The sequence below is a fragment of the Sorex araneus genome, chromosome 1, assembly GCF_027595985.1.
Source record: "Sorex araneus isolate mSorAra2 chromosome 1, mSorAra2.pri, whole genome shotgun sequence".
NCBI lineage: Eukaryota > Metazoa > Chordata > Mammalia > Eulipotyphla > Soricidae > Sorex > Sorex araneus.
In genome coordinates, this window is record NC_073302.1 from 308,465,554 (window position 1) to 308,591,788 (window position 126,235).

At 39.3% G+C, this 126,235-nt stretch overlaps 2 protein-coding genes across 4 annotated transcripts; one reads left to right on the forward strand and one right to left on the reverse strand.

Moving 5' to 3' along the window:
- Positions 1-23,147: 23,147 nt before the first annotated feature.
- On the reverse strand, positions 23,148-35,926 carry SPCS3 (signal peptidase complex subunit 3). The gene is made up of 5 exons (XM_055135088.1): positions 35,620-35,926; positions 33,969-34,044; positions 31,086-31,160; positions 27,753-27,868; positions 23,148-26,664 (listed from the first exon to the last, which is right to left on the reverse strand). Exons 1-5 carry the CDS (start codon positions 35,760-35,762, stop codon positions 26,532-26,534), a joined length of 543 nt encoding a protein of 180 aa, XP_054991063.1. The 5' UTR covers positions 35,763-35,926; the 3' UTR covers positions 23,148-26,531.
- Positions 35,138-121,592, forward strand: ASB5 (ankyrin repeat and SOCS box containing 5). 3 transcript variants are annotated; one of them, XM_055135081.1, is made up of 10 exons: positions 35,138-35,694; positions 38,524-38,569; positions 38,785-38,867; positions 71,536-71,821; positions 110,449-110,528; positions 112,798-112,905; positions 114,233-114,383; positions 114,619-114,753; positions 119,800-119,991; positions 121,028-121,592. In XM_055135081.1, the coding sequence occupies exons 4-10, from the start codon at positions 71,626-71,628 to the stop codon at positions 121,153-121,155; spliced, it is 990 nt and encodes a 329-aa protein (XP_054991056.1). In that variant the 5' UTR covers positions 35,138-35,694; positions 38,524-38,569; positions 38,785-38,867; positions 71,536-71,625; the 3' UTR covers positions 121,156-121,592. The 3 variants fall into 3 exon arrangements, with proteins under 3 accessions (XP_054991056.1, XP_054991049.1, XP_004614740.2); XM_055135074.1 differs by having other exon boundaries at positions 38,792-38,867; XM_004614683.3 differs by lacking the exons at positions 35,138-35,694; positions 38,524-38,569; positions 38,785-38,867 and adding an exon at positions 70,483-71,365.
- The last annotated feature ends 4,643 nt before the right edge of the window (positions 121,593-126,235 follow it).

A 126,235-nucleotide genomic window follows, 5' to 3' on the forward strand; every position in this document is an offset into this window, starting at 1 on the left:
AGAATCAGAGTTTCAGTCGAAAGAGAGGGGCTCAGCCCTGACATCAGGTGGCATCCTGGAACAGCAGTGGGTGTGGCCCTAGAGTTCCCAGAGGATGGGGAGACCCAGCTAACTGCAGAACCACTGCAGTACGACCACGCATGCTCAGGCCCTTGCACTAGATCAGGGACCAGATGACCAATTATCGCTGGGAGTAACCCCCAGGCCTCCCACGCACCACCTGGGAATCTCTCTCATAATTCCTAAAAGAAATTAGAACCAGAGAGCAGGAATAAAGAATCAAACCAAATCTTCTGGATGTACGACAGCAATCAGTAATCTGATCCTTTCATGATAAGTGAGTATATCAAGGTCCAGATATTTCAGAAGCACCTGAACCAGCATCCAACCCAGAGCGCTGGGCTGGCTAAGGAAGCGGGGTTAACAAGGAGGTCAAACTGGTGACTTAGAAGCACGGCCCCGAGCTATCAAGGGAGTGATTGAAGTCTGTAGAGAATTATCCAAAGATAATTGCAATAACCCCACACAGAGAGGATGTCAAGTCTGAAATTGGATGGTAGTCCTGAGTCCAACGTCTGGCTTAAAATTCCTGCGCGTGATCTTTCAAGCTAGCCCTGGGCAATTAGCGTAGACATTGTCTGGCAGCCTCTCCGGAAGAGGTCCAGGCTGGGGCCCAGCCAGCACAATGAAGTCTTGCAAAGGCCTCACTCAAGGATGGGCGCACACTGGCCAGCCAGCCTGGTTCTGACGCATATCTGCATTCCTGGCCTGGGTGCCTCCATTCAAAGGGTTCTTTCCCAGAACCTTCCACTGAGACCTCCCTCTGGAATCCCTATGGGTCCCTCTCTGCTGGTGAGGCAAGCTGTGGACACATCTCTCCCCCTGCCCCTTTGACTCTGAAATCAGGGCTTTGGCAGTCCCTACCTGGTCCTTCCAGGGGGCTACCCTCACCCCTCCTTTCCTCCCAGCCCACACAGTTTTTCCCTCCAGTCTGGGATGATCCATGTAACTGTCACACCCAGGCTGTTCTGGGAACATGGACGGAGCTGCCACTTTGCCGTCTAGCTTCTGCGACCTCGGTAAGGGATGAAAGCCTTGACTGCTCCTTTCATTTTGGTTTGTGGTCTGATGGGCTATTTTATCACCCCGCAGATCAACTCTTGTTGGGATGAAGGGGGAATGGAGTTCTGATAAATAAATAAATAAATAAATAAATAAATAAATAAATAAATAAAGGAAAAGTTGAAATTAAAAGAGACTTTCATTTTTAAGAACCATTCTTGTTTCGGGGCTGTCTTTTACACTCTCCATCACCAGAAGTGTGCACTACATTTGCCAAACACGTGGGGAAGGTTTACTAATATAACACCACTACTTTGGAATGCTGTAAATGAGGATCATGGCGTAGTGCAATATCGAATTTATATGTAATAGGCAAAAAAAGGCCATACCTCCTGGTGGAGACTAATTTGAATGACGTTTTCATATTTGTGATGTAAATTCGAGTCAAGAGACCTCAACATCGTGTTTCAAAACCACAGCTGAAAAGTGCTAAACAACAGGGACTGAAACTCTGATACACCTATGAGCATGAGTGAACACCTAACGGCTGCTTGAAAGTAGGCCTGTGGAAAACAGGAAGTAAGAACCTGGGGTGTCTCATCTCTGTCACTGAATACTCAAGTTCACAAAAAGAGCACTGTCTGCATTTGACTTCCCAGCAAATGGGCTAACTGTGGTGACTTTGAATAGGAGTATTGCTGCATAGCCATGGCCAGACTGATGAACTGCACCTCCTCTGGGGAAACACTTACCCCTCCCTCCTCTATGCTACTTTGCAATTGCCATCGTGTTCTTGGACCATCTCTACCATTTCTGCAATCTGTCTTGCCCTGCTTCCTCTGTTACTCTCTGCTCACTTTCCCACCTGGCCTCAAAGTTAGATACCAGAACCCTTGGCAATTAGGTAACAGCATACACAGTCATGTCTGTGGTGGAGATGGTGTGAATTGCATGATAAGAAAGAGCAGTGCTCTCTGCTTTTGACCAGTGAATTCAATGCCTGCATTAACAGTATAACAGAGTGCAACATGAGTCCATGAGGAAAAGGCCTAAGAAAAAGAAGGCTTTCAAATCTGTTCTTGGAATCTAGAGAAAGAACAGTGTCTTAGAGGGCCAGACTTGCAGGCAAAAGGTGATGAGTTCAAATACCAGGTGCCCCATGTGTGTCCAGCCCAATCCTGGGGGCAGGGGGTGCTGTTTGAAATCCTCCCTGCCATGAGCGATTTCTGACTACACTACAACCAGATATGTGTAGGCACCAGTAAAAGGATGGTGGGCCCTGGTGAGTAATATGACTCAAAAATTCAGGTGTTGGGGCTGGAGCAATAGCACAGCGGGTAGGGCTGTGCTATTTGCCTTGCACACGGCCAACCGGGTTTGATTCCCAGCATCCCATATAGTCCCCTGAGCACTGCCAGGAGTAATTCCTGAGTGCACAGCCAGGAATAACCCCTGCGCATCACCGGGTATGACCCAAAAAGAAAAAAATTCAGGTGCCAGTAGAGCACATCAGAAATCGCTACTCTGATGAGCATTTTGATGAGCACCGCAGTGACCCAGAGATCACCAATCCATAACTGTCCTTCGCAACAATAAATGCAACAGCTTCCCAGTCTGGCCAGCACCACCAGAGATAAAATTTATAGCTCAGGGGCAGGGCCAAGTGTGCAAAGACTGCAATGATGTATGACCCAGTGAGCACCACAGTTGTAGATGTGTAGGCAACACAGCCAGAAATGTGCCCCCCCTGCCTCATTTCTCCTCATCCCAATTGATCTAGAACAAATACCAACAATATCAACAAAGGGAAGCAATGATAGAAACAAAAATAATAATAAAATCTAGACTAACAATGCTGTTAGACTGTAAAAGGATTTCCAAAATTTAATAATAGTAAACTCTCGGGCTGGAGCAATAGCACAGCGGGTAGGGAATTTGCCTTGCATGCTGCTGACTTGGGTTCGATTCCCAGCATCTCATATGGTCCCCTGAGCACCACCAGGAGTGATTCCTAAGTGCAGAGCCAGGAGTAACCCATGTGCATCGCCAGATCTGACCCAAAAAACTAACTAACTAAATAAATAAATAATAGCATATTCTCATAGTCTGCTCAACTACTTTTGATCTAATTAGATACTGGTTTGACACAGAATTTGTTTCCTCTTCCCCAGGTTTTATTAATTGGACACATATTTTCCTTGATTATTTCTTGTGTGTCTTGATGAATATCACTTGTCATCCTGTTGATCTTCTATTTTCGGGCACCAGTAACATCTCCATTCGTCCCTGTCTCGTGCTAGTGTAGTCCAATGATATCTGCTTGCTCCAGGAATAGGAAGAGCCTGAAACTGTTCATTCAGGGTTTTGACAAAGAAGTCTGACCATCTAGTTGGTGGGTGGCCACACAGTCTTTTGACATCCTGTGGAATCCAGTCGGTAACAGCTCTAGTCCAGCGGTCATCACTGAATCGCAATACGTGTCTGGCCCATCTGGCAAACGAGACAGCATCCCTGATTCTTGACCACCGAGGGAGGTCAGAACTTCGGATTCCTTCTCTCACTTGAGTGAAACATGATATTCCAAGCATAGCTCTTTCGATTCCTCTTTGGGATACCCAGATACCGTTCTCATCTTGTTTTCATAGGGCCCAGGTCTCTGCAGCATATGTTAGTGCAGGAAGAATAATAGAGTCGAAAAGATGTGCCGGAGGTTCTTCGTCCTCTTACCACTTCTTCGACGTTCTTGAAGGCGTTCCACGTCACTCTCTTCGTCTGGCTCCAAGTCGTTCCTCATGTTGAGTTCTTGACCCAGGTACACATAGCTGCTATATTCGAAGATGTTCATTCCATTGAGAGCAAATGGAACATCAGGGACTAGTTCATTTTTCATGAACATTGTTTTGCTGAGATTCAGCTGCAGTCTGACTACAGTTGACCTGAAGTTCGACATCCACTACCCAATCACCTCCACTTGAATATATTTCAATAAATATATAAGCCTCAGAAGCTGCATCAATGACAAAAAAACTAATAAAACCTCAATAAGCAAAAAGAAACTTGGCGATATTTCCCCCCCAGTGGCATATGGACTAGACAACAAGGATAATTTATATTTATATTGGTCTAGGTTAGGGGCAAATACAAGTTGAATTGAAATACTGCATGACAAACCTAGGTCTGTTCCCTGCACCAGCAGAAAGGCCCATACATTGGGTCTCACAGTAACTTTTACTTTTTATTTTATTTATTTATTTATTTTGCTTTTTGGGTCACACCCGGCGATGCTCAGGGGTTCCTTCTGACTCTGCACTCAGGATTACTCCTGGCGGTGCTCAGGGGACCGTATGGGATGCTGGGAATCGAAGGCAAACGCCCTACTCACTGTGCTATCGCTCCAGCCCTTGGGTCTCACAGTTTCAATAAGCCGAGTACAAAGCTCAAAAACAGGCTTGTAGAGAAATTATCACTTCCACAATACAAGATTTTCTGAAAAAGAAAGACAGGTAATGTCACTCCTTTTAGCTAAAATAATCGTTGAGGACAGAGTACTGATCCCCATTAGGAGAAAGTGAATTTAAAACCCAATAGTTTGGAAAATATATAAGGCTTTTTGCTGTAGTGCATTTCCTCTTAAAGAAGTGCTTTCTCCCTTTTTGCAGCTGAGCACTGTTTAACGCCTAGAAATGAAGCTTGCTTTACTCGGCTTTTACAAACCAACCTGAACAAACCAGCCGTGTCAGCCTAATGGATAAATATCATGTCTGTTTGCTTTGTAATGGGAAAATTAAAAACAACAACAAAACACATTCTTGCATATACCTCAGTACAAACAGAAACTTTTTTAAGAAAAATCTAATCCCTAACATGAAATCATAACCTCATACTGACATCAAGGCAAGTTTTGTCTTCTCTCATGCAGATGCAGCTTACTTTACTACTAAAGCAAATTTAAATTCCTTGCATGTCATCTTCATTTTCTCATGTATTGTCTAGTTACACATTTTGGAAACTGAGATGGAGATTTTTTTTTTAGTTAAATGAGAAAATAAAAATTGAACATTGCCTGAATCCAAGTTGCTCTGAGGACTGCTACGGTTATAGTTCAACAAACGTGCCACTTGACTTAATTATAGGTGATTTTTTAGCTGGTCCTAGGCATCTGAGACTAAAGATTAACTAAAGAGAATGACTGACACCTGGTGGAGAGCGAGAGGAATGAAAAAAATTCAAATATCTAAAACTGTTCAAAATCCATCGATGTGTATGATCCATGACATACGATGGGGGCTGGAGCGATAGCACAACAGGTAGGGCATTTGCCTTGCATGCGGTCGACCCGGGTTCAATTCCCAGCATCCCATATGGTCCCCTGAACACCGCCAGGGGTAATTCCTGAGTGTAAAGCCAGAAGGTAACCTCTGTGCATTGCCAGTGTGACACAAAAAGGAAAAAAATTAAAAAAGACTGTTAGTACGAAAGTTCTTTGAAGAAAGGGGAATGGAATGTGATGGAATGTGATGGGAAGAAGCACAGTGTGTGACGCATTTTGGGAGGCCCAATCAAACTGATGGCAGCCCCCAGCACAGCTACACCACCTAAATACCGTCTTTCTATGATTACCTGGATTTTCTATGACTTAGTGATGATTTCTTTGCCTTCTACTAGGTCTGTGCAATCAGTCAAATGAGCATGGCAAACCTAGGGCCAAGAAATTCATCAAAAAGAATTATTCGGTCCAAACAAATGTAACCTCCAAAGGGCCACATTTATGGCATCACCCATTCCTAAAATTGAGCTTTTGATTTTTGTTTCTGTTTTCAGAATAGGATCTTTATTAGACAAGGGAATGTCTACTTATTGATAAGCCGCTCTCGTGTTACTTCATGAGAGTTCACTCCCACAGAGTAGGTGAAATCCCGTTTGAGAGAGATCATGAGTGTCAGTAGCTGATGCAGGTTCTAAAGGAAAGAACTCTAACTCATGAGTGAGTTCTGCCAAGCTCTAGCTGTACATTTCACGATGCAAGCTGACACCAGGGACAGCGTATGACTTTATCTTCTGCTACAAATGCCAGTTCATGCCCCTTTAAACATGTACTTTCTATTGAAGACGATGAAGACTGTCTGTAAGCACTGAATAGCCAGTAAACTATATTATTGACAGCAAATTTAACTCATTTATATAAAAAATTGAACTCAATTGAATGTTTAAAAATATTTCACTGTTAGTTTATTTTTAACTATCTCTTATCATACAAAATATTGGTAAATGCTCTTTCTTATAAGAGGGTAACTATGATATGTGTGCATGTATATCTTTAATTTTAATTCGATCCTCCTTTTGGGCAATCTGTGAGCAAGGGCTTGACAAAGAACTTAAGACTGGGGCAGGAGTGATAGTACAGAGGGGAGGGCCTTGCATATGGCCGACCTGGGGCTCGATCCCCAGCATCCCATATGGTCCTCTGAGCACCACCAGGAGTAATTCCTGAGTGCAGAGCAAAAAGTAACCCCTGAGCATCGCAGGGTATGACCCAAAAAGCCTCCTCCCTCCAAAAAAGAAAAAGAACTTAAAACTAGTAAGATGGTATCCCATTGCTAAAAGGGTCATCTTTTCTTTTTCTCAAGTATATTTAGCATATTTTAAATATTGTCAGGATCCTCAGTTTATTTCTACAGTGAATAGATTAGATCGTTTCTAAGATCTTTCAGTTGTATATTCACATGCACACAAATAGTTAATGAATTTGCTATTCTGCAAAGGCAGGCTCAAAATATCAGTGCCATTATTTATATACTGCACTTCTCCATCAGTAACTCTACTTTTTAGAACTTTAATGATTTTTTTTAATAATGTCCAGTGGAAATCGAAGTGAAAATATTTACTGGAATTTTGCGTGATTTTATACACAAACATACCCAGTAAGCTATTATCCCACCTGATAAATTTTTGAAACAACTTCTGATCACCTGAAACTGAAATTGAAATATTTATTTCAATTGAAAATAAATATCAATAAACTTATGTGCAAACAATGTCCAAAATGTGTCAAATAAGGACCAAAAAGGTATAGTTTATATGTTTTATAACATTTTGTAACATTTCTTTGAATTCTAATAAAGATAGGAGGAATTGTAGCAACTTTAGAAGTTGTATCAAAATTTCAAAGGTCAAAACGTTACATTATTTTATTTCTAAATAAATTAAACGGTCTGGATATTTTTTAATGTAGATGGGAAAGACATTATAAATACTTTCTAAGGTTAGTCAAATTGTTGCACTGAAATACACAGAAAATGAATCCAGAGCTCAATCGCACCATCTAGTGGAAATGAATCCGTTTTCCTTGGCAAGTAACTCCCATATTCCCCATGACCTGCTGTAGTTAACTCAGTGATGAAAGGAAAGAGGAAACATTGATATAACAGACAATTCTCCTCTGCCCTTCCCACCCCGCTATCTTACTGATAATAAATTCAACTCATTTATTTAAAAAACTGAATTCAACTGAATGTTTAAAAATATTTAACTACAAACTTATTTTTAACCCATCTCCCATCATAGAAAATATCGGTAAAAGCTTTTTCTTATAAGAGGTTAACTATGTGAATTGTTATGTGTGCACGTATATTATGTGTATCTCTATGTTACTCAGTCACTCATTTATTAAGGTGTTCTTAGAGTTTTTTTCCTTTTCCAATTGTGTTCCTATGTATTTATTCAGAACTATCTTGCGTAAACTTCTGTGCATTGCTTAATCTTCGATTTACTAGACCTAATGATCCCAATATTACTGCAGCTTTCTCAGTTTCTTGTGATTTCTATCACTGTTGCTTCGAATCGCCCCTAAATGTGCTGAAGTCACTTCACTTCCATGTCTTCATTTTTTGCTGCTGTATTAAAAACATGTCCCCTTTTATGTGGGCTAATTTTAAATTTCTCTGTCAAGATAATGGGTCAGATCCTTGAAAGAAAATGGAGGTTTCAAAACTAAAAGGTATCACTGTCACTGTCACTGTCATCCCATTGCTCATCGATTTGCTCAAGTGGGCACCAATAACGTCTCCATTGTGAGACTTGTTGTTACTGATTTTGGCATATTGAGTACGCTATGGGTAGTTTGCCAGGCTCTGCCATGCAGGCAAGATACTCTCGGTAGTTTGCCAGGCTCTCTGAGAGGGACATAGGAATCAAACTTGGGTCAACCATTGCAAGGTAAACGCTCTACTGGCCTTGCTTTCATAAATCATGGTAACAATTTTTTTCCTAATTTTTTTTTTTTTGCCCTTTGGGTCCCACCCTGTGATGCAAAAGGGTTACTCCTGGATATGCACTCAGGAATTGCCCCTGGCGGTGCTCAGGGGACCATGTGGGATGCTGGGAATAGAACCCCAGTCAGCTGCATGCAAGGCAAACGCCCTACCCACTGTGCTATTGCTCCAGCCCCACATTTTTTTTAAAGATGTGTGTAAGTAAAAATCTTGAGGTGTAAGTGAGGCGAGAACGTGGACAAGCACTCTCTTGAGTCTTTCATTCTTTGCCTTTTTGTGTCTTCCATCATATTCTTTTAATACAGTCTGGAAGAAGCAACTGAAACTTGGAGACAGAATTCTTTTGTACTATTCTGTCAGATTACAAATAATTCTCCTACTCAGAATCTGAAAAATAAGCATTTAAGCATTGAGTGACTATTTTCTTTTTGTTGTTGTTGTTGTTTTGTTTTCAATTCAAAGCAGACTCCTCCCTGTTTTCCCAGCCCCAGCCCACCCTGACCCAGGCTCACATTAACACTGAATCTCCAAGAATTTCCAACAATTTAGGTCAGAGGCTCTAAATATAAAGATCCACAGGCCCTGTGGCTTTCTGGGCTATAAAACAAAAATAAAAATTAGTATGTGTTCATATTAAAATGTGTTAAGAATCCACTGAAATATCAGGATTGCCTTTGCAGCATATCCCCGGTCTATTTTAAAGAAAACAACAGGTTGGTGATATGGAGGGGGTGGGGGGAAACACCAAGGCAACTCACATATCCACTTAACAGGTAAAAGAAACACATCTTAATATGCTAAAACAAGAGAGCTATTACTTGGGTCTGCATTGGGCCCCTTTTCCTGAGAATGCTGTGTGTGTGTGTGTGTGTGTGTGTGTGTGTGTAAAAGGTTCCCGTGGACTCACCGAATGTTGATCTTCTCTGACCTTAGGTTTGGTGGATAAATTATATGGGTGCCCTTACCTTTCCCAAAGCAGGAATAACTGACCTACTTTTTATCCTTGGAGTTCAAAATAGGTGATTAACTTAGTAACAACAGAAGTTAATCCCCCCAATGTTAATTCATCACCACTGCTTTTTCTCTATGATAGAAGAAAAATCAAGTAGGATCCATGACAAGGAAACCCTCAAGGGACTATGGCTTTTTAAAATAGCGCACAGGTATTAAATCCTGAGTTGGTAGAAAAAGAAGCCATCCCATTTCAGTCAAGGGCTTTTAAATTCCATGTTAAGCCTCATTGTTCTTCATTTCCCTAGTTCCCAGCCCCAGAAGCTCCCAAATCTGTGATTACTTATAGTGGCTTCCCAAGTGTTTAGATAGTTGTAAGATTATAAGAAGGAACACTGGTTGCATGCAATTACACGAGACAGCAGGATAGAGAATGTCAATACATTAACCTATCAAGTCTCCACAATTACATCGTATTATAAAATGAAGGCATCATTAACTAAGCATATGCAAGACTTGGACCAAATGCAAAGCCTCATGAAATTTTCAATGATAGGATACAGGAGAGGAAGGATTACTTTTTTTTTTTTAATTTTTAAATCATGGATGTTTGCAAGAACATGGAAAAAGTCATGCACCAAAGAATAAATCTGAACAGAAGAGAAATGTCACTTTTATCTGAGATATTCTGAGATTCTTTTTTATCTCAGAATAACCAAGGGTAAACATTAGTAAATTTTCTCCCAATTGACAAGTTTTTTCTCTTTCCTTTTTGGGTCACACCTGGAGATGCACAGGGGTTACTCCTGGCTCATGTACTCAGGAATCACTCCTGGCAGTGCTCAAGGGACCATATGGGATGCTGGGAATCGAACCCAGGTCAGCCGCGTGCAAGGCAAACACCCTATCTGCTGTGTTATCACTCCAGCCCCACCAATTGACAGCTTTTTAAAAACCAATAACCTCTTGTGTCTTAAGGAAAAAAATGGGAACGCTGCCTCATACCCCTAACATGCTGTCAGGTCAAAAAATTACTACAACTTCTCTGGAAAGCAGTTTGATAAAGGTAATCCAAAAATGCTTTCCAAAATGTTATTTTGTGGGCCGCACCCAGGGCGCTCAGGACTCACTACCGACAGGCTCAGTTTGGGGTGACCAGGTGGGGTGCCAGGGATTGAACCCACATCAGCCATGTGCAAAGCAAGTACCCTGGACACTGTACTGTCACTCCAGCCCCCCGAATATCTCTAATTTCAATCTATCAACTTCCTTTCTAGGGATTTAGCCTATAGAAATGGTATAAAAACTTACAGACGGAGAGGCTCATCAAACTGTTCCATTTAAAATATTCTGTCTGGGCTAGAGCAATAGCACAGCGGGTAGGGCGTTTGCCTTGCATGTGGCCAACCTGGGTTCGATTCCCAGCATCCCATATGGTCCCCTGAGCACCACCAGGAATAATTCCTGAGTGCAGAGCCGGGAGTAACCCCTGAGCATGGCAAAATAAAACATTCTGTCTGAAGAGATAATACAATGGTAAGGCACATGCCTGGCAAGTGGCCAACCTAAGGCAGGGAGCCCAGTTCAATTCCTCACACCACATATAGTCTCCCCACTCTGCCAGGAGCAGTTCCTGAGTGCAGAGGCAGGTGTGGCCCCAAGATGAAAAATAAAAGATCTTCATTGTCAAGTAATGGTAATTGAGTTCATATTGGTAAGCCATATAATGTGGTATATATTTAGCACTGAGTAAAAATTTTCTTAGTCTTAAACTATGTAGGAAACTACTTTATAAATATGTGATATTTATATTAAAATTTAAATTTACATCTTATTATGAATGTACTTATGTGTATATGCATATCCAAATGAGAACATTTTGCTGACAGAGAACTGGGATGGAACCGTTTCATGGTTACTGAGGGACAATTCCATAATAGTCTTCATAGGAACAATCACTTTTGCTTTGGTCAGTCGCGTCGCTATGGGAACAGGAATTTCTCCGGGTTCAAGGCCCCCCAGTTCCTGGAAGCAGCCTCACCCAGGCGTGGAAATCTCATCTCTTACCAATGTGAGTGTGCACACACAAATACTGTTCAGTGTTCTTACGGTCAGATAGAGCGTGGTTCATGGAAGGAAAGGGGATTATAAAAGGTGATCTAGAGAACTCTTTTTGGTGGAAGAGCTAGAATAGTGTGGACTCTCAGCTAAATTTGGAAAATTCAATTCCCAAATAAGAGGATTTCTTTGTCCTGGTCCCATGTCTCTTCTTGAGGGCACTGGCACAGAAATATATCTTGATATTCTGACACAATTTATGACAGAAGAATGGGTGACTCTTCTCTGGTGATTGCACATTTGATCACTGTATCACTGTCACTGTCATCCCGTTGCTCATCGATTCACTCGAGCGGGCACCAGTAATGTCTCCATTGCGAGATTTGTTGTTACTATTTTTTTGCATATCGAATATGCCACAGGTAGCTTGCCAGGCGGCTCACTGTGGGGGCAAAATACTCTCTGTAGCTTGCCGGGCTCTCCAAGAGGGGCAGAGGAATCTAACCTGCGTTGGCAGCATGCAAGGCAAACACCCTACCCACTGTGCTATCGCTCCAGCCCAACAACAAGTAACAAGTCTCACAATGGAGACATTACTGGTGCCCGCTCGAGCATATTTGATAGCAAACCTAAATCATATCCTTACTGAACACAAAATGCTTTAGTCTCTGAAAAGTATCATTCCATTTCTCTGGTCTCTAAACACTAGAAAATGGGGTCAAAAGTAAACTGTTTTCTTAGACCGTCAGTCCTGTCTTCCAACCCATTTCCCTGCCGTAAAGAGTCTATCCTTCACCCAAATACACGCTTACTTTTATCCTTAGCAATACCCAGATTCATCAGTACTTACATCCACCATTCACCTTCCAAATCAGTTACTCTCAAAAGTAAAATTAGCTAAAAGCAACAAAAATAAAAGGGAAAGTAGCTACATACCTGATCAAAGAAAATATTAGTGGTTTAACTATCACCTTTATTTCTGCAGCAAGACCTGAAATTCTTAGTTGGAATTAAATTCTTATTAAGTTAAAATTCTTTTAATTCCCACCATTCACTCTCCACCTGCACTCAGGTGTTTTGGGGGCTCTTTGGAGCTACACCTGTCTGTGTTCAGGACTTATTCCTTGCTCAGTGCCCAGGGGTTGCTCCTGGCAAGCTCGAGGGACTATATGCGGTGCTGGACACTGCATTCAGGTCTGCTGCATCAAGGCAAGTGTCCTGCCAGTGGCACCATCAGTCAGTCAGTTGGGATTCTTAACCAGTCTGCTTAGGGTCTCAGCTGGCAAGGCCTCTGGCATTGAGTTTCTGTTCTCTTTCACTAACTTTCATCACAAGAACTAGCAGGCACTGCAGTCACTTGGTCTTTGTATGCATACCTTCCGACCTCACGCATCTCAGGCCAGAGAGCTGAGCCTAATGGTACTTACATCCGGGTAAGTATGTAGATGGCATGTAGAGACATGTTTGCCAAACTCATTTCTCTGTTGTCTCAGAGAACTTCATCTAAGTTCACTGAGTGCGTTCAGGAAGGCCTGGATAAGAGTGAATGGAGTCCACTCAGGGTCTGTCTGATTCCATGGGTAATGACTGACCGGAGGCTTAGTAAATCAATAAAACTAACTGTGTTGATGTTACCTTCTCATAGTTACCTGCGTCTCAGAGTCTGATGGTAAGCCAAGAATTACTGTCAAGAGAAATTGCTCTCTGCAAGGAGTGGTTTTACTCGAACACCCTCAGGGTATTCACTCACATTCTCTTAGGAAGAGCCCCAATAAGACCTACCTAGCTTTCCAACCACAAACCAATCATAACATTGGCAAAACCTATATAGCAAACACAAAGATATGCTCTAGGTCACATTTGCTATCAAACTTGCACAATATAGATCAGAACATTCTATCACAATATGGTCGAGTCGCTTCCTAAACCCAAGGTGTTTCAGCTATAAATGGGCCTCTCACTGGAGTCTTGTTATGATCCACATCCAGAAGCTCAGGATGGTGACTGGAGGGGGTACAGTGGGGGGCGGAAAAAAGGAATCAATGAGGTAAAACCTAAATGTGAGTTGTAATCAAAAGCAAACTCCAGGACTCTCTGGAAGCCAGAAGTCTACAGAAAGTTAGATTCAATGAGACTTGAGCCTTGGGCCCACAGAAAAGTAGAAAGAGCAGAGAAGAATCTGAAACACAATTAACTAACCCACGGTCTGTAGCACTGTATCATTGTCTTCCCGTTGTTCACTGATTTGCTCGAGCAGGCACAAGTAACATCTTGATTGTGAGACTTGCCGTTACTGTTTTTGGCACATCGAATCGGCCACTGATACCTTGCCAGGTTCTGCCATGCGGGCGGGATACTCTCGATAGCTTACCAGGCTCTCCAAGAGGGATAGAGGAATTGAACCCGGGTCAACCACATGCAAGGCAAACCCTTACCCGCTGTGCTATTGCTACAGTCCAATCCACAGTGTGTAAAAATATCTAATAATTCATATCATATCAACTAGTTTCAAACAGAAGCAAATGCCAATGAATTATGTTAGATGAAAGTTTTGCCAATGTAGCTAAATTATGTCTACAAATTTAGTCCTACTAGATATATGCTCCCAATTTAAAAAACAAACAAGGTATAAATTGCTGTAAATAAAAGTGAGCAGGAAAATTAATTTCTGAGATTTTCTGAAATGCTTTAAATCAGCAAGTTCAAAAACTTTTAAATGGCCAAAAGTTTTTTAAAAAACAAAGTAGAACTTAAATAGCAATTCCATGGGTTGTTTCAGTAACAGGCAAAGAAATAATCTAGCATAAACATAGAACAAGTTATGACAGATAAGTGAAGAGCACCACAAGAGATATAAGTAAGATCAAAATCCCATAAGGAACAAGAAGAGGTAATATTTGTAGAGACAGTGAAAATGTTCCAAAAGCCTGAAATAAATCCAGGCACTGAAACTATATCAAACAGAATTTTTATACCATCACAGATAAGATAGAGGAAAATACAAGATGAGACCAGCAGATCTTTCTCTGGACGGCTGTTAACAAATGCCATACTGGTTAGCTCATAAATCATGAATTTATTTCTTAGGGCTGAGGAAGGGTTCTCTTGAACCTGTGGACCCTTTTTCTTTAACTATCTCTAGTTGGCATAAGGGTCTAGAAGATCTCTGGAATCTTTTATAAGGATATTAATCTCATTAATAAGGCTGCACCCTTCTCATCTGCTAACCACCCAAAGCCCCGTTACCCACTCCCATCACTGGGCATTAAAATGTCAACATCTGAATCTTAGGGATAAATGTAGCCAAATCAATTATCTTCAAGATGTTCAGAGAAAAGCACGTTAATCTGGAATCAGTCACCCTGTTCATTTTCAATTTTCAACATGTACTCAATGAGAGAACTGACACCCAGTGGGTTGGGGAAACTGGGGATTGAGTCTGGGTGTGCTGCATGTAAGGCAAGTGCCCTGCTGTATGACTGCTCTCGTCACAACAAAGTATATTTTGATAAACAAAAACTAACAGTCAGACTGCCATCAGCCAACAGCAGAGTTGGAGGAAGTAAGAACTAATGGGTGACTTGATAAAACTGTAAAGTGCAAATAAGGATATATGGATGTTAGTAGTGATAATAAACATGAAGTCAAATTTGTGTCATTACAATACAACACTATAAAATAAGGGTAATGGTAGATTTTGAACAACTGGTGGTGTGTTAAGGCCCATGCATCGCCTGTAACTTTTCTCTGCTCTACAAAGGTTATGCTCTCTATTGAACTTATTAATGTAAAACTTGGTACATGTGTATAGTAATATTTCAACATAAAAAAATTGTGAATTAAGTTAGATAGCATTATTTTCACATTCAACTAACTGAATGTGACAATGTGAAAAATGTAAAAAAATTCACATTCACATACAACTAAGGTAGAAACAAGGTGAGCAGGATATCATCAAGTACGAAGATGGGGAAAACAAATTAGAAGTAAATTGGCATTTATGATAGCCATATCTGAAAAGACAGAGACATCAAATTAAAAGTTTAAAATCTAGCTTTATTTAAGACAGGTCAAAAAGTCAAGTGCAAGAAAAGGATGAAAGTTAAGTAATAAAAAAATGATGTACTGTAAAGTAACAAATGGGTCAACCCAATTTGCAGTTCAAATTAGTCACTGATATTTTTTTCCTTTGTATTTTGTTTTAAATCTGATTTCCAATGACTTTTAGAAGTTCACTTACCTTGTTCCAATGAGAGGGGCCTTGCTATCAATGTGTACACAGAGACAGAATAAAACTGATTTATCTATGCTCATGTTACTCTTAAAAGATATCATTTGTTTCCCTAACAGTTTTTTAGCTTCATCTCACTTAAAGTAGTTTTTTCCTACTTTAATTCTCTCATGATTTTAGCAATTTTTATGTGAGGCAAATTGAGCCAAAAGCGCAGTTATTTTTGTGGCTGATCTTTCCTTAAGCTTATCAGCCCTAAATTTTTATTAAAAAAGCAAAGCTATATAAATAGCATGACATGCTAAACTACTGCCTGTATTCTCCAATTACATCACCAGAGGGCATCAAAGCACCAGCAATCAAACAGTAAGCATTTGAAAAAGACTATAATGGCTATACTTTTCTCCATATAGCTTTCTACAAAGTAAAACTTCACTTGGAAAATCCTATTGCTGAAAAGGGAAGTCTACTCCAGTGACCTTGCAGACTCTGAATTCAAAATATTTCACTTGGGTGCTGGAGCGATAGCACAGCGGGTAGGGCATTTGCCTTGCATGTGGCCAACTTGGGTTCGATTCCATATGGTCCCCCAAGCACGGCCAGGAGTGATTCCTGAGTGCAGAGCCAGGAGTAACACCTGAGTATCACCGGGTGTGACCAAAAAGCAAAACAAAAATTTCACTTATATGGAAAAATGATTCTCCTATAACTACTTTATTAATTTAAGTAGTAACTAAACAAAATGTCTCTTCTATTTGCAGATGTGAAGCCTCAATCTCCTAGCCCCTTTGAACTCATCTATATGATTTCTATCCAGGGATATTTGACGCCTCCAGTTCACAGAAAAAATTAATTACCCATCAAAAATTTAAAGTAGAACGATGTAGGTAAACAATAACTAGGTTGTTTGAAATAATTGGTTTTACAGAGTAGGAGACTAATACCCAAGAATAGTAGTATATAATACCAGGAGGTTGGCTCCATAGCTTGGAAGCTGGCCTCACATGCTGGGGGAAAGTCATCCCAGATAGAGAAGGGAACACCAAGTAATATGTGATTGGAGATCCTGTGTGAGAAGGGAGATGTGTGCTGAAAGTAGACTAGAGACTGAACAGGATGACCACTCAATACCTCTATTGCAAACCACAACACCCAAAAGGAAAGAGAGATATCAAATTGGAATGCCCTGCTACAGAGGCGGGGTGGGGTGGGGTGGGGAGGTTGGGGTTGGGGAGTGGGAGGGATACTGGGTTCATTGGTGGTGGAGAATGGACACTGGTGGAGGGATGGGCTCTTAAACATTGCATGAGGGAAAAACAAGCACGAAAATATGTGAATCTGTAACTGTAGCCTCACTGTGACTAATTAAAAATAAATTTTTTAAAAAATTAAAAAAAAAATTGGGGCTGGAGCGATAGCACAGCAGGTAGGGCGTTTGCCTTGCACACGGCCGACCCGGGTTCGTGAGGTGAGTCAAAGGGCTGAGAAAATGCTTTCCATGCTGAGTTCCCTGAATTTGGTCCTTCAAAGCCACATGGTCCCTGAGCACTGCAGGCAGTGAGTGGGTCCTGAGCACAGCCAGGTGTGGCCGCGCTTCCACCCCACTTTAATCACAAAGGTCAAACTTTAAAAGAAGTCAGGAAGTTAATAAGAGTCTAACTGAAATTAATTACCACTATAAACATGACCAGCTCTAAAATTCTTGGTAGGCATTTGTTACTGAGGACGCATGCATTGTGCTGCTGTTTTCCTGACACTTAATTGCTAGGTACCGTGGTGATTAAATCAGAAAGACACATTTCTACATTCCTGGAAGTTATCTTGTGTGGAGAATATAAAGCTTAAGAGAAGGAAATTTTATTTTACAATGTTATAGATGTTGTGGAGAAAATACAGAGTGCTGGGTGCTAGTTTAGTATCAGGGAAGAAGTCTTAAGAGGATAGAAGATGGTTGAGTGAGTCCGTGGGTTATCAGGTGGAAAGGAAATCTGGTATAGCCAGATGCTAAGCCATTCATGGAACAGGACTCAAGTGTTAAATGAGTGTGGAAGGGGGTGTCTAGAAATTGGAGGCAAAGCCAGCCTCCTGAATGATCTGAACATGGGTCTAATTGATTCTAAAACCAGTTATTTCTTTTTTTTAATTTTTATTTATTTATTTTTTTTTTTGCTTTTTGGGTCACACCTGACTATGCACAGGGATTATTCCTGGCTCTGTACTCAGGAATTACTCCTGGCGGTGCTCAGGGGACCATATGGGATGCTGGGAATCGAACCCTGGTTTGACTGGGTGCAAGGCAAACACCCTCCCCACTGTTCTATTGCTCCAGCCCCAGATATTAACTTTAAAAGTCACTTATATGGGGCCGGAGTGACAGTCTAGTGGGTAGAACGTTTGCCTTGCATGTTGCTGATGCGAATTCATTCACTGACATCCCATATGGTTCCCCGAGCACCACCAGGAGTGATTCCTGGTTGCAGAGCCAGGAGTAACCCCTGAGCCTTGAGAGGTATGACCCAAAAAGCAAAAAAAAAAAAAAAAGTTATTTATGTCTTAGTAGAAAAGGAGTCACAGGTGTATTTGTTAAGAGGAAAGAGATCAGTGGAGTCCAAAACTGATTAATGTTACAGGTGACTACACAATGCTCTGAGCAAACTGCATTTGAGTTGTTTCAGGGATGTTATTTAGACAGCATATAACATGAATGGGCTGGAGCGACAGCACAGCAGGTAGGGTGTTTTCCTTGCAAGCAGCCGACCTGGTTCAATTCCTCTGTCCCTCTCGGAGAGACCTGACAAGCTACTGAGGGTATCCCGCCCGCACGGCAGAGCCTGGCATGCTACCGGTGGCATATTCAATATGCCAAAAACAGTAACAAGTCTCACAATGGATACGTTGCTTGTGCCCACTTGAGCAAATCAATGAGCAACAGGATGTCAGTGATACAGTGACAGTGATACTCTGGAATAGTACCTGAGCATATCCCAATAAACCATTATTTTGGCAAATTTTAAATTAACTTGAGCCCGTTTAGCAACTAGATCAATATATGCAGAACACATTTAATACCAGGCACGTACAACTCAAATGACATCACATAGTATCTTTAGGCAAGTTATCCTGCTATAAAACTGAATGAAACTTTTACTCAAATTCACCAAATTACAAAATGGCAGACTCAGATTCAGGTATCTAAGACTTTAGAGTGGAATTTTTTACGATGAAGTATCACCTAAGTTAGGTAGGGTTTACAATCCTAAAGACTATTAAGGACTGTCACATATGACCCCTGAAAATGATGAGCAGGTAGGCCAGAGTATGAAGCAGTTAATCAAGGGCTGGCACTGAGAATATATAAAAGAACTCTATAAATCAAGAAAGACAAAAAGAGACTTGAACAATCAACTTACCAAAGAAATACAAACAGACAATGAACACAAGAAGGCAAATACTTTCTTAAGAAAACAAAATAAAATGTCAGTGGATATCCTCTAGTCTGGCATAAACTAAAATCTGCAAAACCAAAAGCAAAAAACAAAGTTACACTTGAAAAATCACTTGGCACAATGTAGGTAAGATACAAATCCCCCAAGGTTTAAGACCCAAGCTTACCTATTTAGGTAAAAGTAGTGCTCTTGAATTAAGAAGACCCTTAACCGTCTACACTGACAGACTGCTTTATGGAAAGCCATCCTGCTCTCCAGTGTACACTACTAAGTTCACCTGGTTGACCCCAATGTTCAATGACAGATGAATGCGTAGAGACCCACGTACAAATACGCAAAGGAATATCAAGTAACTAGAAGCAAACACGGCAGTTTTCTGCAACACTGATAGGCATCATGGAATAAGTCAAAGGGAGCACAAACACTGGCTGCTCTCACTCATCTTTGAGGGAAAAAAGAAACAATGTATGATGACAAATTCTTGGCTATTGATTACAAAACTGAGGTTACTGAACTGGGGAGGGAGAAATGGGAGAAATTAGAGGTAACATATGGACAGTGATGGGGTCTTTGAGCATTCCGTGATGGTGAAATTGCTGTAATTTTGGATAAAAACCATAAATGCTAATACCATATTAGCCAAATTCAATTAAACTTTTTAAGGGCAGGAGAGAACAGCAAGTAGGGCACTTGCCTAGAACATGGGTTAGCCTGGGTTCAAAACCCTGGTACACCCAGTTTCTTGAGCTGCCAGGAATGATTCATGACGACTGAGTAAGCCCTGGGTGTGGCCCCACAAATATTTCTTCTCTTTTATTTGAAAAATAAGTAAAGCAAGCCAGCTGATAACCCCTCCATCTCTCCCACACTCCCACCTCCCAGGCTAGAGGTCCTTCTACTTCTCCCCTTTACAATTGCCTTTCACAGAAGGTAAACCTTTCCCACAATCTTTCTAAGGTGCACTGGTGTAAGGTATAAAACCTTGGAGACTGAGATAAGTGGACAATTCTTTTAATAGAAACATAACCAATAATTCCCCTCCATATATAATTCCTTTATATGGAACTACTTAATTAGAACAGTGAGATGAAAAAGGATTTAAAGCTAAATTTCAATTTTTGAGCTTCCATTGCAAAGTATAATTGTTTTAAAAAACCTGAAAACAGACCTATACTGTTACCAATCAGGATGCTACAATATTGTTGGCGAATATATAAATGATTTCCCTCCTCTTTAGGCCTCACCCAGCAGTGCTCAGGGCTTAATCTTGGCTCTATACTTAGAGATCACTCCTGGCAGGGTGGAAGGGGACCAGGTGGTGCCAGACGGAGCCCTGGCCAGTCGTGTTCAAGGCAAGCACACTGCTGGTTGCGCTATCATCCCAGCTCTCAAGAACTGTAACTTTAAAACACAAATGGTAAAAGTTTTCATATTAAGAAACAACTTACTAGAAAATGGATGACAAAGCATGGCATTTATATTCATTTGATAAATATATAGTAACTTGTACTTTCTAAGTGCTAAAATTTTTAATGATAAAACCACATTTGAAAATTTAGATGTTTAATATTGGACATTAGATACTCTTCTCATAAATCTTTTCCATTATGCAAATAAGTTTCTCTCTTGCCTAGAAACACTTAAAACGCTGTTCTACTTATGCAAGAATTTTTACAGCATATTTACAATCCCTTTATAGCAAGGTAAATTATGTCCATAATGGATTACTACATTAACAACAAAAACAAGCCAATTTCACACAAAACCCTAAGACCATCTCTTAAAAGTAACATTGAGCTGAAACAGCCAACAAATCTTTTCGGGGGAATTCACTATGCTCATAACTGAGCAAAGGTAAATTATATGGCTGGGGAATGTGACCAAGTGTAGCCCACTAAAGTTCCCTAGCTGCAACTTCCCATTGAGAGATTTACGCAGTATATGACTCAAAATTTTTCTATGGAATTTCCATCCCCACCATTTAAACTTTGAGCTTTGCTATGTGACAAGCTGAGACAGTTAAGTCATGCCATGCCAGGAGATCTTAAGAGGGACCAAGATGTCCTGTCCAATATACTATCTCTAAGTGTCCTCCAAGTGTTCTTCAAAATAGAATCTGGAAAGACATGAGTAGTATACAGACCCGTAATCATAAACCTTCATCAATGCAACAGCTGTGTGCATTTCAGGAAGCCTATAAGCATTGCCACCGTTCAAAATGGCAGCAAAATAGCAAAGCAGGCAAACAGGCATAACATTTTCAAAACAAGAAAACACAAAAGCAAAAGCTTTTTATGAAAAAGTGATGGCCCAGAAGAGGTAGGGGTAGGAAGCAATAGGTTTGGAACACAGAACAAGTCCTCACCCTTGACCCATCTGGTCCCTTGAGTCCCACCTTGCATGCAAAGCCAGGAGTAATCCCTGAGCACTGCCAGGTGGGTCCAAAAACCAAGTAAGAAAGAATGGCGGAAGTATGACTTTCAGAAAAGCCTTTGGATGAAATGTTAAAGCCCTCAGATGAGATTAGGTTAAACATAAGGGGATGAGGGAGTATCTGGGGAAATAATGTTAACACAATAGAAAACAAGATTCCACAAAATGTACTTGGCAAGTCTTAAGGTACATCTAGTACAGGCTGGTATGAATATGTATTAAAAGTGGAGGATGTGTGATAGTAAGCTTTTAGTACAACAAAAAGTGCTCACAGACCCTATAGCAAAACTACAGTGGCCCATCGGTGTTGACGGACTCTCAAATGTTACAGTGACCCTAAATGTCTAGGATCAACTTTAGTTGTAGACACAACCGCTGTGAGCAGCATTTGCCATACTATCAATTTTGCATATCTGAGTACGCAGAGAACAGAGGGAGAGAGCAAACAAGAAATAAGCTGTGTTTAAACTTTAAGGGGCAAGAGTGATAGTAGAGGGTAGAGTGCTTGTCTTGCACACACACGGCCAACCCGGGTTCAATCCGCAGCGCTCCCTATAGTTCCCAGAGTCTGCTAGAAGTCAGAGACAGGAAGGGTGTGGCCCCCAAGACCCCAATATGAACTTCATCGAGACTTTTAAATAAAGAAGTCTAGTTTCTGGATGGAGTAGGAAGTCTAAGATTAGTCAAGGCACTCTTTACTTGCTTACAAACCTAACTTCAGAAAATGGTATGTTCACATATTAGGGGGGAAGAAACAAAGTATGTAATGAAATGTTCAGAACAACGAACCAGCTACACCTGGTTGATGTCGCCAAGGTGGTTAGTGACAAATAACCATTCAAAACAGACCCATGCTTCTTTTCACCGTCATTAGTGGTTTCTGAAAAGCAACTGCCCATCTCAAGGCATTTCCCAGAAGCCCTCTGCACTTGGGCAGGGCTGTGCGGTTTATCCGTTTATCCTCACTCCGAGGCGGGCACCGGTGATGCCGGGCCGAGCTGATGACGCAGATGGGCCTTGCCTGCTCTGCCAACCTGGTGAGGCAGCCTGCAGCAAGGGGCTGCCTTAGGGCCGGTAATGCAAAGGCATCTGGGTGGGGTCTAAAAAATGAAACAAATATACCAAATATACCCCCCTCCCGCAAACTCAACTTTCTTCCGGCAACCATTCTGGGAAATGCCGAAACACAAAGTAGAATGTCTGCAACCGAGTTGGTCCACTGCAGTCGACTGGGCCAAGGCACAGCCAACTGCACTTCTCCATGTAAATCCGCTCTGCATTTTTGACCCATTCATAAATCCAATTTAACTTTTGATATTTTCAAGTCAGATTAATGTTGTGGTTTAGTGTTATTTATTTCACATGCCAGAGATCACAACTAGGCCCACACATGTCAGGCAAGAGCTCTTTGGGTCACCCTCTGAGTAGTATTTGAAATGGAAGCGACCGACACGGTATTGTCCTCCGCCACTCACACTGGGCTTCTTATGACCCAGCGCCTAGGACCAGAATACGGATTAGAGCAACCAGTACCAGAGAAGCACTTGTCTTGACTGGGTCATTTTTTTCTTGACAGGAAAGAATTCTAAGATTTAGTGTCACCAAGAGTTTGGGAACGCAGAGATCAGAACTCACCGAGAAGGTGTGAACGACAGAACAGTCCCCATGGTTTGGTCACAGCAGAAACACGATTACTTCGTTCATCAATATTTATTGGGCACCTATAGTGCACAAGGCACTGTGCTAGGCGCTGGGGCAAATACAAAGATCACGTGAGCAAGACTGCTCTCGGAGAGCTTACAGTCTAGTTCTGTTGGAGCACATGGTCTCCGGAAAAGTTTTTAGGTATAATTAAGTGACTCCCACTCCCACCCCCCAAAAAAACTTAAGTTTACCCAACTTATTTCATCCATTTGCTTTAGTTCAGCAGTTTCACATAAAAAGCATAAATCTGAAAATCTTTTAAAATGCATACTTTCACTTGTAAACAAAATTTAGTTTCGTTAGAAAAAATGCGGAATATTTATCGCAATTATGAAAATCTTCCCACACCTGTTTCCATTTTTTTCCTATTATTTGTAAAGTAAACAATTTCCCAAATTGCATCAAAAACATGCAAGAACTTATCACTGTAAACAGGCTTCCTGCTAAAAGCAAGAAAAGCTTCTGAAATGGATAGATGTGTTGACTGCCAAAGTTCCCAGCTTATGGTTTTCATCCCTCTAAACCCATTTCACTTTACTTTCCAAGTATTATAAAATTATAACACTAACCTAGTGGCAGAAGATAAAAATCACTAAACTTTAGACTAATAGGGGAAAAGTTCATTAGAAGCTTAAAAGTCCGTCTCTTATTGCTATTACTAGATGTCAATTCTACCAAAGACCTGTAAGATTATTCCAGGAAAGAAAATTCAAAACAATTGACTTTCCTCTGACATCCCAAAGAATTTCTTAAGTTTTCAGCTATTTTTTGTTAAATAAGGAAATCAAATGTAGTTAACTGGAGAAACAGGAAACACAGATATAACTGCTTAGTAGGTTATGCCACTACAAAAGGTTTATGTAAGCGCTGCATTTTAAAATGGACTCGTTTCTAACAATAGTCACTGCAGATAGGCGTCTTACAATTCGCAATTCCTTGCTAATCCTAGAATCATCTCTGGACTCACATATTTCAATTCATGCTTAGTATTTTAACTAAGTTCGAAGCCTTGGGTCATCACAAAGACTTTATGAGACTTCTTTAAAACACTGACATTAAGGGGGGGGATACAGTTATCCAACTGGATACATTATTCTGGAGTTATGGTAAATTAATAAAGCTGTGTACACCCAATAATGAGTTCCTGAGACAGAGGTTTCTTATTCCCATACTGGAGCATTCTTTGTCCTGAGTAGTTTTCCTTAAGTAAAAATGTAAAACTACTTATCCATTGGGCTAGTTGCACCTTTCTATTTCTTGTTCTCACCAGACTCCAAAACATGGGAAGGTTTGTTAAATAATTTGTAGCACAAGTAAATTTCAACATTTATCCCTACCAAACTAACAGCTTCATTTATCATAGAGGTATAATGAATTCTTGAATCAGTAACCAGCCAGTCTGGCTCTGACAGCAGATTTATTATACACATCTTCCTTATTGAAAACGTACCCACTCTTTGAGTGTTGATGCTTACAGATTTTAAGTTTCCACAGACAGTATTTGCACCAACTCTATGAAGTTAGATTTTATGGTTGTGAAAACTAACAGAAATAAAGTCAGAATATGAATTAAATGTTAAGACTTTCAATACCTTACTATAGTGCTTTTCTGTTCAATCTCTACTAAATGAGATACAAGAGATATAAGTTTTATAGACCTTTATACTATGAAGAAAATATGATTTAAGCTTACCAGTCCAACTCTATCATTTTCCAGATAAAGTAACTGGTATCCTAAAACACTTAATGAAAGGTGTGAGAATCAAACCCAGCCTAGTATTCATGATACTGTACCTCTGACCTTTTTGATAATTTGAAGAGCTATACATAGATGTATTTACACAAATTGTACAACTAATACAATATTTGTAAAACAGATGGTGATACAGTACATGAGGTAAATAACAAATGTTAGCTATTTATTTTAACTACCCTTACAAAATATTAGCCCTTTTGGTTACTGCTGATAGTGTAACTACAGTGTTTGGTCACGCTTTTAAGGATAATTAACAGTTGCTACCCTTCAGGGTGTTTATCTGCCCACTGTAGGAAAAAATGTGTTAATGATATTCAACCAGGTAACCATTAACTTCTATAGCACTTTTACTACACATTTGAATTGCTATACTCTGAACATACAATTTAGGCAGAGAGCGAAATGAGATATTACCTCTATAGAAGTTGTTGGCAGCCTGAAAATTAGTTACTTCCATACAGGATGGGAAACCTCTTCTAAGAGTGGAAGAAAGGTGCCAGGGAAACAAAAGATGTAATAAAATTGTCCATGAATTTTCACTAGTCTGTAATCCGAGGTAAAAGAGGAAAGGATAAACTCAAAAGAATTAGATCTGAGTTCCAAGTTTTCCTTCACTCCATGTTAGCTTCTACACTTGAAGCAACTCAACAAACTTCTGGGTTTCAGTTTCTTCATCTGCAAAGCGCTAACATTTGCAACTTACCTCATTAGATTACTGAGGATAACAGGATATGTGAGTGTGCTTGAAAAACACACAAGCACACCAACATACACTGACTACTACCCCATTAACTATTAAAAAGTGAACCTACAGAAAATTTTAAATAATTGCCACTCAGTGGTACTAAGGCATGCACAATAGAACAACTGTACCTCAGAAGGTAAATACCATGCCAGCATTTCCAAGTTCTGATGGCAATGCTAGAAAAGTTACATGAAGAACACCAAGGAACACTTAGAGAGAAAGCACTGAAAGACACATGTTTGGTTGACTTAAGAGACTTTAAAGTGAGTAAGAATGATTTACAGGCTATAGAGAGGTATTTAGTCTTTTAAGTGGACAAAGGTACTAGTCACCTGCAAGAAATAACAAGCATTACAGGCATTCCTAAGACAAATGGAATAAAATTCCATCTCTTTTGGCTATTTTTATAAATCAGACTTCTCACAAAAAAAAATCTTTATGAATTTTTCCAGTAATGACATGTTCTAAAAAGGCAAAATGTCTTCTACTTTTAAATCATACCCAATGAGCACTTTGCATGAATGCAAGGCATAGAGTTCTTAAGATTCCACAGGTACCTGAAAGTTTTAATTACCCTTCATGCTCATTTTATATTCCATAAAAAATAATGGAAATACAGAAACTACTTAATACAATTCTTTTGTAATCCTTATGATGTAGTCTTCCTAATACTCTGCTCCGGTGACCTTTTGGTTTCATTTTTAAAATGTACTTTAAGTAATACATCAACCTTTCAAATATGCCTTCTGATATTAGTTGTCCATACTCCCCCACCATAAAATAACAATCAAAAACAAATGAGGATGCAAGGGAAGAGATAAATGATATATGATTCATTAAGTATAAAAATATGTTGCTTCAAATTCAGAATAATTTAATAACTCTTCGTTATTTCATATGTATCTGGAAATGGGACAGATACATGTCCTGATCCCGTCACAAGAGGTAGAATTCCAGCATTTGGTACGACGTTCCAAGATAGAGTTAACGTAACATTCCTATTTCCCCTGTAAAAGAGAATAAACAGAAGTAAAAAAACATACTTCTAATTCAATGAAAACATTTTCATTCAGGTAATGAGCTAGCAGATACTCTAATTACAGCCAGTTAAAAACAACTGAAATCAAAATCTGTAAAAACTCTGTATCTACCTAAACTCACCGAGTTAATATTGAGTGTCACCAATCAAAATGTTTAAAGGAGTTAAAAAAGAGAGAGTGAGGGACGGAGGGAGAGAGGGAAGGAGGGGAGAGGGTTAGTCTAGGGATCACAAAACAATGACTTAAAACTTAAATGTAGAGCTGGATAGGTAGACCAGCGGGGAGGGCGTTTGCCTCACACATGGCTGAGAAGGTTCGATCCCCAGCATCCTGCATGGTCCCCTGAGCACCACCAGGAGTAATTCCCGAGTGCAGAATCAGGAGTGACCCCTGAGCATTGCCAGGTGTGACCCAAGAAGAAAGAAAAAAATTAAATCATTATCTAGATGGAGCAAAACTTGGAACAAAATAAGATCTCTCAAAATCTGAAATTTCTTATCTACAAAAAGACAAAGGTCTGACTTTAAAAAGCTCTCCCGTAAAATCCATTAATATTTACTCAGAACAAGAACTAAAATTACCTCAGTGTCAATTATCCTAATTCCTTTATTTTGTCTACAAGGAAGCCGAGGTTCAGAGACAGTTAGAGAACAGAATTGGAAAACCTTAGCAGACTAATTGAAGCCTTGCTTCTTCATTACAGCTTTCCTAGCAAGCTCATTCTAATGGTTCCAAAAGGAACCCTTTGACAATGACAGGCCTACTTCTATATCCGTATCTCCACATTCCCTATATTCTGAATACTGGAAGAAGTACAGGCCTTTATTAGTTTAACAACTGCATTCCACATACTACAAGAAAACCAGGCACTCATCTTAAATCCCAACTATTAAAGCAGTTCCTCCTATCCAATCTCCCAGTTCCGACCAGCATAAATACTTGAATAGTCTCACTTTTCTTTTAACCCTGTAATATTTTTTGTCAAAAGAACACTTCATCCTTCTCTTCCCTTCAAATGTCGTTAACGTAAAAACAAAAAAAAAACAAGTGCTCACTTGAGACCATTTCCATCGTCAAAGAAAAAATATTTTGTTTTCATATCTTTCAACAGCAGCTTCGGATTATCACCTCTGAGAACAATTTTATCCCAAAGGACAACTTGGTTCAGAGCCTGCATTAAAATAAAAATTTAATTAGACAACTCATCAGGAATTGCATTTCTGCCATTTTAGGTACAGGTAAACAAAGAGCTTATACTAATGAACCCAACTTTGTGGAAATTATTAATATCTTAAAGCATCCAGAATGAACAGCAAGTGAACAGATAAAAGAACCTCACAATTTTTTTAACAGAAGCTATTTCCCTAAACAAAACCATTTCCTTTGGTACGGTAACAGTAATAGTTGGAGCCTTCGTGACTTAGTATAACATTACAGAACTGTACGTTCTCCAAGAATAAGGCTCTTAGAAAAACCAAAGCAACAGGATCTCTGACAACGACTTCCCTTTTAAAAATTACTTTTCCAGAGCTGTGAAGAGGACAGCCTGTATTACGCCCAACCCAGGTGGTCCTGGAGACCAACTCACGTGGTCCTGGAGACAAGAATCACCAGCGAAGCCTCTGGACTCTCAAGAGCACTGTTTGGGAACCAGCCATTTGGCGCCACAAAAATGTCACTGTCATCCCATTACTCACTGATTTACTCAAGTGGGCACCAGTAATGTCTCCATTGTGAGACTTATTGTTACTGTTTTTGGCACATCGATTACACCACAGGTAGCTTGCCAGGCTCTGCCGAGAGGGCAAGATACTTTCAGTAGCTTGCTGGGCTCTATGAGAGGGGAGGAAGAATCAAATCCGGGTCGGCCGCATGCAAGGCAAGTGCCCTACCAGATGTGCTATTGCTCCAGCCCAAACGTAAATAATTAAAATTTTAATTTACTTTCCGCTGTAGGATTTCTGATACTATCCACATCCAGCTCAGCCTGGATCCTGTATGATACTGGGGAACCCCAAGAATTAAGCAGGATGTCATCATGTCACTGCTCTCAGATTATCTCATAAAACATGTGTGTCTGCAAGATTCTTTTCTAAGTCCTCAAGAAACCAAAATAAGTTTTTTGAGTATCTCTTCACAGGTTCAGTGTTCTTTATGACAACAACATTCACTATTTTGATAGGTCATCAGTAAGTTTCCTTTGGAATATGAGGGGCATAAAATGGAGAGAAAACACATGTGTGCTCACAATTAAATTCCAAGAAACTGTTCTAAACTACTGCCCATTAGCTTGTAAAGCCATTGCTTAGCATGGCTTTTACAAAAGAGAAATACGGGGTAGTACTTCTAACAAAGTTCAAATCTTAAATTTTGAAGTCTCTTACAAATAAAATATCAAGATGGAAAAATAATCAAACATATGTCAAAGAACTGTAAGCAATATATTTATTTTGATAAATTTGATTTGCTGAGACTTCAAAGAATAAATAAATAAAAGTTTATTGTTCTTATTTTTAGTGAAGACTTCAAAAGTCACAATTTCCAAAATCAACCCAATAATCTGAGAGCCTGAAAAAAAAATCTGGTATTAAAGACATGCTCAAAAACAAATACATGATGAATTTAAATGCTAAAAATTCCACTTACCTAATCAAGAAAATCAACAGATAAAGTTAATTAATTTGTAATCTCTTGAAAATTAATATATTTCAAATAAAATACATAAGCAGGCTCATATTTAACTAAACTACAGCAAGGCTACAATGAAAACAAAATTAAAGGCACCTCACCTTAATAAAACAAACATATTAAATTCCAGATTTTAACTTTGCAGTATCAACAATTTTTTCTCATAAGAGTAAATTCCTGTGTGTTTAGAATTTAAGGAGATTCTACTTTAGTAAATTTACTTTAAGGCTTTTGATTACATAGATTAGGATAAGGAGAGTTATAAGTACAGATACAAATTTCCTTAGTTCAAATAACTTGCTGTTTCTCTAATAGCTATAGCGAAGCTAATTCAATTTAAAGGGTAGCATCTCTTTTTGCAAGAGAATACTACATTCCCTCTTCCCAGCATCCAAACGTTCATCAGCATCCCTTCTGATCCTGAAGTTTTTTTTTTTTTTTTTTTTTCTTTTTGGGTCACACCCGGCGATGCTCAGGGGTTACTCCTGGCTCTGCACTCAGGAATCACCCCTGACGGTGCTCAAAGGACCATATGGGATGCTGGGAATCGAACCTGGGTCAGACGCGTGCAAGGCAAACGCCCTACCCGCTGTGCTATCGCTCCAGCCCCTGATCCTGAAGTTTTTTGTTTATCACAATCTGAGCACATACTTCAACGCATGTATTATTTACATATTACATACATAGTACAAATGTGCTGATACTAGAATCATCATTCATAGTAAATACAAATTTGTCTTTCAAGCAGTCTTGTGTACTTCTGAGTTTTCTCACAACTTTTCTTAGATATATATAGGATCTCTTTTCATGTTTTCGCATTTATGGTGGAATATTTCAAAAGAGGAAATTCATCACTTTTGCCATCTAACTTCTCATCGTTTACATGTGCTTGGCCCCATTATCTTCAATCTGCAACTTTTCTGCAGGTGTCTCTTAAAACTATTTTTCCAGACTATGAGCAGTGGTTAATTTGAGGGGGGTGTTGGGGGAGGTGTCCTCTGAAAATAAAGTACTCAGCAGGACCAAGTACCCTTCCCAGAAATTCTCAGCCAATGGGGCCACCGGTGGTTCAGTGAAAGGGCCCGAGGAAGCAACGATGCTCCAGTCCTATGGTGGCCCAATACCACAGCAGTGCTCAGGGACCTGTGGCGCTGGACCTGGCAATGCCTGGGGGATGGTAGTGCCAGGGAATGTACGGCCTAACTCTGACACTCTCTGCCCCAGCTTATGTCTCTTCAAGCTGGATAATATAACCAACATAACTAGGATATACTAACAGCAAAAGAGTGAGTAAGGCAGCCTGGCCAACCTCTCACTACAAAATTCATCTTGCTTAAGATTACTTGCATGTGACTGAAAGGCAAGGAACCACCTGACTTCAAAGAAATGAGTATGGGGGCTGCAGCAATAGCACAGCATAGGGCATTTGCCTTGCACGTGGCTAACCTGGGTTCGATTCCCAGCATCCCATATAGTCCCCCGAGCACAGCCAGGAGAAATTCCTAAGTGCAAAGCATCGCTGGGTGTGACCCAAAAAGGAAAAAAAAAAAAACCCACAAAACTTAGTATATGTAATGTTGATCCAGGTAACAAGTGTTAATAAAGCTTAACTTTTATTTGAAATTGAAAAATAGAATAGCAGGTTTTCAGCTTGGTATATATCTATGAAAATGTTTCTCTATACATTTATACATACTTACATTATTCTTTGTTGAATATTCTGCTGATAAGTAAAGAAACAACTGTTTAACATTCCAATCAAATATATTCTCTAGATGTGAAAAAATTAAGGACTATATTTTCAAGCAGCACAAAACTTTTTAGTAAGAGCTGTTATTACAATTACCCATAGCTGATTAAAAAAAAAAGTGGAGTGACCCAGATAAAAACTGAGCCAGAAATATATGCATGAGGGGAAAAAAAATTAATCCAGCCCAGTCCAAAGCAAAAGAAATTAATGGCACTGTAGCCTGATCTTCCAAGCCTTTTTAGCTGCTACACATTAACAATGTGAAATATATACATTTTCTGTAACACTGGCTCAGTCAGCAAATTTAGAAGAAAAAGAATAAAGTAGTCAAGTACATTATGATTCCACCAGAGCTCTAAAGTATAACCAGTCATCACAATTTCGATTTAGTGTTAGAGAACTGTGAATTAGGTTCATATAATTAAACCAAGTATAACAAATGGTCAGATTGCTTTTATGCCAGTAGAGAGCAAAATGCCTCAATCCACAACTGCTTTGACAGAAATATGCAGCTAAAACCAATCTGGTTTCATTAAGCTTTCAAGAATGAAAAAGCAAAAATGAGGCCAGAATTAACTATAAGACTGCTAACAGTGGGGAATTAAATTGGGGCAATATTTGGATTTTTATTAAGCGTTATATGTGAATTGCTAAGCCGTTTTATTATGTGCCCTGACAAACTGATAGCAGAATTTTCATCACATTCTGCTTTGAAATACTATAGCCACTGGGAACTATATATTTACACATGCATACTGCATCAATGGGGTACATCCCTCCTAGAAAAGCTATAATTTTAAGTTTTAGCAGCAGCCTTAAAATATTCTATCTAGGGGCCAGAGAGACAGTACAGGGGTTAAAATGCCTGTGCTGCATGTAGCTAACCCAAGTTCAACACCTACATTGCATATGGCTCTGTGATCACCTCCAGAAGTGATTGATCCCTGGGAACAGGGTCACAAATCTGATTCGACTACCAAATACGATTGTGGACATGTTAACATAGCATCTGAGATAGCACTGCACTGTAGCACTGTTGTCCCGTTGTTCATCGATTTGCTCGAGCGTGCACCAGTAACATCTCCATTGTGAGACTTGCTGTTACTGCTTTTGGCATATCGAATACACCACGGGTAGCTTGCCAGGCTCTGCCGTGTGGGCGGGATACTCTCGGTAGCTTGGGGGGCTCTCCGAGACGGACAGAGGAATCGAACCGTGTCAGCCGTGTGCAAGGCAAATGCCCTACCCACTGTGCTATGGCTCCAGTCCAGCATCTGAGATACAAAAAGATTTTACTATTAATTCCCCAAATACTCAGTTACTATTTTCACAGGGATCCAAACTTAGTAGACTGTTTTGTTTTTTTTTTTTTTAAAAAAAGACATGAAGACATACGAGGCAGCAAAGTTTAGAATACTTTTCTAACTGTTCATTCTATTTCCTTTAAAATATAAAAATAATTAAAAATGCCTGTATCTTGAGAAACGGTACAAGGATTAAGGCTCTTGCCTTGCCAAGGCGTCAGGAATTCGAACCCCGGCAATCACATGGTTGCCCAAGCACTGTGAGGATTACTTGTTAGCATTAGAGCCAGATATAGGCCCTAAGCAGCAGCAACTGTGGTGCCCCGCCCCCGCCAACAAAAACTTCAAGACCATACCTAGTCTACTTTTAAATCTTATAATTTAGTTTTTGAACAAAAAAATTTAAAGAAACTCTACAGTAGTTGAGAGGCATTATCAGGTAAGCCCCCAACGCTCATAATCAACTTCAACTATTCCGCTAATATTCAACAAACTCAATCTTCATTCTAAGCTTAATCCTGGGATCCTAAAAGGATAGAGTAGGCTAGAAGGAATAGGTAACAGAGCTACTGCTATGAAGACAGTAACTGAAGATCTTAACAGAAAAAAATAATGGGAAATGATCAGAGTTATCAGAAGATACAAACATTAAGACAACATACAAATACTTCAATCATTCCTATTTTAAGTAACTCTGAAATGGTTAAGATTTCTCTGGCTTGATCACTGGATCACTGTGGTCCTGCTGCTCATCGATTTGCTCGAGCGGGTGCCGCTAACATCTCATTCGTCCCTGTCTCGTTCAGGGTCAGGGGAATGAGACCCATTATTGCTATCTGGCTTGATAGCATGTTTAAAATACAAGAATTACCATGACAAAATGTTAATATGATTAACCAATATTCATGTTGCTAGTTGTCCTCCCGGAGCATGATACATTCACACAATACCCATCTTTTTTTCATTATTCTCTATCAAAAAATGTGAAAATATTGTGGGGACTGTACACGAAATATTCCTTCTAGATATATAGTAACATATTCCCTTACTAAATTCAAATGCTCTTTTGTTTGATCTCTTCCCAAAACACAGACCCAAGCACCTGTGTTTTTGTTCCTAATAGATTTAAGGTTTGTGAGAAAAACATAAAAATATGTTCAAAAACAGTAATGGGGCCGGAGAGATAGCACAGCAGGCAGGGTACCTGTCCTGCATGCAGCTGAGGTGGGTATGATCCCTGGCATCCCATATGGTTCCCTGAGCAATGCCAGGAGTAATTCGTGAGTGAAGAGGCAGGAATAACCCCTGAGCATGCCAGGATGTGCCCAAAAAAGCAACAAACAGAACAAAAATATACGAACCTCGTGAATCAGGAGAAAACACTATTTTACTAAAGAAATGATGGGGAAAGAAATTTCCCCAAAAAGGATGACTAAATGGAGTCCTGCTTTTGTGCCCCAAATCACAAATGAGAACCTACAGCATTACAACACTATAGAAAAGGCCATGACGTTATTTTCTCAAAGGATATCAGCTGTTATATCAAACGTAATGAATCCCAGATCACTTCTTTCTCTCGGTCCTGTGAAGTCTTCTACATTTTTTCTAAAAGATAAAAGTTGTATCAGCCTCCAAAAAAACACAAACCCACACAAAAAAATTCACATTCTTTCAATAAAGTGAGAGACAAGTTGTATTTAACAGGTGAAAACAGCTAGTTCAGGAAATTACAAGCAAATTAAAAAAGAAAAAAAGAAATCAAGGACGTTGCCAATGCACAAAGCAGCAATACATTGTCACCCAATAAGTTACATATTCTCCAACCCAACAGAAATGCAGGTTTTTAGCTATTTTTATGGACCAGACAAGAATCCCTAGGACCTCCGGAGGGGGATCAGAAGCTCTCAGGGAAAGGCTAAAATACTCTGTTCAAGCCATTTGGTGTGGAAGAAGCATATGCCAAGAGAGTGGAGCAGGAAAATAAGATAAAGTGGGAATTATCTGTCAGCTAACAGCCTGGGTCGGGTTCATTTATAGGCTCTTCTCCGATGTCTCAAACAGACCTCGCGTGTTGCTAGAGCTGGGGACATCTGCTCTGCTTTAGTGAAACGTCAGGGGCCAGCATGAACGGGAAGGGACATATGCTGGAGAGTCAACTGCAGCCCGGAGTTGCTCTGTGTTTCCTGAGACCTCTCCGAGCTGGGTGCCCATTTCCGAAGGGGCCAAGTTGAGACCTGGCACACCCTAACAGAAGCAAAGGGACACAGAAGAACGCGGAACGCGGGGGTCTCTGAAAAAGATGCCCAGCTAGCTTTAAAAAAAAAAAAAAAGATTCCGCCAAAGACCAGAAGCAGGTGCAAGAGCAAGCGGAAACTTGTTGCAAACTAGAACTGCGGGAGATCGGAAGAAAGGGCGGGGTTGGTGTGGTCAAACACTTCGTCGATTTCAAAGAAAATTAAAAAAAAAAAGTGCTACAGAATAAAGGCAGGGCGGGGGGGGGGGTGGACAGGGGAGAAAAAGGCCATAGGGAAATGACCATGACCATGTCAGTGCCCGATCTTTATTTTATTATTATTACTATTATTACTATTATTATTATTACTATTATTATTACCGCTTTCACCCTTTTATTCACAACAGGTCTGGGAAAGAAAAAAAGTCCCTAACGCCGCAGCCCAGGAGGGGCCCAGCCCCAGACTTGTGCGCGCGGCTCGGGGGGCGCCTCCGATCCACGTGCGGGGCCGGCGACTTCCCAGCCCCAGGCCGGGCGGGCGGGAGCCCCGGAAGCGCCGCGAGGGGCCAGGCTGGACCCGGGTGACACACGACCGCCCCGACACCCGGCGGCGGGGGTCGGAGGTCGGGGGTCGGGCGGCGCTGGTGTGTTGCTCCCTCATTGGCCGCGCCGGGCGCCGGGAAGTGAGGAACAGGAAGGAAGCGGCCGCGCCGACCCCAGAACGCTCAGAACCCGAATTTAAGAGCAAGCCCGGGAAGTCGGGGTGCCGGGGAGCCGGGGGGGCTGCAGGCAGGGTCCGGGATAGCCCCTCGGGGTGCAGCCCCCGGCCTTCCCCGCCACACACACGCGCAGACACACACACACACAGACACACACACACACCCGATCCCGCCTCGGCCCCCCGATCCCGCCCCGCCGACGGCCCCCCCGACCGCACGCACACTCACAGCATGATCCGCGAGACGTGCAGCCGCACCGGGACGCTCCGGTCCTTGAAGGCGGTGGTGATGAAGCAGCCGAAGGTGAGTGCCGCCATCACGCTCAGCGAGAAGGCGAACAGGGAGTTCGCCCGCGACAGCACCGTGTTCATCGCGACCGTGGCCCACGCTCACCAGCCCCCCGCCTCGGACGCCTCTGCCAAAGCGAGCCCGGGATGGGAACCGGCCGCCGAGCGGTTGCCAGCGAGCGAGCCGCGCGGCCTGCGGTGCGCGCGCGCCTCCGGGGACGCGCCCGGCCGCCGCCCCGCCTCCTTTCCGGTCCTTCGGCGCGCGCGCGCGCGCGTGCACACACACACACTTACTGACACACGCGCGCGCGCGCGCCTTCTCCGGACACACCCACCGGGTGGGCGGGACCGCGCCGAGTGGGTGAGACTGAGCCGTGGGTGGGACCTCTCCATCAATTCCACCAATCGATGACGGGAAAAGGAGGGGTGGTGTTTCGTCGCGGAAGACCCGCCTCCTCCAGCTCTACCTTCTTCCCTCTTTTGGCCCTTGGACTCGCTAGAGTCATGATCTGTGCCCCGCTCTCCTCTTTCACTTCTTTCCCGGGTCTGGTGGTCGGAGATTGCGAGTTCTCTATTGCTGTTTTCATTGATTTGCCTTTAAAACTCGCAGCCAGATAAGGAAGTAGTTTGAAGCGGGTCCTGACCGAGACCGTGTTTGGAAGCAGCACTGGACAGACAGCATGAGTTTTTCCCATTTGTAGACCCGGGCAAAATTAGATCTTGGGTGACGATGTGGGGAGAAGGTATAGAACCCCCCCTGCCCAGTAGCCTGAGAGCTGCGTGCCAGCATTCAGTCTTCGTTTTCCTCGTGCAACTTAAGTCCGGTTGCTCTTGCCTTCCAACTGGCAGCTGATTTCCAGGATACGGGTTGGTTGCTTCCAATCAAAATATGCCAGTGTTCATATAGTATTTTCTATAACTAAAGGTTAACCTCGTGGGATCAAGGAGATGTGACTGTGGAGATAGCCTGATAACCACAATATAAACGTATAAAATTTTGGAGGGCCAGAGATACAACTTTGGTAACACATGCCAAAGTTCATTATGCCACCTGGGTTCATTATGCCACCTGGGTTCATTATGCCACCTGGGTTCATTATGCCACCACATAAACACTGAAAAGTGGCGTTTAAAGAAGGAGTTAAAAGACCTTCAATACATAATTGCTCTGTGGGATTTTAAGATTCAAACTGCCAATTCTTGATGCTTAAATCTACACTGCCAGTACCTTTGTTCCTTTCACAGCTAGGAATTTTGTAATTAAAATGGAGAAATTTAGAGTTCATTAATCCGCTAAAATTACTTTTTTAATTTTGCAAGAACCTTTGGTCGAAGTCACAAGGACAAACTAAAATATAGGAGTCAATCCATCAGTTTTAGATCTAGTGCTGAATAATGTCAATTGCTGAGCACTTCTTTGCATTATTTCTTATCATTCAATTAATTTTCGCTGTGTATTTGATAAAATCAATACGTATTTAATGCCTACAGTGTTGCAAATGATAGCAATAGGTACCAATTATGTCTACCCCATGAAGTTTGTAATCTAGTAGTCAAAATCAAAATATGAGACATACAGCAAAAGTACCAAAAAGCTAAGTGTGCCATTTTTTTTCAAAGAAGAAAATAAAAAGAATGCCTGTAGAAATTTGGGACAAAGCTGTATAGGAAAAATATTTAACATCCTACCTAGCAACATGTGTTAGGTATTCTTAGGTGATGACTTGGGCAAAGGGCGCTTGTCACATATGGTGTTCCATAAGCATGCTCTGCAAGCTATTGCATTGCAAGTACAAGTATGTAAGAGATCTGTCACGGTCTGGCCTAGACCAGCAGTTTCAGTATAAAGGCAGAAGACTGGAAACATAAATCAAAGGCCTAGTGTAGACATCCAGGACAAGTTCTGACTTTGTATCATGGGATATTTCCTATTAGCGTTAACAGTTCAGTTAGCTGCAGTCATTAATAAATTATACGTTGAAACTAAGCAACTATGACAACTGTGGGGAGAAAACTGGAAGAAAATTCAGAGATAACATTTTTTATTTGGCGACAGCTTAAATAAGGATTGGGGTCGGCCACCCTTATTTGGAGGAAAGCAAGATTGTGAAGGTACAAATAAAATCAATACTGTGATAGATGGTTTAGAGGTTGAATGGCAGGAAGAGCCATAAACAAATGAGTTCACAAAAGGAACAGGATAGGGATGGAAGAGGGAATTCTTTTAGCCCACTCCAATTTTTTCATTATTTCTTTACGATTTTTAAATCATTCCATTATGGCTTGTGTATTCATCCTCATCATCATCATCATCCTGTTGATCGTCAAATTTCTTGAGCGGTCTCAGTAATGTCTCCATTCATCCTAGCCCTGAGATTTTAGAAGCCTAACTATACTTGTCCTTTCCAATGGTGCTGCATTTGAGGCTCTTTCAGGGTCAGGGGAATGAGACCCATCATTTGTATTTCTTGTGCATTAAAGAACATTTTATGCTTTTTCCATTTTGCAGAAGTACAGCTCTACCACGATGCTTAGAGAACCAGGGTCTACTTCTGCCAATAGTCAGCCCTGCAGAACAGACTTGGAAGATGAATCCTCTGATTATCACCAGTGCTAGGTCTTCTAGGGCCAAAGCAAAAGGTGAACATGTGGTGCAGGCATCAAACTCAGACCCTCAGACCCTGAGAAGCCATGCAGTTCAGTCCTCACACTATCTCCCTCAACCCACCTTTTCCAATTCTTATGTTTTTAATTGTCTTCTCTTTCTTGCAGTGACTAACATTTCTAATATAATGTTCAATAATAATGGAAGTAATGGCAACTCTTTCCTTTTTCCCAACTTTAGCTGGAAATTTTCTTTCTCCATCAAGATGCTGACTTGAAATATAGATGTGAGTATGGTAATGCATACACAATGTCTCTCTACAGAGAGGTTGATATAAAGGAAATTTGTCCAATATTATTGAATTTTTTTTAACACGGTTGAATATTTAGGAGATGGGGTGGTGGATGGGATTAGGTGTGAAAGGTGAAGCCCACATGACTAGAATTAGTGCCCTTATAGAAAAGACTCTAGAATAATCCTCTGTATTTTCCATCCCTTGAGAACACAGAGAGAAGACGCTCGTCTAGGAACCAGACGTTAAATCAACTGGTAGCTTGATTCTGGACTTCTGTGCTCAGAGAGTGGTAAGAAATCAATTTTGTTGTTTACAATTTCTGAGTTTCCCAGAGTTGGGTAGTCACTAAGAGCAGCCTAAACAAAGACCCTAGAAATACGATGAATAGTATAAATACATTTCCTGATATTGCACTATTGTGCATCTGGGAATAAATATCACTTGTTCATGATAAATTTATAAATTTGGGATTGGGATTTATTGGGTCTCAGGATTTCTTTCCTATTTTTAAAAAAATACTTTTGCCATTATTTAAAGAAAGAAAAGTCAACTAACTGAATTTTAGAACTCGCATTGGCCTTATTTAATGGTTCACAAAATAGGTTGCATCCCAAATAGCAAATAGAAAGGAATTCCCAAGGATCTGAAAATGGAAGACTTATAGATAGAAAGGGTCAGGAACAAGGAAGTTATACTGCCGGCCTGGATTATTTGTGGCAAGGTCACTTTCCTTTAGAGGAGGGCAGACATTTACCAAGCAGATTGCTCACTAGTGCTGACCAAGTGATTCTTGAGTGGCTGTTTGAGGATTCCATTTCTAGCAAAGGCCAAAACTGCAATTAAGTTAAATCCAAGTTATGTGATTCAGGGCTTAGCATAAGTAACTCCATTTGAGATCTAATGCCTGGCTTTTAATATCATAAATATTCATAAGCGAAACTGATCTCTTTCTTTGGGGAGGGCTGTAACCTTATATGCAAATTAGTAAATGAATGGGAAGTTTTCATTTTTACTGTGAGTTGGACTAGTTTAAGTAGCATTTAAATTATCTTTATAATTGAATAGGAATTTCCATAAAATGCTATTCTTTTATTTAGACAGTAATTAATGTTTATTCTAATTGTTTGTGATATACATAATTTATTTTATTTTTTATTTTATCATTATTATTATTTTTTGTTCATTCTTTTCAAAGAACTATTTGTTGTTGTTGTTGTTGTTTTGACTTTTTGGGTCACACCCGGCGATGCACAGGGATTACTTCTGGCTTTGCACTCAGGAATTACTCTGAGCGGTGCTCAGGGGACCATATAGAATTCTGGGAATCGAACCCAGGTTGGCGGCATACAAGGCAAACGCCCTACTCGCTGTGCTATCACTCCAGCCCTCAAAGAACTATCTTGTACATTTTCTAATTCTACTGTTGTCTTTTCTTACTCATTAACTTTTTAATCTACTTTTCCTTGGTTTATTGACTTAAAGGATTAAATGTTTAATTGATATATCTTTTTTATTGTTTTGATAGCTGTGTTAGTTGAATCTTAAAATCTATTTTATATTTAAATTTTGTATTTCTCCCTTGAAGTGTCATTTATGTGTGTGTGTGTGTGTGTGTGTGTTTGCGCGCGCGTGTGCGTGTGTCTGTGCATGTATTTATGAGTGTGTGTAAACTTACAGGAAGAAGGATCTTTTGTCTTTTAGTATTTTAAAATAATAACTGGTTTTATTTTCTTTATATAGATAATGCTGTTTGCTTTATTTCTATCCTTTAGACTATTATTCTTCTATTACAATTCTATTCATCTTTGTGACCTAAGCATTTCATTTCTATGAATATTCAATGTGTACTTGATACATTTTCTATTCGTGGGAGATAAGTTTGATATATATGAAGTTTACCATGTTAATGATGTCATTTATGTTTCTATACCCTTTCAAGATTTTTGTAACTGATTTTCTTGGATTGAGAGAGATGTTTAAGTTTCTAATCTCAATGTGTCTTCTCTGTTTCTCCTTTCATCTATATCAAAATTTTTATGTAATTTTATACTTGCATTATGAATAGTAGTCTCAGGCAGTTGTTTTCTATTTATTCTTAATGCTTTTGGATCTGAGTTCCAGCTTGTCAACTTCCAAGACTTTACAGAAAAACCAAGACTCTTTTTTGATGCGAGCATGTCTCCTCAGAGCTCTATTCGAAGCTGCAGACTTCCTTTTCGAAGCAGCCATACAGTGCTCGAACTTTAACACACCTGTATGCTCTTGCTATTAGCCTGCAGGACAGGTTTAGCTCATATGTTTATTTTTGCCTGCCGTATGTGCACATGCCAGACTGCTTTATTGAGCATCCCTGAGGACAAAGCAAAATTTATTCCAGAGACCGTTGGTGTCTGAGGATTGATCTCTCAGCCTTTAAAGGAAAGCAAGATGCCCTCTGAATGCTTCAGACCACTGGGAGGAATCTTGGCATATTTCAATGGCACTGGAGTTATCTCCCTGCTTTCCGATCATATCTGATAATATTTATTAAGAGAAATAATGTAAAACTGACAATTGAGGCAGACCGTGCTTTCTTTTATCCTTTGGTTTATTGTTTGATAGAATATTTGTTACACTATAATCATTTGATAAGCACTATCTATATAATATATGCTTTAGATTTTTTTCAAATTCAAGTAGTTTTCTGTAGCTGAGTTATTTCAACTATTTATTTGTATCAGCTAGAGTAACCTTCAGTATACATTTCTGTCTCCTGATAAAATGGATTTTGCTGTATGTATTACCAATTAAGCCACCCACCATAATACTTGTAATAATATAGACACTCAGTAAATAAGTTACTACTGTTGTCATTGCTAAAATATGAAATGATTTTACCTAAACTAATATTTTGAAAGACAATTATCAGTACCATGATTATACTTTTCCCCAGGCAGCTTATTAACAATGACCTTTAAATATAAAAGCATTGACATAAATATTAATGAATAAAAATCACTGTCACTGTCATCACATTGCTCATTGATTTGCTCGACCAGGCGCCAATAATACCTTATGGACATTTCTTCCCGAAATTTTATGGCAAGTGTTTCCAGGCTATATTAAATAGGAGTGGCAAAAGTGAGCAACTTTGTCTTGTTAGAAAAAAGGCTTTTAGTTTTTCCCCATTGGTGTGGGGACTGATGGCAGGGAACCTGGGTATACACTGGTGGAAATGTGCTGGAACATATGACTGAAACGCAACCATCAACAACTTTGTAAATGTGTATCTCTTGATGATTCAATTAGAAAAAATAATGTTTGCTGTGGGTTGGAGCAATAGCACAGCGGGTAGGGTGTTTGCCTTGCATGCGGCCGATCCAGGTTCAATTCCTCCGCCCCTCTCGGAGAGCCCAGCAAGCTACCAAGAGTATCTCGCCTGCACGGCAGAGCCTGGCAAGCTACCCATGGCGTATTCAATATGCCAAAAACAGTAACAACAGTAATGAATAAAAATATAAATATTCATGCATAAAAATATCAATGAATAAAAAGAATGGCATTGGTGATATCAAGAAGCGGCACTTGTATAAAGCCGTGTATGCATTGTGGAGAACTTAGTAGTATATTTCAGAGTGGCACATAAAAGACCTGAGAGATTACCTATAGATATGAAATATTGAGTTAGTTATTTAAATTATTTCCTATGACCTGGAGGGAAAGAATAAGAAAATAGTTTAGCAGAACAGATAAGGAAGAATAGAAAGAAAGAAAAATGATTTAGAAGTGTACCCTTCGGAAAAAGCCATTGTTCTGCAGTCAGGTATGTGTAGGATTGCCATTTCTGATAGGAAGTTACTGTCTCCAGTGCAAGCAATACTGCCTTAACAGTGCAACGTGGCAGAAGAAACCATTAGGAAACCCTGGTAGGCTCTCAAAATCCCTGATGCCAAAAGAAAACAGCAGCTGTGACAGTCTTCTGTGATCTCAGCCTCGTTCCTCTTCAGACAAGCAATAAGTAGCCCAGTATTCAAACTGGAATCACACTGCAGCTTTGCAAGAAATCCTGGATGTAGCTGAAATAAAAAGCATCAGATGCCAGAGGTCTTCAGAATCAAGATGATCCCCCCCAAACTGTCCTTGCCCCTTACTTCACATGGTTCCTGTTTTCCACTTAGTATAAATGACCTTTGAATGTATGAGACTCTTTATTTCTCATCTTTGTGAGGGTCGCTGCCTTTTATTCCCAAAACGATGGCATGCTCAACAGAGCCTTTTCATTTCACTCACTTGGGTAGATGAAAATGAACAAAATGGGCAATCTGGGTCTCTGGAAGATCCTGGCTTTTAGCTTCCTCGAGGGGTTGGATTTTAAAATAAGTAACACAGGATTTGGAAGTGTACTAAGGGCTGTGATGACGAAGAAGCAGTTGCTCACTAAGACTTTATTAAGATTGACTGGTTAGGCAGGTCTAAAGGGAGCACTGTTGAAATGCATTTAGCTATCTAACAAAGAGAGTGGACCACAGTGGTTTGAACAATAAGGAAATCTCTTATCTCACTGAGGGGACGGTGGGACAGCGTCATGTTGGGCGGATTCAGCCACTCAACTGTGTCATCAGGAACTTGGGTTCTTCTTTCTGCTTGGGTGTCCACAGTATCAGTTTCCTTTGAATGGTGAGTCTGATTTTTGAGATCAAAAAATCACCTGAAACAGGGCCAGAGGGATAGTACAGTGGACAGGGCACTGGCCTTGCACATGGCTGACCTGCCCACTCCCTAGAGTCCCCTGGGCCTGCCAGGAGTAATCTCTGAGCACAGAGATAGGTGTGAGCCCTGAGCACAGCAGGTGCAGCTACAAAACAAACTTAAACAGACACCAGAGACAAAAAAAAGAGGTCTGTTTCTCCTCACTTAAAGATTGTTCTATCTAGGATCACTTGCATTCTTATTCCAATGCAGCATGAATCGGAAAGAGAGGAAGCTTAAAAAGGAAATCTTTCTCATCTAGCTATTGAAGCCACAGAAGAGCCACTGTAATTCACCAACACTTCGTACCCTGAATTTTCAGCTGGGTGTGTGTGTAGCCACCTGGAATAAAGATCACATTTCAGCATTGACTAGGTTTTCACAGTGGGATATGGGTGGAATCATGGTAATTTCTGGAAGAGACCCAAACATGTCTTCCCTTGATCCCTTCGTCTTTTCTGCTGCTTGAATGTTAATGTCATGGCTAAGCATCCACAGCCACATACTGAAGATGGAAAGCAGTGTGGATTCAGAAGGCTCGCCACCCCTGTCACCATACCGCCCCTTCACCCTCTTCCTTCTTGCTTCTGTTTAATGAGGTTAAACAAAGGTCTGTTTGTTCTCAGACCTCCAGCTGAGAGCACTTTCGCCCATATGCCCTTCCAAAATAGGACACTCTGGTACGGGTTCAGGCAGAGCCATATGCCTGCCAGTTGACATTCTCAGTTCTTGCCTATTCTTGCTGCAGTCAGAATGTGCGTCGGGTTCTCTGAATTGTCTAGGTTATTGGAGGGGCAGCTGGGCAAAGTTGTGATGCAATTAGGAAAGAAGACAAGGGGAAGGCTGCTGACTAACTGATCAACAATGATCGCTACAGAAATGTATTAGCTAACTAGCCAGCTCTTGTACATGCAAGAGCTGAACAAGAATGTGTTCAGGTGAAATCTCATTGTCATAGTGGTTTGCATTTCCCTGATCATCTTCATTGATCATCTACATTGGTCAGGGAAATGCAAACAGGGATTTCATAGGCCTGTTGACATAATCTTTTGAGGAACTATCTATTATCTACTGTCTACTTTGCTCGATTTTTGTTGGGGTTGTAGATTGTTGTTGGGTTTTGTGAAGCTTTAAGAGTCTTGGAAATTAGTCCTCTTGTAATGCGTGAATATTTATTCCCAATCACTGAGGTGTATTTTATTTTATTCTATTTTTTTTTTCACAGTGAAGACATTTTTTAAGTTTGATGTCCTTTTGGATTTGGGGTGTGGTTTTTTTTATTATTTGTTTGGGTTTTTTGCTTGTGTGTTTTTTGCTAATGGTTTGTTTCATTGAGGACTCCTCTAAGGTCAAGATTTTGGAGAGTTCTTGCTATGTTTTCTGTTTTCCTCAGTTGTATTTTCTAGAAACAAATTTGATATCAAAGTCTTTAATCCATTTTGAATTAACCTTTGTGTGTAGTGTGAGACAGGGCTTTAATTTTACTACTTATTTATTTACTCCATGTGGTTCTCCATTCTTCCTAGCACTATTTGTTGAAGAGCCTCTCCTTATTCCACTTTTCACACTTTGTCCATTGGTTGGACATTGATCACCCATACATTTCAAGGTTTTTCTCAGGGTTTTAAATTCTGTCCACATCAGCATTAATATTCTATATCAAAAAGTCTTGTATTAAAAAAGTGCTGGTAAGGCTATGGCAAAAAATAATATGCAAAGATATATTCATTATTCATGGGATTGGTGGTTCAGACTCTTTGAAAAATGACTTGGAGACTTATCAGAAAATAAAGAATAGAGATTTCTTTGTTTTTTTTTTCTTTAAAGAAATATTTTATTGAACCACCGTGAAAACAAGAAAAAAAAAATACAAAGCTTTCAGGTTTAAGTCACAGTCAAATACTGATTAAACCACCATCCCTTCACCAGTGCACCCGTACCACCACCAAGAACCCCAATACACCCCCCTCCCACCCCACTCCCCATCTAAGTAGCTAATGATATTCCCATTATTCTCTATATATATTGAGTACATTCCATATTTTCATACAGAACTCACTATTATTGATTGGAAATTTTCCCCAACAATCAGGCCTGCTGAATAGGCATCATCTAATAATTACTCTTCATTGTTAAGAGTGAAGACTTTGAGTCTTGGGTTTCTAATATTTTAGCTCAGTTCACAGTCAAAATGGATGGCTGCAAGAATCCGCTCTGGTGCCAAAATGGGTTAGGAGACCTCAGGATCACAGTCAATAGGCGCGGAGGGTTTGCTTCTCGTGGCGCGGCTCCCGGTTCATCTCTGGGCAGAAGGCGCGCCGGGAACCCCCCCCCTCCCAGGACCACCTACAGGCTACGTCACTAAAGAAAGTCCTACCTCCTGGTGGAGGGGTCTTAGAGGGTGGCTCTCACCGCGTGGCTGCTGCCGCTGCCGCCAAAGAATAGAGATTTCATTTAGCATTGCATTTCCAGCACTACATATCTACACTAAGAAAATCAAAACATGAATCTGAAAGGACATATGCAAACCTGTGTTCATTGCCTTCTTATTTACCATTCCTAGGTCTGGAGACAGCACAAGTGCCTAGTAACAGATGATTGGATAAAGAAATTGTGGTCTACACACGAAGAGAATACTACTCAGCTATGAGAAAAGATGAAAGCTTGTAGTTAGCTGCCACTTGGATGGAACTAGAGGAAGTACTGTTAAGTGGAGTAAGTCAGAAGGAAAAAGACAAACACCAGATGATTTCACTCATTTCTGGAATATAAAAAAAACAAAGGAGAAAATATTAGACTGTCCCTGATGGAAACAACTGTGACATATGATCAAAAAACTGTGATTTGAGGTGCTGGACTGGGGAGGAAGGAAGTCGGGTTAATGCTGGCAAGATCCTGGTGGTGGGATAGTACAGTAGCACTGTAGCACTGTCGTCCCATTGTTCATCGATTTGCTTGAGCGGGCACCAGTAATGTCTCCATTGTGAGACTTATTGTTACTGTTTTTGGCATATCGAATATGCCATGGATAGCTTGCCAGCTCTGCTTTGCGGGCGGGATACTCTCGGTAGCTTGCAGGGCTCTTGGAGAGGGACGGAGGAATCAAACTTCAGTCAGCCACATGCAAGGCAAAAGCCCTACCCGCTGTGCTATCATAAAACAATTATATTGTACTATTGTGAAATGATAAAAATAATTTAATAGAACCTTTTTAAAAATGAAAATTATCAGAAAACAATCATAAAGGACAGTACTGGGAAAGTACTAGGCATACCCTATTTTTCACTGTTTATTATGTGTTTTCTCAGACTCAGGTATTGTGTACAATATGATATTTGTAAATAAAATTCCACATACATTTAAAAAAAAAGTGCTCATTGTATCTTTGAACAGACTGGAATTGGATGTACGCATGTTCAGACAAGTGGAAGAAAGTAAGTGATAAATGAAGGGGGGGGGACACTGGGAATGGGACATTTTGTGTGGAACCTGTGTCAAAGGTACATATGCACATTTTCCCAGAACTCCTCTAGTATGACTGTGTTGTTCTAGGAAAACTGTAATAGGATTCCCTTCCACTTTCAGGAATGTTCTGCTTTGGATAATTCTGAAGTTATGCTCCAAATTTAGCCCATGTGAAAGAATTTAGACTTACTCTAAATACAATAGGATGCAGTCCTTTTCCTCAGCTTTGGAAAGACATTGCGCCCTACATGCAGACATGCAGTGTCTCAAATTTCGTATTCTTGTAACTCCCGTTTTTTTTTTTTTGGTATTCCCAAACCAAGCTAGAAAATTCTTCCTGGTTTGAAACTTTCAAACCACAAAAACAAATTAAAGACCCACTATGCTCTTCTGAACCACCTAACGTTCCCCACAAGATTGCCTCTGCCTGGTTTTCTAATCTAGCAGTGTGATTACTGTCTAAGTCATACGGCCATGTTATAATTTTATCTGTGTTTTAAATTTTCTTGCATATAGTATTTCCCAAGACTCTTCTAGATTAGTGTTATTCATTTTATAGTCATCTAGTCTATTGAAAATTATTCTCCTGTCTGTGTTTTGGACTTTGACTGTCTTCCCCAGCTCCCCCTGCCCTACCCTCCCCCGCCACACACACACACACACACACACACACACACACACACACACACACACACACACATATCCCTTTCCTGGGCTTCTACTGTTACTTATAAAATGGAGCTGCTTATACTCCTACCCAATAGAGATGTATCAGTCCTCTTAAGTCATTGTTTTTTGTTTGGTTTGGTTTTGGTTTTAATTTGTTTTTAATTTGAGGGCCACATCTAACTGTGCTTCAGGGTTAATCTTTATTCTGTAGTGCCTGTGAGACCATACGTAGTAACAAGGATTGAACTGGGCTCAGATGCTTGACAGTTAATCACCCGTACTCTCTCCCCCTAGGCCAGTGTTTTTTAACTGCTGGACTGCAGAAATTTTCTTAAGGCCCACTGAACAGTTGTTGCCATTCAATCCTCCATCTAGTGCAGGTTCCTGGGTCTAAAAAGTCTGAAAACCACTGCTCTAGTATGCCATAACAACAAAATACCACAGACTGGCTAGCCTAAACAATGGAATTGTATTTTCTCATAGGTCTCAGATTAAAATTCCAAAGTCATCTTGCTATCGTGGTTGGTTTCTGGAGTGACCACTCTCTGTGGCATATAGATGGCTGCATTTCCGTGTGTCTCCATGGCCCTTTCCCACATGCACTCAGGGAGAAAAAGCTCACACAGGGTCTCCAGGATGACCTACTGAACTTTCACTCTGTCCTGCTCAGGCCACACAAAGCCGTATCTCCAAATCAAGTCATGTTGGGGGGGTAGAGCCGTGACATAAAAATTGGGGGCAACACACCAGGGGTATTGTGAATAATAATAGTACATAAAAGTTACTCGGGACCACTTCACATATTCCATATTTCTATATATTCTGGCTACACAGAAACAAAGAGATTTCCATATATTCTAACCACATTACAACACTCAAGAAATACTTATTCTATCAGTAGAGAGAGAGTAAGAGGGAGATTGTCTGCCATAGAGGCAGGGGAGGGGTGGGATGGAGGAGTGGGGAAGCATACTAGGGACATTAGTGGTAGAAAATGTACACTGGTGGAGGATGAATGTTCGATTATTGTATAACAGACTCAAACATGAAAGCTTTGTAACTGTAGCTCACAGTTGCACTGTAGCACTGTCCTCCCATTGTTCATCGATTTGCTCGAGCAGGCACCAGTAATGTCTCCATTGTGAGACTTGTTATTACTGTTTTTGGCATATCGAATACACCCCGGGTAGCTTGCCAGGTTCTGCCGTGCGGGTGGGATACTCTCGGTAGCTTGCGGGGCTCTCCAAGAGGGATGGAGGAATTGAACCCGGGTCAGCCGCATGCAAGGCAAACGCCCTACCCGCTTTGCTATCGCTCCAGTCCAGCTCACGGTTATTCAATAAAAATTTTTTTTAACTTTTTTAAATAAAAAAATAAATATTTATTCTAGTAAGGTTATTATTTGCTAGTTCTCTTTGTTTTTCTTTCATCCTGACCGTTTGCTTCTATCTAATTTATAGATCTTGACTCTCAGGCATTGGAATAGTTAAAATAGTTACTATACAAATTTTACTGAATCATTCTTTATCCAAATCAGTGATTCTCATAAGTAAAATCTGAAATTGCAACTAATACTGTCTCCTAATGAACAAAAGCTTGGATATGACATGTTACTTGCCTTACTGTGATCAGGGTGCTTTATATCTGAAATGAATTGGGTAGAAAATAATAACTTTGATGCAAGTCATATGAAATGTTATTTGAAAGAATAATGCCATAAAATGATGGCTTTATGATTATTGCCATAACCTGTCACTTCAAAAAATAAAATAGGTTTTCATTTTCAGTGACTTCAGTATAGTTGAAAAAATATCACTAATCTTGTTATAAGCTATATCTCCTTATTCATCACCTCCAGGTTTTAAATAACAACCAATTATAAGCTAAAATAGCATGTGGCTACATTATAATGCTAGTCCAGACAGTCTTATATCCTCTGATATATAGGGGCCAAAGATATTCTAGAACAACAGTTCCCAAATGTTGCTTCATCAGCTGGCTGGAAAATAATCATCTGAGATATTTAAATATAGCTCTCCAAATCCTTGATGAGGACTTATTCATTATTCATTTCATTGCTACCTGATATAATAATGTTTAGTAACAAAGAAGAATACTTGTTAAAAAAAAATAAGATGATTGTTGGTGGGAATGTGCACTGATGAAGGGACGGGTGTTGGAACAGTGTATGATATAAGCCCAATCATGAACAACTTTGTAACTGTGGGGGAAAAAAAGATAATTGTTCTGTAAAGTTATTGTAATAAAATAGCCTGTGGTGTGGAAGAAGGTTGACTAATATGCAAATTCATTGTTACGATAGAAAAGATTTGAATAGAGTCTCCTACCAGAAACTATAGTAAATATGTTCTGAAAATTTACTGAGGGAAATATCCCAAACCATGAAAATATAAAACCCCAATCTCAGCAGACTGACCTATTGAGGTCAGTATTCAAACACTTCCCCATGTCTGATTCATCTAAGAATAAACTATTATAAAACATTGTAAAATTATAAAGGAACCATTTTATTAATACTATCAGTAATTTTGTACCTGTACCACAAATAAAATTATTTGTATTGGGGGAGGGGAGAGGGTTGCTTTTGGGTCTATCAGTGCTCAGGTCTTATTCTTGGCTCAGTGCTCAGGTATTACTCTTGGCTCAGTACTCAGGGATTCCTCTTGACAGGGCTCAGAGAATCATTTTTGGTGCTGGGAATTGAACCATGTGCAAGGCAAGCTTCATATTTACTAAGCTTTCTCTCCAGCTGAACAAATAAACCTCTTAAGAATTTATTAGTACTATCAGTGGTGTATACATTGGGCATGTCACAAATAATCTCCTAGGCAATAACTTTGTTCAATCTGCTCAAATAATCACTTACAGTTTTTTTCTGGAACTTGATAGTATCCAACTTTGCTGAAAAGCAAATAAATAGTTGCTTTATTAATGAAAATATTATTTGTCTTCTCTAAAGATCATTTTTCATAAGGAACATTCTATATCAAATATCTGCATAAATTTTGTGCCGAAGTTTTATGATTACTTCATTGGTCAGTACATGTTTTTTTTTCTGTGAAAAACTAAGTATCCTGCTGATGGAGTCTATAGACCTTAATCTGGAATGAACATTTTAGAATGTTACTTAGTGTGAACATCTGTCATATATGTTTGGTTTTTCCCAAAGCTTTTCCCTTGAGATGATGGTTCTCCGCATTGGACATTTAGTCTCCCCAGCATAGAATACATAGGTATTATGAACAAACATATATTATGAATAAACAGATAAATTAGGTATAACACTGTATATGTATATATCCCAGCAGTCATTTCTGCTAGACAACAGACATATAACTTCGATTTCACAAAGATACAGTTTAATGAACCTTTGATTTGATGGATTGCTTTAGCTACCTGGAGGCTGCCGTGCCTCTTTGCAGGATGGTATTTCGAGTTTGATCAGCTCGTTTGATTCTAGCTGTGATGCAGCTGCTGGAATCACAGCAGAGGTGGTGCAGCCCTGGTGTTCATTGCTGGCAACAGGACCTTCTGACCATGGTCACGGCAATCTAGTTCTGAGGACAGATAAAGCCAGTTCTTTCTCTAGTCCTGGGAGGTGTTAATACAATGTTCGCCTAGACATGCTTCACCTCTGTTTCCTGGGATTGTCTGGCAATTCTGATATCTGTAATAAACCTCTTTCTAGCATAAGTTTTGTTTTCTGCAATCAGGAGCATCACGCATGTCTTGTAGGATACCTTAGATATTTAGGAAAGACTGTTAAGATGGAGCTTTGTAATTTTTTTACACATTACTCTAAGCCTACTCCAAAAACTGATTCCTAATCTTCTGGAGCTATTTACTGACTACTCATTTTTATTCCTGTCATATACAAGTGCTGAACTTGTGTCTTCTTTTTTTTTTCTTTTGGGGTTTTTTTTGGGGGGGTCACACCCGGCGATGCACAGGGGCCACTCCTGACTCTGCACTCAGGAATTACCCCTGGCGGTGCTCAGGGGACCATATGGGATACTGGAAATCGAACCCGGGTTGGCCTCATGCAAGGCAAGCACCCTACCCGCTGTGCTATCACTCCAGCCCCTGTTTTTTTTTTTCTTAATGACAATTTTATGATGGGACCAGAGTGATAGTACAACAGGTAGGGTGCTTGCCTTGCATGCAACAGATATGGTTTTCAATTCTCGATACCTCTGTATGGTCCCCCTAGCACGCCAGGAGTGATCCTTCAGCACAGAGCCAGGGGTAGTCCCTGGGCACCACCAGATATGGCCTCAAATCCAAAATAAATAAACAGTGACATTTTGTGACATTAGAATTATCTTTTCAACTGGACAATGAAATACATTTTGAGCCTTTACCGAAATAGTAGAATGAGCAGAAACCATGTTTTCTTGCTTTTTAATTGATTTATTTTACAATGTAAATTCTCAGTTAGTTACAAAGTGCTAGCTGGTGACTTACTGCCAATAATTTAATGCCAATTTAAATAAACACTTTGTGTTATATGTACTGTTCCAAAACATGGAAATCATCAAAAGCACTGGTCTTGTTTTTCAGTTGCACTGATGACATGTTTGGGGGGCACAGTTTTCTGGAAAAAATGCACATATATTATTTCATAAGATCCTTAGCATTGGAATCTATTCCTGGTACTTCTGTTTTGCACAGTTGCGTCCAAGCTTCACAAAAGTCTTCAGTCTCCTAGTGCATATCTAAAATAAAGCTGTGTCAGATCTGTGACATTCCCTTTACTGCCTTCTTTCTTTCACTATCCAGGTAGTCACCCAGTTCTGACAACTCTACTACTATAGCTTGCACTTCATTCAGCTTTTGTCAATTTCAACTTCCTTTATCTTACCTGGACTACTGTAATATCTTCCGAACCCTGTCCTTTCCTAGTCTATACACCAGCTATTACGATGCTACCTTGATTTTGCAGCAGTCTTTCATTAGCTTTCCATGTAGGTTTAGTTGTCGCTTTTTTGGCCATACGGGCAGTTCTCAGAGCTTAGTGCTCAGAGCTCAGTGCTCCTGGCTCTGTACTCAGGAATCACACCTGTGGGCTCAGGGAACCGTATAAGGTGCCTGGGATTGAACCAAATTTTGGCCATGTGCAAAAATCTTCTTCCCTTGCTTCTCTATTTGCTGAAGCAATTAGGGAATCATGGTGAATTGCATGAGGTTCTATGCACTTCCTGCTAGAAGCAGCATGCATCTTCTCCTGTCATTAGCCAAACCAGGTCACATGGACATGGCTCAGCTCCAAGGGCCAAGTTTTCCAATGAGTTTTTCTCCTATTGGATAAGAAAACTGCTGAAGCAAAACTGTGGTACCTAATCTGTTGACAGCAGCTAACACAAATTTTGATTGTAGTGACAAATTTACAGTATTATTTCTGGGCAGGTAGCATTCTATATACTACATCTGGGCATATTATATAAGTCATCAATGAGATGCCATTAAAAGGCACAAGTGACTTGGCACAACACATTGTAGACATCAAAATCACCACAGAAATATGTGAGAAACTCGAGAAAGTCCTAGAAATGTCCGAGAATCATTCCAACAAGGAAAAATAAGACCAACTTTTCAAATACATTTATAGTTAGTCCAGTCATTTCTAATATTATCTCAAAGCTGTTTGATGGTGATAATTGGCAAAAGATATAACTGATGCCTTATTTCTTTAGCTGCTTCAGTTGTGCTTAAGAACTTCCCCCCCCCGCCCAGTTTTCACTCAACTCTCTATGGATTTATGTGTGTTTTTATGTGGACTGATAGTTGTAGGATATGTATCTCAGGGACATTGTAGCAACCATTAATACTAATCTATCAGAGCAACACTTTAAGATGATGATTACAAGTATAAGTAATATAATTTATATTATATTTATATATATAATTGTATAAGTATAATAGCTTATATTTATACAAGTATAAGTAATATACAAGTATAAGTAATATACTTATACAAGTATAAGTAATATACAGTAATTGGAGCTGGAGTAATAACACAGCAGGTAGGGCATTTTCCTTGCACAGGGCCGACCCGGGTTTGATTCCCAGCATCCCATCTGGTCCCCTGAGCTCCAGGAGTAATTCCTGAGTGCAGAGCCAGGAGTAACCCCTGTGCATCGCCAGGTATGACCCAAAAATAAAAAAAAAAGAATTATTACAGTAACTGTTTTACTAACAAAACAATAATTTTCACATTAATTATAATACTAAGAAATTTATTATCAACTGAGTTTTCCCTGTTAGTGAGCTATTCAGGGACAGGATTGAGGAAAAGGAAAAATTGATTAAAAGCAGAGCTTGATGTATGATATGTGGTTACTAGAGAGTATAACTGGTTGATGAGAATTTAAATGATTACTTTGCAAGGTCACCTCACACAATATACCAGGCCTAGAACATAAATCTGATATGCAAATTTGACCAGACTTATTAAGACTGAATGCATCTTGGTCCAGTGGACATTAATTAATAAAGTGAATTATCATGCAATGAACTGAGGAAGCAAAGAAAGCCTCAGAACTTTCTATATTAAAAATTTTTTTAAATGGAAAGTTGTAGGGTTATTTATTGTAATTAAACTTCTATTGATTCAAACTGTTCCTCTTTGACTGTGGCCTAATGAAGGTCATTTTCTCTGGTCAGCTTATTAAGATGTCTTTTCATGTGTACAATTCGATGTAAGAAACAAAACCCAGCCATGGATAACGAGGTATCTGACTCATAACTGACTAATAACTATCATATTTCATTATCACAGTAAGTCCCTAATTCAAAGGCTGCTTTTCTCAACCTTTTTCAAATATTTTTGTTTGTTTGTTGCTGGGATGGGAATATATAAGTATATAAGTTTGAGCACAAATTTTCTTCAGCATTTAAGTCCTTCATATCCCTTTGGTTTTAAAGTACAAAAACCAAAAGTATAAAAAGAGGTTCTGGGTAGGGATGTGTCTGAGCATGGCATTGGCCATGCATGTGTGATGCCCTGAGTTTGCTCCACGGTGGCATTTTAAAAAGTTGTTTTTAACTGCATTTTTCTATATGCTGGGAAGAGAAAGTCTTATCTATCTCTGTCTTCCCAGTGAAGCTATAAAAGGCTGTCAGTGAATGAATACTTTGAATTAAAGAATACACAATGCAGAAAGATTTGAGGATGGATTTAAACCAGAATCTTTTTCCAATAAAATGCAGCAATTTTGTGAGAATTTCCTGTTTTTTTCCCATGATTATTTTCCCAGCGTTTGTTCTACCCAATCTAGCAATAGGAATTCAAGTGCAATAGATAGCTTACTTGTTTTTTAAATGTATCACTGTAAATATATGTCTAGAATAACCGTTTGTATCAAATTCTATTAAGAACCAATGCCTGTTTCTCTGTTACATGAAACTGAAAAAATACCTCAAGTATATTTAACTGCTTTTATTTCAAAGAATTTAGGCTTAACCATTATAATAGCTATTATTGGCTTCTTGGGTGAAGGCTGATGAAATAGAAATAATTAATTATGATTAATTAATCATTAATTAATTATAATAAAATTAATTAAAACCCGTGGTTTTATTCTTTTTTCAAGAATAGGGATCATGATTGGTCATGATCCATCGACAGTCCCAGGTGCTGTCCACCAGGGGCAGAGCTGAGGGTAATTTGGTGGGAAGGTGTTGGGCCACACTTGATGTTGCTGAGCATCTACTCTCTGGCAGTGCTCCAGAGAGAGGTGCTCTGTGGGACAGGAAATTCCCAGCATCTGCAGCTGCATGCAAAGCCAAGTGACTTATCCCCCGTACTGTCCCAAGCCCCATAGTGCAAGGGACAGAGTGATAGTCCAGAGAGAAGGGCACTTGCCTGGGTTGATCCACAGTGCTCCAGAGTCTCCTAGACAGACTCCTGAGAGCAAAGCCAGGAATAAGCCCCAACAACCACTAGGGGTGGCCCCCAAACCAAAAAGCAAACAAAAATAAATAAAAGACAGTGCGGCAGAGTGGTCTAAGGAAGCTGAGGTCATTTGTTTGAATTTGGGGATGGTTGGCAGGAATCTTCAGACAGAATGTGACAATGTGAGGTCTTTGTCAAAATCAGCAGAGGGTCTTCCTGTTTTCCCTAATCATGCATAAGGGGAGAACAGGGTGCTGCTCTTTCACATCATTTTTGAAGGTAGATCAGTGAGTGGATGCTTTTCCAATAAGGGTAATCAGTGAGTGAGCGTTCTTCCTTCATTACTCAAAGGCACATGACTAATTTTGTTGAATGCCGTTTATTCAAGTGAAGAGACCATTTACTTCATGGTAATCTCTTGGCTACTTTGTTGTAAATTAGTGTCTATATTTGTGTGATTTCCTTCTGGGCTTTCAATTCTGTTTCATTGATTTGTAAGTCTATTTTGACTCCAGTACTGTTTTAATTTAGTAAATGGCACACAAGCTTCTTCCAATTTTGTTCTGTTTTCTCACAACTAGTTTTGCTAGTTCAAGGTTCTTGTATAGCACTGTCGACTCGTTGTTCATCTATTTGTTTGAGCGGGCACCAGTAATGTCTCCATTGTAAGACTCATTGTTAGACTTGTGGTTACTGTTTTTGGCATATCGAATATGCCACAGGTAGCTTGCCAGACTCTGCCTTGTGGGCAGGATACTCTAGGTAGCTTGCCAGGCTCTCCGAGAGGGATGGAGAAATCGAACCCGGGTCAGCCACATGTAAGGCAAACGCCCTACCGGCTGTGCTATCACTCCAGTCCAAGGTTCTTGTATAGTTACAAAAAAAACCTTTAATGACCCCACCCTTTCACAATTATCTATTTCTATGACATGATATTGGGAGTTTTAGAGGGATTACATTGAAAAATAGTTTTGTTCTGATGCAAAGGCTAAAATGATCTCAGACCCATGATTCAGGTGAGAGGTTGATTCCTTTGTGTTTCAATGAGAAAGGTCGCCTGGTTCCGAGTACTGATTCGTGGGAGATTAACTGTGTCAGAACATTGGGCTATTCCTAGAACTAGTGATGCTGTTCACCACTGTCAGCATTTGTTTCTTTTTTCCAATTTCATCATTTAGACACTATGCTCTTGAAGCTAACCTGTACTCTATGATCACCTTCCTACACCATTTGCAGTCCCTTCCTGATTTTCTTTTAATCATACAAATTATGCAACCATAGATATAGAGTCAAGGGATTTTTGTTTGTTTCTTTGGGGGCCACACCCAGTGATGTTCAGGCATTATTCCTGACTCTGCACTCAGGAATTACTCCTGGCATTGCTTAGGGGACCATACGGGATGCTAAGAATCAAACCCAGGTCAGCCGTATACAAGGCAAGTGCCCTACCCACTATACTATCGGTCTGGCCCCCAGGGTCAAGATTTTAAAGAGCCTTCCATATGTATATCCTGCCAATCACGAGCATGAGGATAGCTTCCTCAAAAAAGTCAGTTAAATGAGATATTTTGATGTGAGTGCATGCACCTTCTTCTGACACTTTTGATTCATTCAGATGGGTCACTGCAATGAGAATGTCCCTAGAAGGGACTGGAGTGATAGCACAGAGGGTAGGGCATTTGCCTGCACGCAGTCGACCTGGATTCAATTCCTCCGTCCCTCTTGGAGAGCCTGGCAAGCTACCGAGAGTATCCCGCCTCCACGGCAGAGCCTGGCAAGCTACCTGTGGCATATTCGATATGCCAAAAACAGTAAAAACAAGTCTCACAATGGAGACGTTACTGGTGCCTGCTCGAGCAAATCGATGAACAACGGGATGACAGTGCTACAGTGCTACAACAGTATAAATAAAGCTCTCCTCTGCTTCATTGGTCTTTGACTATGATGTTCATTTAGGAAAGATGGTTCCAAATTTGTCACTAACTTTAACTAGAGTAATCGGTGAAACCTGCCTCAGCACTGGAAAGCAGGTGCTAATGATTTATGGAATTGTTTCACTGGTTGAGTCCAAGACTCTCGGGGGCTTGTTGCAAGGTTTGCCACATCCTCCTGCTTGGAGTCTTGGTAATAGTAACCTCAATTACACGCTGTATAGGCAAATTGCATGGATTTGGTCCCAGCTTCTGTTGATTACAGTAGTTGCAATGGCTAACAGAGTGACATGCTCCTGGGGAAATTAGCCAGAAGCCAAGATGGTCTATAAATGAGGAGTGAATGTGTTGGCCTAGATTCTTCATGGGTCTCCTGTGTCTATATTGGTTTAAGCAGAGACACGTGCTGTCTTTTTTCTAGACTGCCTTTCTGGGGGCATTTATTTATTTGTTTTGCAAATAACCTGGGGTGTTTGTATACCAAATAACCACAGGTAGAGATTAATATCTTTCTCTTGAACAAAGGACAGCTTTCTTTATACTATATACTATAATCTAAAGGTGTTTTTCTGGGACAGAACTTAGACTAGAAGTCCCAGACTGATTTAACATACCCCTGTATTGCAGGAAAAAAAAATCACTCAGCACCCTCGTAAATATACTTAAAGTAAAGAAATAGAAAATACCCCGCTATTTGCAACCAGGCCATGGCCCTCAGCATTCAGCCCTCTGGTGGGCTATATAGCCTGCTCTGGGAAACAGCACTTAGACAACCCTACAATGTGTTATAAAGCATCTGATTTCCCAAAGCCTGCAGGTCTTCAACTTTTAAAAAATAAATTTCTAATTTAAAGAATCATGGTTTATAAAGTTATTGACAACTGAGTCAGAAGTACAGATATAATACTTCAACACCAACCCCACCATCAGTAACACAAAAATCGGCCATGATCAAAGGATAAATCAGAAGACAAAATGATCAAGGAGTCTGTTCCATTCTAAGTATCATGCAAATCTAGGAATAAACTTAACAAAAGTTGTGTGGAATCTAGTGCATGACAACATTCAATCACTTAAGAAAGAGGAACTTAGGAAATGAAAAAATATTCCACATTCATGGATTGGAAAAATCAATTTTTTTTGGCTTTGGGTCACACCTGGCGATGCACAAGGGTTTCTCCTGGCTCTGCACTCAGGAATTACTAACTCCTGGCAGTGCTCAGGGGACCATATGGGGTGCTGGGGATTGAACCCAGGTCAGCCACGTGCAAGGCAAAAGCCCTACCCGCTGTGCTATCGCTCCAGGCCCTGGAAAAAATCAATATTGTTAAAATGACTGTCCTACCTAAGCTGATACATATATTCAATGCAATCCCCACCAAATTCAGATTAAATTCTTTAAGGACTTAGAAAAGTCAGTAAAAAAGTTTTTATGGAATCAAAAGAGACCACAAACATCGAATGCTACTGAAAAACAAAGCCTTCCACTTTGATACAAACCCATATGGCTCATAAATTTGCCCAGACCTATGCCCCATGTTTCCCGTGACAGACTGGGGAGGCAAAAGGAATTGATGAAACACTATGATCTTGCTACTTGCTGTGCCATGAATAATAAAGTATTTAAATTAGAAGAAAGATTTTAACTAATGTTCTCTCAGTAGCCATACTACCATAACAAGCTAGCCTTCATGATGCAAGCAATAAAGTCTCAGTTTCTTCACAGTTCAGGCCATGGAAATTTTATTTGTAATTAGCCTGCATGGGTATCACTGGGATCCTTGAATTTGTAGTTTGGTATCTTTCATTATTTTGGAAAAATTCTCAGACATTGCCTTTCCAGAACATTTTAGTGGCCATTGTCTCTCTCCTCTATTTTAGACTGTAATTAAAGTAGATGCTGGACTTTCTATTGTATTTTCTGTTCTAATTGCTCTTCCTTTTGTCTCTTTTATCCTGCACAGTTTCTACTGACTTGATTTCAGTTGTTCTGACCTAATAACTGCATCCAACCGCCAGGACACCCATTGTTTATTCAGACTTGGTAGTTTTCATTTCTGATAGATCCTTTTCTATTTTTTTGAATTAATTTCTTTGGTGATGATGTTGTGGTACCACCGGAAGCACAGTTGTATTGTGGTGTTTGTTGTATGTGTGGATCACACTTGTGGCACAATAGCACTAGGAATCAGACATATAGATGTGAGCTGGCTCTGGGGACCGAATGTATGGCCTCACACATGCAATGCAACCACTTTCCTACTCAGGCACATCCCCTGACCCTGTTTTTTGTTTTTTGGTTTTTGGTTGTTTTTTTTTTTAATGTGTGCTGTTCTTTTAGAATGGATTTGTACTAAAGTGTTCGAGTTTGACTTCTATCTGTCAACTTGGTAAAATACAGATATAATTATATTTCCAGAAATGTATTGTCATTACATTTCTATTTTTGTTGTTTGTGTTGCTGAGATTTCATGTTGATCTATATTTTTGGTGTTTCTTTGGCTAAGAAAACAAATAGTGACCGAGATGGAACTCAGGACCTCATAAATTCAGAGCACGTGCCCCACCATTGAGCACCATCCCAGTTCCTATGTTCTCCTAGTCCTGAGTGAGGTATAGAAATAATCTAAGGTTTATGACTCTATATTTCTCAAGAGAGCAATTTTTTGTTGTTTGGAACTGATGCCTATGGATACTAGTGACCTTATATCGCTTTAGTCTACGGTCTCAGGTTCCATTTTCCAGACCATCTAGATTGTCGTCATTGAAGAGGACTGGTTTACCTCTGGTTCACTTATAGTCCTACATTTTGCCTTTTTTGAATATGAGTTTTAAGTGCAACCACTTTAATCAGTGCTCTCAGTCTTGGGGAAGTCTTGTACTTCAACCTTATTTTCCTTTCTTTCAGGAGACTTTTGGAAGTATTGATTCACTTCTCTCTGTCTCCTCCTGTTCCTGGAAAAGTGATCCCAATTGGCTTCCTCTCTGGAATTTCCTCTTGTCCTAAATTCTGATTGTGGTAATTTTTAAGTTTCTTCAAGCCTTTTGATACTGCTGAGTTTTAATATTTCCTTCATCGATTTTTGTCTGAAAATAGAAAGCTTATTCTAAATTAACTTGCTACTGTTACCAGAAGCTAGGATTTATTTTGTCAGTGTCATTTTTATTTCATTGCATTATAATCAATATACTATAAAATGCACATATCTTAAATATGTGGTTTGTGGTTCTTCCCCAAATATAATTCTCATGTTATTATTATTTAAATATCATATCCCATCTTTCTAGAAAATCATCTTTTTTTTTCATTCTAGTATACTCTCCTTACCAAACTCTAATCCTTGAAACCAGTTTTTCAATTTATATCACCACATATTCCTATTATTTATGATAAATTTCATGCAAAAGAAATTGTACAATATGTAATCTCTTCTTACATGTTTTTGAGATTGATCTTTTTTGCCCCTCTTCGTAACTTAATCTTTTCACTGTTCAACTGTGTTACATTATGTAGTTATATCACAATTTGTCTATACATTTTCTACTAGTGAACATTTGGATTATTTCTAGCTGTTTCATGTTCAAGGATCTATTTAAGATTATTTTCAAAATTTATTCTTTCTAGTTTTCATTTCTCACGGAAAGTGAAAAGATATGCATATTTAAATTTATACCAAGTTATACACTACGTAACGTCTTCGAACTTACTCTCTATTAATTTGTTTTATTGTTTTTAAGTTTATAGTATTCTTATATGAAGCACTTATATGCTGAGCATGAATCCAAGCATTTTTTAATTTAGTATATAATAATTTTGTTCACCTGTGGAAGTATTTATTATTCATATTCACACTTTACAAATAAAAATTGGAGGCATGGATGATTAATTAATTGGAAGATATGTAACTTGCAAGTAAAAGAGTCAGAACTCAAATTCTGATTGTCTGGTTCTTGAGTAAATGCTGCCACCTTGAAAATGTTCAGATGTGAGTAGAGAATACACACTTTATACAAACAGGGAACCTGAGAATCAATAACTGGGCCTTTTAAATATGTTTCAAATGTCTTTATAGTACATCACTGCAGGGGGAAAAAAGGATAAACATAAAATGTGCTTGTTTGAACAGGACTTTATTAACAAGAGAGTTAAATAGCAATTAGCAATTTGCCCCAAGTGAAAGACGGAGAAGAGATACACTTGAAATACCCACTGACCCAGGTTAATTCCCCACTTACATGGTCCCTCACTTACTTATAGAGGGGCCTTTCATTTCCTTCTCAAATACACAATTACACATTGTGACAAATATGTGAGACTGGAGAATAATCTTTATCTCGCCAATGGTCAGAGTATACTCAGACTCATCAAGGGCTCTGCCTTCCCTGGTCCCTTTTTTGGGGAAAAGAATTCCATTTTGTCTTCACCATCATTCTTATCTTCTTACAAAAGCTTTGGCCTTTGGTGACATGGCAGTTTAGGGCCAGGTGGGGGAGCTCCAGAAATGACACTGCAGAGAAGACTTGACCCAGCCAATTTAGTTCCATAAAAATGCAAAGCCAGCATCTAACTGTGAGAATAAAGTATATCTTGACTGCAGTTCATGCATCAAGTCAGAAAGGTAGAGAGAGGCTGTCAGTACTGTGCTTATAATAGCTTATAATACTGAAGGGGTGGCCAAGAAAAGCTTCTCTTCACTTTTTGTTTATTTAACATTCTGAGCATGAGACAGCATAGAAGAGAGTAAAATAGTGTGTGTAAATGAGAGAGTGTCTTGCTGAAAACTAGATATTGCTTTGTTCTAAATCCCAACAAAACTGAGTTGAGTTTTATACTATGAGTCTGAAGCCCTTAGCTCCTCTTCTCTGGTGTGTCCCAGTGTTCAACAGTGCCAGTATGGTTTGTACCCAACAGATGTTTTAAGTGCTGGAGTCATATCTTACCTTGCAAATCAGAAGAGCTCATTGCAGTTAACTTACTAGTGCTAAATTGAAATTTGAGTTATTGTTATTCTTTAGTATTTTAAGAATGGTAAAATCAGGAGCTCACAAGTTCAGTGATTGTCTTTGAAAGGAAATTTCAGGGCTGGAGAAATAGTATAGGAGTTTGGCTGTTGTCTGTACTTGACCAGTCCTGGTTCAATCCTTGATACAACATGTGTACCAGGGTGATTCCTGACCACAGAGCCAGGAGTAATCTCTTAGCAGAGTAACATGTAGCTCAAAAACAATAAAGAAGGGAAGCTTAAAGCAAATTCTCAAAGATCTTTTCAGTCTATGATATAATCAGTATCTTATTTTATGGTCCCCCCGTCACGGGCTTCCGCCTAACTCTGTGCTCAGGAAACACTCTTGATTGGACTCCGGGGACCATATGTGGTGCTGGGTTACCCCATGCCAGGCACGCACCATACCTGCTGTTCTATCTTTCCAGTCCACAATATCCAGTTTTATAAGAGAATAAGTACAGAGAGTCGAAGACCCAAATATAAGTATCTGCTCCTTTCCCTATGTATCAGAAATTGTTGAAATTTGTCATAGAGCTTGGAAAAATGAATCAAGTATTCCAAAAACATTTGAAAGTTTCTTCAGAATCTAGCCATTCTTCATATCTTGAAGGAAAAAATATCATTCATTTTATATACATAGTATTGGTTATAAATTCGGGTTGTAGAAATGACACATTTTCTAACACCAGAAGGAGTTAAATTTTGTTTTATTTCAGTATCAGTCTCTAGTTGGAGGAATATAGCACTACTAGACATTGTACATTCTAGTGTCCAGCTAGAGTTAAATAAGCACAAAGTAAAATGCTACTGCCTAGTTTGAAACATACACCATTGTTTTATTATTTTTATGAAAGACAATGAGTATTTGCTAAGCTTTTATTGTGTGAAGGGCTGGAGCAATAGCATAGTGGGTAGGATGTTTGCCTTGCACACGGCCGACCCAGGTTCAATTCCTCTGTCCCTCTCGGAGAACCCATCAAGCTACTGAGAGTATCTTGCCTGCATGGCAGAGCCTGGTAAGCTACTCGTGATGTATTTGATATGCCAAAAACAGTAACAACAAGTCTCACAATGGAGACGTTACTGGTGCCCACCCGAGCAAATCGATGAGCAACGGGATGACAGTGATACGGTGATACAGTGATATTGTGTGAAGCAGGTGAAGTGGATTGTTTTATTATGGACCTCATCATTAAAGGTGAAAATTAAATCGGAAAGGGAACACATAGATAATGACTATACTGTCAAAGAAACTATAATCAACTATAATCTTCGGTTCCTCACCAGAGCCATGCAGAATCCCGATTTCATCAGTAGATTGCCCAAATCTCACTATAACTGTTATGCGTTGTCTTTTAGCAGAAATGATAATGATTTATTTCTAAAAGCATAAATTACAAGCAGGCTGGAAGAATTTGAAAGATCACTGTAATATTTCTTTGTTGTAATCTAGTCCCATGCTTTGGGATTTCAAATGATGTCATAGTGCAAGGTTTCTCTTTAAGTCATCTTTTAAATGCGTGGTCTGCTAATGCTTAGTCAATTCTTCATTGTCAAGGATTTGAATGGGGTGCATTAGCTTGAGCCTGATGAACTGTGCAAGTATTTATTCAGCCAAAGACTATTTATAACCCAAGTAGGACACAAATGTATGCAGTAAATCATGGGTGTGGTAAAGAGGAAAGACAACGAGTAAACTAGAAGTTACAAGTGTTTCAACACTAACCTAGGAACTATAGCATGAGAATTGCAGGGGAAATTAAAAAAAAAACAGCACTTCTAATTCAAGAGTATAACTGAACAATTCTTGTTCTTCATTTGTTATGCAAAAGTAATCATGATACTTATTTCCAATCTTCTTTATGAGGATTCTGGAATATAAAACATGTGACAACATTTCTGTGATAGAGATTCTCAGTTCAAATTGATGCAATTAATAATGACAAAAAAGTAATTTATTATTTTATACCATTGGCAGATCGACATTGTTGTCAGATCCAGCTGTTTCCTGAGCAGTGAGATCCAGGCACTCTACTGCAGGTGCCGTGATTCTTTCTCTGCATATCTGTATTCTCCTCTCCTCTATGTTAGCCTGCTTCGAGGGATGGCTGTTTTCTCACTAACAAGAATTGTCGCTAGAATCTTGAGAATTCTACTTTACCTGCTATCTCAGCTTCCCCCATCAGATTAAAAGTACCTTTCCCAGAACTGCAGGAGAAATCCCAGAAATATCTTACATTTTGGCCTAGTTTGTGCATTTGTTCTTCAAAGCCAGGAATAAAATACCTGGACTGAAGTTGAGTAAGTTTTGATCCTCTAAAGGTTGTGCAGGGATGAAGAGGTAATATAGCAGGTAGGGTGTTTGCTTTATCCCTGGCCAACTCAGAATTGATTCCCAGAACCACATATGGTCCCCCAAATCCCTCCAGGAGTAGTCCCTTAGCAAAGACGCAGGAGTAAACCCTAAGATCTCCTGGGTTGGCTAAGAAACGCCCCCCCAAAAAAAAGAGAGAGAGAGAGAGAGAAAGAAAAGAAATGCTGTATTTACTAAAAAAAACAACAAAAAATTGTCATGGACAAAATATCTAGAATAGTGTTTGACAATTTGTAGGCATTTAATACCTAACATGTTTATTTTACAATTAACATTTTAAAAAATTATACATGTGGAACTGATAACTTTAAACCAAATTTTCCTAGACCATATTATTTAACCTACTTATCCTAAAGCACATTGAGTGAGAGGGCCATAACTACATAAATGTTTACTGTGACTCAATTTTTACCAAAGAGGCTTTTGAGTATTGGAGAAAACAATTTTTCCCAATGACCTTGGATGCCTTCAAAGGTACAGGAAACTTTGTTGATGAATATTTGATTTTTCTTATAGATGCTAATGTTGAAAGAAATTATTATTTTGTTTCCTCATACTGGAAGTATGATGAGAGGTCAAAATCAAGAATCTACTACTAAATAGTACAGTCAAACAACATAGAATAGCTCTCACCCAAACTCTTCAATGAATAATATGAATTATAATCTCTGTGAAAGTTTATTTTCATCAGTAATAAAGGATCACTGTATCACTGTATCACTGTCATTCCATTGCTCATCGATTTGCTCAAGCGGGCACCAGTAATGTCTCCATTGTGAGAGTCGTTGTTACTGTTTTTGGCATATCAAAAACACCACGGATAGCTTGCCAGGCTCTGCCGTGTGGGCGTGATATTCTTGGTAGCTTGCCGGGCTCTCTGAGAAGGATGGAGGAATTGAACTCAGGTTGGCCACGTGCAAGGCAAATGCCCTACCTGCTGTGCTATGGCAAGGATGTAAGAGGAAATTCAGTTCTTCAGTTCCTGTAGTTTCTCTGTAACTGTGTTATTTATGACAGACACTCTATATCACTATTCCCAAGGGGGGTTATTAATCCCCTTTATTTTATTTTTTTTTATTTTAACATATTTTAATTTCAGTGCATCTCCAGAAACATTAATTTCAGTGTATTTCCAGATATTTTAATTTCAATAATGTTTTATTCAAATTTCACAGATTTGTATTTTATTTTTTATTCGATATGCCAAAAACAGTAACAAGTCTCACAATGGAGACATTACTGGTGCCTGTTCCAGCAAATCAATGAGCAATGGGATGACAGTGATACAGTGATACAGTGAGGTAATATCATTTACAGAAGTTTTTTTTGTGTATATTTTAAGGTAAAGTTATTTGTGGAAGCTTCCATATTATTGTTTTATATTTGCAATGTTACCTTTCCTTTTATTTTATTTTATTTTTTTATTGAATCACCATGTGGAAAGTTAAAGCTTTCAGGCCTAAGTCTCAGTTATACAATGCTCAAACACCCATCCCTTCACCAGTGCACATAATCCACCACCAAGAATCACAGTATACTTCCCCCCATCCCCCATTCCCCTAGCCTCCCACCCCGCCTGTGTAGCTGATAAATTTCACTTTACTTTCTCTTTACTTTAATTACATTCACTATTTCAACAGAAAAACTCACTATTATTGTTTGGAGTTCCCCCCCCTCCACCAAAGTCAGACCTGCTGAAAAGGAAGCATTTGATAATTTGTTTTCTGTTGCTGAGAATGAAGAGATATGAGGTCATGTGGCCACTATTGAGGCCACACGTATTAACCCCCTTTAGATGTGTCAGCTTAAAGTAAAAACATTTATGTTCTTATTCCAAATGTTGTGTGTTATAAACATGTACGGCTCCAGAGTCTCTTTAACATCTAAGAGTGTCACGTGCTTTTATCTTATCCAATGAGTGTAAAAAATCTTGGGGACCACAACCAGCAGAAATCAGGGCCTCCTTGTGGAAGGGCTTTTTTTTTGTGGCAGTGCTGCTCAGGGAACCAGGCTAGGGACCAAACCAGGCCTTTCCACAGGCAAAGCCTGTGCTCTAGCCCTTGAACTATCTCCCAGTCCTGTAAAAATATTTTTTAAAGTAATGATTATGTTTTCAAAGGTGTTTTAAATGCAACAATGACCTGTATTCTCTAGCTCTTAGAAATTTGCATTTACCCTTTACTTTTCGCAACCCCCATTGACCTCCGGATTTATGAGCAAAATGGCATTTCTCAGTTTATATTCACTGTGTACAAGTTCTCCTTGACACCCCTATTTGGGTGCTGGTAAGATGTTTACTATCCCACTCATCTTCAGTAAATTTGGTGTTGAAAATGTATTCCTGTAGCTTTGGTTTTTATTAATATTAGGTAGGTAGGTAAAGTCAGTTAAAGCTTTTGTATTATTATGAAACATAAATAATTCCATTTCTGTTTTTTAAAGGAAATAGTCATTGTAATAGATTTGCTTTTTTTTCTACAAAAATCATTTCTGATAAGATTTATCCACCAGCAGAATCAAGCAATATTTATTATATGACCCACTGACATTTCCAGTTTAACAATCTGGATGAATGCTGTAGCTCAGTCAAATAGTATTTTAGCTATTACTGTGTCTAGTAGTGAATTCTCATGTCCAGGAGAATTTCAAGGCTAACTTGACCCCATTTGAAAGGCATTATGGTAGTTAACATCAAACCGCAGGAAGTGGTCCCTGAAACAACAGCAACAAGAAGAAAATTTAATATAGTACCTGAGCTACCAATGGAGAAGGCCATTCAAGAGACTTGAGTGGACAAGAAAGGTTGGGAGACCCAGGCATTTTCCCTGTAGGGGATAGGTATGATGGAGGGAAGCAGAGACCAAACCTAGACAAGAGCAGGAAACTCAGGAGTTCTTTCATTTTACAAAGTGCTTTATGGGGCATCCCATTAATAATGATGTTATTTCTACTCTATCATCTTATAAAGTTGAAGGTCACATCTAATAACTTATTTTCATCCACATCCTTTTAGTTTTTACTCATTTATATTTTTATTTGAGGGGCCCCGGTAAAAACATTCACCAGGGTCTCATTCCCTTAACCCTAAAAGAGCCTCCAGTCACTGGGAAAGACAAGTAAGGAGAGGCTGCTAAAATCTCAGGGCTGAGTGTAATAGAGACGTTTCTAATGCCCACTTGAGTAAATCGACGAACAATGGGATGACAGTGATACAGTGATACAGTGATATTTTTATTTATTTATTTTTATTGGGGCTGTGTGTGTGTGTGTGTGTGTGTGTGTGTGCGCGCGCGCGGGCGGGCTCGAGCATGCCACATATAGCAGAGCTCAGGTCTTATTCCTGGCTTACTCAGATCTTACTCACCTGTCATCCCTGCAGGCTCAGGAGACCATCTGTGGTGCTGAAAACTGAACCCCAGTCAGCCACGTGCAAGGCAAGTCACCCAGTTGCTGTACTATCTCTCTGGCCCTTGTCTGTTCCTGTTTTCATCAATGGGTGTTTCTAACTAGGTACCACTGGGTATTACTATTGTAACCTCATTCTTTGACCCTTCTGATCTCTTTCTCTCTGTTTTATTTTATTTTTATAGTATCAAATCATCAGCTCTTGACATTCAACTATTTGTTTTTGTTTTGTTTAGAGATCACACCTGGTGGTGCTCAGGGATCACTCTTCTCTCTACACTCAGGGAAACTTCTGGTGGGCTCCCGGGTACCATATGGGGTGGTGGGATTCAAACCCAGGTGCAAACCTTACCCACTCTATTGTCTCTCCAGTCCCAACTCTTGACACCTTAGATTTGAATGAACCAAACATCTTAGTCTGGTCATGAATTACTCCCCTTTTCCTATGTCCCCACAGCTTGAGCATATGCAAATTCCATCATGCTTAATCAGTGGAGTGTGTATAACCTACCCTACTAATTTAGGTAGTCTTTTTGGTAACTGATTAAAGATAATTGTATACTGATCTTTTCACTATATGTGTGATTATCTCAAGTATGCATAAATCACATTTGCACATTAAGATTGTAAGTGCTAAGAGATGAAAAATAGGAGGGATAGCTGCAGTATATATTTCAAGTTAGACCTTTGTGATACTGTGTCATTGCCATGACTGACAGCTCACAAAGCTCTTAGAGAGCTGTTTTTGTCGTCTTTAAGACATAGGTAATTCTTACCCCTTGAAATGGTACAGAAGAGTAAATGGAATTCTGTGGGACCCTGCACATTTCTTTCTCTGCTTTTAAATTCCCTCACTTCACTCATTGTAGTAACACAACGTCGAGTTCAAATGTTACATATGGGTTTGAATGACACTAAAATTAGAGCTAATCAAATCCTTTACCATCTCCTTTCAACATGGTCAATTATAAAGAATATTTTCTCAAGATATCAGTTAAATTAAGAATCAGTAATTCTTAAATGCCAAGAACAAGGAAAATAGAATACATGTTTCTTTTCTTTTTTGCTTTTGTTTGTCTTGGAGGCCACCTTATATTTGTTTCGTTCACTTACTATGAATTAATTTCAGCTTAATTTTTATTTAGGTGGTCATATGATTAACAGCATTAGAGATGGTTATAGTTGCTGATGGGAAGTCTGTTCAAATTTAGAAAGTAGGGGTGAAAAATCAAGGAACTCATTCACATAAAACCTAGCATCTTGAGGTAAAATCCAAAACTTTGAGCAGCAGTGTTCTGTACAACTACAGGACATGAAAATTAATGTTCCAGTGATCACAGCCTTGTTTAAATAACAGTGTTCCTCAACCCCCAGGAATCCAGGCCTCGATTAGCTGATGCAGTTCATTATTTATAATAGCACTTACGGGTAAAGAGGAAGGAGTGAAACCTTAGACACTGAGGCTTGACGAAGGGGGCATTTATTCCTGATTCTCCAGTGGGGAAGAGGTGGTCAGGGTGGTGACTCATAGATTAGCGACGGCCCAGCTGTCCACCCGAGCGTGCCTGGATCTCCTGTGTGTAGTCACGCCTCGCTGTGCCAGAGAGAGACGGCTAGAGGCAAATCTTCCCGGAATTTCTCAACTGACATCATCTCATTGCTAGGGAGAGTGAGGGACGTTGAGCTGCTCTGCAGTCAACAGTTGGAAGTTGTTTTTCACCAATTTCCCCCAAGCATCCATGAAATTCCAGTGAGCTGCTTGGCATTCAGTTTAGCACTAAGCCTTTAAAACTGATACCCAGGATCACACTCCTAAAGCAACTGGTAATTTCATTCTGATGTATTGGCCTAATTTATTTGGGCTGTCTATGGGGGACATTTTCTCACTTTTGGAAGATAAAGCCGGGATTGGTTTTGTTTTCCTTTGAGGCATTTATTTTACAGTAGTGTCTCCTTTATCTTGGTGATATTTTATGTAAGTCAATCCAAACACAAAAGATAACATAAATAAAATATATCAAGACAGATAAGCACTCAAAGATACAAAGCATACAAAAGTATGCAAGGCAGATAATGCAACAATCACCAGTGCACTCTTGAAATCCCACCTCTGTATTCTTTTGTCTGTGCTATTATCATTTGTTTGATTTTAGTTTTGTTTTTGGAGTCACACTGGGCAGTGCTCGGGTGCTATTCCTGCCTCTGTTCTCACTCCTGTCCTCAGGAGTGACCCGTAACTCTGCAGGGCTGGGGGTTGGCTGCATACAAGGCAAAGCTTCTTACCTCCTGTATTACCTCTCTGCCTCCTGTCAGTGGTAGTGTTTTTATTTTTTACCTTTTCATAATAACTAGGAAATAATAAAATTAATAGACCCAAACATAGCCAAATAAGTGTACAAATAGGCTGTCTGTGTGATATGTCATTCTTGTTTTGGGTACATTGTTTGTGGTTTAAATAAAAAAAAAATAAAATTGCCACTGTACTTTATTTTCCTTAATTTCCTGGTTTTGTTTGTTTTTAGTTTGTTTATTAAGACATTTTGTCTAAGGATCCCTGTATAAACAAGTGCATTTCATTCATGAAATCAATCAGATTGGGATTAACAAAGATTATGGGTTGAAAAAGGCTATTTTTTGTATAGCTTGGGACAGTTTCCACGGTGGTATCAGTACTCTGCGTGGGAGGAATCCTTTACCATTTCTGTTCACTTTTTAATTCTCCTGGATAGGCAGTATGCTCCTGACCCTTCCTGACCCAGTGAAGGCACGTCCTGTGACACATTCTCCTCCTTAGTGTGTCACATTTCTTGTCTGTTTCATCCTCTAAACTAGATCTTGAGGATAGGGCATCACACTCTTCTTTGTCTCCCTAACGTCCAGCTGAATAGTTAACACATAGTTAAGAGCTTTAAAAATATTCACTTAAAAATATTTAGACGAATGAGCACTCTAACTTTCTTCCTTTATGGCATTCCAGTCTATCTGCTTATTTAAAAAAAAAAATTCCCCCTTAAAGCACTATAACTGAATAATTTGAGAAATAATCACTGAGACATCAAGTCTAGACTATTTGATGATTTAGCACTCTGTCTACCAATCACTCCCTCCTACAGGGTTGGCTACTTGGACCTTAATTTTCCTTTGCCCCATCGGGGGTGTCATTCACATTAATACCAGAAACCCCATCAACAGCCTCCAAAGTATTTACGATCACGTCGATAGAGAATGGAATGGTCTGCCCATACCTTCGACCTCCTGAATTTTGAAATTCAGACAAAAGTCCTTTTTTGTTTGGTACGGAGCATGGCAAGGGAGGAGGCGTTTTGCAAGCAAGGCACGTGCTGCGGGGGATGGCTTCCCCGGAATCGCGTGGGGCCAATGGGAGTGTCCGAAGAGCGTTTCCGGGCGTTATAAATACTCCGCGTGGGCAGCATCCTTTACCAGTTGATCTTTCCTTTCCTGAGGACCAGCTGTTCCCAAGCATCCCGGACGCGAGCCAAGCCCATCTGAGACCTGGATCTGACCACAGGCCGGCCGAGGTCCCGGTTGCAGCTATGTCGGTGTTGGAGGAAACGCGGCCGTTCGCCCAGCAGCTGTCCAACGTCTACTTTACAATCCTCTCGCTCTTCTGCTTCAAACTCTTCGTGAAAATCAGCCTGGCCATCCTGAGCCATTTCTATATCGTGAAAGGCAACCGCAAGGAAGCGGCCAGGATCGCGGCGGAATTTTACGGCGGATCCCAAGGGCAAGGTAAGTTCGCAAGCGCACGTGTCTGGTTTCACTTTCCTGGGCCAATCAGCACGTTTCGCGCTGGCAAGAAAGACCCAGCCTAGGGTCAGCTTCAGAGTGACGATGGGACACTTCTTGAAGCACGAATATTGCCCAACTCACCTGTGGCATCAGTAAAGAAAGACAAGTATTTTGGTTGCTCAAGTGCGTGGGCAAAGTATCACTGCAAAAAGTAGATTGAGTATCCTGATACATTTATCTTTCCGTTAGTGAATATTTTGAAGCTCTGAACGTTTCTTTTGCCAAGTCGTCTTCATTTCAGACGCTTTGAAAATGGGTCGTGGTTTGATTGTTCTCTAACACGCGCCTGAAACTTTTATGATTTTTGTTGTTGTTGTTGTTTTGCTTTTGGGATTACACCCAGCGATGATCAGGGGTTACTCCTGGTTCTGCACTCAGGAATTACTCCTGGTGGTCCTCGGGGAACCATATGGGATGCCAAGGGTCAAATCCGGGTCTGCCGCATGTAAGGCAAATGCCCTTCCCACTATACTATTGCTCTGGCCCCTTTTGTGACTTTTTTCCATAAAATTTTAGTTCTATGTAACTACAGAGAAGAATGTGAAGGTTTTATTTGTTCTTCTAACTTTTTGTTTTACCAATATTAGCCACTTGATTATAGATACGATAAAGCACAGTGTGGCAAAGATTAACATTTATGATGTTTTCCTCATGCGATTCTTGCTTTGTTCAACATATAAAAATTCATTGGCTATAAGAGGATAAAAGCAGTGATTAAGCAAATTGAAGTAAGAAAGAATAATTTTCCAGCGAGAAAAAATAATTTTACCACACTATTAGGCTTGAAAAGTCATTCACATACTATTGCTTCAGTATTCTGAATGCTAAAAATGATTCGTTGGTGGCCTTCAAGATCACATGTAAATTCTGATTATCTTTTGATCAGTTTATAATTTGAAAATAAATAGGCACGCATGCATTTCTTAGCATCTCTAACACAACTAACACTTCAAAATTTACTATCACAGAATTAGAGAATGTGGGGTTTGGCTTGTTTGTTTAAAGAGAACACATAGAGAGCCCAGCATTGTAAAACCCCATTTTTCTATAGCCTATGGCATAACTCATGCTAAAATCTTAGCTATTTTAAAACGGAAGAATATACACACTCGTTCAAAGCGAGCAAATATCTAAAAGCCAGTATGAAACTCTTACACCAGGACTTGAGGTCTAGAGGAAATTAGTCACATTTATTTAAATTTATTTTATTGTTTTTGGCTTTTAGGGTCACACCCAGCAATGCTCAGAGGGTCACTCCTGGCTCTGCATTCAGGAATTATTCCTGGTGGCACACAGGGTTATATAGGATGCTGGTGATCGAATCCTTGTCAGTCACATGCAAGGCAAATACCCTAGCTGCTGTACTATTGCTCTGTCCCAGAAATAAGTAATATTTAATTCTTCACCCGTCAGCTCATTCAGAACAGGTAAAACTATGTGAACGTGTTGTACATGGTGTGATTCAATCAAAAGTAAAAAATTTAGTTAGTGAAAAATTTTGTTACAAAATAGCAAACATAAGAAATAAGTTTTAAAACAAATACTGAATCTATATTATTAGGTGATAAAATTTATTTTCTCAAGCAGTTTATAGCTTTAATTTTGTAGTATCATCTTGTTCGTGTGTCATGAAAATTACTGTAGGATTTGGAACATTGGCCCAAAAGAAAAAACATCTCTGTGTGTGTCTCTGTGTATTGACTAGTATTTTAGAGGAAGCTATGGCAACCCCCTATACATATTTACAGATTAAAAAAGCATTCATCCCGTTTCCTACCTTATCTGTGTGCTTATGCTGGTGAATAAATGAAATATAAGAAGTGGCTTCCATGGTTTTATCTACTTTCCCGAGTCTGTGAAACAATATACAAAAACTCCAAGGTTATTTTCTTAGAAGGAAAGAAAGAAGCATTAACTAATAGAAGTACTTCTCCAAGCTATAAAATGGGAATATAAAAATCTTTCAGAACATTTTTTGTGTTATTTTTTAATGTTAGAGCCATTTGAAAAAATCTTCCCTCTTGATTTTTGATCGTATATGAGATGATAGTATACATTTAGTTTTATTCGGATTAAGCATTGATAGTCTCCAACTTTAATATTAGGAGAGCTAGCAGTCAGAAAAATTCATTAATAATCTCCTGTCCCTGAGAGGTCATTCTTTCCTGCTCCGAAAACTATTCCATTCTCTATGTTAGCATAGATTTGACTTTATTTACTATAGTGAAAATTGTTTAAATTGTTTGTTTTTATCAGTAGCCAATCAGGCTTAAATATCTTTGTTTGAGCTAACAATTTACGTCTTCTGAAGAGAGATTACTACCTTTTTTCCTCTTTAAATTTGGTTTCTTATTTCTGCACACAGGACCATGCTCACACAGTTCCCCAACATTTCTGAGGCAGAGTTGCCAGATTCCATGAAATAAGCGAGGAAGTGTATATTTTCCTGTATTTCATAATGATTGTCGACAGATCTTGTTGACAGTATTCTGTATATTCTCTTCCTGAGCAGTGATGCTTTTGTATAAGGTAAGGGAAACTGTCTTCCTTAGATACCATTCCAAATCAGTTGGCCACACGAGGTAAATGTGAGATAGCATTTTTAAAAGCTCTTCCCTGTTAGACTTTAAATCGAGGGATTGCAAAATGTTGAAAACCTAAATGGAAACTGAAGTATCCTCACAGAATTTCTATTCTTTATTTCTTAACTCTTCTGCTAAATCTTACAAATCTTCCTTTTCATCTTTTTTGTACTGAAGTCTTTTATCAATTGAGTCACTATGTTGAAGAAACCTATTCGTCATGCTCTTCTATTTAATACCTTCTGTAGCTGTCTTGCTATTAAATGCTCTGATGCTCTCTCTGTATACTAGTGATCTGGTCTATTTTTAAAGGTAGCACTATGCTTGAGATTGACAGTGAAACTAACATGAATTGAAAGATGGTTTCAACTGTTAATATCAAACAGTGCAGAGAGCGAATGAGATTGTGAAAGGGATACGTTGATTTGATGAAATCACTCCAAGGCCTAGAGGAAGCCTTGTCCTACTAATATTCTAAGGACTCTTTAAGAGGTAACATCTGTCTTCTGTTTAGGGTGATACTTTTCAAGTTGTATCCTGTGCTCTGCCAGTGCTAACAGATCTGTCTGTTTTTTCTTTCAAAGCACTCCTGATACCAAAATACTGAAAAAACATAATTAAAGGAGAAAAATGTATTGTTCACAACGCTAGTTTATATTGCAGTTTAAAAGGTAGTCTTTATATCCATGTAGCACTGTAGTCCCATTGTTCTTCAATTTGCTTGAGCGAGCACCAGTAACGTCTCCATTATGAGACTTGTTACTGCTTTTGGCATATCGAATACGTCATGGGTAGCTTGCCAGACTCTGCCGTGTGGGCGGGATACTCTCGGTAGCTTGTTGGGCTCTCTGAGAGGGACAGAGGAATCAAACCCGTGTTGGCTGCATGCAAGGCAAACGCTCTACCCACTGAGCTATCTCTCCAGTCCATATAATAATTTATATCCATATAATAATTTATTTCAAGTCTGAAGAATGGCAACGTCAACTTTATATGTAGTATTGTGAGATGTAATTATGGAAGAAGCTGATCTGAATTAATCTTCAAAAAAAAGTAGATGTTTATGAGTGTATACAGATTGTTTCAGAATCTAGAATTGCTGGTTCATGAAATAGAAAAGGACAATGGGTACAGATATGAAAAACATTAAATGACAATTTGGTCCAAGTTTTTAAAACACTGCTATCAACAGTTTGGGGTTGAGTGAAGGTATAAAAATGAGAAAACATGTCTAGAAATCCAAATTTAGCTTTATTTTCTTTGGTTGTATTCTCTGGGGCTAGGCACTGGAGCATATTGAAAGTGGATAGACCAGTTAGGCACCAGTGAAAAGCAAATAATAATCTAGATTTGTTTGATGATAATGGTATGGATAGAAAAGAAAGAATAACAACAAAAAGAATGAATCTGATATTACTTTTAAATACTACCAGTATACTTATAACTGATGCTCTCCCAGAACTATATATTAAGGAATATGAAAAATAGCAGGCCAGTTATGAAGAGATAAGTCACAGGAATGAGTGCGTTCCTGGCATGACAGGGCTCCAGGTTTGATCCTGGCTTCTTATGACCTACTAAACACTGCAGGGTACCTCCCCAGTCCCTTGCATCACTGGGGAACTCCCCTCCTCAAAATGAGAATAGGACAGTCAGAAGAGAGATTAATCAGCCAGATAGATACAAGTCACCAGTTACCAGTAAATGCCTCCTATGGGAGTTAAACACTCAGCTAATTCATTAGTGAAGAATCAGGATAAATTAGAAAGCAGTAAAAATCTATGGCCAAACAACTGACTTAAGAAATGCATTCATCAATAGTATAGCAGGTAGGGCATTTGCCTTGCACTCGGCCGATCCGGGTTTGATTGCCAGTATCCCATATGGTCCTCTGAGCACCACCAGGGGTGATTCCTGAGTGCAGAGCTAGGAGTAACCCCTGTGCATTGCCAGGTGTGACCCATAAACCAAAAAAAAAAAAAGCATTCATTCTCTTTTGTTTTCTCATCATCAAGAGCCCTTCTAATTATTGTTGGTGCTCCATCTGTATTTGTCCACAGAAAAAGAAAGTTCCAGCTTGCTTCCCAGAGTGTTTAGTCCATCTGACAACTATGGGGCTTCATTGTAAATAATAATTTGCAACTCAAAAATCATTCTTTAGTACTTTGTGGTCTTTGAGCAGTAAGTTCACTTCTGATATGTGAAATGTAAGTCCACTGAAAAAATTTTATGCTGTGAAAAATCCTCCAAGGAAATATCTGTGATACTACTTGAAAAAGTAGTCTGGTGACATCTAAACCTTTCAGATACCTTGTTCCTGTTTGAAACTTTTACAGAATATTGAGTGCATAAGAATCACCTGATAAAATATTTATGCTTGTGATTTTATAAATTGGTTTTAGGGTTGACATTAAACATACACTAAAAAAAACATTTTTGACACTTGAAAAGAGAATACAGAGTAAGTAAACCACAGCAAATCAAATAGCAAAAGTCCTTGCCACTTTGGGAAATGTTGTAACCTGGTTGGGAAATGCAACTAATATTTTACACAATGTAGTAATGATTTTTCTCTATCTGTGAAGATCAACCGAGGTTTAAAAACAGCACCATGAATTTAACTTCCCTGCAGCTTCCAGAAATGGCAGCAGTAATGTTTCCTATGCTTGATTTCATGGAACAACTTGCCTTATCTGATTTTTGCTGCTGGTGTGTATGAGTTAGTTATATTAGGAACATTTTTCAGAATCTCAATAATGAAAACACTCAAGAGACAGATCTGTAGGACGACATTTTTAATAGTGCTCATTATATCAGTGTATAAAAATACCCTGAAAATGTGAGAATTCTTAATAACATTTTAAATAACTAGATGTTGAATTTTATGTAAGAATAACTAGAATAGAACTGTTCTTACATGTCAAAAGATGATGTGTATATATGTATGTATATATGTGTATATATATCAAAAGTGGTACAAAGTTATTTTATTTTTAAGTTAATTATTTTTATAGAAATTCCAAGGCATTTTTAAAAATAGACTATTATAATAGCGTGAATTAAAAATAGAATCAAATTAAGTCCAAGTTTGAAAAAAGACTTTAATCTTTTAACATGTTAATACTTTCTTTTTCTCTTTTGGGGCATTAAGTCAATATTTGGAATCAGAACTTGAAAAACAAGTTTTAGCTTAGTAGGGAGCAGTTTCCTAGGAATTTTATTCTCCTGCTCTTTCCCCCTTCTCTTCCTTCCTTTAACCACTCAAGTATTTGCTCACTTATTTGTTACAATATCTACCTGCTTATTTCCTGTATCACCATGCTAGGAACTAAGAATAAAAACAAAGTCAAACCCCAGCTCCGTTCCTAAGAGTGCTATGGGCTAGTGGGAAAGATAGGTAGGTAACCAATTTATTTAAAACCCCGTAAGTATAGGGGGCTGGAGCAATAGCACAGCAATAGCGTTTGCCTTGTACGCGGCTGACCCGGGTTCAATTCCCAGCATCCCATATGGTCCCCTGAGCACCTCCAGGAGTAATTCTTGAGTGCAGAGCCAGGAGTAACCCCAGTGCATAGCCAGATGTGACCCAAAAATAAAAAAAATAAAATAAAAAACCCATAAGTACTATTTTACAGGATTTAAGGAGGACCTATGGGAACACAGAGATGAGAGCATAGAGTTAAAAATAGTTCTGCCTTGAGATGTGTCAGTTAAATAAAAGCTGTACTAACACCACATATTCTCACCCATAATTGTTCCTGTATCCTGTTCATAACTGCTCAAAAACTTCCTACTTCTCCTTCACTCTAAGGTGTTAACTTTTTAATTTATTAACCTATTGATATTAATGATGTTCTTTTTAATTTGTATATCTTCTGCCTAACTTCTGGCTTAAAACTGTGGGGTTGTGTGGTTAAAAATTAATTTTAGGAAATAATGTATATGTTCACTTATTTCTTATTTACTAAACTTCTGAAAAATAACAAGTAAAAATTTCAGAGTAAATTCTGTATATTTTGACAGGTGTTACTGTTTTATAGTCAACTCTAAAATTTAAATACAATAGGGTATATGAAGAATGAAAACAAAATCCTGACCTGCTTTCCCACTTAATTTCAAGTTTTGAATTGATTTTTATTATTAACCATTATGACTCAGGGGCCACACTTGGCTGTGCTTAGGGATCCTCCTTGGCTTTGTGTTCAGGGGTCACTCCTGGCCAGACCCAGGACACTGTCTATAGTGCTGTGAGTTGAACCTCCATCACAGCACGCTGGGCAAGTACCTTGCTTGCTGTTCTCTGAGCCCCTGTTTTGAATTTAACTTAATTCAACATATATATTTACATTTATGCCATCATATATATCTTCTACAGTTATATATCTACTGTATCTCTGTATATATAAATATGTATATACATGTATGTATATATAAATATGTACATACATTATATATATTTATGTATTCTATGTATAGCATATGATTTGCTTTTTCAATTAAAGACTGCTGGATGAAAAACAAACATTTTATATGCAATCCAATCAAACAGAAATCAAGTAGAAATTCATAGTGTGCTTAATTGAAAACAGTTAAGTTCGGCAATAATGTATTCTAAGCAATCTATTAATTGTCAGGGCCTGCATAGAGAGGCAAAACTTAAGGTAGTATTTCAAAAGCAGACCCAATATACTTATATAGAAGTATAGATAAATCTTAGTACAACCCAAAGCAAAAATAAACAGTAATGGTGAGAATTTTTTAATACCTTTACCATATTCAGGGCAGAATCTCCTGCCCGCGAGGCAGGCTGTCTTCATGGGGGCCACTCAGAGGGGGGGCGGGTTGAGTTTCCTTTCCCGCCCCAGGTAGGATCCCCGACAGTTGAAAACCTCCAGAACCCAGCCACAGCCATGCTTAAGGCCACTCTCCACATGCTCAGATGAGTTTCACACATGAAGGAACCAGCAGAGGAACCCAGGTATGCAGCACCCATGATTGACATCTCCAAGCCTGCTCTGATCAGGCTGGGCCTTCTCCACCCAGATCCCCAGTTTTCCAGTAGCTTGGCAGTCACACCCACAAACTTCCCCCAGCACCATGTAATCTCATCAACGGCCAAGATCCAGAGACTGTAAGACAAAGCTCCTGGAAGAGAGCGATGCAGAATCTCACATGGCATAGCATGGCAAGCTACTCGTGGCATATTAGATATGCCAAAAACAGTAACAATAATGGGCCTCATTCCCCTGACCCTGCACATGACAGGGACGAATGGAGACATTACTGGCACCTGCTCAAGCAAATCGATGAACAACAGAACGACAGTGATAAAGTGATACCATATCCAGCTTGAAATAAAAAAAGTCATTAATTAATGATGGAAATAATCCCATCACAGATATTTTACAGCATTCTCTGTGTAGTGAACTAATGTCATGGTGTATATTTCATTAATTACATCTCAGAGACTATATAAGACCTCTGCAACATTGACCCGGTAAGGCAGATTCTCAGTGACTTAATGAAAGTTCCATAGATCTCACCAACAAATTAAAACTTCAGTCCTATTTTCTGATCCTCAGAGCAGAAAAAAGAGTTACTCTCCAACATCAGATTACCATGTCTGAGACAGTATTTGAAATTCTTCCTTAAAATCACTTTCAAATATTTTACAAGAAAGGAAGAAAGGGGGAAAGGAGGGGAAAGAAAGTTTCTTAAGAATATCTAGACATGGGGCTGGAGCAATAGCACAGCAGGTAGGGTGTTTGCCTTGTACGTGGCTGACCCAGGTTCGATTCCCCCCCCCCCAATATAGTCCCCTGAGCACCACCAGGGGTAATTCCTGAGTACAGAGCCAGGAGTAACCCCTGTGCATCGCCGGGTGTGACCCAAAAAGAAAAAATAAAAAAGAATATCTAGACAGTTTGATTTCATCATTTGCAAGTAGAACAAAATTGTTTATTCTTTCTAATTTTCTCTCACCAATACTATGAACAGGACTTTAGCAGTTTAGACTGGAAAACTAAGTAAGGTGCACGTCTTGCAAGGCCTGGATTCAATCCCTGGCACCCCACATGGTCCCCCAGCCCTACCAGGAGTGATTCATGAGTACAGATCCAGAAGTAATCCCCAAGCACTGCTGGCTATGGCCCCAAAACCAAAGAAATTGGAAGACTAAGGTTTTGTGAAGGCGCAAGATTTTCACAGTCCCTTTCCCTTTGAGGGAAGTCTGCTTTCATGAGACTTAAGTTAAAGTGTAAGAGGAATTACCTTGTAAAAAAATAAATAAATTAAATAATGGCTCTAATAAATTTTCCAAGTTTATTTAGAATATTGAGAAATTTGTATGCAATATTAAAAAGCCTAAAGCCTTCAAATAACATAATATCCCATCACTATTCTTTCCAACAGATTAGAACAGCAGTAAACACTTTGGTCTCACCAGGAATGTGTATAACCATGTGAAAATATACAAAGGCATCTTCTCTCTATTGAAACAACTAAAACTTCCCTGTCATAATTATCCACTGAGCAAAATAGAAACATTCAGAAGTACAAGTACACTTTCCAGAAGGCTTAAAGTCTTGAACTATGGACAGAGTACAAACAAACTGAAACATAACACCAGAATGCCATTCATGTTCTTAAATAGAAACTGGCTGATTTCACCTTCAAGTGTGCAGCTTGGTTTCAGTTAAAATTGACACTGCTATCCTTAATGCTATAAGCTATCCATTGAGAATATGCTCTTTGCCATCATAGCCTGCAAAGATGCTTGTTAATTTGGTTGAGTCAGGTAGGCTGATACCACAGTGCTAAAGGAAGCTATTCTCAAGATGCCTTAATATGATATCAGAGCATTGTTATACTATTGTATTATGTATATAATACATAACATAATAGTGTATGTATAATAATAACATACACTATTATAATACTATGATAGCAGTTAAGTAATGATGACAATAAGTAAAGACCCTGATTGAGATGTTTATAATAATTTTTAAATGTGCAAGTGACCAAAGGTAGAACAAATGGTTCTATAGCATTGTATTTTGATTATTAAAAATTTAAATTCAAAGCAGTTATGTAGAAATGAAAAAGAAAATTTGCTTATGAGGCAAACCTGATTCTTTCCAAGTGCTTGAATTACAATAGTACTACTGGGAAAATTACAGTTTGCTAAGCAAAATGTTACTTAGCCCTTAAAATAACTGCCAAATGTCTAACGGAAAACCAACACTCTGGGTTTGGGTGAAATTTAGCGAATATTTATGGAATGAATAAAAAATCTTAGAGAGAGATAAATGGAACTTAAAATCAGATCATATAAGGCACAGTGATTTTGCTACATATAAATTATATATACATACATATATGTATATATATCTACCAAGTTCTAGCTTTGTAATCTTAGGAAAGTTGTTTAAAGTCCTTAGACTTCAACTTCTTCATTCATAAAACAGAGATGATAATTTTACTTCCAAAAGTTATTGTGAACCTGATCTGAAACCAATTTTCCTAAATTTGTTGCCACAGCCTTTAGCATACAGTCATTATTTCATAAATAGTAACTATTTTTTAAAAAAGAAACAGGACAGAATTTTTCATTACTTAGTAATACAGAAATATCGATAAGAAAAGATGGTGAGACTTTAACAAAATGTACAAGCATTGGTGACAAGCAGACCATAAATTAGAATGTGTCTACAAAGCAAGTGTCATAGTGGCGCTTTAGGTGGATGGTTTCAGAACTACATGGTTGGTTTTATTTATATGCCGATTGATATGTCTGGTGAAGCTCGCATAGGCTAACTTATCAACTTTTTTAGTAACTATCTAAAATTTCAGATAATCTTGGACACCACACTTTGCTCTCAACCAGTTGTCTTTTCCTCTACACGGTCTTTCTCACAGAGCTAACAAAGATGGTGGCAAAACCAAGGCTCAAATTTTACAGAATCTTTGTGCCCTGTGCCACTCAAGTAGTTTTTCTGCTGTCCTTTTCCATGTAGAATTTGAATCATTATAAAAGTGCAGAAAATAAAAAAATTTTCAGAACTTTAAAAACAATTCGCTGCTGGATTATTGACTTCAAAACCCAATATATTCTTTTTTCACTCAGATAATCGGGATGGAGCGATAGCACAGCGGGTAGAGCGTTTGCCTTGCAAGCAGCCAACCCTGGTTCGATTCCTCTGTCCCTCTCGGAGAGCCCGGCAAGCTACCAAGAGTATCCTGCCCGCATGGCAGAGCCTGGCAAGCTCCCCGTGGCGTATTTGGTATGCCAAAAAACAGTAACAAGTCTCACAATGGAGACGTCACTGGTGCCCACTCGAGCAAATCAATGAGCAAGGGGATGACAGTGATACAGTGACAGTGACTCAGATAATCAGTCTGACAATCTTCAACAGCAACAAAATCAATTCTGAATCAGAATATAGGATTATAACAAAATGGTGCAGAGTTTGGTGAGAGTGGCCAGATCCTAGATGCAGAGTTATGGTGCAAAGTAGCTTCTAGTTCAGAACACAAAATTTTCCCCATAATCTTACTCCACAAAGAAAAACAATTTTGGATAGACATTTTGTGTTTGAAATGCTGTCAAGGTAAATATCGGCTAATACCTGCTCTTAATCATACCATAGGAAAAGCTGATTTTTTTCCAGATAGTGTTGTAAGTTTCTAAAATCATATTAATAATGGCATGAAACAATTTCCATTCACTCTTTTATGGTGGGTGCCATAGGAAAAAAATCGAAGTTCCTTAAACTCCAATGTATCAAAGCATGGATATTAGCTTTCTCTGGCAAACCATTTTTCTTAGAAGACTTTTACTCTTTCCTTTTTTTAAACCTCTGGAAGGTGAGAGCAGAGCCAAAAACAAACAAACAAACAAACATAAACATTAGCAGTGAAGCACCCAATCAGTTGCTCAGAGATTTAACTTCTTTTCCCTTCATTATTTCCTCTTCTTTCTCCAAGCTGTTATCATTACAAAAAGTTTTTGTTCCCTTCATTAGGAAGAAGGTAACCATTTAAAAATAGGTACAGTATTTAGAAATGAGAGACTATAATTATCCCATTTAATCATTGAAAAACTTCAAACTTTATATATACCTACTTTTTCTGCAGCCTATTTACAGATTTGCTCAATATCTTTTCAGAAGCATCCATGGTAACATTTGTTCAAGGCTGGAAAGTGACTAAGTATCTATTCATAGCATAATAAATCAAAAAATATTTCTGTTCTCGTTATTTTGGTATGAGACCATTAAACTGAAATATAACAATCAGGGACAAAGTGTGATCCAAGCAGTGAGCATATTAAGGTTTTTTTAATGTAAGATCTGAAGTGCTAGCTGCTCTGCCTACCTATAATTTACCAGGTGGGAATCAGCCGCAAATTAGATGTGGTTTGGTGACTGAAAGCTTAGCAGGCATTTAATAAATAAATGATTTCTCCAAACAGGATGTCTTATGACAAGTTCAAAACTCAAAAATTTTCTTAGTAACTTAGTATGGAACAAGTACTATGTAAAACTTTTCAGGAGGATAGCTAAGTATCGCCTAGTGTTTAATGGTTTCTTTTGGAATAATAATGATAATATTGGCTACTTATTCTAAAATCCTGATCAATTTTATAATATTGTAATGGTAATCTTCTAATAGAAATTTAATTTCTCATAATAGTTCAATCTTAGGTGCATTTAAATCTATATTTAAATCCTAGTTAAATATAAATACACACGTATTTATTTATGAGAACCTAACAGAATTGTACTTTACACATTAGGAATAAAATGTCACCTTTTAAGTTACTAATTTTTTGTTCTAGTATTTACACTTTACAGTTAAAAAGTGTCCTTTTGACAATAAATAGTATTTTATAGTCACAAAGTTTCATATTCTTGAGGTTGTCAATGGAGAGACATCTATGCCACTTTTATTTTAATTTTTTTAAATGTTACATGACTAATGTAGAAAGAGGAGAAGATGGGAAAAGAGAAAAAGTAAATATCTTCTTCAGCAATAAAGTGAATCATTTTTCCTCTAACAGGACCTACTGGGAGTGGGGAGAGTATCTTTATAGGTGTTTTCTTTTATAGACATAGATTTGACCTGACCTGTCTCACTCTTTCTTGTTCTTATTTTAATTCGCTGTCTCGCCGTCTTCATAACTGCCCTCTGCATAGATGATATTATGCTGCTTTTGCCAAAAAGGAAACAAAGCCTTAAAAATATCAAAGAGTTTTTTGATGGTTATTGATCTCAATAGAGCCCTGCCTGGTTACCTGAGATTGTGTCTGACTTTAGCACTTGTGGGATGTTTCACTTTGATTTGTGTTATACGACAGGGAGCTTCTTTCATCTAGAACTATCTCTGTTGGCTAGAAGTCTGTCTCTCAGCATCTCTGTAGTAGTCTGAGCCAGATGACATATCTAAATATATTTTTATCACTTGCATCACTTGTCATCCGTTGATCTTCGATTTGCTCAAGCAGGCACCAGAAACATCACCATTCATCCCTGTCGAATGCTAGTGTAGCCCAATGGTATCTGCTCACTCCAGGAACACGAAAAGCCTCAAACCATTTGTTTAGGGTTTTGACAAAGAAGTCTGACCATCTCGTAGGTGGGTGGCCACACAGTCTTTCGACGTCCCGTGGAATCCAGTTGGTAACAACTCTAGTCCAACGATCCTCTCTAAATCACATTATGTGTCTTGCCCATCTGATTTTTGATGCCTTGGCAAACAAGACAGTGTCCCTGACAGGCCTAAACTCGGATTCCTTCTCACTTGAGTGAAACGTGATACTCCATGCATAGCTCTTTTGATTCCTCTTTGGGATACCCGATTAGCATTCTCATCCTGTTTGCATAGGGCCCAGGTCTCTGATGCATGTGTTAGTGCAGGAAGAATGGTGGAGTCGAAAAGATGTGCCCAAAGCCAGACGTTCTTCGTCCCCTTAACCACTCTTCGACGCTCTTGAAGGCATTCCGTGCTGCTGTCTTCCTCCTGTGCAGTTCTGGCGCCAAGTCGTTCCTCGTGTTGAGTTCTCGACCCAGGTACATATAGCTGCTGCTCTCTGAGATGTTCGTTCCGTTGAGAGCAAATGGAACATCAGGAACTAGTTTTTTTTTTTTTTTTTAGTTTTTTTAGTTTTTTAGTTTTTTAGTTTTTTAGTTTTTTTAGTTTGTTTTTCATGAACATTGTTTTGGTGATATTCAGCTGCAGTCTGACCTTTCCACACTCGCAGTCTAAGTTGGCCAGCATTTGTGCCCTTTGGCTAATGTTTGGTGTGATTAGAACGACATAATCAGAGAAGCAGAGATGGTGTAGTTGCCGACCATCTATCTTCACTCCCATTCCTTCCCATTCCAGTCGCCCCATGATGTTCTTGAGGGTGGGACTGAGGAGTTTCGGTGAAATGGTATCACCCTGCCACACCCCTCTCTTTACATCAATGATCACTTCCTTGTAGAATGGTGAGATCCTTGTGGTGAATCCATAATACAGCTGACGAGGATCTTGATGTACTGAGTTTGAATGCCCTGTTTGGCTAGGGCTTCGATGACCGCTTCAGTCTCAACAGAATCAAAGGCCTTCTTTAAATCGATGAACGTTAGACAGAGCAGCATCTTGAACTCTCGAAACTTCAATAAGCTTGGTCACTATGTGGATATGGTTGATTGTACTGAATCCTTTTTGGAACCCGGCTCACTCACATGGTTGTCCTTTGTCTAGTGTTCTGCCTATTCTATTCAGGATGACTTAAGTGAACAACTTGTAGACGACGGACAACAGGCAGATTGGGCAATAGTTGCGGATGTCATGGATGTCTCCCTTCTCGTACAACAGGACAGTCCTGCTGGTTTTCCACTGGGATGGAACCTTGCATACAGACAGGTAGTGTGTGAAGAGCCAAGCCCGTTTATTGACCAGTACTGGCAGCAGATTTTTCAGGTGTTTGAGTCTGACCTTGTCTATACTGGGTGTTGTATGTGTCTTTACCGACAAAATGGCACATAGGATTTTGGAAGGGAGGATGCTGGGAACAATATATCTATCTTGTGGAATTTGGTATGTAGGCAGGTGGACGTGGCTGTCGAAGAGATCCGAGTAGAAGTCATGAATAATCCTCTTTACTGCCCTTCTGGAAGATGTAATAGATCCATCAGGACATCGGAGGGCAGTCATCTTGGTCTTGTAGTTGGTGAAGGACAGGCAAGCATTGCAAATACTTTTCCCAGCTTCTGCCACATCTGTCAACACTGCTGCTCTTCTCTCTTTGAGGTCTTCCTTTATCACTTCTCTGCACAGCTTTGCAAGCTCGGACGTTAGCTTGTGATTGCCTGAGGCTCGTGCCAAACTATGGTGGCGAATGAGCTCGAGAGTTTCTGAAGACAGGCATCGTTTGTGGCTTTCCCACTCTCGGCGTTCTTCTCATAGTCATGGAGGTGCTGAACCAGTCGATCATATTCCTCGTAGATGTTGTCAATGACAGCATCTTCCCACATTGCTACAATAGTGCGAAAGAGCTCGCATTGGTGGTCATTCTGGGACTTCTTTTCTTTGCTTAAACTTTGCAGACCTTTCTCCCAGCTCTGTGAAATAGAATTTTGTGTGAAGGAGCCGGTGGTCTGGTCCTGTTTGGAATTTTGGGACAACAGTGACATCATATCAGTCAGGCAAAACCTTCGAGTGAATATGATGTGGTCAATTTCATTGTGAAACTGTCCACCGGGAGACACCCATGTCCAATGTTTAGATTCAGCCTTCTGTAACTGTGAGTTACCGTGGATGTCCTCCGGTCAACATGATGAACTCAGACAGTCTCTCACCCTGTTCATTGTGTCCCAATGTGGAGTTCTTTGGGCGACCCTCTTGGTCCTATCTTGGCATTAAAATCACCGACAATGATCTTGTAGAAGGTGTGGTCTTCTTTATAGAACTTCTCCAGCTCCATATAGAACTTCTCAGTTTCTTCTTCATCATAGTTGGATGTTGGTGCATAGACGACAAAGATAGAAACTGCCAGCAGTGAGCCACATCTATTCAAGCATAATCGTCTGATTCAGGTTGTTAGGCTTTTGAATGAATCAATACTCATGTCCAAATTCATGTTGACAAGGATACCGATGCCATCAATACCTCTGTTGTCGCATGCTCCAAGGAACAGTTCTTCTCCAGTGTTGTAAATGGCATGATGTGATCAATGCCTTCTCGTTTCAGTCAGACCAATGTTGTCATACTCGATCTTCTGCACTTGCACCATCAGGTTGTCGATGGCTGCTTCCAATGCTAGCGTACGTGTGTTGAAAGTACAGTCATTTTAGCCCTTCTTCGTTTTGGCAGTCAAGTTCGTCCCTGAGATTTTTATCAGCCTCTCCTTGCTCATCCTTCTTAATGCTGACATATTGGGGCCTCTTTCAGTGTCTGGTGAATGAGGCTTATTGTTGTTACTGTTTTTGGCATATCGACTACACCACAGGTAGCTTGCCAGGCTCTGCCATTCGGGCGGGGTACTCTCGGTAGCTTGTCAGGCTCTCTGAGAGGGATGGAGGCTTTTAGAGTGGCCTCCAATCACCCTTATAGGTATTCCCATGGTTCACACCATATTTGAACCCAATCATATATGGTGCAGAAATTATGGAAAATGGGTACTAAGTGTCTTATGGTGTGTCGTGCCATAAATATATAAAAATATCTGTTTAACATATATAAAATATGTTTTATATTACAGTATTTTAAATCTATATTTAAATATTTAATTTGTACCCACATGGAAGAACCTGGCAATCTACCCGTGTTGTATTCGATATGCCAAAAACAGTAACAAGTCTCCCAGTGGAGATGTTACTAGTGCCTGATCAAGCAAATCAATGAGGAACAGGATGACAGTGATACAGTGATATATAATATATGTGATACCATAATATTATAGTTGTCCCCAGCTTGCAAATTATGTGAAAGTACAGACTCATATCACCTTCACAGCTCAGAATGTCCTGTAGTATCTGAACTGTCGATAATAAGCATTCAGAGAACCATAGTATTAAGGAAGAAGGTGGAAAGGAAAAGGAAGAGGAGACTCACATTTAAGTAAATGGATTTTCTTGCCACTTTCAACCCTTGGTCAAATTATCTATTATGGTTGTGCTTCACCCAGTGTTGTAGACCATATTACACTGAAAATCTGTCAATGGTGAGACCCTGGGAGTAAATTCTCAAGGAGCAAGAAAAGTTAAAATAAATATGCATGGCAAGCTACCGAGAGTATCTCGACCACACGGCAGAGCCTGGCAAGCTACCTGTGGCGTATTCGATATGCCAAAAACAGTAACAACAAGTCTCACAATAGAGACGTTACTGGTGCCCTCTTGAGCAAATCTATGAGCAATGGGATGACAGTGACAGTGATCTTCATCTCGTATTTTTACTCAACATTTTGCTTACCTTTGGTGAGGCATGTTGCTTGCGATTTATAATTTTAAGAGGATACATTTTTCTCGTGTCTCTGAGCCGATCTCTAAATAACAGATGTTTTTCTTGATCCATTTAAATTTGAATGCTCCATATGATACTTCAAAACCTGTATTGCAAACAAAAATCAATCAACATAAACAGCAGATATCAAGCTATAGCTGACAGAGGGATTCTTAGATTCATTTTCTCTGAAGCACATTAGAAAACTGTCAAGTCACAGAAAGTGTTGCAAAAGGAGTATAGCTGACATAAAACGTAGAAAACATTCCTGCTGAAAACAGCTCTGAATTTCAATTCAGCACTGTTTTTTTGGGGGGTAGGGTGTTGGGGTGGGGGTTGGGTCATACTCAGCAGTGCTCAAGAATTTCTCCTGGCTCTGCACTCAGGAATCACCCTTTATGGGCTTGGGGATGATATAGGGTGCCAGGAATCGAATCCAGGTCAGCCACATGCAAGCAGGTCCTTTACCCGCTGTACTATTGCTGCAGCTCCTCAGTTCCTCACTTTTTACATCAGACTATCCTACTGGAAGAGGAAGAGGAGTAGTACTCACAGCTGCTACTCCCGGAAAGAAGCATAAAATGAGGCCCCCCATAACCATGTCACCGGACTTCGCACAAAGGGTACCCCAGAGAGTAGTGAGAGCCCTCCCCGCCCCAAGGGACCCAGTCCTGGCAGCCAACCTCCACTACCCTACCACCACTACACTCCAGGCCGCTTTCCACATGCTCGGGTCGAGCCTCACGCATGAGTGAACATATTCCTGGACACATCATCATAAAGGGAAATATATATTATATTATATTATATTATATTATATTATATTATATATATGCCTCTGAGAGCCCGGCAAGCTACTGAGAGTATCCTGCCCACACGGAAGAGCTTGGCAAGCTCTCCATGGCATATTAGATATACCAAATACAGCAACAATAACAGGTCTCATTCCCCTGACCCTGAAAAGAGCATCCAATTATTGGGAAAAATGAGTAAGGAGAGGCTGTTAAAATCTCAGGGCTGGGACAGATGGAGACGTTACTGGCTCCCACTTGAGTAAATCGATGACAGTGATGTAGTGATACAGTGACTTATCCTACTACTACACCCCCAAACCCGTTAGACTGTTTTATTAGCAAAGAAATAGGACTGTTCGTTTCATTTAAATAAAAAAATAATTGAGGCGTCAGAGAGATAGAACAGTGTGGGTAAAGCACCCACCTTGCACACAGCCAACCTGCATTTGACCCCCAGCACCCCATATGGTCTGCCAAGCCTGGCTGGGAATGAACCCCAAGCACGGAGCTGGGAGTCAACCCTGAGATCCAGGCGTGCCACCCCTCACCACCCTCATAAAAGAAAGAGTAAGTAAAACAAAAAAATTATGTTTTTGTCTTCATACATATGTAACTCTTGCACTTCTCTGGGAGGAACGGTCTGTTGGAGTTTCAAGATCTCTCTTCGCTGGTCTGTACAGTACCTGAGGGAGTTCCGGAGTGCTTGGGAGACCTTGCCCAGGCAAGCAGAAGTGGGTGCAGCACACCCAGCGTGCGTGACTGTTGCTTTCTGCTCTTAACCACGTGCATCAGCCAGCGTATTCAGCAGGGCCAATACATGCGTCAGCGGCTCCCTCTTCCTTCTGCTTGAAAAGCCTCCATCCATCTCAGAGGGCCTCACGCTGCTAGCAACGTAACCTACCACCAGCTCCCAGCTGGGGCTGAGAAAACTCTGCAGCTAGGGGAGAGAAAGGGGCATGTGTGAGATATGTGTGAGATTGCTGATGTGAAGTCCTGAGTCTCATCCCAGAGGCTCTCGTCCTCAGACTAGATGTGTGGCTGGTTTTGATTTTCTCTCAGTCCCTTGGTAGAGATAGAATGTTACATGAACACAGATAGAATGTTACATGGGAACCACAGATATTGTAACTCATTCTGGCATGGTTCTCCAAACCTTTGGGTGGAGGTGCTATGGTTTTGGAGCTGTTTTCGTCTTCCTTATTTTCTAGTCATTTTCTAGTCACAAGCGTAGGCTTGACTCCTGATGGTATTAGGGAGAGGAGCATACTCTGGAAAAGGCACGGGAATGAGCAGGCAAGTCCAGCTTAGGCTTGCTTTGCTAGCCGCCCATCTGCTTTAAGCGTCCTTTCTCTACCTACAAAATGAAGGAGGTAGGCATCATCAGTGGGTTTTGAATCTCTTTCTCTCTCTTAAAAGCCACTGACCTCTTTTTTCATTTTTTATTTTTATTTTCAAAGTAGCAGTGCACTGTACCACTGTTGTCCCGTTGTTCATCTATTTGCTTAAGCAGGCACCAGTAACATCTCCTTTGTGAGACTTGCTGTTACAGTTTTTGGCATATCAAATATGCCACGGGTAGCTTGCCAGGCTCTGCTGTTCGGGTGAGATACTCTCCTAGCTTGCCAGGCTCTCCAAGAGGAATCGAACCCGGGTTGGCTGCAAACAAGGCAAACGCCTTACCTGGTGTGCTATCGCTCCAGTCATATTTTGATTTTCTTATGTTTTCTAGAGAAATGTAAAGGAAGCAGTAGTAGTCATCACAGTAAATTTCACTATATCACTGTCATTCCATTGCTCATCAATTTGCTCGAGCATGCACCAGTAAGGTCTCCATTGTGAGACTTGTTGTTAACTGTTTTTAATTTATTTTTTATTTTTATAAAGTTGTTCCCAGTAATTTATTATGTTTTATATTCCAGCAGCAATCCCACCACCATTATTTCCAGTTTTACCGCCACCACCCAAGCCTGTCCCAAAGGCAGATTCCATATAGTTTATTTTGTATTGCTTGTTATGAGTAATCTGCTAAAAATCATTCAGAAAAGTTTCCTTAAGGGAAAGTGTGTGAAGTGGGTTGTATCTCATCCTGGAGACATTAAGCATTTGTGTAAGAGATTACCAACATGTTGTTGCTAATATTTTTTATTTTTTATCGAGATTGGTGGTCTTCTAATTTATACCCTATCAAATGTAAAAGCCACCGACCTCTTAGTGGGATGATTAGGGTCAGAAGACTCAGTGCAAAGCTAGTAGAGCAGTAGTTTAACCATTTGAAGACAGAGCCTCATGCTTTGCAGGTACCCCGAGGGAAGCCTCTAACTTAAATCCCAAGTTTCTTTGAAGCCGTCATACACTCAGCTAGATAATATTTAAGTCTACTTTTGATCTCTTATGTGTAGTGTTTCTTCTATAGGATTTTGGCAATAGGTAGATGATTTTTGGACCCAAAAATCTTTTAGCACAAATCACATAGTTTGCTTTGTTGTGGGTTTCCCGTGCTCCTGATCTCATCAGCCCTCTGCCAGAACACCGAGAATGGGTTTCATTGAACTGCCCGGAACAACTCACTACCTATGGTCACCAAATAGCTCGGAAAGGCAGTTATTTTCACAGTCCCGGTGGTTTTACAGACAGATTTTCACTTATTTACATTAAGAGTCACCCGAAGATGATCAGAAGCTGGTTTAGATGAAATTAAACATAGTAATGGTGAGTGAGACAAGGCAGATGGTAAGGAGGAGTGTATTTGGTTCTGTAGGTCACGTAGTGGTAGATGCAGTTAGGGTTCACAAGGCATGCCGTGGACAGCATGATACTGAAAGGCAGGGATGTATTTTTCCTGTATTCTTTTCTGAAAGCCTGGCATTTGAAATGATCCATTTGAAATTGGTTCTCCGAATGTTCTGAGTGCATCTTTCCCCAAGTATCAAGCCAATTACATTCAGAGCATTTGCTGGAAATTCAGTCAGATATCCTCTGCTAGGCAGTCATTTTTCTCTGCATAAATAAAGTGCCTATTAATGCCTGGGTCTCCTTAAGGGCATTTTTATAGTTGCATGTCATTCAACACCCTCTTGGTTCTATTGATTCAACCTGTGTGTTCAGATCTGGTGGAGCAGCTCTCCAACTTTCTCTCTTACCCAAAGAGGTTTGGGTTCTTGAAATATTTAACTTATAAATTTTAAAAACAAATTATGTGTTTCACAAAATACCTATGTTTTAAAAAACGTACATATTTTTGCTGTAACTAAGGTAACCCACCAATCACTTATTTGAAAGAATTCGCTTATACTTTCGATGGGTAAATATATATTTTCCTATTTATAAGGTTTTTTAAAAATATTTTATTTAATGTTTCTAGGTAATGTCTAAACATCTTCTTAGAAGGTCTTATTCTTAGTTACTGAATTGTTTTAAATATCATATCTAGTATCTTTTAGTACTTTATATCTGTATGTTGTACTTTATATCTGTATGTTGTAGATACCCAGGGATACAACTAAGTTTTGTGTGCATTGATTTTGTTTTTGTTCTTGCGTTTTTTTTCATTTTTCATTTTATATTGATTGAGGCTCTGTATTTTACAGAGATCGTGCTGTATCCAATTCTAATAAAAATATGTGGGTTTGCTGGGGAGTTCAAGTGGAAAATCGTGTAATGTATAAATGTCAGGCTTGTGTCCTCTCTTTAATTGCTGTCACATGTTTTGTTTCTTCCTTTATTCTGTGTATTAAAACCTCCATTATAACTTTAAGAAAGGTGGTTATAGAAATGCCAGAGACAGAGAGAGATGAAAAGGGCCTGCCATAGAGGCAGGCACGGGGTGGGGGGGTAGGGGGTGAGGGGTGTGGGGGGAAGTAGGGACACTGGTGCTGGGAAATGTACACTAGCAGAGGGATGTGTATTAGAACATTGTATGATTGAAACCTAATCATGAACAGTTTTGTCAAAGTCTATCTCACAGTGATTTAATCAAAAAACATTATTTTAATGTTGAAATAAATGATGAAAAAGAGTGTCAGGTTTTGTTTTTCAATTCAGAGGGAGAGCTTTCAACATCTCTCTGAAGTGCACTGTTCTCTGACACTTTCTGTTGGGTTGGCTGTAATATTTTTTTTAATTGTTCTTGTGTTTTTTTTTAATTAACTTCAGAACTTTTAACTGTTTTCATCTGAGCATTCTGTCTGCTAAAGAACAACTTGCTTTTGAAAGTGCGCTTCCTTTTTTATTATTGCTTGTAACATTAAAGCTTGTAACATTGTCATATCTGGAAAACAGTTCGCCATACCTGAACATCCTAATAAGCAACTGCCCAGTGACACAAATGGCCTATCTCTGCCTTCTGTGGAACTTCCTAGTGCTGTGAAATAGGTTTAAGCACTATTATCTTTCAGAGAATCCCTTCAGTGGGACACATTGGACACATTTTTTTTTTAGCTTTAGCTCTGATATAGTATAGCAGGTAAGGCACTTGCATTGCACACTGATGATCCAGGTTGGATTCCAAGCACACAATGTGGCTTCCTAAGCGCTGCCAGAAGTGATTCCTATGCTGAAAGCCAGAAGTAAACCTTGAGTTTTGCTGGATGTCCTCCCTGCAGAAACAGAAAGAAAGAGACTAAGAGAGAAAGAGAAAGGGAGAGAGGGAGGGAGGGAGGGAGGGAGGGAGGGAGGGAGGGAGGGAGGGAGGGAGGGAGGGAGGGAGGGAGGGAGGGAGGGAGGGAGAAAGAGAAGGAGGGAGGGAGAAAGAGAAGGAAGGAAGGAAGGAAGGAAGGAAGGGAGGGAGGGAGGGAGGGAGGGAGGGAGGGAGGGAGGAAGGAAGGAGGAAGGAAGGAGAAAGAGAAAAAAGGAAGGAAGGAAAGAGAAAGAAAGATAAAGAGAAAGAGAAAGACACACTTTATTGGCAGAAATATTTCTAACTGGTGAACCCCCAGACACAAGACTGGTCCCCAATTTTTTCATGAAATGAGTACATGTTACCTATGCAAGTGTTTGTTATGCTGCATCACCTCTTAGCTCTGCAGAAACACTTTCCCAGAATTTCCTCTTCGATCTGGATGGAGCTAGACCAAAAGCAACAACAACCATGCATCATATGATGTTGGCATTAAAAGTAGAGCAACTGCTTTTCCTTTCTGAAATTTAGCACCACAGCAACACTGTAGCTGTCTGCATGTATCTCTAGTCTTCCTCCAGCAGCCTGATCCTCAGATCCCACCTGATTGCCTTGATGATTTCTGGACAAGGCAAAAGTGCAGTTCTCACATGGTCTAGAGCATCAGTGACTACTGAGATCACCTACATTACTGAGACTCAAGGTGGCATAGACAAATATTGCAGGTTTTCTTCTGAAGTTCCAGTATATTTTTAACTTTCCTCCACTTACAGTCAGTTCTTACTACCAACTGTCAGCTATATAACCTATTGCAATGTCAACACAAAGTATAGACAAACACAGAAGCCTTGCAGAGATTCTTAACTTGCAACTACTGATGGTATCATTAGTATAATGAATTGCTCATTCCATGACATTCAGGTTGATTGAACCTTAACATTATGCAAACTTGAAAAGGTCAGTGCAAGAAAAGAAAATTAGAGGCCAATTTCACTCATAAGTATAAGCTGCAAAAAAGAAAAAAAAACTTAAATAAAATGTCAGCAAGCTAAATCTAAGGTGAGGAATCAGCTTTCAAGGAAGTCTATTATGATAAGGTTTCCAATTTTAGATTACATCCTGGTTTATAAATTGAGCAGAAAGATAATACCCTATTAAGAGATAAAAAGTCTTGCTTTTGCAGAAATACACATTCAAACTTATAAAACTAAACTAGGGATTATTACAAAGTAATCCTGGACATAAGACTTAATCAAGAATGACTTGCATAATGGCCATAATGGGTATGGTGAGAACAGTTAGTAGCTATTACAATGTATTCGTTCATAGGAGACTGACCCAGAGGATCAAACCTGGGTCAGCCATGAGCAAGGCAAGTGCCCTGTCTGCTGTACTATTCGATCAGGTTTCATGACAGCTTTTGTATGTCAAGTGCCTTAGCAATTTATCTACATTCATTTTAACAACCCCCACTATAAGTACTTCCTAATAATTCCCCATTCCAGTATAGTGCTGTAATTAGAAGCTTCAACCCTGCAAAAAAATAAATAAATAAAAAATTCTTTGAGTCAAAAATCCTTTGACTCAAAGGAGATGGTATCCAAAGTGATTGAGTAGGAAACTGGGAAGGAAATATTGGTGCAATGGACTGACCCGATGAACTGGATTGAACATACACACTTCCACAGCAACATTTGAAACCCATGGGATAATGACAATCACTGTCACTGTCACTGTCATCCAGTTGCTCATCGATTTGTTCGAGCGGGCACCAGTAACGTCTCTCATATTACTGTTTCTGGCATATCCAATACGCACGGGTAGCTTGCCAGGCTCTGCTGAGTGGGCTCGATACTCTCAGAAGCTTGCCGGGCTCTCCGAGAGGGGCGGAGGAATCGAACTCAGGTCGGCTGAGTGAAAGGAGAATGCCCAACTACTGTGCTATCACTCGAGCCTAATGACAATCACACATCAAAAAATTCCAATGTATGGACCACGGAGATGTACAGTGGGTAGGGCACTTGCCTTGCATGCCGCCTGGATTTGATCCCCAGCATCCTGGGACTGATTCCTGAGTGCAGAGCCAGGACTAAATCATAAGTACTTCCAGGTGTGGCTCCAAAACCAATCCACTGTGAGATATTCCACTATTATTGCCTATCTAATAAGTTTTATCAGTTCTATATCCATTTATTTGGTATTTATCTAGGTAAATATTTATATAATATATAATAATTTATCTTGGACTGAATTCAGTTCCACTCAGGAAACTTGGAGTTTGGTCTATCCAAACCATATTCCTTACCTCACTCTCCTCTCACAAACATTTTAGAACCTATGGACTCTTAACATTTGAGAGGAATCCTTGTTCCCAAGCTATTGTTACTTCTAATTACTTCCAACATGTGATTCTTCGTGAAGATTTTTCCTCGTTTCTAATATTTTAATATTTTCTCTAGTTTCACTTTTTCATAAAAATAAGCGTTGTCTTATATCAACCCCATTTGCTTGTCAACAAACTCATTCATGGTATACATAGAATTGGTATCTTTTTGAATTGTCTGTGTGTTATGTCAGGTATTCTTATTGATTGGTTTTGTTCCCTTCTTTGGTTGTTAATTTTATTTCACTTAGGAGATGACAAAATTACATATCTTGTGCCAAGACATGTTTTATATGCACCGTAGTTACTGAGAAACTAATGAGCCATGAATGTTTGTGTTTACCAGTAACTGAGGGTTGAGTTTTCAATTTGCTTTTTAACTTTATTTTGAGGTAGACAAAGTTAGATGATGAAAGCTTAGTTGGTGCCTTTATAGCTACATTCTCTTTAATAAGAGTAATGCCATAAAAGTTGATATCTATTGAGCACTGTGTTCTAGGCATTGTTCCAATTTATGAATTAATTTATTTAACTCTCACAGACACACTCTAAGATAAGAGAGTTATTCTATTTTCTGGAGAAGAAAATCAAGTCACAAAGAAATTAAATTAAGTGATAAGTTTAGTATTTGTCTAAACTGAACTACAAATCCATTTATAGGTTTAGAGACTGGATTGCAGAATTGAAGCTTCTATACTGGAATGGGAAATTATTAGGAAATAGTTATAGTGGGGAGTGTTAAAATGAATGTAGATAAATTGCTAAGGCACTTGACATACAAAAGCTGTCATGAAACCTGATCAAATAGTACAGCAGACAGGGCACTTGCCTCTCTCACAGCTGACCCAGGTTTGATCACCAACATCCCATAAGGTCCCCTGAACACAACAGGAATGATCCCTGAGTGCAGAGCCAGCAGTAATCCCTGAGCATCTCTGAGAGTGCCCAGCCCCCCCCCAATAGTCATATTTAAATGAGAGAGATAGGACAGGAGTTAAGGTACATGCATTGCATGTGGTGTCGATGTTTGATTTCCGGTACCACATGGTCCTCAGAGCATTGCCATGTCTGGCCCTGGAGGCCCCCAGATACTTCCACGGTGACTCCCATAATCACCACAAGGATGAAGCAACTAACTACACATCCTTGAGTCTGGCATTGAACCACTGCTCAGCTGAGAATTGACCCTCCCCCCTTGCTGCCCCTTACCCACTCCCCCCCAAATTGTCCCAGCAAAGAAAATTCAAAATCTGTATTTTTTGCATCATGGTTTTTAAAAAAATCAAACTAGAATTTTTTAATACACTATGTATTTTCTTTAAAAAAATCAAATTAGAATCTTTTTAATACACTATGTATTTTCTTCTAAATGTGTTTAGCAGAAATTTAAGAAGTATTAATTTGTATTTCCCAAGACATATATTGCTTAGATATCCTTGTTTATTTTTTTCTTTGAATGACACTCTTTATTTGATCATTTACATTGACTTCAGTTTACATGTTGAATGTTTTCAAAGACATCATGTTAATAATAGAAGAAATAGAGGAAAATAGGTTTTCCTTACTTTTCTACTCTTTTGAGCCTCACAAATATCTTAACTATGAAAACGTATTTTCTATTATAACATCATGTCCTCTGGATTCAGAATCACTGTTTACAGCTTGAAATTTATTCAGTGTTAGTAAAAATAATATGTAAATCATGTAATCTAATGGTAGACCAGATGTTTCTTATGCTTAGGGGGGCATCCGCTAGCAATGGAAATCTTTGGTTTGTCATGACTCTTAAGAAACTTATGTGACCAGATTGTTAAAAATTGCTTTGACAGTAATTCTGGTTTATACAATTGTAAAATGTGTCTCTATGATTTAAAGGTCAAGTGAATAGGTATTGTCCTTTAATCTTTATACCTTCAGGAATGAACACCTGGCAGGCATCTGCAACAGATTGAGTGAATAGGTTGAGCGAATGAATGAGCCTTTAACCACGTTGTTCATTTTCATTACTCAACTGCAAATGAGTACACTGTCATCATTTTTGATAGTGTCTCATGATTTTTGAATCGTGATTATGACTCGTACTTCTGGCTAAAAATTTTGAGTTCAAATTCCATTTCATTATTTCTTTCTGCAGGAAGGGTTTTGCATGTTTAAATTTTGTTACTCATGGAACTTTACAATATGCTAAGCTCAGGGGCACCTTTTATTTTATAGTGCTATGCAAGATGTTTTTGATAAGTGTCTTATCTCTTAGTATTAATGAATTTGAATATGGTAGAAATGTCTGTAAGTAGTAGCCAAATGATAATTTTGTTGATTAGATTTCCTATACTTTGGATTGGATACATTTTTCTCAAAAAAAGCTCCTTTCCAATTTGATGCAGGATTTACTACAAAAAGATATATTGTGCAAATATATCATATTATTTAAAACTATATCTAATTGGATTTCATGTTACGCTGATATCATTTGATTATGGATCATGGTAATAATTATGCTATTTTTACTATCAAACCCAAAAACCATGTTGGTAAAGTTGAAAAGACCTTCTCTTCAAAACGCTGGAAGCACAAACTAATTTTTTTATTGAATTACTGTGAGATACAGACTTACAGACGTTTGTGATTACGTTTCAGTCAGAGAATGATCAAGCACCCATCCCTCCACCAGTGCCCATTCTCCACCATCAATGTTCCCAGTATCCTTCCCTCCACCCCCACCCCTCCCCACCCCTTGCCTCTGTGGCAGGCATCTTCCCTCTTTTTCTCTCCTTTTGGATGTTATAGTTTTCAATTCAGGTACTAAGAGGCCATCATCACAAACTAATTTTATTTAAATCCTTCAGTGCTGTGTAGACACGGCTGCTTTGTGCAATGATGCTAAGTGTGTTTTCTGTACTTGTGATTTGTTTATACCCTTCTTCCCAACCACTCTAAATCCAGCTATTGGAATATACTGAACCACAAGGTGTCACTGTCGATTTCATAGCAACCTGTATATTAGAAGCCAAAGATCTTTGAAACAAGAGTTAACCATTAGCTAACAATCATCTGCTTTCCTTTTACTTACGTCAGACTTATTGTCTGACCTCCTCTTGCCCTCATTAACCATTACTAGGCCAATAGATTAGGTGTCTGTTTATGTAAAGTAGTCTACAAAACAAAATGATACCTAGAAATGACTCGAGTAATTTCTATATGTGGTTTTTTAAAGGAGTAACAAATAAGACATCCTCCAGGGGCTGGAGTTATGGTACAGCAGGTAGGGTGTTTGCCTTGCATGAGGGTGACCCGGTTTTAGTTCCCAGAATCCCATATGATCCCCCAAGCACCACCAGGAGTAATTCCTGAGTGCATGAGCCAGGAAGTAACCCTTGTGTATCACTGGGTGTGACCCAAAAAGAAAAAAAAAAAAAGAACAAATAAGACATCCTCCAAAAACTAAAGAATGGCCTCTTTCATATGCAGCTTTCCAAGGATGGAAATTCAACACTTAAAGGTAAACAGAACCTAACATATCTTTGTAATTATTTAAATTTAATCATACTTGCTTTTGGTAAGGTAGAAAAAATAGTTTTATGAAGAGGATGTAAAACTTATATTTAAAAAGAAATTTAAGAGGGCTTGAAAGATAGTGCAGTTGGTAGGGTGTTTGGCTTGCATTCAGCCGACCTGGGTTCAATCCCCAGCACCCAGTATAGTCTCCAGAACCCACCAGGAGTAATCCCTGAATGAAGAATCAGGACTAAGCCTTGAGTACCTCTGGGTGTGGAAAAAAAGTCATTTAAAAAATAGAAGCAATCATAGATATTTGCTCCTAGATAAAGAATTAAGGGCTATGACAATTTGGATATTATAGAAGGGAGTTTGTGAACTGAACACTTTAGAAAATATAAATTGTCAACTTGTATATGATGATATTATAGAACCTGTTGTTTTGTGTGGTTATAATATCACATATATGATTATTTTAAATTATCATACTACAGTGTGACCAGGGAAGTGTTTGTTTGAGAAGAGGCATCATTGTTAGTTTGAAAAGGCATCTTCTCGAATAAATATCAAATAGGCCTTATTTGGCCCCTCAGCACAGAGACACAGGAGCATTCCATCAGAAAATGGGGAGTTTTTAAAGGATTGAGAAAAGGAGTGGTTTCAGAAAGTTCAGTTTGAAATTTTGAGTTTGTGGACATGAATTTTCAAAGAGAGTGTTGTAGATTCCTTGTAACAATCACCAGATGATCTTTCTCTTTCATTTCTGTTTCCATCAATAATGGGAGAATAGATACTCATCTTCTTTCATAGACACTGATACAGAGTGCATTGCCTACTGGAAAATATTTGTATTCACATAAGTGGTGAATTATGATACAAGGTGTCTGAAATTGTTTGGAGATCAAAAATCATCTCAAAACTTATCACAATGCATCTTATGTTTATTTCACAAAAACAGAAGTACAATGTTAAAAATGTCCAAAGCATGAAAATGGAAACACAAACCTTTTACAAATACAAACTCCTGATGTGCCTAGTGTAGCTCATCACATTCCCCTGTGGGTCAAATGGAGGATGAGAGTGAGTGACCACTGACAGTGGGAGCGTGTGGATGTACAGTATGATTAGGCCCCATCACTGACCATCCCTTTGGCCTCTTCCACATCTCCTGGCAAGATTCCCTACACTCCTTACCTAGAGACTTGGCTAAGATGACTCCCAGCTCCAGTTTTATTTGGAATGTATGTAATTTGATATAATAGAGTATGCCCAAAACTCATCTATCACCTTGTCTTGGTAAGTCATAGAATCTATTTTAAATTCAGAGAAGAGACATTTCATCCAAGTTCCCTATTTCTTATAAAAGGAAATAGGTATTACCAGACTTCTTATCCCTGGTCTACTTAGCTTAGATGATTAGATTTTAATTCAAGATAAGAAAAGTACATTCATGGTATTTACTGATGATAGATTTGAGATAGATTTTGGAAACATAGCATGGCCCCAAAAATGACAGTATTGTATGAAGCATCATTTGACTCACAGAATATTTTTTCTCTTACCCACCATTTGTTAGATGAAGGGAATTACTCAAGATTTTTTGGTTTTGTCTTAACCAACTTAAGGTAGAGCCCCAAGCACAGTGATTAAAAAATAAAGACAAAGACAAATGGTAGGATCTGCGACCATATTTTATCAAACATAGGTCGCAATATATTAATGCTGTGTAACATAATCAGAATCCAGTCCTTGGAGTCACTGTTCCATCACTGCTCTCACTCAGGCATGGGGTACGTGGGTCAGCTCTGGGTGCCTATTACACACGTTTGCTTTTCCCTCTCATCTCTTCAGCTACTCTCCCCTCTGCCTTTCGGAGTTAAAAAATCTCAGCTGTTCTTAGATTGATGGCTGACGTCTTTGAGTGGAGAAATGACCCCCAGAAACATCACAGTAGTGAGCCGTGCCTATATAAATAAGAGGATCATGATTCTGTACTGAAGCCAATTCCAAACTTAGATCCTTGCGAGATGAAAGCACAAGCTAGATATCAACTGATCTTAATGCACATACTTTCTCCCTGGAGATGAAAGGGAAAGGCTGACCAGTGACTGTCACTGCCAGACTTCAGGCGACCACATGATGGCTTTTATGTTACCAGGCAAAATTTATGTCAGGTCAATTTTTAGATAATTCAAACAGGCATTCACATTTTCAAAATAGAATGCATGTCTATTCTGTATTCAAGTACGAAAATTAAGGTTGAGCATTTTTACTTTCTTTTCATGTCCTTTTCTTTGTTTTGTTTGGTTTTTTGTTTAGGGGGTGACCATGCATGGTGGTGTTCATGGCTTACTCCTGGTTCTGTGCTCAGGGATCACTCCTGGCAGGGTTGGGGGCCATATGAGATGTCAGGGTAGCTGCTTGCAAGGCAAATACCCTATTCACTGTCCTATAACTCCAGCCTTCGTTTTTTACTTTCTGTGTCACACAAATAGTTAAAGACTTCTGGCTCTGGCCCAGTCTTTGCTTTAAAAATAGAAAATGCTGCTGCCTTTTCAGCCCATCCCCCAGGCCTCACCTGCCAGCCCTGCCCCAAGGGTTTCTGAGTTGAGTTCGATAGTGAGGCTGTGCCCTAGTTAGCACATGGGAATCAGCGGGAAAGGATGATGGAAGGGAAAAGTAATTGGGAGGGTAGTTGCTGATCATTCTGACCAGAAACCTGAACTTAGAGCACCTGGTTGGCACAGACTGAAGCCTCACCACACGATGTTGCCAGTGATTGCTGTTGAAGGGAATTGCATTGAGCAGGTCCTCACCCAAGGGAGGCTAGAGAGAATAGAAGAATGTTCTAAGCAAAAGACTAACTGGGGTATTCTGACCAGTCAAGGTTAGTAGAGCACCATTGTGAATCTTGGGGGTCCTGAAACAACCCCCATTCAGCTGTTTGTGTGATTACTAACCTAGAACAGTTGGTGCTTTCTGGAATCTGGGTTCTAATATGTACTACTTGTTGTGGAAAAGGACTCGACTGTATTTTTCCTTCAGTGGTATATGGAAAATGCATCTGGGCTCATTTTTTATAATGGCATCTTAAACAGCCTAGTGAATAAGCTTGAGTATCAGCGTTGCTTGCCTTTCCATTTCAATGTGTGCTTTTAACTTGGTATGGGGATAAGGGAAGATGATATTCATCAGGGAAAGACTGTTTATAGGTCATTAAATAAGAGCATCAGAATGATTTAAACTGGGTCATAAAAAGGGAGGATGAGTTAGGCAAGAAAAGTGGACAAAATAGCTTCCTTAAAGTGCTTTGACACAAATAATAGAAAAAATGTGAAAATATAGATGATAATAAGCACAGTCCTAGAAAAGAGCTCTGTACAGAAAATATTTTTAAAAGAATAATAGAAATGTAAATTTTGACAAGAGCATCAGTTTGGCCAATGATAGACTTAAATGTTGCAGATTCAGTGATAGCAAAGACCCCTCCATTCCATGATTGACAGACACGCAATTCTCATAGCTCTAAATACTGGGAAGTCCAAGATCAGGGGTCAGTATGGTAGGGTTTTGCGAGGGCTCGCAGGTAGCTATCCTCTTAGTTTGTATCCATATGGATTTTCCTTGCTCTGTGTTTATGAGTGGGTTACTTGCTCTCTTTTTCTTGTAAGATAACCAACCCTTTTAGATTAAAGTCCATCCTAATTTAGTTTAATTAAATTACTCCTATTTAATCTAAAGTCCTGATCTCAAAATAGAATCATATTGGGTGTTAGGATTTCAGTGTAAGGATTGGGAAAAAGGGGACAAGACAGAGTTCTGTCAAAGTCCAAATGCAGTCATAACCAAATGCCCTGGCCTGGGAGGCTTATGAATGACAACATTCATTTCTCACTATTCTAGAGGTAGGAAGTCCAAGATCAAAGTATCAGCATTATTACCGTCTCATGAAGACCCTCTTCCTGTTATTATTATTATTGATCCTGCTCCGTGGAGCCTCAGAGAATGGATACGTTTGGGATTTCTCTGTTGGCATTCATTCAGAAGGCCAGTTCATGCGCCCCCCACATTGTGGATTAAGTATTTTAAAGGCCCCATTTTTTAATTCCATCATATAAGGCTTTGGGATTTCAACATGATATATTGGGAACATCACTCGGCTTAGTGCAAACAATGTGAATCTCAATACCATGGAAATTATAATCATAAGCTTTACAAAGGGCAGCTGTGTGCCAAACACTTCTCACAAGGACTCATTTATCCTTTATATCAAGTAGAAAATGGCTGGAGCGAGAGCACAGCGGGTAGGGCATTTGCCTTGCACGCTGCTGACCTGGATTCGATTCCTCCACCCCTCTTGGAGAGCCCACCAAGCTACCAAGAGTATCTTGCCTGCACGGCAGAGCCTGGCAAGCTACCCGTGGTGTATTCGATATGCCAAAAACAGTAACAACAAGTCTCACAATGGAGATGTTACTGGTGCCCCCTCGAACAAATCGATGAACAACGGGATGACAGTGACAGTGACCAAGTAGAAAATATTAGGTATTTCCTGACTCCTAATCGAAATCCTGCTTTATAATTGAGAACAATGAGTTGTAGCAACTTAGAAAAATCACAGACCTGCAACAGCGGGTGCATGCCAGAGTCTGATGTCTAATTCAGGAAGGATTTTCACCACAGCCTGTTTTTTTAACCCCATTAGGCTGTTTTCATGGTGCAACTTTGATTAGAAAAATTCAATTTTGTAGACAGTTCTGGCTGAAGAAGGCCAGTGTCCACAGTGCTCACACAATGAGGAGCCGGTGCTTACGGGACAAGGATCTCTTCCACTGAAGCCCTTCAAGAGTTTGCTGGAGGACGAAGCTTTTGAGTTGAGCTTTGCAGTATGGGGAGCTTGCAGATCCGGGTCAAATGGTTAAGTTTTGTGGGAAAGAATTGGACTCTGCTTATTGAGCAGGTCCAAAACTCTCCTTCCATTGTTAAATGACATCGGAACCCCCAGCAACAATTCCTCAGGCATCTTCATGATGGTATTACCTCAATCTTGACTTCTGCAAAAGGGTAGGAGCTGAACACAGTGCATTAGCAGGGGAGGAAGCAGCTGGTCCATCTGCAGATTTCTAATGAACCCACTAAACCACAAGGTCCTTTGAAAAAATTGTAGCATGTCTGTTGCCCTCATGCTGAGTTTTTAAGCATGTGACTGGCATGATCACAGACACAAGTGAAGCTTAGAACCTATGTTGTTCTTACAGTCTTAGCTCCTGGAGCACAGCCATGGGAGAGCTGCACCTTGCTAATCCCTAGAACCTGCATGAAAACTTCATTGCTGTCAGCTCTCTTTCTTCCCTTTGCTTTTCTTCACTCTCGGTTCACTCCCATCTCTCCAGTCTTGCTCAGGGTTGCTCCTGATTCTTCACTCAGGAATTGCTCCTGGCTGGCAATGCACAGGGAACCATATAGAATGCTGGGGATCAAACCCAGTTCTGGTGCGTGCCTGGCAAACGCCCGACCTTCTGTACTATCACTCTGGATCCTCTTCTTTCTCTCTTCTTAACTCTCTCCTCATCATTCTACAGGTATTGAAAATGTAACTTAAAGCTCACGGAGCAGAGGCAATGATGTCAAATGGAATTGGGGTTGCATTATCATATATCAAATGCTTGTCATTCCACATCCAGTACCTCATACTCTGAAAACTCATATAGGTAGAATTGTCATTCTTTTTCCCACAGGGAAAACTATAGTTCAAGAGCTTAAATACCTTCCAGAAGTCAGAGAAGTAGTAACTATGCTGGAATCTGAATCCAGGGCTACCTACTAGGAGGGTTCAACATTCCGGTCCAGAGCCCCAGTGATCCACAGTGGTTGACTGGGATGACTGAGGAATCTGCCATGAAGAGCGCTCTTTTCTGGAAAAGATATTAACTCCTCTTACTCTCTTGATTTTTGAATCTTGAGCCACCATCTTCACTTCGTTGAAAATATAGTAAATTTTTTTCTTGAGGTTAAGTTTCTTATTGGTATTTTCCCACCTTTCTGTGTAGCCCCGAATACTTTCTTCTTGTGAGATATCAAGGACTTCTGGAACAGTCAATCTGAAATCAATTAGAGTGAGTTTCAGGTCCCTAAAATTCAGGATTTTTACCATAAATTCCCAAAGTACATCTATATACATTTGTTGATTTCAGAGCTGAACTTGATATTGCTCAGAGAATATTGTTAGAGCAGTGATAAGAATGAAGATACAAGGACGACGGTCTTATTTTTGAAAAGACTAGTTTTGGTAGCACATTACTAGCCTCATCTACCGTGTCCTCAAGAACATATGTCATTCTGGACATATGTCATTCTGGACATATGTCATGTCATATGACACATTACTAGAAAAGCCTACTATAAGCAGAAATGTCAAAAATAAGCTCAGTGATTTGTGTTTATTTTGTTGTCCTCAAGGACATATGTCGTTCTGGACATATGTTGTTCTGGACATATGTCGTTCTGGACATATGTCATGTGACATATTACTAGAAAAACCTACTATAAGCAGAAATGTCAAAAATAAGCCCAGTGATTTGTGTTTATTTTGTAAACATGTGATTCATGAAGGCATCAGTGCTGTTCAACCTAAGCTTATATACATTCTGGAATTTTCTGTAAGAAAAACAAACATGCAGTCATATTTCATGTCTAAAAAAAGGTTTAATGAACATATGTGCAAAACAGGGGTCTTGACACTGGCTTCATGGTAAGATCACCTTCTTTGTAAAGGAGACTATTGGTGTCATCTTTTATATGAAAAAGAACAGTAATAGGTAGTCACATTTTGCACTCATTCATACGTGAAGATGCCATCACTTCTCATTTGTCCTTTGAGATAAATTTGAGGGCACTTAGGGAAAAAATAAGTATACGCCTAAAAGTCAGAGAGCTGTCCACACTGAGAATGATAGTATATTTCCCTTCTATTGATGGACTACGAAAGGGAAGGTAAAGAATTTCTAAAATGTTTAGTGATTTCATCAGAGCCAAAGGTAATGGATGAAATCATAATACTTTCGATTTTATTTCAGGAAACACTATAAGGAGGGTGGAAACCTAGAGTAAGCAATTTTTTCCAAAGAAAGAGGAATGATAAACAAGGAAAAACAAGCTTGGAAATAACTTCGACTTAGAAAATTTGTTTTTCTTTTTAGAGGTGGAAGATCATATTACAAGAAGCTTAGGGCTCCTTAAAATGGCCGAATAGAACTAGCAAATGACAAGTGACTTGTTTTTCAGTGCTGATTTAAAAAAAAAGGATATGAGCCGGATTTACCTCAGCAGTGGCTGGCTTGAAGTGCCATGGGGAGATGGTGACTTAGGTATGGTATAGAACCTTACAAAACAATAGATCTCTAGGACTATGAATGTTTTTACTCTAGCAATGTGATGTTTACCGAGTGGGGCAGACTCTCTCTGGAAATTATATACCAGCTGTCTGGTAACTGGTGTGGTTTCTAAATATAGTCACTCATCTCCTTTGCAGCTACTGAGAATTCAAGCAGTAGGCATTTGATTACACTGTTGAATTTTAGATATTTTATAAAGCAGTTTTCATGATGAATAGTTTATTCTGAAGGGTTATACTGGAATTTTTTTAATTTTAGATATTTATTTAAAATCTAACAAGATTCTCAAGTTACTGAGTTGAATATGAACATGTTTATGTTTTGTTTGGTATTGGAAAGCTCTATAAATATTACTAGTCAAAAAATATTGATTTGTCAAAAGTAAGTTATTTCCTTTTGAACACATTTTAATAAAAATTTTCAGGGAGAGGAGAAGACTTGAAAACAGAAACCCAAACATAATATAGTATCTTTTGATTCTCACGTGTTACCAGATTAATTATAGAAATTATTCTAAGAAACTACAAGGAAGTGTTTGAGATGGGGTTACTTGGGTGTTATTTAAAAAGAATCCAAAACAAACTGAAATGTTTTCATCAAAGAGCATATACTATAAACTAGTTCCTTAAAACACTACTGATATACCTTTATTTCTTATGTCATGAAAACTGAGTTTCCTTTTGTTCTTATTGGCTAAAGTATTTTTAAATCATTTTTTAAAATTTAAAAATCCATTTTTAAATCATTGTTATATATGACTCAAATTTTCTAGTTTGGAAGGCAGAAAGAGATCTGTTTTGTAAAATTTATATGAAAATCTTCCTCAATTACGAAGGAATCTGGGTGCTGTTTATTGTATGCATGGCAGGTACTTAGCATGATCATTTCTAATCTTCCTTCAACCTCATCTTTAAGGAAGTGTTTTTCCCATTCGTGAAAAAACTGAGTTCCCAGGAGGTTATATGACTTTAGGAAGCTGGCATGCAAAACTTTTCCTTTTGTGAGTTTCTGGGCTCTACAAAGCGTTCCATTGCGCTGTTCCTGGTCTCCGTACTTGCCTCCTCCACCTTCTGTCTCTCAATCTCTCTTTCAGGAATGACAAGTAGCCGGGGTCTTGTCTTGTGAGGGCTGAGAAGGATGGGATTCTGAGGAGGGGGATCAAATGAGCTCACTCCAGACACAGGATCCCCACTCCAGCATTATTTATTTCCTGGGCTGCCCACCCACACTTGCATGTAGATTACTAAGAAATTCCATTCTCTTCTCATGCCAATGGAGGTGATGTCTGAGCAATGACAGCAAGTGCACATACATAGACTCTATCTCCAGCTATTTTTTTTTCTTCCTTCCTCTGATAGAGATAGAAGTCTTAGTGGTAACAAAAATGTCAGCTGGGTCAGAAAGCTATGGGGAGAAAATCAAGGGATTCAAGTGCTGTTTTCATTTAGTCTTGACCCTTCTGTGACATGTTCTATAAATGAGACTTTTCCATCTTTTCTTTTTTCCCTTTCATTCTCAATGCTGAAATTGTTCCAAAGACTAATACAAGCATTCCAGATGGATAAATAAATTAGTATGCAAAAGAGGTTCATCAAGTACTCTGAGCTACAAATACTGTTAGCTTTGAATATGAGTCTAATATGAATCCAAAAGGCCGCTTACCTAGCCTTTTTCATAAAATCAACGTCTTTCTGATGACTGTGTAAGGTAGTGACAATGGAAAGAGTGATAATAAATGGGCATCATCTAGACAATCCTCAGTGGAATACAAAGCTGGACATGATCAGTAGAACTAGGAATGAAGAGGTCGGAGCAAGGGGCCAAGGGAACATTTTTGAGGGATAACGAAACTGGTGGAAGGATCAGTGTAGTACTTTGCAGTTATGAAACAATGATTTCAATATTAGTGTAAACTATGAGACCAACTAAAAAATACTAGTAGGAGGCTTGATAGTACAGTATGTAGGGTGCTTGCCTTGCATGTGGCCAACCAGGTTCAAACACCATCATTCCATGGGATCCCCTGAATTCTGCCAGGAATGATCCCTGTGCACAAAACTAAGAGTAACCCCTGAGCATTGCTGGGTATAGCTGCAAACATAAATAAAATACTAAAATAACAAAAAATCACAAAGAACTGGATTCCAAGTTTATTATATTTAGTAGGAACAAAATAATAGATGGAAATTTTAATATGTATATTAATAGAAATTTATGTATTTGTGAAATATATTATGGATAAAAGAGATTGAATATATTTATAGAGTTCACAGAAATAGAAATTTGAGAGGGTGCTGAAGATGTAATTTATTCTTTCCTTGGGATTTACAGTGTTCATCCTTTTAATTTTTGTTTGCATTATTTAAGACAATGAAAGGATAGTACTTCTCCATTGTGGCATTTCTGGGGTGGTTACTTTTTTCCCCCTTCTTTTTTTCCCTAGAGGTGGGTATACCCAGCAATTCTCAGGTCACTCCTGGCTCTACATTCATAAATTACTCCTGGCAGTGCTTGGGGGCCATCTGGGATGCCATGAATTGAATTTGGGTCAGCCACATGTAAGGCAAGTGCCTTACCCACCATGATATCACCCTGGCCCGTTTTCCCTCTTTTTTTTTAAGTTAAAACTGCCACTTTGCCAAACTTGCCACCTTCCTCATGTCTCTCCAACTTGTGAACCATCCTTGTAGCTTCACCTGTTTAATACTGAATCTAAAGAGTTTACACTGAATTTGAAAGTCACACAGGAGTTAGTTATGTTCGTCAGGACTTACTTGAACTCACAGATTTCTGTTTCTGTTCATTTCTGACAGGTTCCTGGGCAGACAGGTCACCGCTCCATGAAGCAGCTAGCCAAGGTCGTCTGCTTGCTCTGAGGACATTGTTATCACAGGTGATAAAACACACAGTTTAAGACATGACCTTATCCTGTGAGCACAGATTCTTAATTGTCCTAAGAGTTGGCTCAGAATTACCAAAACTTCTGGCAGATTTCACTGGTCTCATTTTGACTCATAAACCAGTTCAGTCAGGAGTCTTTCATTTACCTTTAAAATCTCTATAAATATTCTGGCATAAGCTCATGTCTTAGGATTTCATATTTCTCAAACAGTATATTCTTTCTGAAAAATACTTCAGCAAAAAGTAATTTAATTTTTGTATTATTATCTGTTAGACACACTAATAATCTTAATTCTATGGAAAGTACACAATTAATAGCAAATTTCTATAAGCAGTTTAGTTACAAAATTTACTAAAAGTCAATCAGGCCAGCTGCCTCTTTACATTATGGTAAAGTATTATATTAAATGGTAATTGTTCTTGAAAACTAGAGAACAGTTATTTCTGTGCCTTTTTTTTTATCATATTCAGCACTGGGAGGAAGGGGATAAAGGAAACCTTAGACTCCTCATTTAAGTAGAAAGAATCCTGGTTTGGACTGTGTATTAAAAAAACATTCACAGTGATTCAAAAGAACAACCAGATCTAAGAGTCATTATTTGGATACTTTGCAGAATATTGGGGGAAGGAATTTCACCTTATGGCTACGAAGGCTGGTGTTGCCCAGTTTGAAGTGCACTGGGATTCAGGCCCCTGTGTTCCAAGCTGACATTTGAATCACATTCTAGCTATGTCTCCATTTCCTCATCTGTAAAATAAAGATGTAGGACAAGATGCTACCTTAGGGCCTTCCAGTTCCACTTTAACCATGTGACTATTTTGTTTGCTCAGCACTTGAAAATAAAAGCCTGTAGAAAGGTCAGTAATTTTTAAAGGGTAACCCCCCTGAAAGTACCATGCAGTTCCCTTAGAAGAGCTCTCTGAGGCGTTATTTCCCAACATGTATCTTGTATCGACTGGCAGGCTCGCCAACAAATGTTGTAGTTGCCTCCATGGCCTTGTGGAAAAGGAATCTTTGCAGTTCTTTTCCTCTGTCACTCTGGTGAGTGGCAATTAAGGACCGACTCTCACCTGACTTCTGGCTTATCAGTTTGAAATTATTGCAGGGATAATGTGATGGATTAAAAAAAATGTCATTAGCAACAGAGATTTATGGTGCTTAATTTTTTGTTGTGGTTTCCATTTTAAGATTCCTCATGTCTGTGCTGATATTACAGATTGTGGCAATCTGTAATATGCCAGTATGGATTCAGTATTGGAAGCCTTCCTCTGGTTCTGGCACTTAGTGATATTCAATATAGGCATTGAATTCCTTGAAACAGCAAAAGCAATCTCACACCCTAGTAATATTTAATCAGAGTTTTTGTCTGATATGATCAGTTAGATTGGAATCAAAACTTTGGAAGTGTTTCCCTAGTTTTTCTAGTTTTATAATTGAATAATAAAGCTCAAGAAGAAAAATATACTATCTAAAAGACAGTCTGCTGAACATTGTAATTGCTTTACATATATAACCTCGATCCTCACATTAATCCTAACACTTGGGTGTTAAGGTATTTCTTCAGCTTAAAATAGTTGTACTAGGGAACTTGAAAGCCAAATATAACTGGCCCCATAGTCAGAGCCTGTAGCTATTTTCATTTGATAGAGTCTTACCTGCTTAGACACATAAATTCAAAAGCATCTCACTACAATTTAGAGTGTTTACCCACCAGTTGGGCTGACCTACAAGTGAAACCTATAAACTATTTAGTTCTATAAGAAAGAAAAAGAGAAGGTAAAAACAGTCAAGATCATTCTTAAAGACTAAAAATAATCTTTGGTTTTGGCTTTGAGGCCACTCTCGGTGATGCTCAAGGCTTCCTCCTAGCTCTGCACACAGGGATTACTCCTGGCATAAGTGGGGTAATAACTGGGCATCTAACCAGGTGAGCCGCATCAAGGTAATCACCCTACCCATTGCACTATCCCTCCAAGAAAAGACAATCTAAGAAAGCAAAATTTAAAGAAAGAATTCCAAAATATATATTGAACAAAAATAACCAAAGGCATTATCAGGTTTTGATTTGCTGTCATTACGCTAATGGGCTATGAATTTTTGACAACTCATTGAAAGTGCATTTGAATAGACCATCCGGCTACACTTATATCTGATGTGTTTGAGAACATCTGATCTCAGCTATTCCTGTCACTTGTAATAATATTTATAGAGATGATTGTATGAAGTTTGTTGCTCACCTTTTGAAATTATGTCATTTTAGGGTTATAATGTAAATGCAGTAACCATAGACCATGTCACACCATTGCATGAAGCCTGCCTTGGCGATCATGTTGCATGTGCCAGAACTCTCCTAGAAGCTGGTGCTAATGTAAGTACCTCTTGCATCACTAGCAGTTGCACACATGCACAAATTGTCTGCGTTCTCATTTTGCTGTTTTATTTCTCAATAAAGTTCTCAAATTGCCTAAGCTTACTCTTTGCACTTTGTAGAATTTTCCTATCATTGCAAAAATGGATGGTATGCTGCATAATAATGCAGAATGTTCTTGATATTCTTTCCTTCTTGGTGACTCTAAATAGCAATAGATGACTAGCATTATGCCTAATAGCATTTCCCCACATTTCAGATGACTTCCCTGAGAAAAATTCCCAGAAATAGAATTTCTGGTTTTATCAACTGAATTTGCTTCTAACACAGTGCCTCCATCACAATGTCCATCACCTTTGTAATTATTCTTCACTAGTTTTATCTAATTTAAAATACCTGTACATTAATTTTTTTTAGTTTTTAGCCTAATTATTGTGTTTTGTCATGATTTGTACCACTTGAATATCCAGTGTTGTGAATTATGTCCCACATCATATTACTATTTACTGAAATGTTAAAGATGTTCCTACTAATGTGTATTGGTAAATATACTCTGTCATTTTTACTGCACACATTTCTCCAATTATTTCTGTTAGCAGACCTATATCCTTTTTAGCATTGACAGTAATGCAGGGAGACAGTTTCTTCCTTCCAAATTAGATCTGGCTGATGCCACTTTGATAAAATAAATAAAAAGATTAAAAATGTGGGCAGCATTTATTTTTAATAGCAAAGATTAGTTCATTCCTCTGTACATCTATTTGGCTATGATGATTTGTATCAATCAGGAGACAGGTAGAATTAATCTTCAAGGTATATTTCAGTTTGATTCTGCAACCAAATAGACAATTTTCATCTTTAATATTTTTTCATTGCAATAACATTCAACAGCATAGCATACATGTTTTAGGTGTGTGTTAATGAAACTCAACATGTGTATATACTACATTAAATCCAACACTGAATTTTAAAGTGTGGAGAGGGAGAGAGAGAGAGGGAGAGAGAGAGAGAGAGTAATGCACTCAAGAGAGAACACGGGCTTCTCCAAGGGCGGAGAGAGCCCCAATTTTGAATTCTTAAAGGAATCATCCTTCTGCTTTCCATGATGAGTGCACCCGTTTCCATTTCTATGAGAATTGCTTTCTCTCCACATCCTCCTCAACACGTCCCTTTCTTGTCTTTTGGGTAATAACTGTTCTCATAAGTATAAGGTGATATCTCATTGTTATTTAGGTTATCATATAAATTTTTATATATCTAACTATATTAGTGGATATTGTATGATTCTGCCAATTAATTTTTAGTGGGGTTTTTTTGTTTGGTTTAGGCAAATGCAATCACAATAGATGGTGTGACCCCCTTATTCAATGCCTGCTCCCAGGGCAGTACCAGCTGTACAGAACTACTTTTGGAATATGGTGCCAGAGCACAGTTGGAATCTTGTCTTCCTTCTCCCACACATGAGGCTGCCAGTAAAGGTAATTTAGTGATAGAATTAAATCACATGGGAAAGATGGTTTCTGAACATTATGCAGTGCTTGAACTGTATTTCAGCGAATGGCAAGAATGAATAACTTCTTGGCATTCATTTGACATTTTACTTCATTGACATTCATCTCAGTAAATGACGACAATGACAAGAATGGAGTGAGGTGTGTGTGAAGAAAATGGGCTTTCAGGAAAAATGAACTCCTATTTACTTTGTGTTGGCAGGTCACCATGAATGTCTAGAAATATTGATATCCTGGGGCATTGATGTTGACCAGGACATTCCTCATTTGGGAACACCTCTGTATGTCGCTTGTATGTCACAGCAGTTCCATTGTGTCCGGAAGCTTCTTTATGCTGGTAATTTCCTTTAAAATATATTTTATTCTATCTATGAACACATGCAGTTTTATATGTTTATATTTTTTGTAAATCACTTGTGTCACTTGTCATCTCGTTGTTGATTTTTTTCGCATGGGCGCCAGTAACGTCTCCACCCATCTCTGTGGCATGCTAGTGTAGCCCAATGGCATCTGCTCGCTCCAGGAACATGAAGATTTATAAAATCTTTTAAATCTTTATATATCTTATATATAAATATAGAAAATATATTTATATTTTTAGTAAATATATCCTAAAAATTGTATTACGGTTCTATCACAAAGTGTTGTTATTGTAAGGATTCTTATACATATCTGTATAAAACACAAAAAAGAAAAGGGAGAGAGGAACACCTCACTGGGCACTGGGCACAGGGCAGCGGCGCTGTCTCTCCCACCCCCCGCGTTCAGTAGTCTCCAGCCGCTTCCCCCACCCTGGAGAGATTGATGGCGATGATGAGGCAGGCGAAGGAAGGAACAGAGCCAGGCTGGTTGGTCTCAGTTGCAGTTTATTCCATTCCCATCTGCCTTCTCCTCTGATTCTCCTTCTGCTTCTTCCTCCCCCATCCTATTTCATTCTCTTTCTCCTCTGGATCTGAATCTCGATCTAGCTTCTCTAGATCTGGCACTGGGACTGGCCGGAGACTGACCCTGGGACTCACCTGGGACTGGCCCCCAGCCCACTCTCATAGCCTACTTAAAGTCCCCCAGCATGAGGGGTTGGGGCTTACACATAGGTTTGGTCACAATCAATGGGGTAAAGTTCTTTCCCTCAGGGGATGCTTCTACAAGGACAGATACTCTTTCAGCAGGACACCCCCCCAAGAGCAGAATCTCTTGGGTGTGTTTCTCCTCTCCTTGTCCAACTAACATATAAGTATTCATAATATTAATAATTTTGTATGGACATAGCAAGAGATGCATTAAGCTTATAGAATTGCTCTCCTGGGGTCATCTCGATCTCAGACTACAGTGCTCAGGCCAGATTAGTCTTTTCTATCCCTAGCAGGGTCCTAGTCTTGTCGTTGCTTTTGGATTATGACATGACATGTCCATGACCAAGTTCTTAACATACAGTTAAGCATTAGGTGCTTTGGCCAGGCCCATCTCGATGCCAGGGTAGCACACAACTCACTGCTTGCCCTGGGTCCATCCCGTCCCTCATCAGGACCCTGCTTTTGGGGGTGCTAGGAAGTAAGGGCAGCTGAGGCTTAAGTCAAGAAAGCAGATGCCCGTGAGTGAATAATATTTGAAGCCAATTAAATCCCATGTTACCAAAGCATATTAACAACTGTCTTTGTCCATACAAAAAGGATATTGTTTTAAAGTAAACTATTCAAAAGACATGAAAGGAGAAAGACAATATTAACTTATAATACATGTTCACTGCCCTAGCAAGGTCTGACCTTACAAATTAACAGAGTCTGATTAGGGGAAGAGCTGAACGACTGGTTGGGGAAGGGAACATAGAAGTGATTACGGATAAAAAAAGGAATGGGATGGACTCGGGAGCACCTTAATGGGCATGACTGATATACCTAAGCTCCTAGTGGCAAGGGGAGCAGGACATACCAATGTAGTCTAGAATTTTTAAAGATTATTACCACATAAAGCTAAAGTCTTTATAGCAATGTAGAAAGGACAAACCAAAGTCAGGCCTAAAATATTTAGAGCTATATGCCAACACATATGTATATAACCAATAACAATAAAGCTCTTAATATTTACTTCACCTCAAAATTTACAGATTAGTACATTGGAAATATATATACATATATATATTTTATGCATACATAACACTAGGGGCATTGGGCATATAAAGGAGTCCAAAAACCCTAGTTAAAAGATTGAATGTATGTTGCACATTATGCAGTCATTTATGAATAAATCCATCAAAAGACACTTCAGGGAGAATAATTGCTTTAGTAACATACCTTTGACCAATCAAAAGAACTCATGAATTTTCTCAGATTGTGTACATTCTATTCTGTTACCAAAGAAGAAGGAATTCCCTTTCCTCTTGATGGAAGAAACCATTTTGTAAAGGTCTGGGGGAAATGGTCCTAATTTTTGAGACCATAGTCTTTTCCCAGTACAGGACTAGGAACTCCATTAGGATGTGATTTGTGTTTTCATCCCATTATCTATTCGATCCTATTAGTGCCTCTCATGTGGGATATTAAAATAGATGTACAATTAGTAAGTGTGTCAGTACTTTTTATTATTTATGACAATCATTTGACCTCTCTGGTATACTTCCATAAGTTTTTAGTAACCACTTTTTATATGATGCATTGCCTTACCTAAAATCTAAACTTAAAAGCCCAGTCTCCATCTACTGTTCTATCTCCACTACACCTAATAAGAATCTTACTGGGACTGAGGCAAAAACACAGTGGGTAGGGCGTTTGCCTTACACTCGGCCGACCCAGGTTCGATTTCCGGCATCCCATACGGTCCCCCAAGCACCACCAGTAGTAATTCCTGAGTGCAGAGCCAGGAGTAACCCCTGAGCATCACCGGGTGTGATCCAAAAAGCAAAAAAAGCAAAAAAAAAAAAAAGAGAGAGAGAGAGAACCTTACTCAAGTTCTGTTACTAATCTTTGATTGAGGGACCAGAGAAATCAGCAGAGGAAAGATGGAATATGTGGTTAGATCCCTGGCAATGCATGTAGTCCTTTGATTACCAATAATTACAAAAAATTACCTAGGAAACATATTGTCTCTTGATTACCATATGTACCCTGGATTACCAACCACAAACATTGCATGTAGGTAGATCCCTGGCACTGCATATGGTCCCTCAGTTATCAGTAGGAGTTGATCCCTGGACATAGAGCCAAGAGGATTCTGAGAGCACAATTTGGTGTGCCAACCAATGCCCACCCAATATGATTTTAATTGGCAGTTACTTTCTAGCTACATCATTACACAAATTAGTATTACAAGAATAATTTATGTATTATTGCCTCTCTTTATCTTGCTAGGTGTGTTGTTCTTTCTATCAAATATTTTATAGTGGGTAAATATGTTGAAATAGTGCTCTCAGTAGCTGTAGATTGTTAATTTTGAGTCCTGTTCTCTCACAAAATTTATTTAACCAACAATTTATGCTTTCTTAGGGAAACTTTAGGATGTATTACTTTCTTTCTATTTGTTTCAAACATTTGACAACAACCAAATTTGTTGAGATTTCAAAGTAGCAGGAGAACCATAAACTTAACATTTAAAAATGCACTCCCTTTTCCAAATATTATCAGTTTCATTGATGGTACTTGAAAATAGGGAGAAAAGTCCTGCACATTTATATTGACAAATATTTCTTAGTGTTACACACTGGAAAATGTGTTTGTTACAGTACTAAATATCATTTATTCAGTATGTGCAAATTCAGTTACTGCCACAAGCCAGACCTTGCACTAAGATAAAATAGTTATTATGGATTCCAACAGGTAAACTTTTTGAAGTGTAAACATTCCTAAAGATTTTCTTGGCCTAAGTAAATACAATGTGATTTTGTGTTTAAGAGAACTGTTGCCTTAACCATAAAACCCAAAAGGAGGGAGAGAGAGAGAGAGAGGGAGAGAGGGAGAGAGGGAGAGAGAGAGAGAGAGAGAGAGAGAGAGAGACAGACAGACAGACAGACAGACAGACAGAGACAGAGACAGAGACAGAGAGACAGAGACAGAGACAGGGAAAAGTGCCTGCCATAGAGTCAGGTCAGGGAAGGGGAAACTGGGGAAACTGGGGACATTGGTGGTAGGAAATATACACTGGTGAAGGCACAGGTATTGTAAGTTTTTAAAAGTTAAAGAAAAGGAAAGGAAAAAAATAGAAGAAAAAAAGAGAGAATTGTTGCTTTTATAGAGACACTGACTTACATCATGAGTATAAAAATATATAGATATTTTACCATGTGTACAATAAGAATTGATGAGTTTTGGGGCCGGAGCGATAGCAGAGCGGGTAGGGCGTTTGCCTTGCACGCGGCCGACCCGGGTTCGATCCCCGGCATCCCATATGGTCCCCCAAGCACCACCAGGAGTAATTCCTGAGTGCAAAGCCAGGAGTAACCCTTGAGCATCGCTGGGTGTGACCCAAAAAGCAAAAAAAAAAAAAAAAAAAAGAATTGATGAGTTTTTCCAAAAAACAAAAGACCTCCAATGCCTTAAAATGAATGAAATGAATATGAGCAATAGATTTGTGAATAATGCTAAATGTTGTCAATAATTAAATACAATCACTACAGTTATAGAAATTTAATTGTACACTGTTTAAAATCAGTAAGTATGGTTATTCTGTAGTCTGTTACATATATATATATGTATATGTGTGTATATATATGTATACATAATTTCAGGGGCCATACCCAAAGGTGCTCAGGGCTTCTTTCTGGCTCTGTGCTCAGAGATCAGTGCGGGTGGGTCTCAAAGGACCATATGTGGTGCCCAGGATCAAAACCAGATTGACCACATGCAAGACAAATGGCCTACCCGCTGTATTATCACTTCGGACTCTACAGTTATCATCGTTTTTATTGTAGTAACATTCAGGAAAATTAGATTCTCATATATATCCAGATATTCCAAATGGGAAGGGTGTTTTCCTTGCATGAGGCCGAGCCAGGTTCGATTCCTCTGTCCCTCACAGAGAGCCCGGTAAACTACCGAGAGTACCCTGCCCACACAGCAGAGCCTAGAAAGCTATTTGATATGTCAAAAAACAGTAACAAGTCTCACAATGGAGATATTACTGGTGCCCGCTTGAGCAAATCGATGAACAATGGGAGTACAGTGCTACAGTGCTACAGATATCTGTGTATAAAAATATATATACACATATGTACATATAAAGAGTATATGTACACTAGTTTGTCAATATATGTAAAGAAAGTGCATTTAAAGTAGATTTGCTGTGCTTTTTGTGTTTTTAAAATTACTTTTCCTTCTGTCCACTCAGGGGTGAATAACAACTTACTTAACAAGTTTTGTTTGTATTCCTCATCACTCCCTATATATATATGTAGGTGTTGATGTACAAAAGGGAAAATACTGGGATACTCCATTACATGCTGCTGCACAACAATCCAGTGTGGAAATTATCACCTTATTGCTAGAATTTGGAGCAGATATTAATGCCAAAGATTCTGAGTGTCGGCGACCTATAGATGTAGCTACTTCCAGCAGCCTGGTGGAACGATTATTGCTTCAACATGAAGGTAGGAATAAAATGTGGGCACGGAAAAACACCAGATGCTTTGATCTGAAATGAAATTAAAAGCCTTTTTAATTGCCTTTTATTACATAAACTAATAATCTCCTGCATTTTTAAATGTTAAGTGAAAAACATTTTAATATTTTACCATAATGATTTATAATTTTTTATCTTCACTTTCTATTTCTTAAGTTGAGTTGCTTAGACATACTGTCAAATGTAATTTGGTTTTTTTGGAGTATTTTTTTACTTTTTTGGACACACCCAGTGATGCTTAGGGGTTACTCCTGGCTCATGTACTCAGGAATTACTCCTGGCAGTGCTTGGGGGACCATAGGAGATGCTGGGAATCGAACCTGGGTCGGCCATGTGCAAGGCAAACACCCTACCTGCTGTGCTATCGCTCCAGCCCCTATAATTTGTTTTGAAATCATAACAAATGGTTCTGCATAAAATCTGGTAACAAATGTTTGGAAGTAATCTCTCCCTTTATAAGGACATGCACCTTCTATAATTATAAAAACATAATCAGGAAGTATTTTTCTACTGTAAACTTTGGTTTTAAAATAGAATCTGAAGTGTAGTTCAAAGATTAATAAAATTACTTTTGGCTTAAATAGTAAGTCTAAGAGAGAAGGAAAAAATATATATGTATATACAATTTTCAAATGTCTCCTTTATTACTTAATACTTCTTGGGTCTTTATTTACACTTTCTTCAATAAAGCAGATAATCCTTGTTTGATCCCCAGCACAGCATATGGTCCCCTGGGTACAGCCAGGAGTGACACTTGAGTACTGCTGGTATGACCCCTCCCCCAACCCCACAAAAGAAGCAGATTTAGTTTCTGAGGTTTTAAATGCAAAACCAAATGAATATGCTTTGATGATAACAAAACACTAAAAATTTTTAAAATGCTTGAATTGATTTTCCTAATATTTCCCAACAGTTCACTGTTGTTTGGGCTTGATATCGTATATCTGACAAGAAGTAAAAATCCATTTAATTGTGGTTAACCAATGCTTGCATATCCTTTGCAGTTACTCCATGCTCACTTTGCCAACTTTGTCGACTCTGTATCAGAAGCTACATAGGAAGATCTAGACTGCACCTCATCCCGCAGCTTCAGTTACCAACCTTACTGCAGAACTTCTTACAGTACCGATAAAGCAGTAAAATGCTTCTATCAAAAGGCCATGAAGATCAAAAATTTCTTTTGCACATGCATAATATTTCATATTAAGATATGCTAGGGTGGGGGGAAAGTGAATGTAAGAATGCCTGAGGAAAAGTGGAATAACAACAATTTTAAGGGTACTGATTAATCCTATTGTTTTATGCATTTTTACTGTCTTTGAAGTACAGTATATTACAAATATCTGCAATAATTATCTATCCCAATATGTCCTCTTGTTGATTTAGAAACATTTTTACGTTTTATGTTCTTTCCTAGTGAGGAAAAGAAAAATATGAATTCTAATGAGTATCACATTGTATTCTATTTTGAAAGATGACTGTTCTCTTAATAATGGGTTAACTTTTTTTTGGCCATTGTCATTGAATTTCCCTGTATTTTTATATTGATGCAAAATATGAGTATAATTCAAGCAAGAGTAGTTGATGTCCTTTTTGAAATAAAGATGTTTCTCATTCAAAAAGTCCACAGCGTTATATGTTCATTTGTAACAGGTAGGGCATTTGCCTTGCACACGGCTGACCCAGGTTTGATTCCTCCGGCCCTCTTGGAGAGCCCAGCAAGCTACTGAATGTATCCCATCCGCACGGCAGAGCCTGGCAAGCTACGGAGGCATATTCGATATGCCAAAAACAGTAACAATGTCTTACAGTGGAGACGTTACTGGTGCCCGTTCGAGCAAATCGATGAACAATGGGACGACAGTGCTACAATGATTCAATGCTTTTCTTGATTATTTTTCCTATGGCAAAGATAAGTGAAGGATGTCATGGCAAAAAGTCATTCTTCTTTTCTCGAGAGTAGGAGACTTAGCAGGAGTGATGGGTCCCAGACCCCAGACCCTTGGGAGTAATCATCACTGAGCACTTCCACCTCTCCTTCACTGCCAGTGATAGCAGAAGACCTTCCATAGCATATGAACTTTGGAACTGGGACTAGGAATACACTCTAAATTTGGGGACATTATAGTGTCAGGATGAGATGGCCCTTTTAAAAGCATTATTGGGAAATTAATCGAGCGCCACGAAGAGAACACCCTGAACTGAGCACGTGAGTTGCAAAAAATGGTCCCTCCCCATCCCCTAACCATCTCCTAGAGCATCACCAGAGCATGGCACTGGAAGGAGCTCCTGAACACTGCCAGGTATTGCCCAAAAGTCAAAAACAGAAAAGGATCCATCCAAAATTATTCATCTTTATAGAACACATGGACCTTGAAAGATGTTCACAGCTGCAGCCACTACCAGTTCCAGTCCATGCAATATGTCACCATCATCATCATCATCATCATCCCGTTGATCATTGAATTTCTTGAGTAGTCTCAGGAGCGTCTCCATTTGTCTTAGCCCTGAGATTTTAGAAGCCTCTCTTAACTCGTCCTTTCCAATGGTGCCACAATGGAGGCTCTTTCAGGGTCAGGGAATGAGACCCATCATTGTTACTGGTTTTGGCATATGAATATGCCATCAGTATGGGGAGTGTGTGAGGCTCTCCCACATAGACAGGAAACTCTCGGTAGCTTGCCAGCTTCTCCCAGAGGGAGAACTAGGCTGTCTCTCTTCCGGGAGCTTGGTTTTATAGTATGCAATATGTATTGTGATATTCCCTCCACAGCTAACTGGGGCTGGTACCCAAGAGAAAACCATAGGTAAGTAATGCCTACAGTGGCATGATAGAAGATCAAGAGTATCAGTGAGATGCTCTGTTATAAGATATTGGCTAAATAAACATGCCCTAAAGGAATTAACATAGAGGTGAACCATAGGGGGCAATGAGACCAATGTGAGAGTCAGAGATGGATACTGATGATGAAATTCTGCATCAAGGGTGGAACCCTGGGCTCTGAGGGTAGACTTCTCATAAATTTTCACCCCCTCTTTGTGTGCATGGAGGCAGCTCAGCAACCCAACCTAAAGACCCAGCAGCAGTAAGTAGAACCAGAACCTTCACAGTGGACAGGACCTTCTCATTAACTCAACACTTCTGATATTTTCCAATCTCCCCTGACCCATAGGCCAGATAAAAATCCCCATTCTGTCACAAACTTCTAAAGATGAAATGTTTAGGAGCCCAAAGGGAGGGGGGGATGTTGTAGACAAGGAAGGGATTAGCCTTTCTATCAGTATTGTGCCAAGGCAAGGTGCAGAGATTTATTCATATTGGACAAGCTAGTGTTTTGGAAAAACTAAGCATCTTCCAGGCCTTGACTTCAGTTTCTTGCTCAAGAGAAGGATTTTGAAAGAGAAGGCTGTGGTTCTGTTAAGGGAAGGACTAGTTTAAGTTGCCCATCATAACCCTTCTCATTATAAGGAGGACTGGATGAACATTGGTCCCTTTTGGCCAATTGTAGTTACCTAATACTTCCTAATGTTTACAAAGATGGCATCCCCCAACCTATTTTTAAATGTTAAGTACTGTGATGTATAATTCAGTTAATAATTGTGTGTCAGGCTTGCAATGTTCTAACTCCAAACCCATCATTGTCCCAAGTTCCTTTGCCATTCCCACCTCATCTCCTCAGCAAACTCATTTAAAAAACAATAACTGGGGCTGGAGTGATAGCACAGCGGGTAGGGCGTTTGCCCTGCATGCGGCCAACCCGGGTTCGAATCCCAGCATGCCCTATGGTCCCCTGAGCACTGCCAAGGGTAATTCCTGAGTGCAGAGCCAGAAGTAACCCCTGTGCATTTCCGGGTGTGACTCAAAAAGCAAAAAAAAACCCCAAAACAATAACTACTGAAGTGCCCAAGACCTTGACCAATGAGAATGGCAACTCTCTCTCATGTGTTTTCACTGTGGAAACTTTGATACTAGCAGAACACTCCTGGTCCCTGTCCCGACTCCCCGAGCCGCGTTCTTCACCACTCCCACCTTCCTGGGGCAACAGGATGAGACTGGCTAATCCCAATGGTCACTGGATGTCGACAGAGTGCCACAGCCCCTAAATCTCCCAACCATAGTGACCAATCGTGAGAAGCAGCCCTGCATTTTCCTCTCTAGGTCTTGTCTAGAGGGACACTGATGACATTCTCTGTCCAGTCTGAGTCCTTGATGGGGCAGATCCTTCATTATAAGACTGAGTTCTAGTAGCAGGGACATCCTTTATTACAGTCATAGGGTCATGCTCCAATAACAGCTGTCAGCCATAGAGCTGTTATCAAGATCAGCTATCAGAATGATTTATTTCCCAACTGGGAGAGGACATGCTTTGCATAGATGAGGCCCTGGGTTTAATCCCAAGTACAAGCTGAACAAAAACACCTACAAGCTATGGAAACCATTGTGTGGTTACATCTTTAATTTCTTAACCTAGTGCTCACAGTTCATAAATACACTTAGACTCTTCCCCTTTCTCCATCTCTCAAGAGAAGAGACGATGTTGCCTGCCCACCTTCTGTGCATGGGTCTGTGAAGTATGTCATTTCCACTCCTCTGTTTGTGTTACTCCCATATATGCTCTACAAACAGCATTGTCCACTCCAAGCACCCGAGTTAGGTCATACCCCACTTAGTACTGTACGTTTGCAAGTTTGAGCTCATCAACCTGAACATTATTGACCTTAGGGACCAGATCTTTCTTGTCTGACCAGACTCTGTTATGCATTGCAGGTCAGGATGCTACCCTTAAGTCATGCTACCCTCAAGTTAAACAGGCAGATCCAAGTGTCCTCAAGGGGAGATACCATCCTTGCTGAGAATGATCTTGATAGAATAATTCTTCAGTGGCTAGTTTCTGTAGATGTAATTCCGGTAATATAAAAAGACCTGGAGGGATATTTGTGATGGATTTTCCAGGGCCATGTTGCTAAGGTGCATTTAGAGTCCTAATATCACAACAGAGGAGAATTGACATAATCTACAGTCTCCAAGCACAGAGCCTTCTGATGCTCACATGGGTCTCACATCATTGCTCAAGTTTACTTGCCTGTGAATCATCAACCCTGAAGTAGAGGCAGATTCTGGGATGGACTCAGGTGCTCAGATTCAATTTGGGCATCTTCCTTTTTTTTAAGGAGCAAAAAATGCCTTGATCATTCTATTTTGCTCAAATAGTATATTAAACATTACATGCATGTGCACACACAAACACACATGCATATACAAATACACTTCCACATAAGGACAAATATTTTCAGGGATAGTAGAATTCAAACATAAGGGAGAAAATAACATTTTTCTAACTGCTTCATAGTTTTAAGGCATCTCAAAGGGAAGTCGCCATTCACATCATTGTTTCTGATTATTATGCAGAACTGGATCCATTGTGAACATAAAGATGTATTACATTAGGTATGAAATTGCTCCCTGTAAGGAAGAATTCTATTTCATCTTCTGCCAAATGGTCTCAGTCTGTGGAATGAAAGGCAATAATTTTCTCTTAACAGCTACATTTTTTGTTCAGAAAAAAAACTGCTTGAAAGTATTGAAAAAAATTATCACAAACTTTTTTCTTGGTTTATGTATAAGAAGAAAAAATTAAATGATTGACATACTCAGAGGCTCTGTTTCCATAACTTCTTCTGTAGATTGCATAGATGTGCAGGGAGAGGATATCTGTTCTGGATGGGTTTCTCATTTGGTAAGTGACCGTAATAGCTCACAGTTATGAGTATCCATTGTAACTGACTTGGCCATAAGCTGTAACTGCAATTACATCAATAGATATTATCCCCATTTTCATTTATACAGATGGAGGCATGAAATAGACAAATAGATTTTTAACACACTATTATGGAAAACACTTCTAATAAAGCATCTGGACTGAACATGTAGAATGAATCACCCTAAGGGAAGCTAAATGACCAAGACTCTTTACTACTTCAAAATTAACATCAGCAATTTTAAAATTTTGAGCAGCGATTAAATCTTATAGCTACTTTTAAGATGCTCATCCATTATAACAAAATCGTTAGTTATTTAGTTAGTAGGTGTAGTCTTACTTGAGTTTATAGTCTTGTTTACTTAAAACTAAAGTTTTCTTTCACATGTCTAGTTTACTGCATTCTTACGGACATATCTTATGACTTAGATTCTTAGGAGTTGGTGTAAGTGT

Excerpts from the sequence above, each read along its gene's own strand:
- SPCS3 (XM_055135088.1), bottom strand. The coding sequence starts at position 35,762 with ATGAACACGGTGCTGTCGCGGGCGAACTCCCTGTTCGCCTTCTCGCTG. Across the intron at positions 31,161-33,968 it reads CGTTTGATATAACAGCTGAT|CTAGAGAATATATTTGATTG; the intron begins ATCCTTTGAGAA and ends ATTTTTTCACAT. Across the intron at positions 26,665-27,752 it reads GACGATGGAAATGGTCTCAA|GGGAAATAGGAATGTTACGT; the intron begins GTGAGCACTTGT and ends TCTCTTTTACAG.
- ASB5 (XM_004614683.3), top strand. The coding sequence starts at position 71,297 with ATGGAATGGTCTGCCCATACCTTCGACCTCCTGAATTTTGAAATTCAG. Across the intron at positions 110,529-112,797 it reads TGAGGACATTGTTATCACAG|GGTTATAATGTAAATGCAGT; the intron begins GTGATAAAACAC and ends ATGTCATTTTAG. Across the intron at positions 114,384-114,618 it reads ACATGAGGCTGCCAGTAAAG|GTCACCATGAATGTCTAGAA; the intron begins GTAATTTAGTGA and ends TTGTGTTGGCAG.